Source organism: Bidens hawaiensis, unplaced genomic scaffold, assembly GCF_021521415.1.
Source record: "Bidens hawaiensis isolate Kalapana, Puna unplaced genomic scaffold, B.hawaiensis_p1.1 tig00032086_1, whole genome shotgun sequence".
Taxonomy (NCBI): domain Eukaryota; kingdom Viridiplantae; phylum Streptophyta; class Magnoliopsida; order Asterales; family Asteraceae; genus Bidens; species Bidens hawaiensis.
The window spans coordinates 75,452-219,630 of record NW_027495439.1 but is presented as its reverse complement, the minus strand read 5'-3'; the positions used below and the strand labels follow the sequence as shown (position 1 = coordinate 219,630).

The window sequence follows — 144,179 nt, the reverse complement described above, 5'->3', positions numbered from 1 at the left end:
TCATTTTTCAGCGACTGCAAGACCGACTGTATATTTAAGAATCATCCTTTAGTTTTGGAATACATCTAGGTATGTTGAAGCCGACAACCACATTGAGGCTACGATCAACCGAACACCTATTATTGTTGATACCGATGTTATTCGACGGGTGCTTCGATTTGGAGATACTATTGATAATCCTTGTGAGTTTGGCAAAGGATTGATCAGGGGTCTATTTTGTCGTGTATTCTATAGTGGTGACCTTGAAGCTTCTATGTATAACAAGGCAGGATTATGTCCCACTTACAAGTATTTATTGCATGTATTAATCCATTTCCTAGGAGGACGTAAAGGTGGCTTCGATGAATGTCGGATTATGTTACAATCGGCATTTGTCGCTTTGATACTAAACAATCCATTCAACTTCTCTGAGTTGATTTTCTATCACCTTAAGGAACAATGACTTATGGTGATTCAACGTAAGAAGTTCCTGATGTATCCTTGATTCCTTCAGTTGATTATTCAAGATTTGATTCCAAATTTGGTTATTGATCAAGCATTAGTAGATAATGTGCTACTGCTTGAGCATATGACTGTTGACACTGTACGAAGGATGAAGATTTATAGGAAAGATCCTCCACAGATAAAACGTTTGATTGGCTATCTGGTTAATCCAGATTATGTATGTCCTCCCAATGATTGCTGGATCCACGATGACTCAGATTTAGAGCGTGAGTAAGGAGCAGGTGGGACCGAGGCTGATGATAATGATGGTAGTGGTGGTAATGGTGGTGATGGTGATAATGGTGGTAATGGTGGTGATTGCAGAGCTCTAGCTCAACAACATGCAGAGGTTGAGGCAGCTGCTGCTATAGCTGCTCAACGTAAACAAAAAGGGAAGGAATTAGTTGGTGAAGGGTCGTCAAAACGACGTGTGTCGGCCGGTGCTGGCATTTCATTTGGAGTTCAGCCTCCAAGGTTGTTTATTCCTCAAAGACCGGCGGTGATGCTTACTACTAGCACCTCGGAACTAACTTTGACGACCACACTCACATCTGTTACCAAGACCTACAACTGTTACTTCTGTGGTTTCTCAAACACCGATGATGATGCCTCCACCACCTATGGATATTTCATTTATGAGGCTTAACTATCCTCAAGGTCCAGTTCAGCCTATCCCTCCCTGGTTTCATGCAATGTCTCAGGATCAGCAGACGAATATGATTTTGAGTTTACTTCATCTTTATGAAAATCAAATGTCTACCGATCGTCTGAATCAAGAGCGTTTGATGGAAAATCAGATGAAATTGCTGAGTTATGTCTCCTTTTTCCAAAAAGAGACCAAATCCCTTCGTGAGATTGTTGTGTCTCAGGGGGTGAAAATAAAAGAGCAAGAGGATCTTATCTTGCAGCTGACATGCAATGACGACGCACTGAAGAAGCTTAAGAATGATGATGAAGATCCAGATGCGTCGGGTACTGTAGGAAGTGAGCCGAAACAAACTCACGGCTTGTCCTCTGGTGCTGGTACAAGTGCAGTTGGTGATTCAGGAGAGCAGATAATTGTTTATCATAATCATACAGCTGCTAAACCCATTGAGATGATCAAGGCTAATACAGTCATCTTTTTTGATGGTACGGGGATGGTTAGAAGTATTGTTAATGCATACGAGATTGAAGTGAGACAGTTTGTTGAGAGGTTCCTAACACGAGAGCAGATTTCCATACTGCTAGGTCTGAATGATGATGAGTAACCGTGTTAGAGGCTGAGGACGATGTGGAGGTCGAGAACGATGAAAAGATCTTAAATGATCCAACTATTGAGATGAACACGTCCTTTATTTATGAGGATGAGGAGGTGGAGATGGAGGACATGACTGCTGAGGAATATCCTGATTTATTTTAACCCACTAATGTTGACAGGGTGCTCCAATATTTAATGAAGAAACAGTCAAAGCAGCCGAGGATCATCTGGAAAAGATATCAAAAGACAAGAATGTTGTTGATACAAGATTTGATTCAATTCGAGATCCAACTGTTGTTGATATTCAAAGATGGTTCGCTTATCGGAACAAGAAAGCGCGTAAGATTATTGATGCATACCGGTATGTGGATAAAGAGCATAAAGTTGAAGTTGTTGCTCGCGCTCAAGCAAATCAGATGACATCTTTTAAAGCAGTATTAAAAGTGCGAGGTGACATTATTTCTTGGCTTTATGATTCAGATTTAAAGGTCTGTATTATTAAATGGGAGAACGACATTCAGTATTATGAAAAGATTACCAATGTTCTTTCATTACCGCGTTGGGACGTCCGTACCCTCGCTGTGTCGACCTTTTATGAACCGTGGGGGAAATCAACATGCAAATTGGTTTCATCAACATCTGTTGTTTGAGGTCAACCATGGGTTTAAATTTTTCAAGCCACAGATTCCTATTCGAAAGCGCATCGATGAGATTGATCCCAGGACGGGTTGGAGAAAGTTGGTGCTTAAAGTAAAGCCACCAAAGACAATAAAGCTTGTACCTGTCAAGACGTTGAATCAACATATGTATTTATCTTTCAATCGTTGGTACTATTACAACCGAATTGGCGAGGCCTTTATTGTTCTGGGTAAGGGCTTAAAGACCGAGCTGATAAAGATTATTAATCCAATGTGGCTCGTGAACTTGACAGAGACCGACAATGATGTGCTATTCAAGAATAAGATATTAATTGAGCGTCGTGATGACTATGACCGAGCAATGCAATTTCAACGCGTTGTTCGTGTGTGTCATGAACATGGTATTCACAGCTGCAGAGATTAGCAGACCAAATGCTTAAAGTAATTTAAATACAAAGAGCTCAAGACGAGGGGGTGTCTGTTAGTACACAGTTTTGCGTCTCGAGTCTTTCTAATTATCGTTTTGTATTTATTGTTTATTTAAATGTAATATTTATTATTATATTAAGTTAGTTCATTAAAGGAACAATCTAGTTCGTTAAGGATGTTTAACGAACTAGAAATTAAGTTAAGTTTCCTCCTGATTCGTTAAGGATGTTTAAGGAATCAGGAGGCTGTTTGTTATTTATTATAATGTAACCAATTGGTAGGTCAGTTCGTGACGGAATGTGTAATGAACTATATTCCATCGTCTATTTATAGAGGGTTTCTCCTCTGTATAATCTAAGTTTTGAGTAAATGTATTGAATTGTTGTCTAAGTTTCCACTCGTTCAAAGCTTCATCTAATTAATCTATTCCATAATATATATACACACTTATATACAACTAATACTAATATGTACATAACATATAATCGGTAAGAGTAATGATGAACTAGATCCGTTAATCGTGTATTAAGCTTTAGATCTGAGATCTAAGGCTTTCACATTCGAAGACTATGGGTCGGTATACGGTATATCATCTGGGTATTCACCTCGCCTAAGTGGATTTGTGAATATTTAAATAAGCTAAAAATAGCAAACCCGCAATTTATTGCCAAATCATAAGTCATAAAACGTGATCACTCGTGCTTTAAAGTACAAATTACATTACTGACTTGATCAAACCACATTGTTAGCCATATGAGGTCTCCTTGCTCGTGTCCTATTACCATTAAGAAACGAACCACAAGGCTCACATCATATGTAAACCCACAGATGAATTCGTGTATACTCACTGATGGTTATGGTCTTGGGGTGTTGCTTGATAACGGGGGTATGCCATGTAGTGAGAAACACTAGCTAGTTAGTTCTTAATTGCACTTAATTTATTATCTAAGTGGCTTCCTAGTAGACGTTAATGCTTAAATTCAGGTGGATAAACAATATCCTTGATCGTCTCGGTTTTGCTTAAATTTTATATTCTATTTTGTTCTGTTAAATATGAGGTTTAAGTCAACTTGGGGTGGTTTCGGTTTAAACCAAGTGAAAGAAAAGAAATATATATATATATATATATATATATATATATATATATATATATATTTATTATTAATTTTGGCTTCCACTAGTTCATATAAACTTAAAAATCGTCACATGTTATTTGTCTCATTGCGTATGGAAAGGGTATGGGTATAAGGTGGACCAACACACTTGCAATCGTGGTTAATGTTTTGGTAATATTTTTGAATATTGAAAAAATTTAAGAGTTGAGCTGCTACTATCTAGCGGTTATGATATGGGCAAATTACTTTTTCTGGGACGAAAAATGTTTAAGTGTTGGGGTTATTTGATATGCTCTAAATTGTACATGTTATTATATAATTATTTCCCACATTTTAAATTGATTTTGTGCTAGTTTTTATTGAATATTATTCTTAATTGGTTCATCTTTGAATTATATTGGTTTAGGAAACAAAGAGCTAAAATTGAGTGCTTTTACTAAACTTGAGTTTAACGAGTGAGTAATGAAATAATCTTCTATATTATTATTATTATTAACTTCTAACTTAAACTCTTGAATATAAAAGTAACTTTAAATATTTTTTTATGACACGGTTGTGATTAGAACTCACAAGACAGTAAACATCAATTAGTATTATAATTTATATTCATATTCTTTTTATTCTTGTTTATGTTGACTTTTGGGCAGGTCCAAGATCGGTGGATATGAACAAATAAAAGAACATAATGAATTTAATAAAGCCCACAAGAAAAGAATAGATGAAGGCCCACCCTACACACAAAATAAAAGACAGAAGGTCACGTGAGGGCAGGGGTGTTAACGCAAAGGAATTTTGAAAGTGACAGAGGGGAATATTTTCTTTGGAGTGGTCAGCTGCAAAAGAGGGATTAGAAGAATAATATATATATTTTTTACCGACAGCAGCCGGTCAGAGAGGGAAGCAAACATTATTTTTTTGGGTTCTATCGTGTTATTTTTATTATGAACTCAATTATTGAACCTGATTATTTTGTTTTGTTTTTGAGTATGAGTAGCTAAACTTAAGACTACCTAGGTTTGGTGAATTAACAATGTGTTGGGTTGTTTAACGAGTCTTTGATTGATTTTCTATTGTCAAGTTCATATTTTGTGATTTAATTATGTAGTTGTTGTTGTGTTTGATTAGTTTTGATCTTAGTGAACCTTTTATGACCTTATTTTGCATGAATTAGTTTCGTGTTTAGCCTAGGGTTGCATGTGTACTGATTACTTGGTGTTTTCGGTTGCTTGTGGTAGATATCACCATAGGGTTAGTGAGGTTGAAGTTGTTTAGATCAGTAGTTCACCCCCTTTTAGTTGGACCAAGATATTAGGGGTCCGTTTATATTTTTGACCTAGTTGATGTAGTTAGCCGTTGCGAGACCACGTGCGGTTTCTAGCCGTTGATTAGGTTAATTTGTAAGTCGAGTTATAAGATCCTTAATATTGAATTACCTCTTTTCTCCTATGATTGTTATGACTACGAGCCTTAGAGGGATTTGTGACTTAGACATGGACCAATTGGTGAGTCATAGGGTACTTAGAGAATCAACCGTGCATATTTCTACTTTCTGAGATATTTAGGGGTTTTTAGCAAAACTGACTGTGGGGACCTACTTACCCTTATCATTGTCTACTTAGTATATCATTATAACCCGGTTTCATAGGCTTGTTGACACCCGCGCATCATTGATAGTCGTTGAGGATCCTTACCTAGGTGGTTCTCGTTCATCATATATAATAGCTATCTTAGTTCCCTTAAGTTTTCCCGTTAAGTTCTTTAAGATTAGTTAAGTTAATTTAGATATATAAGTTAAAACAAATATATTATTTAGGCAGGACTTGGTTATGGTTTTGTATTTGATCCACCTCACATGTCTTTGTGTTCGATACTAGGACTTACCAGACTGTGATGCTACGCGACCGGTACTCTTGCCGTTTGTGTGAAGCTTAGTTAGGTTATCCGTTTCATTTTAAGACTTAGTGTTGAATTGCGAGAAATAGTTATTAATATTTATATTTAGCTTTTCGCACATCAATGTGTTACAAAATATATAGAGAATTATCTCGAATTCATGTTTGTTTTATGCTTAAATGTTTAACGAATATCAATTGTTCTTGCGTGAAATTACATATCCATTATTGATGTAGGTTCCGTGGATGAGAGACATGGATAACGAGGTAAAAGAAGAGGAAACAAGGCTATACGAGGTCTGAGAGGAAGTCGGAACGCGTACACGAAGACAAACGAGGCTGAAAATGAAATAACCGGACCCCAAGGGTGCTCCCCACGTCGCGCGGCCACTTAGGCCTTGAAGGTCACGTGGCGTGGCATCCCACCTGGTCCACATGCTGCCTAAATTCAGCTAGCCCAACTAATTTGTCTTTAGTGTGCTGGTTGGACCGAGTTTTTATTATATTGGCTAGTTTAACAAGTTTAACTCATCTATATATATATATATATATATAATAAACCCTATGAATGATTTGGATACCTCCCCAGCCGTCAAAGACCTGTTCCAGACAAAATACCAAGAAGGAGGAGCTTTCGGTTTCAAGCTTCATCAACCGATTGTTGGTTTTGCTTGTTTTAACGTTTGTGAGTTTGTTTTCGGGTTTTTACATTCAAACCTTTTGTAATCAGATTTTAATGAACATGTTTATCATTTATATCTATTTTATCTACTGTTCTTGATTATGATTGGCGTAGATTGGTTAGAACCACCTAGGTTTGATATAAAACTGTTTAAATTAACTAGTTTAGGGTGCTTAACTAGTCGTTGATTGTTTTTCTATTGTCAACTTCATATTTTGTGATATTATTCCGTGTATACCCGCTGCCATACATGTATCTTAGGTAGCATGTTCCCCGTGTGGTTGATTATTGCATGAATTTGTTTCGTGTAGTCGTTAATTGCTAGTTTGGTTAATACTGAGTGTGTTGATTGATTGTGGTAGACGCGTACCATTAGGATTTGGTTTTTTGAATCATTTAGGTCAGTAGGATCATCCCCTATAAGTTGGACCAAGACCTTAGGGGTTAGCTTATCTCTCTGCTTTAGTTGATTTAGTTACCCATTGCGAGACCACGTGCGGTTTTCTAGCTATCGACTAGGTTAGTTTGTAAGTTAAGTTATTTTGTTCTTAGTATTGAATTACCCCTCTTCTACTAGGTTTGTAATAGCTCGAGCCTTAGTGAGATCTGTAACTTAGACATGGACCAAATGATGAGTTATTAGGGTACGTAGATAAACAACCACGAATTAAAAGCTATCTATATGTTGTCAGGGTTTTCTGGTAGAACTTACTGTAGGGACCCAGTTCCTTGACCTCACCTATGCTAGGCCATCTTTAGAACACTAGTTTCAACCACATGTTAGCACCCGTGTCATCTTACGACTGTTAATTCATCCTACCTAGGTGATTCGTTTTCTAATTATCGTTAGTTTCGTTAAGTTTCACCGTTAGTTAAGTTAAAATAGTTATGTTAGTTTTAAATAAAATAAAAAAAAGAAATATATTATTTAGGCAGGGCTTATATTAGGGTTAATTATCTGAGCCTTTCTCACATGTCTTTGTGTTCGATATCCGGACTTCCATTAGACTGTGTTGCTACGCAATCGGTACACTTGCCGTTTGTGAAAAGTTTAGTTAGGATTGTTTGGTTTATAAATTTAAGACTTAGTGTTGAATTGCGAGAATTAATTATTATTTATATATAGATAAACCCTTGAAGTTTCCTTGAATTCCATATGCTCCATAAGTTAAAGTAATTTGCAGTTCCTCTTGATTCTGATTAATATACATACTATACAAACGATCTTATGTGAAGTAGGAGTGTTACAATTACCTACCTTATGTAACCCTAATTTCTAGACATACAAGTTTCACAACTGTCACACCCTAACGAAAGGCGGCGGAATATGTCGAAGTGCAACGGATTGCCCAAATACACAAGACACTATTAAAGTGTCAATATTTAATCAACTCATTTAATTTCCCAAAAATCATAAGAAGTCACATAACATGTTCATACAATAACCAAAACAAATCATAGCAAATAATATATTGTTCATTTTTGCTAATATCCTAACAGTCTTGATTGCGTTTTCCTTCAAGCCTCAAGTCAACCAAAAGTCAAACCTGTAACAATGCATAAAATAAAGTTTGTCAACACAAAGGTTGGTGAGAAATTTTATAGTTTTGAACAATATGTATATAATAGGAAATGCCATAACTTGTATACAAAACGATAAATAATAGCAACAATTAGGATAAATGAAATCGCTAATAAGAATACATTAGCGACACCTTGCTATAATAGAACACCAAATAATCTAGGATTTTGTATGAAATCGTTGATAAGAATACATTAACGACACCTCGCTATAAGAGAATACCAAATAGCTTAGGATTTATGAATCAACCCTCCAAAAGCGGTAAACACATTAGCATATAAGCATGTAAGCATAGAACACCAAATCGAGCATTTATTTAAGTAAAGTATACAATCGAGTTTGTAGTTTAAGACTCAAGTATAAAAAAATTAGTTTGAATATGATATCCAATATCACCCCCAAAACGAAATATGGAAAAAGGGGGATGAAAGTACTCACGCTCAAGTAATAAACTTGAAAGATTGATGATTTGGAGATTAACCGGAACGACGAGTTTAACGAACAAAGCCTAAAAGGAAAGAAGTCTTATATTAGAAAAGTTGCCTTGAAATTCTTTAAATAAAAATAGACGATGAGAAATGTAAACAATTAAAGTTTAAGGTTTAAAAATGTAAATATTTAAGAAATTATAATACTAGTCTTTTAAAATATATGTTTGATCGAAACCGGGTTAAAGTATCTAACCCTTAATATTTACTCAACCTATGTTAAGTAATAAGGTGGGTAAACATGCAAGAATGCAAGTCCCTTTATAATATAGATACTAAAACGGGTATTAACGAGTGTTCGGGTTGTTGGTTCGGTTCTTGATAATTGGTCAAACCCAAAGTCAACTTTTGAAAATAATAAATGTTATGAGATAACTCAATAAAATTTAAGAAGACTTAACCAAGTATGTAGTTATTTTGTTTTAGAACTAACAACGTCCGTTAAGCGGGTGTTCAGTTTTGTAGGCACAAACTTTGTTATAAGATCAAGTTGGATCCAATAGTTCTAAGTACTTAAGAAAATAATTAAAATCATTTTATAAAGTATTTTTAAAAATTTGTATAAGTCTTGATAGCTTAAAACACACTTGTGTGTCTTAAGCGAGTGAAAATCGGTTTAGTTTGGTTTGGTTTGGTTTGGTTTCCATCTCACAATAAGTTCATGGATGGTTGCCACATGCCCAAATATCAAAGAACTTGTATAATAATTTATAAATGAAGACACTTAAGTTTTGCAACCAAAATGTTAACAATAAAGTCTTTAAACGAAAGTTCGGTTTTCGGTTCAGATCTTATTTCGGGTTAAGACCGAGGTAAGATTCTACAAACCCATAACCATAGAACTTATAAAAATGATTTTAGAAACTTAAACCTAACAATAAGCATGTTTAACCAATTATTTAGCAATACTAGTAAACAAAGTTCGGTTTACGGTTTAGAGCTATTTACGGTTAAACCGAGACTAGTCTCTACAAACCCATAACCATGGAACTTCATAAATATGGTATACAAACTAAAATGAGCAGAAGTTAAGCATGGTTAATATGTATAAACAAGTTATATAATTATATATATATTAAGGACTACGAAAGTCCTCCATGTATCCTTGCCTTACGAGGCCCGACACTCCACCGACCGAGACCGGAGAAGTGACCACCAAAGGTAACAAGGGGTGTATATTATATATATGTTGTATAACAAGCTTCAAATATTAATAAGAGATAACAAGTTAATTAAAATGGAAGACTATGGTCAGTTTGACTTTGGAAAATCAACTGCCAAGAATTCATGAAGAACAACCTTAAGATCTTTGAATTTGAGAGAATTTTTGGAGTATGAGTAGGTGTAAAATGAAGGAGATGGTCATGTATATATAGGGTAAGTTGAAATGGTCAAGTATAAATAGTCTTGCATGAAAATGGGTTGGTTATGAGCACAAGAAAGCATAAAAAGCAAAAAAAAACGAGCTGGTGCAAACCTCCCTTTGCGCAGCGCTAACATCCCAAGGTATGGATGTTAGCGCGGCGCTAAGGTGCCTAGTGGAAAATCCTGAACTTTCAAAATTGGCAGTTTTGGCCCCTGGAGTTGTTTTAAATCGTTTTTAAGGCATTTTAGGTACCGAAAAGAGTGTTTTCGAGAACTGACAAGTATAAAACAAATATGTAACATAAAATTCATCATTTTGATTATATCATAAGTTTCGGTTTACAAAACGGGTCAATTTACATGATAAAACAAATACAAAAGTAACCCGAAGTTGACGAATGTCACAACAACCATTACCATCCCCGACCCTTCCCTTCTAAACTCTGGTCTCCGATCAATATCATCACCTCCATCAGTCGTTGCATCCCGTCACTAGTCACCGCCTCAGACACCCCATCACCAATCACCAACTCTGCCCGCCGGATCTGCCGTCACTCTTTCGTCTGCACCAAATCCACCACGGCTCCACCTTGATAAGGTATGCTAGATTTGTTATATTTATATATTAGATTTGTTAGATTTTCTATGTGATATTTTCAGGTTATATTTGTTGGCATGGAACTATGGAATGATGATTTGGAAAAGAGTTTTTAATTCTCAAAATATTAGTTTAAGAAGATTGTTTGGTTTCAAATAATGGGTTGTGTGTTATTTGCTTGTTCTATTTGTATTTTGAACAATTTGTGGTTATTAGGTTGTTGGACTGGAAAACCTAGTTGTTGTGATTGTAAGCTGAATTTTAAAATTGGTTGTTGGTGTATTTTTTTCCAGATTTTTTTTCCGGATATCCCTAATCACTATTCGAACGTATATCCAAAATTTGGATATCCGATGTCACGCCCTGAAAATCTTAATTTAAACAGCGTAAGACTTTTGACCAAGTCATTCGGGTTGTGACAGTCACCGATAGCCATTCATAATAAAGTATAATATAATAATAAACAAAGTTTGAACTTTCAAAGAAACATTATTATTATTAAGATAAAAAGTTTACACGTGTATAAAAACACGGTTAATACATGTCCCAGATTATTCTCCATATTCAAACAAGACCAGCCCTGCCTCTTTTCTTTGTCACCATGAAGCCATCACTTACCTGAAAAGTATATTAAAAATCGTTTGTCAACACATGTGTTGGTGAGTTTCCCTTTTTAATCAAAATAGTCCATATATATATATATAGAAATCAAATCCATATAATGATCTCTTGTCATTATATAATTGTATCAATCCCGTGTGTAATGATCTATCGTCATTACATCACAACAAATCATATTAAAACCCGTGTATAATGATCTATCGTCATTATATCACAAAACAATAGCATTTTATTTCTTAAACAAATCGTGTTATTGTAGACTAGCAAAGAATACAACACGCGTATGACTATCATAGCTGATAACACGCTACGTACCAGACACAAAATATTCTCACTTTTAACCCAACGCGATTGGAAGTGGGGGGGCCACCCCGAAAGATCTACCGATATTTATGTGCCCCTTTTTAGGGTTAACAGTTATTTAGCCAACTAGACTCATCCCATATTTTGACACGGTTTGTAAAATAAAATACTTTAACAAGTAAAATTTTGATGAAATCAATATATAAATAAAGAATATGCTTTTCCCCAAAAAAAAAATTATAAAAACAGATAAAGACGATTCCATTTAAAAACAAGGGGGTTCGATAGAGAAACTCACGGTTTATAGTTTTTCGTCACAAATCTTGTGTCCTATATTAGTACACGTGTTTGTTAATACACCTTGATTTTTAGTTTTATAAAAATCTTTTATGTTTATTAATCCTAAACTAGTTCCCACACAAACGCATAAGCAAATAAGTTCATATTATGTTAATGAACACGTATAGTTCGGTTTTCGTTAACTACTGTAAATAACCAAATAAATTAATAAACAAATAAAATGTAACTAAAATATCTAAGTTTCAGTTGCTGGAAAATTTTAAGAAACTATTATTCTATTATTTTTTTAAATCTTGTTGGTTTTGTCGGTTTTGTCGGTTTCGTGCTTAAAAATGAACTGTTTAGTTTTTCTTTTAAAAATGTAACTTTTAATCTTGAAAAATACTTGTTACATATATATTAGTCAAGTTTTATAAGTTACTTTGCAAAAAAATACTATTTTTATTTTCGTGAATATTTTCTTAAAATAGTAACTTTTTAACATTTTCGTGTCGGTTTTCGCGACACGAACCGTTTAGGTCTAAGTCTTGTTATCTTTTCCTTTTCCCATATATTAACTTATTTTATATATGAGCATTTTATATTTTTAGGGGCTGTTCTAAAACAGTCCCTAATAGGCGTGTCGGTTCACGTGTAAAGGCCGATTTTTCAACCGTTAAAGTTACCGATAAGTCAAATAATCCTACACAATTCATCCTATGAACTAATTACACATATTATAACATGTATTTCATTCAAACTTCCAGATTTGATCACATAATCTCACAAGACACAATTAAACCAATTTTTAAGCTTCCAACTTAATATTTGAGTTTATTAATAATGTTACAAATCAACTTATCATTTCTTATTTGAACAACATTGTCATTTAGTCCTAAAAGTACATATATTAACTTATATTAATAAGTCCAAAACATCACTTTACAACAATATTCTTTCTATTTTAAAAGATTCTAACATATGTGATCATATAAGTAAAGATCATGTTCTTAAACTTTTGTGTTCATCTTTATTATTATCATTTCATCACATCATTCAACTAATCATTCAATCGTTATCAATCATTTAATCAAATCATTCAACTAGTTTGATAGAGTTTCATGCATCCTATGTTTCTATTCAAGTTTTAATCAAGTAACAAAGTTTCCGTTTGTAGTAAGTAGTTTTTAATTTATTCAACATGCTAGACTATTCTATACTTCAATCATGTGTTCTATCTTAATTCAAATATACAATTTATTACACATAGAAGGCATTCATGCCAAGTATTCATATAAAAATCCAAAATTTAACTTTTCAATAAATAAAGTTTCCTTAATTAGTAACTTTTAACAATCTTCGAGGATTATTACGGGTTTTATGAGTTTTCTAGCATATATCCTACTTCATTTTCAATATTATTTTTCCATGACACTTCCTTGATTCATTAATCCATCCAAAATATTTAATTAATCCAAGAATCCAAAAATCCTCAAATTTACAATTATGAACAAGTTATTATCACATTCATCTCTAACAACAACTATTCAATGATTCAAGTCTATATTAACAAACTATTGATCAACAATCAACCCAAATCCATTCTATCATCAAACCCTAACATCTAGTTCATCCAAGTTTGTACCATATAATCAAGAAATCCAATAATGCTCATAATTAATCATATCAATCAACCAATGTATGATCTTTCAAAATTAATGTATGTATGCATAAGTGAGCTTAATCCCTCCTCTTACACATACATACATACATACATACGGATCATACATACATACATAATTTCAAACTTTCAAGCAACAATCTTAACTCAAGAACATCTAATCTATTGTGTAAAATCCTAGAAATCAACTTTAAATCAAAACTTACTTGTGTTCTTGGGGATTTGAAGGTGAGAATGAAAGTGTTGTGGGTGTGAATGTAATGTTTCACCTTCTTATATTCTTCCTAAATGCTTGTTCTTGATTAATCTTCCCTGGATCTTGATTGAATGTATGTATGTGTGTTTAAGTAAATTTGAATTTGTGTGTGTGAAGGGGGGGGGGGGGGGTTGGCCGTGAGCTTTATAGAGGGAGGGAGATGTTGTAGGTTTGATGAGTGTCTAGTAGAGTGTTTATGTGGTTAATCTTCAACTCTTCCAACACATGAATGTTTATAGAACATCAATTATTGAATAAGGTGATTTGGTGATGTTCTATTTGAGAGAAAGGGAGGTGGGTTGATGAGGTGGAGGGGGCCGCCTAAGGGGGGGTGGAGGTGAAAGGTTGTTTATTTTCAAATCAATTTCGTTTAATCGTTTAACTTATTGCGTGTTTAAATATCTAAATGGATCCCGTTTTTAATAATTTTTGTCAGACTTTGAACGAAATCAAATTCCTGACAGTATGGACCACAAAAACTATTTTTCTGAAAATAGTTTGTCTCGGGTCCTTTCCGGGTCCTGTACTACAGGCTCTTCAACGAATGTATCTTTCAGTCCATGACTTCTACAGGCTCTTCAACGAATCGAAGCTTGTCATCAACACGAATATCCTCAACAGGAACAATCAGTGATTCATCGAATAAGAATTTCTTCAAATTTGATACATGGAACACATCGTGTATTCTGTTCAATTTTGAAGGTAATTCAAGTCGATACACTACTGGACCAATTCGATTGGTGATTTTGAATGGTCCAACGTATTGGGGGCTCAACTTTCCTCTTTTCCCGAATCTGATCACTCCTTTCCAGGGTGAGACTTTTAACAGAACTTGATCTACTTGGAATTCCAATGGTATTCTGCGATTTTTAGCATAACTCTTTTTTCGGTCTGCTGCAACCTTCAACCTGTCTTTGATCTGGAAGACCCTATCGGTGGTCTCCCGAACAATTTCAGGTCCTGTCTGTTGTATTTCTCCAATCTCGGCCCAACAAAGAGGGGATCGACATTTCCTCCCGTATAAAGCCTCAATCGGTGCAGCCTTAATACTAGAGTGGTAGCTGTTATTATAGGAAAATTCAGCTAGTGGTAAATGAGTATCCCAACTTTTGCCGAATTCGAGAACACAGGCTCGCAACATATCTTCCAACGTTTGAATAGTTATTTCGCTTTGACTGTCGGTTTAGAGATGATAAGCGGTACTCATGTCCAATCGTGTGCCTAAGGATTCGTGTAGAGATTGCCAAAATTGAGAATAATACGACCGTCTCTGTCAGAGATGATGGAAATAGGTACGCCATGTTTAGCTACAATCTCTTTTAGATACAGTCTAGTTAACTTCTCTAGGCTATCTTTCTCACCTATAGGAATGAAATGAGTGGATTTTGTCAATCGATCCACAATAACCCAAATGGAATTGTGGTTATTGGGGGTAGTTGGCAATTTGGTCACAAAATCCATGGTAATATTTTCACATTTCCATTGTGGAATTTCAGGCTGCTGTAACAGTCCAAATGGCTTCTGGTGTTCAGCTTTCACTTTTGAACATGTCAGAAAATTGCTGACGTAAACCGCTATCTCTCCTTTCAGTTTGGCCACCAATAGAATTCTTGGAGATCCTTGTACATCTTGGTGGATCCTGGGTGAATAGAGTAATTGGATTTATGTGCTTCATCCATTACTAGATTTTGCAAATTTCCATAACATGGTACCCAAACTTGGTCAATTAAGTATAATGTACCATCAAACTTTGCTATAAATTCACACTCAAGTCCTCGCAATCTCTCGGTTCTCATGTTCCGAGGTTTTAAAGCTTCTTTTTGTGCATGATAGATTCGAGTGGTAAGACTTGTTTGAATTGTTACTCCTAATGCACGAACAAAAAGTGGTTTTTCTCTTTCTTTTCTACTTAGGGCATCAGCTACAACATTTGCTTAACCTGGGTAATAACGAATTCCGCAGTCATAGTCGTTGAGTAGTTCTACCCACCTTCGTTGTCTCATATTTAGATCCTTTTGATCAAATATGTGCTGGAGGCTTTTGTGATCAGTGAAGATCGTGCACCTAGTGCCATAAAGATAATGCCTCCAAATCTTGAGTGCAAAGACAACTGCTCCTAACTCTAAGTCATGAGTTGTGTAGTTTTTCTCGTGCACTTTGAGTTGTCATGATGCATAGGTTATCACCTTATCTCATTGCATAAGTACGCATCTGAGACCTAATCGTGACGCATCATAGTAGACTATGAATCCATCGGTTCCTTCTGGGAGGGATAGGATTGGAGCACTACACAACTTTTGCTTTAGCAATTGGAAAGCTTCTTCTTGCTTTTCTGTCCACTCATATTTCTTTTCTATCTGGGTCAGTTGGGTTAAGGGTTGAGCTAAGGAAGAAAAATTCTCAATGAATATGCGATAATAACCAGCTAATCCCAAAAATTGTCGCACTTCAGTGGGTGACCTTGGTGTCTCCCAATTCTTAATTGCTTCAATTTTTGAAGGATCAACATGGATACCGTTCTTATTAATCACTTGCCCTAGAAAATGGACTTCTCAAAGCCAGAAATCACACTTAGAAAATTCGGAATTTAATTTCTCCTTCTTCAGCAAGTCTAGGATTAACTTCAAATGGTTCTCATCCTCTTCCTTGGTTCGTGAATAAATTAGTATGTCATCGATGAATACTATCACGGATTTATCCAAGTATGGCTTACAAATTCTATTCATGTGGTCCATAAACACAGCGGGTGCGTTTGTTAGACCAAACGGTATGACTAAGAATTCATAATGACCATACCGGGTTCGGAAGGCGGTCTTGTAAATATCTTCTTCTAAAACTCTCAGCTGATGGTATCCGGATCGCAAATCAATTTTCGAGTAGTAGCTGGATCCTTGTAATTGATCAAACAAATCATCAATTCTCGGTAGTGGGTACTGATTCTTAATGGTAAGCTTGTTCAATTCTTGATAATCTATGCACATTCGAAAAGAACCATCTTTCTTTTTCACGAATTAGACTGGAGCTCCCCAAGGTGAGAAACTCGGTCGTATGATACCTTTGTCTAGTAATTCATGAAACTGATTAGATAGCTCCTGCATTTCCAATGGTGCTAATCTGTACGGAGATCGAGCTATCGAAGCGACATCCGGAACCACCGCAATTCTGAATTCAACTTGTCGCTGAGGAGGCCATCCAGGAAATTCTTCAGGGAAAACTTCTAGAAAATCTCGGACTACAAGAATATCATCTATTTTTCGCTCCTTAGCCTTCGTGTCGACCACGTTGACGAGGAAAGCCAGACATCCTTTCCTTAGCATCTTACGGATTTTCGTGGTACTAGAGAGTTTCAATTGTGTATCCCTATGATCTCCTTGAATAGCTAGACATTAACCAGTTGGGGTTGGTAAACTAACTAGCTTTTCGGAACATACGATCTCAGCTCCATTCTTGGATAACCAGTCCATTCCTACTACTATGTCAAAACTGCCTAATTCTACGGGTAAAAGATCGATCGAGAACTTATGGTTTTCTAATAGAATATTACTATCGTGAATGACTTAATTGGTCTCGGTTAGTTTTCCGTTAGCTAATTCAATTGAGTAACTGTTGTCTAATTTACTGTGTTTAATACCAAGCAGGGTTCAAATTGGTCAGAAACAAAGCTTAAGTCGGCTCCGGTATCAAATAGTACATAAGCGTAGTGATTATTAACGAGGAATGTACTGATGACAACATATGAGTCTTTTCGGGCTTTCTTCGCGTTCATCTCGAATGCCTTGCCCCTAGCGTTTTGACTTTTGAGTGGGCATTTCTCTTGAAATGCCCTATGACACCACATTCGAAACATCCAGTTTTTGGTTTCTCGAAGTAGACATCGCGATTTTGGCGTAACAATCGCGGGTCATATGGCCGAATCAGTTGCATCAGTTACATTTCCAGCATTCACCACCATGGGTTTTTCCACATTTGTTACAAAGGGACACCTGTCTCGAGCTTCCTCCAGATCCTCTTGTGTTTGCATCAACCATCCTTCTTGCACCTTGGTTTCTCTTGAACTGGCCTCCTGAGTTACTATTCCACTTTCGTTTGAGCTCTTCGGGTTTCTGGTTCTCGGTAGCTGCTTTTCATTCGGGCTTCGCGGTAACAACTTTCTTTCCAGAGTTCTTCAGGATTCTCATTTGGACTACATCATCAGTCAGGGATTTAGCTAGTTCTTGAGCTGATTGAATGGGGGTTGGTTTGGATGAGGTAACCATCCCTCGGATCTCAGGGGCTAAGCCCCAAATGTACCTTTTGATTTTTTCATATTCGGGTGTGACTTGCCGCGGTAATAGCCGTGCTAATTCATTGAATCGTGAGGTATAACCTCCGATGTCGGCTCCCTTCATCCATCTTTAACTGCCAGAATTCATATTCGATCTTCTGGAGTTCGTTTCGAGGACAATATTCTTTTAGCAACGTATCTTTCAATTTTACCAGGTTAGACGGTAAGCGGTGTCTTCCCCTAAATTTTGGATTATGGAGTACCACCACTCGAGTGCCTCATCACGGAATGAACATACCCCATATTTTATTCTTTCGAGAGGGGTGCAATCACTGATTTTCATGACGGGTTCCATTTTCTCGATCCATCGGATAATTTCCAAAGGTCCTTCGGCACCGGTAAATTCTTTCGGCCACAACATTGAAAAGTTTTGTATGAGCACCCGTGTACCGTGCTACCTGAGGGATTTTCGTTTAAAGTTTCGGTTCTAAGAGTTTCTCCGGCTTTGTTATTAGTAGTGTTTCGGGTGTTTTGGTTTGAATGATGGTTAACCACACGTTGATCGAGTGCTGTGTTTACATGCTGAGTGATTAAGTGTGCTAACTCCTCATGGGAAGTTGGTAACCCTGTTCCTTGGTTTGTGGCGGTTTGTCTTCTTGTTGGTGCCATAGTTTCTTTTATTTATAGAAAAAGAAAGAATATGTTAGTTTTGGCACGTCATAAATGTATATAAATACCTACTTGATTACCATAATATTCATAATAACCTTCAAGTTCAACCATACATACCCAAAGGTGGGGGAAGGAGTTTACTACTACTCTTACATACCAAAACTGGTGTGATACATACCACACCGGGTAGTTGTTTTTCCCACCCGCCCTATTATCCAAATGATGACAAGTTCAAAAGATAACAAGTTTAATAATTTACATAAACACTACCAAATACTACCTATGGGCCCTATCTAATGAAGGCCCATAATATAGCTACCACACGGCACGATCACTTCATGCTTGGGCTCCAACCTGTCCACCTTCTGCCTAGTCAGCTCTCCCCTGTTCTCCACATCAAAGATGTAGTGACACATGGCATTGTAAGCCTTGTCATCACTATGGTTCTTATATTCTAGTGCGGAGACGTGTGTGAGGATGTCGGGAAAGATGACCTCGTACTCGACTACCTTGCTCTCCAGAAAAGCTAGCCTGCCAAGTCCTCTCGGGGCCCGACCTCTGACCGGCTCCTAAGGAGGCGGTGATGGTGGTGGGGCTACGGTAGTCGGAAAAACTATGGAGATGGTGGCCTCAAAGTTGTGACGAGACCTCTTCCTAGAGTACACCTTTAAAGGTGTTACTCTAGAACTAGGCCCCTCACACTGATTGGCCCTTGGTGAGCAGAAGAAAATCGGGGATGAAGAAGCCTCATCGGTGCTATGGATCTGATACCAACTTCTGTCACGCCTCGAAAATCTTAATTTAAACAGCGGAAGACTTTTGAGCAAGTCGTTCGGGTTGTGACACTCGCTGATAGCCATTCATAATAAGGTATAATATAATAATAAACAAAGTTTGACTTTTCAAAGAAACTTTATTATTATTAAAATAAAAAGTTTTCACGTGTATAAAAACACGGTTATTACATGTCCTAGATTATTCTCCATATTCAAACACGACCCGCCTCTTTTCTTGGTCACCATGAAGTCATCACTTACCTGAAAAGCATATTAAAAATCGTTTGTAAACACATTGTGTTGGTGAGTTTCCCTTTTTAATCAAAATAGTCCATATATATATATATATATATATATATATATATATATATATATATATAAATCAAAATCCATATAATGATCTCTTGTCATTATATAATTGTATCAATTTCGTGTGTAATGATCTATTGTCATTACATCACAACAAGTCATATAAAAACCCTATATAATGATCTATCGCCATTATATCACAAAACAATAGCATTTTATTTCTTAAACAAATCATGCTGTTGTAGACGAGCAAAGAATACAACATGCGTATGACTATCATAGTTGATAACACGATACGTACCAGACTCAAAATATTCCCACTTTTAACCCAACGCGAATGGAAGTGGGGGGCGTCACCCCGATAGATCTGTCAATCCCCTTTCTAGGGTTAACAATTATTTAGCCAACTAGACTCATCCCATATTTTGACACGATTTCTAAAATAAAATACTTTAACAAGTAAAATTTTGATGAAATTAATATATAAATAAAGAATATGCTTTTCCACCAAAAACATTTATAAAAACAATTAAAACCGGTTCCATTTAAAAACGAGGGGGTTCGATAGAGAAACTCACGGTTTGCAGTTTTTCACCCCAAAATCTCGTGTCCTATATTAGTACACGTGTTTGTTAATAAACTTTATTTTTAGTTTTATAAAAATATTTAAGTTTATTAATCCTAATCTAGTGTCCACACAAGCACATAAGCAAATAAGTTCCTATTAAGTTAACGAACACGTATAGTTCGGTTTTCGTTAACTATTGTTTAAATAACGAAATAAAATAATAAACAAATAAAATATAACTAAAATATCTAAGTCTGTAAAGTTTTAAGAAAATATTATTCTATTATTTTTCATAAATCTTGTTGGTTTTGTCGGTTTCGCGTTTTAAATGAACCGTTTGGTTTTTCGTTTAAAAACGTAACTTTTAATCTTGAAAAATACTTGTTACATATATATTATTCAAGTTTTTTAAGTTACTTTGCAAAAATATTATTTTTATTTTCGTTAATATTTTCTTAAAATAACAACTTTTTAACGTTTTCGTGTCGGTTTTCGCATATATTAATATATGTTATCTTGTCCTTTTCCCATATATTAATATATGTTATATATGATAATTTTAAAATTTTAGGGGTTGTTCTAAAACAATCCTTAATAGTCGTGTCGGTTCACGTTTAAAAGCCTATTTTTCGACTGTTAAAGTTACGGATAAGTCAAATAATCCTACACAATTCATCCTATGAACTAATTACAGATATTATAACACATATTTCATTCAAACTTCCAGATTTGACCACATAATCTCACAAGACACAATTAAACCAATTTTTAAACTTCTAACTTAATATATGAGTTTATTAAGAATGTTACAAATCAACTTATCATTTCTTATTTGAACAACATTGTCATTTAATCCTAAAAGTCCAGATTTTAAATTATACTAATAAGTCCAAAACATCACTTTACAACAATATTCTTTCTATTTTAAAAGATTCTAACATATGTGATCATATAAGTAAAGATCATGTTCTTTAACTTTTTTGTTCATCTTTATTATTATCATTTCATCACATCATTCAACTAATCATTCAAACGTTATTAATCATTTAATCAAATCATTCAACTAGTTTGATAGAGTTTCATGCATCCTATGTTTCTATTCAAGTTTTAATCAAGTAACAAAGTTTTCATTTCTAGTAAGTAGTTGTTAATTTATTCAATATGCTAAACTATTCTATACTTCAATCATGCATCCTATCTTAATTCAAGGATACAATTTATTACACATAGAACACATTCATGCCAAGTATTTATATAAAAATCTAAAATTTAACTTTTCAATAAATAACGTTTCCTTAATTAGTAACTTTTAACAATCTTCAAGGATTAGTTATGGGTTTTATGAGTTTTCTAGCATATATCCTACTTCATTTTCAATATTATTATTCTATAAAACTTCCTTGATTCATTAATCCATCCAAAATCTTTAATTAATCCAAGAATCCAAAAAACCCCAAATTTACAATTATGAACAAGTTCTTATCACATTCATCTCTAACAACAACTATTCAATGATTCAAGTCCATATTAACAAAATATTGATTAACAATCAACCCAAATCCATTCTATCATCAAACCCTAACATCAAGTTCATCCAAGTTTATACCAAATAATCAAGAAATCCAATAATTCTCATAATCAATCCTATCAATTAACAAATGTGTGATCTTTTAAAATGAATGTATGTATGCATAAGTAAGCTTAACCCCTCCTCTTACACCTACCTACATACATACATACATACATACATACATTACCATCCAAGATTTCAAACTTTCAGGCTTCAATCTTAACTCAAGAACATCTAATCTATTGTGTTTAATCCTAGAAATCAACTTTAAATCAAAATTTACTTGTGTTTTTGGGGATTTGAAGGTGAGAATGAAAGTGTTGTGGGTGTGAATGTAATGTTTCTCCTTCCTATCTTCTTCCTAAATGCTTTTACTTGATTAATCTTCCATGGATCTTGATTGAATGTATGTATGTATGTATGTATGTATGTATGTATGTGTGTTTAAGTAAATTTGATTTTGTGTGTGTGAAGGGGAAGGGGGTTTGGCCGTGAGCTTTATAGAGGAATGGAGAGGGTGTAGATTTGATTACTGAGTAGTAGAGTGTTTATGTGGTTAATCTTCAAGTCTTCCAACACATGCAATCTTCTAGAACATCAATGATTGAAGAGGGTGATTTGGTGCTGTTCTAGTGAAGAGAAAGGGAGGTGGGTTGATGAGGTGGAGGGGGGCCGGCCTAAGAGAGGCCGGGGGGGGGGGGTTTGGAGGTGAAAGGTTGTTTATTTTCTAATCAATTTCGTTTAATCGTTTAACGTATTGCGTGTTTTAAATATCTAAATGGATCCCGTTTTTAATAATTTATGTCAGACTTTGAACGAAATCAAATTTCTGACAGCATGGACCATAAAAAGTATTTCTCTGAAAATATTGTCTCAGGTCCTTTTCGGGTCATGTACTGGCTTTTGCTTGCTTATTTTTCCGTTTTTGCGATTCGAGTCTTCCTAAATTATGTATTTATATTGTCTCATATGTTTTAATCATTCTAATGATTTATTTACTTTTTGGCTCGCTTCCCGAGGTTTTTACACGTTTTACATGTTACATGTCGAAATTTAAACTTTTTGTTGACTTTGCATGATATAGAACCTTAATAAAGAAGGATTTTATTAATAAAACGATATTTAGGATGATAAACATGATTATATTAAAGAAACCTTTTGCCGAATGTTACATCTGAAAGGTCCGGATATCCGAAGTTCGGATATCCAAAACTGCGGATATCCGGTTTTGAACACTCCTAGGAGAGATGATGCACAAAAGTCAAAAAAAGAGTTTTCTTCTCCTGAGTGTGCTACGATTGATGGAAAATAGAAAGAGTGAAATCAAACAAGGTGGTTTTGTTATATGGTATTGCATTGTTGGTTCAACAAATTTGGGTTGAACATTGACTACTAATTTTTTGGGTTAAACAAGTAGGTTTAATTTAGAGTGTGTTTTATACAGGTTGAATGAGTTATGTTTTGACCAAGGGTTTCGTTTGTTGAATCGAATTGGTTGCTCACTGAGAAGATCAAGACAGATGTTTGCTCGCTTAGATGACAAGAATCGCAACCAAATAAGTGGTCATATTGCCGATGGAATGGTTGGGGACAGGGTCACATATGAGATCGAGTTCGGAAGAGCCGAAATAACACATCTATGGATCATGAAGAGTTTTGGGAGATCAAGATAAAATGATAAGGACCAAGATGGTTGTTAAAGCCGAGATGGTCAAGTTCATTGGTTAAATAAAACATGTCAAAAGAAGACAAGTTTAGAGACCAAGATCCATCTATTTCAAGTCAGAAATTAGGGGGTGATTGTTGGATGCAATTTAAGACTCAAATTCACAAGTTGGTGAACTTGAGTGACCAATATTGGCAAGTCGGTCATAGTTGGTTATGTTTCCTAATTACGACATATTTCCTAGTTGTTTTGTAATTATTATTGGTAATGTCTTGGCTAGAAAGTTAGGTTAGTCCATATAAACCAAGTCATGGTTGTACATTAAAAAACACGAGATGCAACTGAGTTAAGGTTCATCAAGAGTCAAACTGAGTTAGGGCTTGAGAGATTGTAATAAGTTTTTTAAATTATATTTCTGATTAATAAACAAGAGTTATTCGTTTATTTTGTATTTGATTATCAATAGAGACTTGAAGTAATTTAAACAAACATTTAATTAATGACATTAAAGATATAAATAGCCATGCCATATAAAGTAAAATGTAATATATATGCAAATATACTGTAAAAAAGAGAAAGACTTAGAAAAGCTTGGGACACTCATCTATGAAACCACTATAGGGAAAAACACCTAACCTAACCACTAACTTCTTGTTCATTACTATTACTAATAAGTATATAAAAAGTATAAAAGATAACTTTTGTGCTGTAAATCCCACTGGGCCATTTTACGGCACCTCATTATTGGTATGCGACATTTTTTTTCGTTTAGTGCAGGTACCGTAGCGACGTAAGGAAAACCAACTAAATGTCAATTTTGTTTCTATAATTTTTTTTAGTTACAGTACCGTAACGAATGTGACAAAATCCGACCAAATTCGTGTAGACTCGCCGCGTTTTGTATTAATTCCCGTTTCATAACGAACATAACGAAAACCGTATGAATGTTAATTTTGTTTTTGTTTTGGTTCCGGTATTGTAATGAACGTGATGAAAACCGACCGAATTTACGCCGACTTACAACCTCAACGCCTGAGACCGACAATGCTTAGATTTCGTTACCACACGCTTGGGTTTTACCAACCTGCCCGGTGCTAACGCGACGTTAATACCACTAGTAGTAAACAAAGCTTAAAGAACTAAGATATAGCATAGATAAATGTTTTTGTGTATATATTTTTTTAATGATGAGAGATGAGCATGACATAGGCATCTGCCACAAATGAAAACGAACTAAGTGAAATGAAAAAATATCAACAAATCAAAACAAATACAATAACAAATGAAATGATGTAAACTAACTGCTAATATACACATCAAGCAAAATATGTATAATTACATGAATTTTGGACCGAAGGGTGTCAAATCACGTGGAAGACAACACTTTGTACGTTTAAACAAGTGAAATTGGTAATATCCTTTAACATCCAAGACACGATTGATATTGCTCAACATACGAGCATCTCTTTCTTTAATAAATGAAAACAAAAATAAGAGATACAATGAATAATAAACCCTAACAAGCCTTTTATAGCCATACTACTTGGGGGGTTCAATATATACACATTTTATACTTTCATTTGGTTCGTTTTATTACATTGCTTTTACATGCTTAGTTTTTTATCATGAATATGGTAGTTGTTAGCTTCTAAAATATATCATCGCATATGGATTTTGTTATTGAATATATTGTATTTTGTTTGATATATGAAAAACGTGCTAAACTTATCGTGTTACGAAACAATTTAATATGGTTACTATTATCTCAAGTTTTGTTTCTATTCAACTTTGATAAGATATCTATAACTACCTACGGTGTACCATATGCTGATATGCATGGCAGGTTAACATTAATGACGTGACATCTTCCGTGTGCTACAGAAATTTTTAACATTATAATGATTGACTAGGGTATAGGCTCGTGTTACCCACGGGGAAAAAATAATACGATTAATAATAATAATAATAATAATAAACTTATTAATATAATATTAATAATAGGATCGTATCAATTCCCGACCCCTTGAAAACGTCCTTTTCCTCAAGGACGGAATTTCGTTGCCATGGCGGTCACCACTCGAGTCGTACACCGGCATACGGGTCGTAATCAACGATGCACCACGATGGCCACCATTCGAGTCTTCCGGTGTTATTCGGATCAATGTCAACGGACCACCTCAAGGGATGCAATAATTATTATTATTATTATTATTATTATTATTATTATTTATGTTTATCTTCTATTTAGTTTCCTTTTTGTATTATAATTAGGTTTTCTTATTGTTTATCTTTTCCAATTATTATGTCTTTGGTTTCCTATATATTGTAATCTTGTTTGAGAAAAAGAATAAGAAAGAATTATTACTTTGGGTCCATTTTCTCTTCTTCTCTTATGTTCTTTGGAGATTGACGGTTGTCTCGAATAAACCGTAACAAAAAACATGTCAACAAACCTAATAAATTAAAATAACAAATTCAAGCAACACAAAACTTCTTCAACTTTCGGACCAAAATGATAACCATTTACAATGTATATATATTAAAAGTTTAAAGTTACAATAAGTTAGTGTACACCAAACCATCAAAAAACATCAACAAAAAACCCAAACATGTTCTTTCACATTAAACCACCATTAACTTTTTGAAAAATTCTAACAAAAGAAACTCATTTTGCTTCACCATCTAAAAATTTAAAAAAACAATATTATCCAAATTAAATATAACATAAAAATAATAACATGTTTAATAATGAAAGTCTGTGTTAAACACGGATGAAAGTTATAATAAAAGTAAAAAAAATATTACATGTAATACATAAATTGAGTTATATTATATAATAATTTTTATATATGACTTTTATAATACATTTTTGATATATTTATACACTATTAATTATAATTTGCAAATCAAATCTCGGTGTTTGATTTACTTTAAAACATAAAATATTATTATCCATTTTATGTGTATAAAAATGATTTTTATAACAAAATGTTGTCACATATTAAAAAATGTCTTTCTATAACGTTGGAATAATTGGAGACGAAGACTCAAACAATAATGTAAAATTTCAATATCTTTCAATGGCTAGTAACCTGTGTATCATACGCGTGAAAATTGTATATAAATATATATCGCAACAATAATAATAATAAATTGATAGTGTAATATTTATAAGAACAAATAATTTTAAATTCATTAGAATGTATTACATTGTTGTTTTTATTAAAACAAAATAACATACAACAACAAACAAAGTAAAATGCCAACTTAACACATCTTTCGAACTTAAACCATGAAGCCAAAAAGATATATCAATAAAAACTACATCATGATATATGAAGGCATAAAGTCTTGTTTATTAAACAGTTTTCGAAATAGAAAAAAATGTGTTGTAATTTTTTATACTCGCAAAGAAGAAAACTAAAATCATCAAAAAATCAAATTCAATGTATTGTTAATAAGAGAAATAACAGTACAGATACAATTCACAAACTTATAAACAAATCATAAATCTCTATATATGTCCTTGGAATGAAATAATAAATTTTATGATAAGAATTATATAGAGATATATCATATGGTTAATAATAGAAGTTGTTTGACAAAATTATTGCACAGTTTTTATTTATAGATGATTTAGATAAACTTTGTAAGGATGTGATCGAATTAACTATGATGTCAGTTTTTGTCTAATTCTGAATATTAAATTGTGTCAATTTCGTTTTAATTTGAATATTCATATTTTGTCAAATTTGGTTACGAAATGATTTTTATATGAAAAATGAATATGTCTTTTTAGTTAAAAAATAGTATAACTTAAAAATAACTTGTGATGGCACGAATTCATACTGAACAAATTTGATACTCTTTTTATAACAAACCACAAAATAAATCAAAGATAAAAATAAAGAACTAAGTGAAGGAAATTTCATCCCACATTGGTAGAGAAAAGAAAAGGAGAGGCTCCCACCATAATATAAATAGTAGTGTAAGTATCTTGTCCCACATCGCTAGATTATAAAACTAGTGAGCTCTTTATAAGAAAAAAAATTTATATGTTAATGTTCTTATAAGACATATCACACCCAGTGGTCCTAGCGGAGGGTGCGAAGCACCCGAACGAGCACGCGCACGGGCTCGGGCTCGGGCTCGGGCTCGGGTCGCACGGGCACGGGCGAAGTGCGATGGGCGCAATGTGGCGCTTTGATGGCGCACTTTGCACTTCGCATGCTCGCATCGCGATACGCGACAGGTTTAGACTACCCATCGCGTACCGCGATGTGGAAGTTATGCGGATGACACGTTGCATGCCACGTGGCGTGCCACGTAGCATACCTAGGGCTGACTCAGCGAAGCTATAAGATTCTTCGCGATACGCGACGCCCTTTGCCCATGGCCATCGCGTACCACGACGGGGTCCAAAATCAGCTATAAATAGATGGTGAACGGGACATTCAATCTTGCTCAAAAATCTCTTTTATCTCTGAATACACACACACATATAAGTATATTATAAGTATAATACCCGAGTTATCGTAGCGATATCCTATCCGATCGAAAGAAACTTAAACGTGAATCCAAAAGCTCTGCCTGTTAAGGTATGACATAGTGCCATCGTGTAAAGTTTCTACTCTCGTGATTATCGCTATGATTATTGGTTTTATACTAATCTAGATATACCACATTGTGTTTATCCTAGGTGCTTAATACCAAGAGGCGTTTCTTAATTATAAACTTACAAGGTGAGACATTCGAGTTTTTGTACAACTCACATTTGCGTGAGAGCACTATTTTTCCGATATTGTCATGATGATTTCAAAACCTATAAAACACATGGAAAATGTTCTAAATGTTTTCAAAGTATTTTAAATACATTACAGTGATTAAGTCTATGTATACTTACGTGACGGTTACTACTGGTATTGTGGGGTTTTGTATACAAGGCTTGCCTACTGGGCTATTACACATTACTTATTGGACAAGTGATAGCCAATAAGTAATATGACCACAGTCATAGATACGGTCGAGTGACAAGTACCTTTCGGTAATTTGTAAGCAGGCAGATGTAAAAACATCTTAATGCTGTAACTGTAAACTGTGTCATTTACAAATGAATGTACTCACCAGTATTTCTTGCTGATTAAATATTTTAAACATGTTTCAGGTGACTTGTTAGAGACAAAGGAATGATGTCTGCGGGCTTCCAGCTTAAATAAGTGGCTTGTCACCAGAATAAAGAAACTTGTTTTGTAAATTAGGGTTTAACCCTATAAAACTTATGTTTGTATCAAAAGGGATTAAATTCCCGGTTTATCATAATAATAGTCATGGTGTTTTTTTTATAACTTTGATCATTTTTCCTAACTACAGTTCTGATGAAAATTCCCGCTGCAAAATAATTTAATAAACACCGATACCACTAATCAATGTTCACGGCTTCCCTCCCGGGTATAGGGGTCGGGGGCTGTGACACTTTTAAAATTAAAACAACCCGTTTCGAAATAATTACAAAATATAAAAAATGTTAATTAGTCAACTTAAAAAAATATGGAAAGGTTTTTTATTTTTGAAATATTATAATCGGGGATTTAGTTTAGACATTAATTTTGACATTTAGGCATAACAAAAATGGTGAAATATAAGAAAATGAAAATTTTGTTGAGATTGAAGACTGTGGAAAGCTTTAAAAGTTTGTATTTAATTTGTAAATTCCTTAATTAATCGCGTTTAAATATCTTATTACTATTAACCATAATTAAGCAATTATAGTGACTATTTAAAATTTGAAATTTAAATATAAATTCAAAATGATTTATTTCAATTTCCGTATTTAAGCAACAACTTGCTATATTTTCGATACAATTAAAATTAAAAGTAAGTTATAATGATGATTCTAATTTGAATTTCGAATAGAAGATTGAAATTATTAATTTTGGGGTTTATTTTTAGACGTTAAATTTAACATTTAGTTGTAATTAAAAATGGTAAAATATAAACAAATGAAAAGTTAGTTGACAATGAAGAAGATGAAAAGCTTTAAAAGTTTGTTAGTAATTAGTCAAATTCATCATTTAATCGGAAACAAATATGTTACGAATAATAATTATTTATTAATTAAGAATTAATTAAAAAACAAAGATAATACTTATATTTTGGTCAAGCTATGTATTTGAAATCATTAATGCTGGAATTCAGTAATATTGCTGGAACATATTTTAGGCATAAAAAATGCTTTAATTTTATACGTATTTAATCTTGATTATTTATGTCATGGATACTTAACAAAATTTAAGTAACAAATACTTGTATTTTAAGTAAGATTTTAAAAAAAAGTCAAATAACTATCTTAATTTGAAATTTAAATATCAATTATGGGTGGAGATTATATAGTAAGATGTGGAGATAATTATGTTTGTTAAACCTCTTATGTTTAGAAACATTCTAATTATACACATAATTATGCACATTATATATTATAAGGCCTACATATAAATTATAAATAGAATATTTTGATTTATTGTTTATAACCTCCAAAAATAAACAAACAATTATAATATAATAAGTTTAACAGTTTCCATGTATAAGGTTTTTAATAAATCAATTTATAATTTCATAAATATACAATGAATATTCCGGAATCATATAATTAAAATCTCCGATATAAAGCAAAAATAAATAATATAAATAACAACATAAATAATATTTTCTTGATTATTGTTTTTATAGTCAAAATTTTTAATATAATTTGAATTTCAAATTATGTAAAGATTTATTATGTATATCAAACAAAATTACAAAAGATTTAAACTTTCAATTATAACTGATTACATTTAAATTACAGTCAAATAATAAATTAGATTTGCAATTATTATAAAAACTGATTAAAATAATTATAATTCCGGAATATTAAAGGCCAATATTATATATGAATTAAATAATTTTAAAAAAAATTTATTAACAATTTTAAATAAAAAAGAGAAATTGAAGTTTCAGATTTATGATACAAAAGAATCAGAAATTGGCCGAAAAATTATAAGAAATACGTAATTTTTTGTGCAACATATAATGGGAAATTACCTTGAATATATTGACCGGAAAACAATTCGATATTCAATCTTGTTTGATCAACCATTAATTGAACGGACAAATCCTTATTGAATCGTCTCTGATGAACAATCAATTGAACGGACACGACGGTATTGGAGAAATCCATAAACATTGAACTGAAGGAATTCAAAGTATATTAATCAGTTGTTGCTGGATATTGTAGATGTCGAATATGAGCGGCAGAAAATTAGGGATGATATGTTCCTGAGGTTATTTGAGAGAATAATGAGTTTAGGAATTGGATGTGAATTATGACTTTTTGGACCAGGTTTAATTTTTTGTAATTTATGTTGAATAAACTAAAAGATGAATATGTGGAAAAACTCAATATGGAAACATGGTGAGTTGGTGCATATGTGGACAGCCTAGTTGATTGCCATGTGAACAATTGTAATGCATTAATAGTATTGTTAGATTTGAGTGGAGAAGTATGGGTTCACACCAGTATAATTTTATGTTTTTTAGTGGATTATTGTGTCCACGTTAGGGATGAGCTTTATCTCAAATACACGTACTTGTACTCGTACCAATTTAGCATATGCGGTACGAGTATTGGTACTCATTTTTGTTGAATTTTGGTACAAACCTAATTGGTTGCTTCCAATTACGTAAACCAATAGTTCAAACCACACTCAAAGGTAAGGTATATCCCATTTTTATAGGAACTTCTGTATTAGAAATAATGGTATCTCTAATTATAGCCCCACCGGGATGTAAAATATATCTCTTCTCACCATCCCTATAGTATAGTGTATGAGATAAATTTATGCATTTCGATTCGAGTCGTATTCTATGATTACGATTCTACCAAGTAGACTATTAGAAGGACTTGACAAAGATGGATCACTTGGTAGAAAATCCCACTCCTTATAGTCTTGAGTATTGGTATACCCGTAGAGGGACTTGAACCCTCGTTTTCTCCGTGAAAGAGATAGGTCGTAACCACTGGATTGTAGGGGTATTTGGCCACCTTACCTTAATATAACTCAGGCTGAGAGCCACCTTTTGGATATTAATAGGAGATGAATCAAATCGAAAAACTCATTAACTATTCTGGAGGTTAATGGTAATCAAATCAAACTTGACCATTAAATTACAAGGTACAATCGGGTACATGTACGAGTACATTTGGTATTTTGTACCTGTTTGGAGTATATAAGAGTTTAATTGGTATTTTCGTATTTAATATATAAAATAAATTCTCCAACTATGTTATCATTGAACAAGTACCAAACGTTTATTCAAAATTAAATAATATAACATCCAAGACTCGAACCAACAAACAAATCACTTAAAGTCGGTGTCTGAATTTGGTACAAGTATTGGTACATGTTTTTATTGATTTTTGGTACCGGTACAATCGGGTACATGTATAGGTACGAATACATGTACTGTCCCAAACTCATCCCTAGTCCACGTTGATGGGTCATCACTTTTTTGGTCGCACATTTGAGTATGCACTGGGCCACTGGCATGTAGAAATCGTTATTTAATATGATATGAATGCTTATAAGTACAGTGAGCATTTCATACTAATTCTTCTTTTCATGCCATCATGTATATAGTTGTCATATTGTTTCGTCTATCGTCTAATCTATCCACTTGTTGAAATCTTGTTACGCTCCACTAATTTTCGTTGATAGGATTCTTGGCTTAACTATTATCATATATTCATGACATGCTTTTTCTAGAGCATTGTTATTTTGTTATGGTTTTGTATGTTTTTAACAGAATTATACATGGAATGTGGTGACTTTATGATTATTTTGGTTGTGCGGGTTTACAACAAAGATGTCATGAGTTCTGGAAGCTTCACAAGGGCATGAGTTTAAAATAAGGCAAGGATGAGCATTGGTGTGTCCATACTCATATAGTTGTAACCCTATTTTCACTTAAGATTGACATTTAGGTGTATTTTGAACGCATGGCAGCAAAATCTTCTTATTTTCACTTAAGAATGACAATTTGGTGTTTTTGAAACGCATGACAGCAACATCTCATGAATGCAGAAAACTGCACTATATAGAGGTCGTAGCCATACTCCCACAGTTGTAACCCTACGCATGCCTGACGACTAACAGCGGTTTTAAGCGGTGTTTGATGGATTTTATGACATATTTCGCTCAGAAATTGATGTTTTTGAAAACATACTTATCGAGGTTTGATGTTCCAGTCAACACAAACATTTATCAAAAATTTGAGAGTTGGTTGAGATTCATAGAAACTATAAAAATGGTGGTTAGGGTGTCAAAAACTCAATCTTAACACATGTACACCGTAGCGTACGATTAATCAAAACTAAATATTAACGAATGAACCTTGTAGACCAGAAAAAATATTGATTATGAGAATGACCAACCGTTCCCCTACGACAAGCAACCGCCATAATGGTGGGGCCTATGTGGTGTTAACCAATTGTTTTTTGTTTTAATTTAAAGAGACTTTATTTCCTAACATGAGTGCTATTGGAAAAAAAGGCGATGAAGCCTCCTATCTATCTAGAGGGCACTAGTGTGGCGCAATTCCATTCCATAAGGCTTAGTATAGTGGGGCGACGATTTGAGCGAAAAGGGGCGACAAAGAGGAGGAACACCGCCCCTCACCCCCCCCCCCCCCCCCCGCGATATTGGGGCGAAAGGGGCGGGTGGAAGTTATCGCCGTGCAAGTTTGTAAAATAATAATATTTTATTATTATTACCGTTGTAACGGTCAAAATTAAATTTTTTTAACTTAATTAAAACAATATATATATATATGGGGAGGTTAAAATAAAAAGTGAAGAGTGTCTAAAAAGTGTAGGAAGTGATCTGGTGCGTTGGATTATGTGATCTAATGGTTAAGATTCATTGTAGTGTTTTTTCGGGGTGTGTTTAATTTTTAAATTTGTTTTATAACACTCTAGGGGCGTTTTTATTATATATGGAAACATGATCAATCTATAATTATCATTTTTTTAATCCAAATTTAAAACACAACATCACAAGATATATTATAGTGTGTTTTTTTCAAATAATAATCAAAATTTAAAAACTAGTCCAAATTTTAATCCAAAGTTAAAACATAACACCAAGAACACCAAGAACAAAAACACACTTTCATTAAAAAAACACACCGGTGAACTAATTAACACACTCATAATTCTACATCAGACGTTCTCAGCGTCGCAGCCGTCTTACCGGCCGGTGTCGCGGCCTTAATTCTGTCACAAGTAACTTTAATTCCTACTTTTTTACCCTTAAATCTTTCGATATTTAATGGCACACTTTTCTTATTCTTTATATTTGATTTCAAATCATTGTTATTATTAAGTCCTCAACGTCGTCGTGAACATTGGTACCTTGACGTCGTTTGAACTGAACGAATCAGAAACCGGGTCGTAAAAAATGGGATCTTTTTGTTGAGGTTTCGAACAGTTACGGTGAAATCGAATTTGGTACTGAGTTTGTTTGATGCAGTTAGGGTAATTGAGAAACGTGAAGGGTGGATACTACTGGATACAAGATTAGTCGTATAGCTGAGCCATGGTGGCCGGAAACGTAGGGTTTGGGGTGGGGCAGCAGAGGGAGAGTTTGAAGGCTGGATAGAGTTTTTTTTGTCACTCAAGGTTTTGGGATGGAGTGATGAATTGATGTGTCTATTTATGGAATGGTTAGATGAGATATATTTGAAATTATGGAAATTGTTGGTGGCGGTGGATACCATGAGAGAAACCAAAAAACAACACGAAAAGATTGTCGCTATGATGGAATTGCGGGAAATGAGTAAAGAATACGAATCTCTCAAAGCAGCCGGGTTACACGAAGAGGCCACATTGTTGCAACGACGACGAGTTGAAAAAATGCGCGAATATTATGGATATTAGTATTTTTTTTTAGTTATGTTTTTTTTAGTTATGTATTTTTTTTAGTTATCTATTTTTTTGTATTTCTTTTTAATTTTAGTACATTTGTATTTTATTATTTAATTTTCTTGGTTTTTATTTGTTTAGTTTAATTATAAAAAGAAAATAATAAAAAAAATATTGTGGGCCCAGTTTGTAGCCCCTACACCTTTAGACATTCCGCATCATGGCCATCCATGGCTTATGTGGAGGAGATTTGTTAGAAGGATGAAAATAACATGTATTGTGGAGGGCCATCCATCCTTGAAGATCCTTCCTCAAGGATGGTGAAGGATAGTGGTTGGTGGGTCACCAATGTTAGTGACGTGGAAATTATGAAGTTGTTTGTGTGAAGAATTAATATGTTATTGTTGTAGGTAAAAAGTGTTTGTGGGAAGAATTAATATGTTATTGTTGTAGGTAAAAAGTGTTTGTGGAAAGAATGAATGGAAAGCTGATGTGGCATGCTGACTAGGTTGTTTGTAAAAAGAATTGCCTTGAACTGATACAGACAGTCTTACACCCCAAAAACAAATTCTCACCCCTTGCTGACTGGGTGCCACGTGTCGCAATTCGCCCCAATTTGTAGTCCCTCCACTACGCATAGCCTAATGGTCTGAATTAATAATATTTGGAATGGTGAGTTGTGTTATTGGGACAAGGGCCTTCTCTATCCAGACACCCAAATTTCTATTCATACACCCTGCCCTACCTATACTACTCGTATAGGTTATACGAGTAGAATAGATGTCAGCTTTATGTCAGAACCCGTTGACCATACAATACAAGAAGGTCTATACGAGTAACCCCCCATACGAGCAGTATGGGCCATACGAGATAATTTAAATTTCATATGACACGACAGCTTCCTACTTTCTACCATGACACGTTTTTTTGAGGTTTCCTATACGACCATGTCTCATACGAGTTACACGAACTATCAAGATAAATTTGTAGATATGTGGTATTAATTTGTACGAGATAAATACCCGACCTTGTTTAGCGTTTGTTGTATTGGCATCAAATTGTATCTCTATTTATCTTATGTTATCCAAAATTAGTTGTAAGTTGTATCATTTGACTGTGTTACTTGTAATATTAATTTTCAATTTATATTATACTATCATGCTTAACTATATTATTTTAAATCTATAATTACACATACAAATCACATAGTAATAGAAGTAATAATACCACATAACTTAGCATACCACATAAATACAAAATAAGAGTTCCCCTACGAACATCCATAACCAAGTACATCACAACCATAAAAACATAACCAAGAACACAAAAACAAGTCAACATAAACAAACAAGTTGCCCAATGAAAACCCTATGCTAGTGGAGGTGGGTGCCCAGCGGGATGGTGCTGCTGACCCGAAGACTAAGATGGCTGGTGCTGATGATCCGAAGACTGAGATGGATGGTGCTGCTGACTCGGGTGTTGAGGAGTAGGTTAAAACCCTGTGATCTGACCCATTCAACCATCCATTCTTGAAACCAACCTGACTCGCCTGAATATGTTGGGTATCCTGAATAAGTTGGTGTGGCATTGCCGGACCTCTAACAACATGCCTGTGGTGATATTGATGATGCTGTTGAGCGGGGTCATTGTGTTGGTCCTGAACGTGATGGTCATGGGGGGCTGGTCCTGAACATGCTCATGCTGCTGAGGCTGCCAAACAACTCCAGGCACCACAGAGAAATGTAAACCCAAGTTTGGGAACTCCGTAGCAATTTTCATACGTTTCACTGTATTTTTATCTAAACTCCTCGCCTTTTTTACATGCATGCCACGAACAGAATCCGGGTTGAGCAACCTAAATTGTGCCCGATGGATGTAATAAAAGATCCACACATAATCTCACCATCCGGCCTTTTGCTATGAAGAGTAGCAAAGTAAGAAGCCATACACCATGCAAGGTTACAATTAACCGGCGTCAACAAACAATATAAATAAAACAGATCAGGTGAGGTGCACCACTCCCTACTATTGCCACGACCAGTAATAGAATACGCGATGACCTTATGTAGGTATCGATGAAGAGGATCTATAATCGAACTCGACCAGGCCTTTATCTTAAATGGGCCAGTACCAATCTAACCCCAAAACTGTGTCACAGTTTGGTCATTCTCCACAAATATACCCCCCTCGAACTCCGGACAATGAACCTGCTCCTCTGTGTATAACCTGGATGCAACAGCAAACTTGGGTAATGTCATCCCATGATCCTGGCCAAATAAACGGAACACCACGCTGTTATCTGCATGCATATTGTTTGGAGGGGTAAAATGAAATGTGGACAAAAACTCTAAAGTAAGCTCCCGATAACAAGGGAGGCTAGCAAGATCTACAAGATGTATCCATGGTGTACCCACATCTATAATCCCCTCGGCCCTCTCAAACTCTCCTACATCCCGTAAAAGATCCCAATTAATCGAGATAGGGTTAGTCATTTTACTGTCTACAAACCGACGAAGTCTGCTATGGTCCTCGGTTCCCGCGGGAAACTGTAAATACTTATGGGTCTCATAAATAACATCACCAAACTTTCGTCTGCCGACATAGTAGCCTGCTAAATTATAAATTACATAAAGTAATTAGATTAAAATTGAAGTTATTAATATTAACTTTAGAGAAACAATCAAATAGTAATATGCTAAACTATAAGTTACATAAAAAAATTAGTTATGTATTTTTTTAGTTATGTATTTTAGAACCAAAGACATTTTATCGGTTAAATTAATGAAATACCCGAAACCCGATGGGTATCCCCGAAACCCGACGAGTAAACACCCGATAAATACCTGACGGGTTTGAGACTGATTTGGGACGGGCTTTAATAAACGGGCTAACAAGCTATCCCTAAAAATAGCTACTACGTTACACAAAAAATATATATAAACGGGCTAACAAGCTATCCCTAAAAATAGCTACTACCGTTACACAAAAATAAATAGAAGTTGCCAAATAAAAGCACAAAATAGCTACTACTACTAACTCACAAGTTCATAAAAAAAAGTTCCAAACCAACCTACCAATGTGTTGGCCTTAAGCATTCCTTTCTTCCTTTTTCTCTGTTTTTTTTTTCTCAAAACCAAAAGTTTAATTTTAATAACTTTTTTGACAAAATAAAGCTGAGGCACACACTCAATTAGTTTAATCATCACACTCAGTAGTTTGGCAGCATTCGGGAAGACAGTCTCGCAGGCATTCATCAGGGCAAGATCACAATCTGTTAATATCACACGTGGCATCATCCAGTTGTCTAACGTCGTCTTCAGCATCGCTAGCACCCACGTGAAATTATCCTCCTTTTCATTAGATATAGCTGCCATTGCTATATGAAAGGTCTTGCTGGTTGAAGTTACACCAACGATTTGTACAAACGGCATCTTGTATACGTTTGTGTTGTATGTTGTGTCTATCACCAACACATGCGGAAATGCACGATATATCATATACGACGTTGGATGAACGAAGAATAAGTCCTCCAGGGCATTTGTTGAAGGATTTGTGCGATGGTTGTGTATATAAGTCGTGTCTTGCAACAAATTAAAAAGAACCACCATCGGGCTTCTTCCTCGGCGGTCCTCTTTACGGATCTTTTGCCCTTCATTGTACATGGTTTTGATGCAGGTCACAATTCTTTCATCCTTAGACTTTAGATTACATAGAATGTCACGTGGTGGCGCTCGGTTTCGATACATATCATGTACCATAACCTTTTGAACAGGAGTAAGTCTGCCTGTGTACGCGTGACCCTCGAAATGTTGAACGAGTTCATGGTTGTGTGTATCATCAACCACCCGCAACCTCCAACCATTGTATTGTCGCAAATAGTTGCCAATCAAGCTAAAATTGCAACCGGATTTAATTGTACCAAATGCCTAACTGTCGCAGTACAATTGTATGACCCGCCATGATCACACTTTAGCAAACTTTAACGACTTCTCCACCAGCGTTTGTCTTCGACCGTTGGGTTACTACGACAACAACAACTTCACGACCTATCATTTTCACCCAGTCCTTAAGTTCGTAGACAGACGAAAACAACTGAAAACAAATTTAACTTTCTGTTAAAAACAATATCGTCAAATATAAAATAATAGAAACATACTTTATAAAATTATTTTATACCTTGTTGGTTGAAAATGGTGAGACATTGTCGGAAGTTTCACCAACACGATCGTCTTGATTGTCATCATCAGAAAATGACATATCTAACTCGTTTTTTTATTATTAAATTTTTTGATATGTTAGAATACTACGCAATGAAACTATATAAGCTCTAATATATTTGATTGGTTAGAATATTATGTCGTGTCATATAATTAACGGTGTAATCTTGTTTCACGTCAAATAATTTACCGAATATTATATCGTATCAAATAATTACCCTGCCTGTACGAGTCGTATAAACTATACTACTCCTATAAAACTGATCATTCTCGGGTCTTCCTAGACATGGTACACTGAACTAACGAGTCGTATAAGACTATACTATTCGTATAAGTCTTGAGTCTAGTCAAACATTATCTAAAAAGCTGTGAAAAGATGGTATGTACGGTCTGAGAAGGGTGTGTGGTGATCCAAAACGACTCGTATAGGCTATACTAGTCGTAAAGAGGGTGTATGAGGATTATACAAGTAGTATAGGCTATACTACTCGTATGGATACTAACAATGCCTCGTATAAGCCATACGACTCGTATAATAATTTGGTCAAACACATTTTTAAAAAGCTGGTTGTTGTCAGTGTACGGATATTTATACGACTCATATAAGCTATACGAGTTGTATAGAGGGTGTATGAATTTGAAGAAGGGTGTCTTATTAGCAGGCCCCTTTAAAGATAGAAAGAAAGAAAGAAAGTCATGTCACCTAGCAGCCAACCACCGCCAAGTCTCGCCAACTTAACCAACAAACCATAATAACAAGTTCAACTTACAAATCACCTAGGGTTTGGGTTTTCATTTTCGTTACATCTTCCACCACAATTTCACATTTCTTCCAAATTCTACCCCTTACCTGACGTCACCGATTCGTTATTCCCTCGATCGCTGTTGCGTATAGGCTTTTCTATGGAAACTCGTAGCTGCATCAGTATGATCCACTAATATGTTGGATAATATTAACATTAACCAACCTTCCGCCTCTGGGTCGACCCGTGCCCGCCGTAGTACTGGTAAACAGAAAGAAACTGAACCTAACAATAATAATAATAATAATAATAAGAGAAGGTATAATTTAGGACTTAATAATGACCGCGTAGCGAATGAGGACGATGACGTGGAAAATGATAGTGATGGGATATTTAATCATAATTATATAACATCTGCCAGCAGTGCACTTTAGGGGCCGGGTTGGATGACTTGGAGTTTTTAACCAAAATGGGGATTGTGGGAAAATTATTTACCAAAATAGGTTATTTCAAACTTATTTACCAAATCAGGGTTTTTTCTTATTTAATATAAAAAATTAATTTCCTTAATCATGAGAGCAATCCGGATATTATGTTGCTTGCAGCTAGGGCGATTACGCATCTGTGTGATGTGTTACCCTCGTCTCGTCGTGTGTTGTGGTTGTGCAGTACGGTGTTGTTTCTTGCTTACTATTGAGTATATGGATTTGGCTGAACAGGTGTGTTGACTCGTTGTCTTCAACTTATATTATTTTACTTACTGGGACGTTTAGTTAACCGTTTGGCGGGAAGCTTGGTTTTGAATTGCGTGATGCGCTCTGATGCGTTTGGTTCAAAGACAATGTGTAGTGCGATATGGCGATGCGCGTATCTTTATTAGAAAAACTAGGATAGTACCCTTGTTACACACGGATTGACATTAGATAAGTAAGAAAGTGTATATAAACAACCATAAGATATCATAAAATTTACAACCAAAAAGATATCATATATCTCTATATTGAAGATATAGAGAATAACATTGTGTACATAAGCAAATTACTAATTTCACAAACTTAATTTTATAACAAAAGTCATGAAATATTAGATATTAACAGTCTTATACCAACATGATCTTTAAAATTCCCGTCCTCAAACAAAATCATCCGGCCTTAAAGTCTGAAAAAAACAAACAAACAATGGAACTCAATTAACAATTAAACAAAAATGTTAACGTATATCATAATGACTTTATGTGAACACGGGTTGAAAATATATAAATAACAAAATCAATATAGACAAATTTACCAACCATCAACTTCTTCAAAATTTCACCAAAAAAAGCAAATTACATTCACAACTTAACAAACAAAATAAACGATTATAGAAGTTTATTGTATGTTTTTGGAAGTTTTTAGTTATGAACTAAACTAATAACTTAAATAGAAAACACAAAGTAAACAATGAAAGTAAAAAATTTAGAGTAATCAACTACATAACTAAGTTATTGGTGTTACCTTAAATTTTATCTTCAGATTCCAAAAAGTTTGGAAGATCATCAAAATTTGACTCATAGTTCTCACACTCTAACAACCATTTTACCTTCTCACTAACATCATTTTCCAAATCTAAATGTGTCATTTCTTTTATAACATTAGCAAGCTTCAAGTGATCCAAATTTTAAAAGAAACAGATCTTTGGATTCCAATATTGATTTAGGATAATACTCGTGTTACACACGGTGGAACATATTTAAAAATATAATATATATGTAACATCATATAAATTTAATAAAATGCAAATGCTGTATTTATAAATAAATGATACTTTTACATGATTATAAGACATCATAACTTATTTGAATCAAATACAAAAACATTCAAAGACTAACAAAGATAAATGAAAAGTTAAAATATTTTATAACTTATATCATTAGTAAAATAATAAACAAACAAAGGAAATTAGTTTTCAAATCAATAAAACAATTCTACAATGTCGATTCAACAAAACTTTTATCTCAATGTTGATTCAAAAGATAAACTATATCTAAGACATTAATTGCACATCAATAACTATAATGTTTATTACTCTATGATAGTACCCGTGTTTATTTGCACATCAATTTAAAACATTTATTACAAACCATGTTTGAATTAAATATTACCATTTTGAAAAACATTTATCAGTAACTTCATTTTCCAAATCCAAATGTGCCTTTTCTTTTATAATATTAGCAAGCTTCAAGTGATCCATATCTCTTAAAAGAAACAGATCTTTGGATTCCAATATTGATTTAGGATAGTACACGGTGAAACATATTTAAAAACATAATATATATGTAACATCATATAAATTTAATGAAATGCAAATGTTGTATTTATAAATAAATGATACTTTTACATGAATTACAAGACATCATAACTTATTTGAATCAAATACAAAAACATTCAAAGACTAACAAAGATAAATGAAAAGTTAAAATATTTTATAACTTATATCATTAGTACAATAATAAGCAAACAAAGAAAACTAGTCTCCAAATCAATAAAACAATTCTACAATGTCGATTCAACAAAATTTTTATCTCAATGTTGATTCAAAAGATGAACTTTATCTAAGACTTTTATTACACATACTGTAATATTTAATACTTTAAAATAGTACCCGTGTTTATTTGCACATTAATTTAAAATATTTATTACAAAACATGTTTAAATAAAATATATTACCATCTTGAAAAACATTTATCACTAACTTCATTTTCCAAATACAAATGTGTCCTTTATTTTATAACATTAGCAAGCTTCAAGTGATCTAAATCTCTTAAAAGAAACAGTTAATTGGATTTCAATATTGATTTAGAATAGTACTCGTGTTACATACGGTGGAACATATTTAAAAACATAATATATATGTAACATAATATAAATTTAATGAAATGCAAATGTTGTGCTTATAAATAAATGATATATGAATACTTATTACAAATTTGTAATTTGTATAACGAATTATGGTTATATACAAAAAATATATGGATACTTATTTTTCCAATTAACTTTAATATTTAAACGAATTACCTTAATTCGTCTATTGGTTTACATATTTCCTTATTTACTTATTTACTTTAATATTAATGTTTAAACTTTAATATTTGAACTAACAATATAACATATTAAACTTTGACAGTTAATTTATTGTTAATATAAAAAAGTTAACTTATATAATTTAGTATTAACTTTAATATTTTCAAAAATCAAATTAACTTATTAACTTTGACTATAAAGTAAATATTTTCAAATAATTCAAATTAACTTTCAAATAGGTTTGTTTATAAATTAAGAAAAGTCTAAGTATATCAAATGTGTTAGGACTATTAGTTAAGGAAAGTCAAAGTATATCAAATAATTCAAATTTATGTAGTATAAAGTCATAACTTATTTATGTAAACTATAATATAAATAGAAATGATAAATAAATCTGTAAATTATAATATATTGTAAAATTGTAATATAAATACAAATCATATAGTTTCATATTATGTAAAATATGGATACTTATTTTCAAATTAATTTGTGCAAAAAATATACAAAATTAACTTATTTAATTGATGGTCAAAACACATTCAAATTAATTTTAATCTGAAAATAGGAAAATTTTCAAATACCAAATTAACACTCTTCAATCTCGTTTAATTTTAAATTTTCGAATACCAAATTAAGATATACACGTTGACTATAAAGTAATTAATTTAAATTAACTTTAAAATTGGTTTGTTTATAAATTAAAGAAAGTCAAAGTATAAAAAATGTGTTAATGGATAATTAAATTACAATATTCATGTTAATTAAGTTATTTAAAACAATAAGGAAAGTCAAACTAAATAAATGGTATTAATGACATAATTCATATCGAAAAAAAAATATGGATCAAACTTATCTTGGATCTCCGATATACAATCATATTTTATTTTTCATAAACACAAGAAGATGAATATACACGAATATTAACAAAATAAAATATACATCAACATTAAAATTAAAATAAATACATATTATAAACTCATAATCATTCCGTGAAATTAAATTATATGAGTCGGCAATTACATGAAATAATAAAAACGAATATTAATATTGATATTATGGATTATTTAAATTATAGCTAATAACCGGAAAATTTTAAAGGTGTTAACGGAAAAACTAAATTTAAAGATGTTACCGGAAAAAAGATTGTATAAGCCGTGACACTCACCTGAAATTATAGACTAAAATATTAATGTTGATATTATGAAACAATTGTTATAGGAAAAACACATATACGGAAAATGTTACCGAAAAAACTTACCGGAAAAACATAACAATGGAATATAAGATTTTGATTAACAAACTAAAATGAAATCTTCAGCAAATTAATCGGGTATAAGATTTTAAGTAATTTTTGATATATTATTACTATATCAATTTATGATAAAAATTTATAAATTAACTTATACCAAAAATAAATATAAAAATAATTGTTTTTAAATTATTTTAGTCAACATATACCAAAAATATATGGATACTTATATCTGGATACTTATTTTTCCAACTAAATTTAATATTTTAAAACAACTTACCTTGTTTCGTCTAATTATTTACATATTTATGTAATGATAATATAAATAGAAATGATTTGAAATTAATATAAATTATAATATGGAAAATGGATGAAGATGTAAATTTATAATTATTACCTATTTATAAATTATGAAAGTGTAGAAATAAAATGGATACTTATTTTTGTAATTAACTTTAATATTCAAACGAATTACCTAAAATCATCTAGTGATTTACATATTTCAAAATTTACTTATTACTTTAATATTAACGTTGACTATAAAATCACTATAAAATATTTAATTTCAAATAATTCAAATTAACTTTAAAATCGGTTTCGTTATAAATTAAGGAAAGTAAAAGAATATAAAATGTTTTAATGGGATAATTAAATTACGATATTTATGTTAATGAAGTTATTTAAAACAATAAGGAAAGTCAAACAAAATAAATGGTATTAATGAGATAATTTATATCAAATAGAATATCCCAACGCCGGAAAAAAATATACACCAAACTTATCTCGGATCTCTGATATACAATCGTATTTTATTTTTTATAAACACAAGAAGAAAAATATACATGAATATTAACAATTAGCAAAATAAAATATACATGAAGATTAAAATTAAAATCTATACATACTATAAACTGATAATAATTCCGTTAAATTAAATTATATGAGTCGGCAAATACCTGAAATAATAAAAAAGAATATTAATATTGATATTATGGATTATTTTAATTATAACTAATAACCGAAAAATTTTAAAGGTGTTAACGAAAAAACGAAATTTAAAGATGTTACCAGAAAAAAGATTGTATAAGCCGTGACACTCACAGGAAAATTTTACCGAAAAATGTTACCTGAAATAATAAAAAAGAATATTAATATTGATATACGGAAGATGTTATAGAAAAAACTTACAGGAAATTCTTACCAGAAAAACGTAATAATGGAATATAAGAATTTGATTAACAAACTAAATGAAATCTTCAGCAAATTAAACGAGTAAATAACCTGAAATAATGTAAAGCAACAATTGTTATAGGTATAAACATAGCCGGAAAAAATTTAACGGAAAATCTTACCGGAAATTTGTAACAATGGAATATAAGATTTTGATTAACAAACTAAAATGAAATGTTCAGAATATTAAACGGGTAAATTACCTGAAATAATGTAAAGCAACCATTGTTGTAGGTATAAAACATAACCGGAAAAAACTTAACGGAAAATCTTACCGGAAAAACTTAAAACGTTCACATATCACCTTCATGCCCGTTTATGATCTACAGCCTAAATTGATTTTAATAGAATTAGTTAACAATGAGAATAAACATAAAAATGTTAGAAGAAACAATGACCGGAAAAAATAATAAGGTTGCCGGAAATAAATAGATAAACAATTGGAAGTTTATTATAAAATACAAACTTACCGAAAAATTGATACAAATCTTGAATGATATTCGTCGGAATATATTAATAGGTGAAAGAGAGAAAAAGTTGAATGGGGTAAAAAATTAAGAAATGTTATTATTTAAATATAAGTTAGTTGATGAGTTGGCATGCTTAACAAGGTAATGGGTGATATGACAATGAGATGGCATCCTATGTGGACACCCTAAAATGATGACATGTGAAAATTGCTCATTCCTTTAATAGTAGTATGTATAGATACTAAGGTGTATGATATTAAGCTAAAATAATAAAAAATGCATACTAATTCAAAAAGGTTTTTTAATATGACCCAAAAGTAGGGAAAATACCACAAAAAACCAACATACTTTTCTGTTTTTGTTCGCTAAAGTCCCTTAACATTTTTTTGCATGTTAAAGTCCCTCAACATGTTAAATTTGAACAAAAATGTGACATAACTTATAAAAACATTTGAGTATATGAATAATATTCTTTTTCCTGGTTGATAATTATGACACATCTCAAGAACCTATTACGAATCCTCAATTTTGCAATGGAATTGTTTACTCAAGATCACATGGTGTGAGTTTTTTCTTTTGATGGTGGAACACATATTATTACAATTACATCACAAGTATCATTGTATCAAAATGGAGCACTATGAATCTGAATTATTTACGGTGCGTTGCTGCAAGCTAGAACATGTTAAAGTATTGGTTATAGAATTAGGAATTTAGAATGATTTACCAATCATCTTAATTCAAGTTTCGGTAAAAAAAGTAAAATAAAAATAGAAAGAAAACATAATGGAGTTAACGGTATAAATTTTTTTTGATTAATTAGGGATGGATTGGTTTGGATATGGGCTATGAAGTTTGTGTGGGATGTTGAACTCAATTGCTATGCTCGATGTCACTGTTCAGAGTTCTTGTCAATTCCGGTTTTCACATTGTATTAAATGGAACCCTAAAAGAATTTGATAATTTTAACTTTTTTAGTCATATTTAATCAAAACAACGTGGCTTTGATGGGTTCCGCATATGAGTTAGATGTTTAAAAGCCACATATACACTTTCCCATATATATTACATAAGAAAAAATAACACATAAGCAAAAAAAATAAGTTTCATATTGTTTTTATGAGTCATGTCACATTTTTGTTCAAATTTAACATGTTGAGGGATTTTAACGTGCAAAAAATTGTTGAGGGACTTTAACGAACAAAAGCAGAAAGTATGTTGGTTTTTTATGGTATTTCCCATCAAAAGTATAAAGCATATTAATTAATATTTATCAGCAGATCTGTAATACGTAAAATCAAAAGCAAGGGTATTATAGAATTTTACAAAAAAAATCAATATCTTGCTGATTTTTGGTGCCTAACTGCATCACGATCGCTGTAACCCCGATCATGATTCTTTAAAGCAACCAAAGGCGGTTTCTTTTGGAAATCAATTGAAGTCGATTCTGATTCAATTGACACATCCAAACTTGCTAATCGGATGTTGAAATCCGATTGCATCATGGAAAAGAAACACATCAGATGTTGCGATGCGGTCTCACCTGCGCAACAATGCATTATGCACGCAATTTAAAACCAAGGCGGGAAGTTTGTTTATACAATAAATGAACGGACACGAATAACTTTTTGTTCATGTAGCTAGATGAATAGATATAAGCATATGCCTTCTTTGTACATAGATGTTCAGCATTCGTTTTTGTTTCTTTGTTGACGTTTATTTAAGTTCGTTTGTGTAGAAAATTCATTAAAATCTTTTAGGTTGATTACAATATAGTGTAGTTTTATGACAATTAAACATCACCCTTGACAATCTAGTTTAGTTTTTAGCCTTTTCTTAACGAACGTTTATTTAGCTTATCGTGCTTTATCGTTTGTCTGTTATACAAATGATCATGAACATGCTTTGTTTGTGTTCATTGGTTTGTTTACATTCCTACTTACAAAACTTATCACAGTAATAGTATTGGTAATTGGTGGTCATTGTTTCTCAAAAAAAGATATCTCTGGAGAACCCTACTGCATGCTTGCAAGCGGGTGCATTAGTGGCAGTGCTCTCTTATCTTGACTTCTTTTCTACTAGAGTTCAGGTACCTTTTATTGCTTATCATGTTAGTTGTTGTTAACTATATACAAGAATTGAATATAATACGAATTATATCCGTTAGCGTGTAGCATTATCTACTGCTGCAAATATGTGCAAGAAACTTCCATCTGATGCAGCTGATTTTGTCATGGAAGCTGTTGCTTTGCTGACAAATCTTCTTCAGTATCATGATGCGAAGGTGAGCCAATGAAAGTCAAAGCATTTACGATTGGTCAACTAGTTAGCTAAATACTAATCGTGCATCCAACTGCTTTTAGGTTTTGGAGCATGCATCTGTTTGTTTGACTCTAATTGTAGAGGCATTTGCAGCATCATCTGATAAACTAGATGAGCTTTGTAACCATGGGTTAGTTACACAAACCGCTTCACTTATTTCAATCAGCAGTTCTGGTGGTGCACAGGCGTCTCTTACCCCATCTACATATACGGTTTGACTTCTTTTTGACTTTTGGAATTGTAATTGCTTTTAGTAGGGGTAATAGCTCAATAATAAGGCTTTTGCAGGGTTTAGTACGGTTGCTTTCCACATGTGCAAGTGGGTCTTCTTTAGGCTCAAAAACTTTAGTGGTATTCTTAAAGATATATTATCAGGTTCTGGTGTTGTTGCAACCATGTCTGTTCCACCTGCTTTAACCAGGCCATCAGAGCAGGTACTTCATCTTTATATTTTGACTTTTTTTCTTGTTGCTAAAATTTGGTTCATTTTGGCTGTGAGCCTTTTAGGGTTCATTTGATGTAAAAGCAAACAGTTTATTGTTAATAAACCGAACGTTTAGCAGGAAGTTCGTTTATTTGATAAACGGACAAACATGAACAAAAGTATCTGCCATTTAGTTAAACGAACGAACGTGTTTCATTTGTTTTATGCTTGTGAATGTTTGTTTACAGTCGTTTATATAAGTTCATTTATGTTTGTTTGTATTCATATTTGTTCATTACTTTATGCGTGTTTAAGTTTGTTTGCATTCATTTTAAGTTTTTAGGCCATTACAGTTTAGTTCCTTTCAATAACTTTTAGGCCCGACACATTGTTGCTCGTGTTTACTTCTATGTTGTTTAGTTTAGTTACGTCCGTTCATCTTATGTTTAGTTATGTTCGTTTGTGAACCGTTTGTTTATACTGTTAACGAACGGACATAAATGAACAAAAACAAGAAAACCTCTCTTATAAAGTTGTTCATGTTCGGTTAAAATTCAAAGAACACGAACATGCTTCGTTCACAAGCCTAAGCTTTAACCCATTATTGGTAAAGACAGCATTTACAAACCGTTTTGACCAATTTGTTTGATTTGTTAACTCACAGATATTTGGGATTGTGAATTTGACAAATGAGCTTCTTCCTCTATTGCCTCAAGGAATCATATCTTTTTCTGCCACCACTAAACCATCTGCTGGCAGTTCTGGCAAGCAAGAAGAAACTGGTGCATCTGTATCATCAGGTCGTGAGAAGTTATTGTCAGATCAGCCTGAGCTTTTGCAACAATTCGGGATGGATCTTCTTCCTTTTCTCATTCGGGTTAGTTCTGAAAATTTATTCGGATTTGTTATCATTCATGCAACCATTTTCTAACAAACTGGCTCACGTTTTTTTTTTTGCAGATATATGGGTCAAGTGTGAATGCACCTGTGCGCCATATATGTCTTTCAGTTATTGGGAAGTTAATGTATTTCAGCACCGCGGATATGATACAATCTTTACTTGGTGTTACAAATATATCAAGGTATATATATGACACATATGTGTACTTTGAATTATTTAGATAAAGTAGTTTTGTTAATGCTTTAGTTTTTTGTATAGTTTCTTAGCGGGTGTTTTGGCATGGAAAGATCCACAAGTCCTATTGCCTTCTCTTCAAATTGCAGAGATTTAAACTTCCGGAAACTTTCTCTAAATTGTTTGTGAGAGAAGGTGTCGTTCATGCTATAGATACACTAATTTTGTCTGACTCATCAATCAAGGATACCGAGTCGATACCTGGATCATCTACACGTTTGCGACGCAATCGCCGCCGCCTAGCTGGGACACCCAATGTTGATGCCATTTCTGAAAATCCCCAAAATGCCCCTGTAGAGGCTTCTAATGTTAATTCTAGTATTTGTATTGCGGTGAGTTCGAGTGCAAAATCTTTTAAAGATAAATACTTTCCTTCAGTTCCTGGATCTGTTGAAGTCGGGGTTACAGATGATCTTCTTAAGTTGAAAAATCTTTGCATAAAGTTGGGTGCTTTAACTGATGATTGTAAGTCAAAGGGAAAGTCAAAAGCTTCTAGAACTCGGTTAATTGACTTCTCACCTACTAAAGAGGAAAGTTTATTGAAAGTGATAACTGAGATGCTAGAAGAATTAAGCAAAAGGGACGGTGTTTCAACATTTGAGTTCATTGGAAGTGGTGTTGTTGATGCTTTGCTAAATTACTTAACGTGTGGATGTTTTTTTAAAGAAACAGTGTTGGAATCTTGTTTTACCAAGTTAAGTCAACAAGCTATGAAAAGATATAAATCGTTTATATCAGTGAGCCTTCGTTATGGAGTTAATGAGCCAAACTTGACTCCTAGGAGTATTTTAGTTCAAAAGCTTCAAAACGCATTGACTTCGTTAGCGGTTTCCAGTAGTGTTGAGTCATGGTTCTCGATCGTCTACAAGTGGTCGCCTCTCTTATGGCGTGGGGGCAACATCTCGACCATTTAAATTGCGTCTTTGCAGATCACATGATGAAAAGTCTCTTCGGGATTATCCTTCAAACATTCTTTTAATTGATCCTTTTGCCAGCTTGGCTGCTTTTGAAGAATTTGTTTGGCCACGGATTCAACGTGGCGAGTCTAATCAGAATAAGTCTTCTCCTGCTCCTGGTACGCGTTAGCACTCTACAAGATCCAGGCCTGCTGTTAATATAGGAAAGCCAGTCGAAAAGGACACACCACAAGACAAAAACGCAAGCTCTTCTTCAAAGGGGAAGGGGAAGGCGAAGGCTGTCTTGAAGCCAACTTAAGATGAATGTAATGTTTATTATGTTAAAATGTAATTTAGAAGGTTATATGTATTAAAAATACTCTTGGGATGACTTTTGACATGTTTGACACATTTCTTTGATATGAAACATTTGACCCAGTAGCTGTGAAAATATAACCTGTTCATAAATAAATGTATCAAAATTGTATCTCTATTGTATGTTGGATCTATATAGAACTTAAATTTTTTCTGTATACTATTACTATCATAAATTGGAATAACATGTTATTGGTGATATAAAATAACTTGTTTGTTTAAATGCCTATTGCGTTTTTATCTCAAAACCTTCTAATGGTGTTTGTATTGCAATTCCAGTTTTGTTAATCATGATGTATCACGTTAAGCTTACCTTTTGAAATTATAGCGATTTTTTAAAATGTTGAAATGTGATTCGTTTTTACTATGGTTTCATGTCCTGCCATCCAATCTTTACGTCTCTTTCGTTCAGCTTGTTGTTTCCTTTTCATAAGATATCTTTGACCGTAGTTTTCTTTGTCTAACCATACTTACATTAGTCTTTATCATTATCTTTCTGTCTGTTGCTGGTAAACATTTTATTTTGTTTACTGTAGGATGACGACGTAGAGAGACCACCTGTCGAAGTTGATGATGCATTGATGATTGAAGATTATGAAATATCTGAAGATGACAATGATGTATGTTTTTACACTTCTTTAGTTATATTCTACTTGTTTTTTTGAACATTGATGAGATGAACCTTTTTTTTATGTATTCAGTTAAGGGATGAACCACTTCCAGTTTGCATACCAGATGCCCACAATGTTAAATTAAGTGACTCTGCAGGCCCCACAAGTGACAACCACACATATTCAGCATGTGGTTCCACCAGTAAAGCAACTCCATCTCGGGCCTCAGACTCCTCAGAATTTAGAGCTCCGAATTCTTTCGGCTCACGTGGCTCAATGTCATTCGCTGCTGCCGCCATGGCCGGCCTTGCATCAGCAAACAGTAGTAGAGATAGTATTAGGGGTGTTAGACATCACCATGGTCAACACTTGTTTGACTCAAAGGATTCCATTCCCAAATTTGTATTTTCTTCAGGCGGTAAACAACTTAACCGAAACTTAACCATATTTAAGCGGTTCAGCAGCATCTAGTCTTAGACGAGGGTGATGATTACGTTGTAATCGGATCCGGGTTTTGGGTTTCGGTTTTGGTTTGTTTAAATCGTTTATTTATCCGCTGAGTTTTATATAGTTCGTTAAGATATGTTTGTATAATAATATTGACTAATAATTATTAAACGAAATTATTAACTAAAGCGGGTTAAAAAGTTTATCCGTTTTCGTTCCGAACCACCGTTGAAACCCAACACAGCCTTGAGTCTTAATTCACCAAACACTCCCTCAAATTCAAATAATCATAAAACGTCGACTATAAACAGTCTTTTGCATAGGGTATTTACCTTGTGATTTGGAGAAGGATAACCCTACCTATAACATATTAGCTTTTTTACGCGTACTAGACTGTTTGAACGAGCTTGCACCACATTTACATGTCCAAACGGTTGTCGATAGCTTTTCTGAAGGGAAAATTTCAAGTCTAGATGATTTGAATGTTACTGGGCCTTTGGTTTCTGCTGATGAGTTTATTAACAGCAAACTAACTCCAAAACTGTCTAGACAAATTCAAAATGTGCTGGCACTTTGCAGTGGCGGTATTCCATCATGGTGTCATCGGCTAACAAAAGCATGCCCGTTTTTGTTTTCGTTTGAAACGAGGCGACACTATTTTTACTCAACCGCGCTCAGGTTGTCTCGTGCGTTACATCGGATTCAACAGCAGCAAGGTGCAGATGGTAACGGGTCGGTGAATGAGAGAGAATCACAAGTCGCGCGGTTACGTCGACAAAAGGTGCGTGTTGCCAGAAACCGTATTTTGGATTCTGCTGTTAACGTTATGAATATGTATTCGAGTCAAAAGGCGGTTCTTGAAGTGGAGTATTTTGGGGAAGTTGGGACCGGGTTGGGGTCCACTCTAGAGTTTTATACCCTTTTAAGCCATGATCTGCAACGGGCTGACTTGAAAATGTGGAGATCTAATTCGTTTAATAGTGAATCAGCAAGTGAAATTATGGTTTTACCACTTGGGTTGTTTCCACGACCTTGGCCTGTTGATGCTGACTCATCAGATGGTAGCCTGTTTTCCAAAGTTATCAATTATTTCTGGCTACTCGGTTGTGTAATGGCAAAAGCACTTCAAGATGGTCGGCTTTTGGATCTTCTTCTTTCGACACCGTTTTACAAGCTTGTGCGCGGACAGGTAATATTATTTTATTAAAATATTTGAAAATTGTGGGCAAAAGCTTTTTTGGGTCAACATAACGTGACATTCCCTCTGACTTCATTGCAGGAGCTTGATTTGTGTGATGTTTCTTCTTTTGATGGTGATTTGTGTAAAACTTTGCTAGAGTTGCAAGCTCTTGTTTACGGTACCTTGAGTCAACACCCGGGTTTGACTTTGACCACGATGAAATATCTGACTTGAAGTTCCGCGGGGCTTCAATTGAAGATCTTTGTTTGGACTTTACACTTCCTGGTTATCCAGATTTTGTTCTGAAACCAGACAATGAAGATGTACTTATGCATCCTTTTTGTTATTCTTTTTTGCTTCATTACATGTTATTTTTTTTTATGTTTATTCATATATTTGTTTTCTATATGTACAGGCTAGTATAGATTGGAGGAGTATATTTCACTTGTAGTTGCTGCCACCATTAAAATGGTATCACTCGACAAATGGAAGCGTTTCAAACCAGTTTCCATCGGGTCAGCCTCACTTGCTTTTTTTTTTTCATTACTTAACACTTTGTTTTGGATAACTATTAGTCAACTAGTGTGAATGTTTGGTCAACTACCAATTACTTAATGTGCATGTTTGGTCAACTAGCAGGTCTTTGACATTTCATCTCTGCAAATATTCTCCCCAAGCGAATTGGATTATATTTGTGGTCACAGAGAACTGTGGGAGGTAATTCTGGTTGGCTTTTTCATGAAAAAAGGTATCTGAGTAACTTTATTTTCTTTACAACTGCAGGCTGACAAACTTGTAGAAAACATTAACTTTGATCATGGGTATACTTCAAAGTGTTGACTCATTTTGGAATCTTTTATGACATGCATTTAATAGAAATCTTAATGTCTTGAAATTTGTTGTTGACAAATGTTTTAGTTACTTGAGATAGTGGGAGAGTTCGACCCTGTACAACAAAGGGCGTTTTGTCGGTTTGTGACTGGTACACCTCGGCTTCCACCTGGTGGTTTGGAGGCGTTGAGTCCTAAGTTGACCATTGTCAGAAAGGTATTTATTATATGTTAAAAAGCAAAGTCATTTTTAGTTATGTATGATATAAAAGCGGATATGAACACTTGTTATGCAGCATGCTTCAACTGCAAGTAATGTGGGGCTCAATGCAGAACCTGCTGATGATGACTTGCCAAGTGTGATGACATGTGCTGATTACTTAAAGCTTCCTCCTTACTCTACCAAGGTGAAGTAACCCTTGTGCAAGTTTTGCACTTTCGGTCCTTTTAGTTTGGATTAACAAACTGAATAATTCTTGATGTTTGTATACAGGAGATCATGCAGAAGCGAATCCTGTATGCCATTGATTTGTCATGATCTTTTTGTTTAAAGCTAATTGAGTTTTGTATATTTGCATCTAGAAGGCTTATTTTGGAATCTTTGTTTTTGACTTTCTACTGCGTCCTTCCTGATGGTCAACTTTAAGGTCAGTTTTTCTTTTTTATAGTATTCAGTATGAAAACATTTTTTCCCCATAGTATTTCAGTATGAAAGTAGATGTTTTGGGTAGGGGTGGTAAAATGGGCGGGCCAAACAGATCGGGTAAACATATGTTTTTTCTTAACGTATTTAAATAAAGAATACTTTTATTCACATCAATTTTGTTTTCTCTTAATAAACTGATTTAGGGGGTATTTTTAATACTCACACTTCAAGCAAAGTTGAATAGAGATACGATCTTCAAATATCTGAAGCGTCACGTTATGCTTTGATTTCTGATCATTTTCTTTGATTATTTGTTTTCAGTTAAACGTGGATGTGGCAATTCAATCATGACTAGGCTTTGCTAAAGGACTGAACTGCTCTTTTCTATGGTATTTGTTTTGTAAATAACTAGCAAAATATGATGTTACTTGATGATCCTTCTGAAATTTATAGATCTAGTCATATCTAGTTACAAGTATGGTTTTATGTGAAATATATTGTCCTTTGGTATGGTTTTACTTGATCTTTCGAAATTTCTAAATCTAAATTATCTGGTTACCTAAGTATGGTTCTGGGTGAAATATCTTGTCATATAAGTAGGTTTTGGAAGTCATCAAACACTTTAGGTTTGGGCTGTTTTGTTATTTTACTTCATTTACTTTTATAATTTTTTTATATATTAATGTAAGTTTTAATAACTACCAAAGGATAAGTAGATAACTATAATCCTTTCTTAGTGATGCATGCAAGATAAGTGTACTAAATAACCAGCTAGAGAACTCCATTAGTGGGCCTACTTTTCCATCCCTGGATTAAATTAGGGGTGAGCATTTCATAATACCCGAGACCAATCTGAACCCGAAATCACTACATAACAAAGACCGAAGTGCAGACCATATACAAATGGTCGGTCATCGGTCCCAACCTCATTTGGTTATTCGGTCTTCCATCAATACCCAGAATCGCTATCAAAGCTTCGAATCCGTTCAAGAACTTGACAATTTCATTTCATATTCGTGGCTATCATCTTCTAGAATCTAGATTCAAGATATGTATGAAGAAAACTACATGGAGATGATGAATTCTTTAGTATTTCGTAGAATGCAGACGATGATTCAATGAAGATCTAGGTACATGACGAGAACTAAATATGAAAATTGAAAATGAAACTCATTCCCATGTTCGAACTCTGGTAAATTGAAAAAAAAAAATTATTACAACATTCTCTTCCAACCGTCTATTTTATCTAAGGGTGTTTTATATCTTAAGAGAGTGACTTAGGGCGTTTTTTATATTTTAGGGCGTTTACTAAAATAGTTTTTATATATTAGAAAACACAGTGACTTTTCTTTATATTTAAAAAAACTATTATTCACCCCTATAATTATTTTAGTATTTTTTGAAAGTAGTTTGAGAGTAAGAAAGGTAGAGAACAAAGCTAATGAAATATATAAAAAAGAATTTAATTGAAATGAGAGGAAATTTTGAGTTTTAGTGTAATTTTTTGTTTAGAGGTATATTTTGAGATGTGAATGCTCTAATATCAATTAAGTTTGTTCTTCCTGACAAGAATTGAAAACCCACTTCATCTGATAGGATATCATTAAATAATTTTAATTTATCTTAACAATTACTTATTAAAAGATAACTAGTAATTCGACCCCCCAAAACGAATCCACAGCCAAATACATATATAAAATACATTTCATCGAACATACGGTGTGCACACCAGAACCAAACCAGCACTCATATGTGAGTCTGTTTTGACAAAACTTAAGTGCGTCGCCACGCCTTGCGCAATGTTTGTGACAAAGCAAAACACCCCGTTAAAATGTTAAATACCACCTAACAGTATAGGTGTCACCTGCAACAAAATATAATAAATTCAAATTAAACGAATCAAAATACAACAATACATACAGTGATAGTATACATCTAAGAACAGTGTGATTAGATAAAAATGATTAGTTAGAAAAAAGATGTACTGGCTAATCATTAAAACAGTTTAGACTTAAGATTTTTTTAAATCTGTGATTCAATAAACGAATAACATGTTTCTAATGAATCATCAATATTTTGAATCATGTTTTTATTTTTTAACTTACCCTAATTTACAACTTACAATCACAATAACATGCGTTCTATCGTGCTGTCAATATACACAAATAGGCCCACATTTCATATATAGAGCTAGACGATTTAATATTGCTTCACACTATTAGACTATATTCAAACCATCAAAGCCGTTCAAAAATTACAACTAAATGAAACATAATTTATCAAATTTGAAAGTAACTAAATCATGCATTCAAGATAGGCACCAGCGAGTTTCACTAACCTTAGTCACCATATTGCATCCATCCTGCCATTTTCAGACAATGGTTGACTCAACCTCAACCCATTCGTGACAACAGGCACTTCCTTCCACCTGAACAGGTCTTGTTGAACATTGATCATGATTGAAATTAACAGAATCAGAGGTTAAATCTATGAATCAGTACACAATTGTTGAACATTGATCATAAGCACTGGAAACTAAAGAACTAACATAAGCAATAATCAAAAAGTCAAAAACGGTTGTACTGTAAATTAGTTTATGTTGACGGTGGCTCAGGTCCAGCATACGGCTGCAAAACAGGTTGTCACCCCATAAACTGGAATATCATCACAGCTAAAGACCTTACACAACTCGCTAATCAAATAATATATAGCTGACGAAATCAAAGTCACAAAAGTGGGACAACACCACCGTCACACTTTTAGAACACAGAAAATAGAAAAACAAACTGACACACTACCGCCATAAGGTCACACAACCCTTTCCAATCAATACTAAAAATTACCCCTTTGATCATTTCTGACTTTTAGGTCAATCTGTTCTTTAACTTTTTCAAATATTGCCATTTTGGCCCGTTTTGACTCATTGTCAATGAACCCCGGCTCATTGCAGCCATGGCTGCAACCGAGGTTGCCACGCCAAGTGGCTGATCACCATCATTGCCAACTAAAAGAGATAAAAGTAACCAACAATGTTGCCACGTTACCCAGCTTTGAGACCTTTTTAATCAGATTTTGAAATATGATGATAATGTGCATGAAAGTTCTTATACCCAACAGGCCAACACCAATAAACCTCAAAGCATATACATGTGAAAACCATATGCTCAGATCAGTGTCAAAACAATCATCATACTATCATAGCACAAAGAAAAAATGAATCTAGACAACTTCAGAGGCTCAGATGAAGGCAAGTTCATCAACCCAAAAATGTTAGGGTTTTAATTACCAAGGTTTTCAAGCGACGACCATCAAGCAAACGTGTGCATTGCTGGAAACAAAGTGTAGTAATCACTATTAAAAAAGCCCGAAAATAGCCACACTTGAGCAACAACCAGATAAAAGGACTCAAAGCAAATGGATTCTATCACAAACTTGGACACCATTTAAGCTATAAACAATGAAAAACCACCATTAAAATCAAAATAATCTCATCATTTTAGCCTGAAAAAAAATAAAGTCAAGAGGCTCACCACCGCTACCAAGGTTTGTAGAAAGAACCCGGCAGCAAAAGGTTAGCCCAAACCGCCGCCTCATATCTGCAACAAACGAAAGATGCATTCAGCACACATAAACCAAGAACACAAAGAATCCAACTATAATACACAATTTGTAAACCCTAAATACTCACCGGAGGAAATTATCGTAAAGAAAGCGGCCAAAGTTAGGACATAGTAGGTCATCGGAACACCAAATCGCCGCCACTAAAAGGCCATCGGAACACCAAATCGCCGTCACCTAGGGTTTCCAAATGGAACCCGGCAACGGTAGATTGGATCCTGAAGACGATGGTGGTCGGGAATCATCTTTAGAAAAAGAAGGATGCACAAAGACGCATATGAATAATAGAGTGATCCTCATGACTCAGCTGACGAGAATACTCATCCTTTAATCCCGGTGTCATCACATAAAGAAGACAGGTGTATCAACACGTAGCGTGTACAAATCCTCTAAGACCACCTGCTACGGTGAGGGGCTTTAAAGCCCCTTTCCAGTGCCACATCAGCGTCACGTGGGAACTGAGGGCTTCAAAGCCCCATCCCAAAGATGCCCCTCAATGGTGTGGGGGCTTCGAAGCCCCTTTATTTATTATTTTCTATAAAACCAAAAAATCAACAAACACGAACACAATAACCCATTAACCCTTCAAATGGCCTCACCGGAAACCCACCTCCTCCACCTCTTCTTCCTCATCCTCCACCTCACCACCACCACCGATCTCACCACCCTAATCTACAAAGGCGACGCCAACCAAAACTTCCAAAACCCACTAGCTACCCAAAACCTCAAAACCCATTACACAACACTCGTCTCACAATTATCCACCACCACCTTCTTCAAAACCACCGCCGGAGATAAGGACTCATCCACCACCATCACTGGTCTCTACCAATGCCGTGGAGATTTGTCCAACGAAGATTGTAACACGTGTGTTATCGCCGGCCGGAAATTGGTCGGAACTTTGGCAAGGTATGTATATGTGTTTTGAGAGAGAGGGCCCACATGATTTCCCATCCGCGTAGGCCGTTGCAACAATCTCTCCCACCGCACCCAGCCCTCAACGGTGCCCCTCTACGGTGTTCCGCGCCCATGGCGCCCAAAAAGACCACCCCACCGCGCCCCATATCGGGTGGTCTAATAACATGTACAACCAAAGAAACCGACTGTCCAACATATTAAGCATGAGGTAAAACAAAAGATGCGCAATGCACAACATGAAATGCATGATTTTGATATAAAAAGTTGTATACAAATAAGTAAAGATAATAATTTAAAAATTACTTACCTAAATTGTTTCATTATTATTTATTAAAAGATAATAAGTTAAAAATGTATAGTTTAGTGAACTTTTAAGTTAAAAATATTATCCTAACGCAATGTAAAAACATAGATTATTTAAAATTTTACAAGAAAAAATGTTTTTATGAAAGTACTTGAAAATTAGGGTCCCGTAGTATAACGAGAAGATATATAAAAAAATAAATATTTTAAAAGAGACGAACCAGCAGTATAGAACCACCGTTCGCCACCACTATTCCCCAAATTTTATTTCCGATCATGTTGTTTTTCAGTCACTCTCGTCTAGTAAGTACTCTAAAATATAAATAGTGGAATTTTAAGGGGTCCTGGCCCACGTCGCATGTATTCTGGTTTACGAAAATCGGTTCTTCGAGTTTGTTCAAGTCTTCTCGGGCATATACCCGAACCCGATTGGAGTAGACATTAAGGACCGAATGCATCTGTATAAATTTAGGGTCGGTCCAGGATCGGGTTTTATCGGACCGGTTCTATGGGTTTTTTCTGTCTGACCCTAATTCTGCTCACCCCTAGTCAAAATTAGGCACACCTATGCATTTTGCGCCATGTGTCGCCTAGTCAGCTTTTGGGCATTTTTCAAAAAATTGGTGTAGTGGGAAAATGACCCCCAAAATGCCTCTCCCCTCCCTTCTCTATACCTCTCTATCACAAAACCCTCTGTGCATAACCAGAATTATGCACATACCTTTCACCCCAAAACACCATCCTAAAACGCCGAAGTGTGTGTGTGTGGGGGGGGGGGGGGTGTTCCCCGGCGTTTTGGCCTCAAAACTCCCCAAAACGCCATCGACTACATATGGTCTTATAAACTATGTCTAGTTACATTTCACAATGGTGTAAATTCAGCTTTGAGAATATGTTGTTTTCTTTACCATTTAACAGTACTTTTCACAAATTTTGGCGAAAATGAAGAACCAACGCCAACCTTTGTTTTTCAGCAGATGATAAAACGGAAATTTGATTAATCGTGTATATAAGAACAGATGCATTGATTTTCCCTTTCGCTTCATCTTTCCCTACTTTCAGACTTAAGTCGGTTGAAGAATCTAAAGTGACAGGACTCACAAATGAGAAGAAACAAATGAGAAGAAACAAATTGTAGAGAATTAGCGACGGTTTAACTTAATTATTTTTTTATATTTAAACTTAAAAAGGTAACTTAGTTAAGTGAACAATAGTAACAAACTTAAAAAGGTAACTTAGTTAAGTGAACAGTAGTAACTCGACAAAAATACGACCATCCAAATTAAGATCTTAGACTAACCTAGCGATATTGTTCCAAGCCCCAGTGAGATTTTGTTTTGGCACTATGGACCAAGACAAACCGTCTTGTGAAAGGCTGAGACCACCTCCCGCCACATACTATTCTCCTTGGTTTTGAAACGCCATGCCCATTTAGCAAGCAAAGCGTTATTGATATCTTCAAGTAGGCATAAGCCTCAATTGCCAGTTTCTCTCTTAGTGACTCTTTTCCAAGTAACCCAATGGGTTTTCCTGTTGTTCTCACTTTCACCCAAAATAATTTCTTACAAATACCTTCCATGCGTAGAAAACCAAAGGTTCTCTCACTTAGACCATGCGTAGTGGTAACTCTCTATATAGGGACGTTGTGTGACATGTGGCGTCCCGGTCAGCAGTGGAGAATTTTCCAAAACGTGGTGTAGTGGTCAGTTGGACATATTGCTATCCTGTCATTATCGATAATCATATTATGCAATATGATACACGTAGACATAACATTTTTCATGTAGAACCGGTGACGATCCGAGCAGGTTCGGGACGGAAGGTTTCAACCACAGATCAAAGATAAAAACAAACACTTTATTGATAAACGCGAACGGTTACATGCTTGTTTAAACAGAGAAATCACGATCTATGGCAGGGGGAGGTCGAGCATGGCCTCCCCCCTCATCCGGACAGCACCTGGGCTCCGGGCACGCAAAAACCTTGAAAACCTTACCTGTTCACGACTGAAAGCTGGTATTTATACCCGCTGCCATTCGGTCAGGACTCATTCGATCGAATGAGTCCTATTCGATCGAATGGCAGACTCATTCGATCGAATGAGTCCTATTCGATCGAATGGCAGACTCATTCGATCGAATGAGTCCTATTCGATCGAATGGCAGACTCATTCGATCGAATCAGAAACTGGTTCGATCGAATGAGTATCCATTTGAAAATGCTCTTTCAAATGGATCACTTTCAGCGTGAACCACTACCTAGGTGTACAGCATACAACATAAACATTCTAAACTATTCGCCAAGCGACGGCCACAAAATGTGCACCAACAAATTCCCCCTTGGACGTTGCTTGCGAATTGCTGTAGACACCTCTTGCAATCTTCAGTCAAATCTTCTGCTTTATCTTGATAATCACGTTGAAGAATACCATCATTGCAGCAAGATTCCCCCTTAGACTGAACTCTCGGTTAATGATGCAAAGTGTTCTCCATTGCTGACATCTTCAGACTAAATAATCTGTTTAAAACAACCAACTGTAGAAATTCCCCCTCAGACGTTGACGTGTATCCCAATATATAGACATGACAATACATGCACGCTTCCGCTGCGCGACTTACTATCGGCGAATCTTCACCCACACGGTTACTTCACCAACATGTATTGGACAAATGACAGAGGCTTCCAATCCACAGCTACTCCCCCTAAACAGATTAGTTTGTATGCAGATTCATCATCGGAGACAAAGACACATCATTAACTTCGTGATTGCGAATCACCAATTTTCAACAGAATTCCCTCCACAAAGCGGAATTCTCACATGCGGAAAATAAATATTTAACATGATTGGCCCATAAATAGTCAGATGCTCCTGACTACCCCACAATAACTCAAACTCAGATTCTCTCCACAAAGCAGAATCTTCAGAATGCGGACAATAAATTAAACTTGGTTGGCCCATAAATAGTCAGATGCTCCTGACTACCCCACAATAACATCATATCTCATCAGTAATCACTTTTCTCTGTTCTTCTGTGTTCTTATAACAATCACCACTGTAGAAGCTCAATGAACAAGGGGTTATCCATTAAACTTGTAGACGATAATTCCTTCAGGTAATTGTGCTTTGTTCATCTTCAAATTTGCCGCTTTAACCGTTAAACATTTAAACGCTCTGACTTTGCCGGCAAATATCAGTGAAAATTTCACTGTCACCAAACTTTTTCTGGAATGTGATCAACATGTATAGGATGTCCAGAAAAATCTTCATCACTGACCCGACAATTAACCGAAAATTTCCCGGAAATTTTGTCGAAAAAATTTTATTTTCGCCAAACTTTTTCAGAAGACTTCCCGACTGATAAAAATGGCTTGGGCAAATTTTCGTGTAAGCGGGCGTTCCAGACTCTTTTTTTTTTTTTTTTTTTTTTTTTTTTTTTTTTTTTTTTTTTTTTTTTTTTTTGGTCTGGAACATGTTCGATCGAATGAGAACTGGTTCGGTCGAATGAACCACAGATTCGATCGGATGAAGCACATATTCGATCGGATGAAGAACTGGTTCGATCAGCTATTTGAATTTGACACTTTGAGCGGAAAACCAGTTCGATCGAATACAAACTGATTCGATCGAATGAAGACATCTGGTTCGATCGAATGAACAGGCTGTCTGGGCGGGAAAACTTGCGTTTGAATTTGACACTTTTGAGCGGGAAGACTGATTCGATCGAATCAGTCAATCGAATAGGCCTATTCGATCGAATGGGGAACTCGTTCGATCGAATGTACTGATTCGACTCCTTCAACGCCAGCCCAGAAAACGCGAAGAACACGAAGAACACACCAACAGTTTAACGTCCAGAACGCAGAAAATCAAGAGCTCGGCTTGCTAGATCGGTTGTTAGACCTTTCTAGCGGTAACCGTGGCTCTGATACCAATTGTAGAACCGGTGACGATCCGAGCAGGTTCGGGACGGAAGGTTTCAACCACAGATCAAAGATAAAAACAAACACTTTATTGATAAACGCGAACGGTTACATGCTTGTTTAAACAGAGAAATCACGATCTATGGCAGGGGGAGGTCGAGCATGGCCTCCCCCCTCATCCGGACAGCACCTGGGCTCCGGGCACGCAAAAACCTTGAAAACCTTACCTGTTCACGACTGAAAGCTGGTATTTATACCCGCTGCCATTCGGTCAGGACTCATTCGATCGAATGAGTCCTATTCGATCGAATGGCAGACTCATTCGATCGAATGAGTCCTATTCGATCGAATGGCAGACTCATTCGATCGAATGAGTCCTATTCGATCGAATGGCAGACTCATTCGATCGAATCAGAAACTGGTTCGATCGAATGAGTATCCATTTGAAAATGCTCTTTCAAATGGATCACTTTCAGCGTGAACCACTACCTAGGTGTACAGCATACAACATAAACATTCTAAACTATTCGCCAAGCGACGGCCACAAAATGTGCACCAACATTTCATTTTTCCCATCATCCATAAATAACAGGATAATTGAAGGCTGACCAAACCCAAAGGTCGTGTGAAGTAATTGCTTGAAGACTGAGCGTGTGTTCTTTTTAGTCACCACGTGTGTATTGACCTCGCCATGCGGTTGGACAATTAGACCAATCCCATCGCATACAATCTATATTACTCTCGAACATGCGCCACATAAATCCGTTATAGGTCGTTCCAATTTGGCCTTCTCAAATAATGTGGTGCGTTCAGCGTTATTATTCCTATATAAAATAGTTAGTTAGAATCAATTTTACACAATAACAAGTGAATTAATTTTAAAAAAATTAAAATATACTGTAGTAAAAATACTCTAACATTTCTCATGTTGTTTTTTCGGCCATCTTTAAGTACTCGTTGATGTCAGTCGTGTCTCCGTAGGCGAGCACGGGTATCACAGAAATACACTTTTGAATATCAGTGCGTGGTTCTCTCGTGTGTCTAGTTGCTTAAAGTAATAAATAAGCGCTCCAAATATTCGGTAATGCGCAAAAATAAACCTTTAGACATCCGAAAGCGACGACTAAAAATCTTTGGGTTCTCGTATCTCAGCGGGGTCACTGAAGTAACCTTCCATCAAATGAGTGTTCACGCCAAACGATCTCGTTCAATATATTATCTTTTCGAGGCTGTGCATGAACGTGAACGAAGAGATTTCACACACTTGCCACGAGCGTAACCGTCTCTTCTCCGTGTTTTCATATGTCGTTTGGGTGTCATTCCCAAAAAAACTGGTTGTACATATTTGAAGAAGAGGGAGAATCCATATAGATTTTTTAGATTTTTATAAGAATATGAATAGAGAGTTAGTGTTGGTTGAGGATTAAATGGATTATATAGAAAAAAAGTTAAAATTTTTGTTTTATTAAAATGACCATTCACCAATGTTCATATTGACCAACTCACCCTCAACCTCCCCACACCATTGTATACACAACGTTTATTACTCAAAATAGACCTGAAACGCAGAGACGATGTGACAAGCGTTTTGAGCCATTTACCACTCCACAATCCCTTAGGTTCTAATTGTTAGTCAAATAATATCACCGATATTCTTGACATTTATTATTGACATTATTGTGTACATCTTTTGTAATCACCTTGTAATTAGGCTTGATTTGTTTACCATAGATAGTTCGTAATTACAAGGTGATTACAAAAGATGTACAAAGAACCACACGCCGCATCTCTCCAGCATGAACTCACAAACTTAACCCTTGCCTCCATGCCTAATCTTGATGCCTACTGCCAACGAATCCGCGAACTTGCGGATCAACTCACCGCAGTCGATTGCCATATTAATAATACTCAACGGACACTTCATCTTGTCTGTGTATTACCTCGAGAATATGACGCGACAGCCTCCATACTTAATCATTCTCTCCCACCATGGGAGGAAGCCGTGGAACGGCTTCAATAAGAGGCTCGTCGAATTGAAGCGCATGACCTTCTCTCCCCCACCCCTCTTGTTGCTACTGCCATTAATACTCAACCTGAAAAACCCCGAGAGACTCACCCACCATCCAACCATGATCATCCACCCCGCCTCTCTCACCACCGAGAGTCACACCCTCGCCGAGATTACAACAGAGGTGGTCGGTCCGGTAACCGTGACCCAGGTCAGTTACACCAAATGCCTTATTTTGCTCAACCACCAATAAATCATTATTAGGCTTCTCAAAATGCATATGCACCATTCTAGACTCCACCACCGTGCCCTTTCCCAACCCAGACATGGGCTCAACCTTGGGGTCCAAGGCCCAACCCTTCCTCTAGCAATAATACTCAAGCCCAATCCAAAAACCCAGCAGCCCAAGCCCATCTCATAGAAACTGACCCTCTTGAACCAACCCAGTTAGCAGCGGCAGTTCAAGCACTCTCCATGATATCCAGTTCATATAAGTGGCATATGGACACGGGTGCATCTTCTCATGTGACATATGATCCATGTAAATTCATTTTCCTCGTATTCACCAATATCGCCAATATTTGTAGGTAATGGCAATCACATTCCAGTTTTAGGTTCGAGATCCACCTACCTTCCCACAAACTCTAAACAATTACACCTTAATTCGGTTCTTTATAACCCAAACTTTATTAAAAATCTAATTTCCGTACGTAAGTTCAATATTGACAATTGGACCTCTATTGAATTTGAAACTTATGGTTAGTCTGTGAAGGATTTCAAGGATGGCATGATCCTGAGTCGTCACAACAGTACGAGTGATCTTTATCCGGTCACCCCAAACGCTTTCGCCACAGCTTGTTCTGCTTCCTCTCAAGAATCCACCTTTTGGCATGACAGACTTGGAATCCGGGTCAACCCGTCATGGAATTTCTTATATCTAAGCATTTTATTTCTTGCAATAAACATAAGTTACCGATTGTTTGTCAATCATGTCAATTGTCTAAACACAAATGTTTGCCATTTTTAGATTCTATAACTCGTACTTTGTTACGTTTTGCTATTTTACATTGTGATTTGTGGACATCCCCTATTTAGAGTCATGCAGGTTATAAATAGTATATGGTCTTAACCGATGACTTCACTCAATATACATGTGTATACCCGTTAAAGTTTAAATCTGAGACATTTACCAAGTTCACCCATTTATCAATTTGTTAAGACAAAATTCAAATTACCTATTCAAGCTTTTCAATGTGATATGGGGGGTGATTTCGATAACACTAATTTTAAACATTTTTTCACCTAACATGATTTTTTCATTTTCGGTTCACTTGCCCGCACACTTCCCTGCAAAACGGGAAATCCGAACGCATGATTCGCTGAATAAATGAAATCATGTTTTCCCTCCTCACTTATGCCAAACTACCTTCTTCATTTTGGGTCGAAGCCTTTCACACGACCTCATACCTACACAACATTCTTCCCACAAAACTACATAAATATCAAACACCTACTTCCCTACTTTACCTACGTCAACCAGATTACAGCCATCTCCGTGTGTTTGGCTTCCTATGCTACCCAAACCTTTCATCTACTCATCCTCATAAACTTGCACCATGGTCTACTCCATGTGTCTTTCTCGGGTATCCGGCCAACTTTCACGGATACAGGTGTCTTTTGATCTCAACCGACAAAACAATCTTCTCGCGGCACCGTCACCTTTGACGAAACACAATTCCCGTTTTTTAACCCATCTCATCCGCTACCAAACCACTCATTTTTGGACCCGTCTCCACTTATCTTCACCCAAGCCTATACTACTCCAATCCCACAAAATCCCACACCAGACCCATATAACAATAACCCACCTCCTACACATTCTCAGCCCACGACCCAAAGCACCACCCCCTTCTCTGTACACATAACCAACCAACAACATTCTCCACTCAACCAACACACTCATCCCACCTTCTCACCGCAACCGACAAACTCATCCCACCTAACCTCAGACCTGATCCCTCCCATCACACAACATCCAGTCATCACCATACACCTACGAGAACCAACCCCACCTCATATTCCTACATCTACTAATTCCATGAAAACACGATCAAAATCGGGAATTTTCAATAACCGTCACCCACTATCACTTAATACGGAAACATCTCCATCGGTCTCTCCCTTACCCAAATCTCATCTTACGGCTCTAACCGACCCTAATTGGAAAATTGCCATGACTAACGAATATGAAGCTTTGTTGGCAAATAATACGTGAGAACTTGTACCGAGACCCGCAGATGCACCAGTCATTCCTTGTATGTGGTTATTTAAACATAAATTCCATGCTGATGGGACGTTGGAACTCCACAAAGCTAGACTTGTCGTTAATGGCAAAAGTCAAACTGTAGGCGTTGATTGTGATGAGACGTTTAGCCCCGTAGTTAAACTAACTACGATTCTCACGGTTCTTAGCCTTGCTACATCAAAGGCATGGCCTATTCATCAATTAGACGTTAAAAATGCGTTCTTACATGGTCACTTGAAAGAGGCGGTTTATATGTTTCAGCCATCGGGTTTTACTTCCAACTCACATCCAAAATATGTGTGTAAACTTAACAGGTCTCTTTATGGATTGAAACAAGCTCCACGAGCTTGGTATCAAAGATTTGAAGGGCATATCTCAAAATGTGGATTCATGAGTAATATATGCGACACTTCATTGTTTATATATCACAAAAGTGATCAGATGGCATATTTACTTTTGTATGTGGATGACATAATTTTTACCACATCAAGTGACTCTCTACTACGCAACATCATTAAAGCATTATCTACCGAATTTAACATGACTGACCTTGGTACATTGCACCGCTTTCTCGGTATAGCCGTTCACAAACAACATAATTGTTTGCACCTATCTCAGTCAACGTATGCAGCTGATATACTATCGCGAGCTAACATGTCAAATTGTAAACCCACTAGCACCCCGGTTGAGGTTGGTTCTAAACTTAGTGTCACCATCGGTGCTCCATTTTCTGACAGCTATATAGAAGCTTAGCCGGTGCTCTACAGTACCTTACCATAACCAGACCGGACATCTCATACGCGGTTCAACAGGTTTGTCTCTTCATGCATGCCCCCCGTGAACCACCCGATACATCAAAAGTACTATCCCTCAAGGTCTACTCATATCACCCTATGCGTCGATCAAGTTGACCGCATATTCAGATGCTGATTGGGGCGGGTGTCCCGACTCTCGTAGGTCAACATCGGGTTACTGTGTGTACATGGGTGACAATCTTATCTCGTGATCCTTAAAATGCCAACCAACTATCTCTCGGTCTAGCGCCGAAGCGGAATACTGAGGTCTCACCAACACTGCAACCGAACTTAGCTAGATATGTAACATTCTGCTCGAACTTCACGTTCTGGTTAGACATGCATTGATTATTTAATTGTGACAATATCTTTGCAGTACATCTAGCCGACAATTCGGTGCAACATCAATGAACCAAACACATTGAACTTGATATACACTTTGTTCGAGAAAATGCTCGTCTTGGCGACGTTAAAGTCCTTCATGTTCTAGCTGACTATCAATATGCAGACATCTTCACCAAGGGGTTACCTAAACATTTATTTCAACAATTTCGATCCAGATTATGCCTCCGCTCACCTACGGCTCAAACTGTAGGGGACTATTAGTCAAATAATATCACCAATATTATTGACATTTATTATTGGCGTTAATGTGTATATCTTTTGTAATCACCTTGTAATTAGGCTTGATTTGTTTACCATAGATAGTTTGTATTGTCTCATTTTATTGTACTATGTATAGGCCTTTTGGCTTACTGTGTAATTCAAGGAATCATACGATTTTACACTAATTTCACATAGTTGACTTTTTTAAGTCGATAAAAAGTAGTTGACTAAAGCAAAGTACTCGTTATGGTCAGTAATTTTCAAATTGTATACATTAATATAGCATTTACCCTTACACATTAAACAAAAAATTATTATTATTATTATTATTATCATTGTTATTTATTTTTTATTATTATTATTTATTATTATTCTTTCTGCACTTCCTGTCCACTCAACAGTCAAGTTGAGATACATACATATGATGTTAAGACTTGATAATCAGCAGACTATGTCTTCTCTACTTGCTCTGATCTTGGCTGTTTGCTTTTCTCCGATCTCTATTATTCTTATTCTACACAATGCAGGCGTTCAGATATTCATGGGGAAGTTGAACCACCTCATTCACTGCACCGACAATCTAGTCATCAACAATAACCCTGATATCATAAACGAAAGGCCTCAATTCCAGCTTCTCTATGATGAGCGTGACTCTATATTCGAACTCCAGGTTTCATCCGCCAACATTAAGACCACCTTGAAAGAGTTAATGATCTGAAGAAAAGATTTATATATGCAACAGAAGAGGCACAATATACGGTCGATATTTTTCTATCCGGTGTTCACCTTAAAATCAATGGATACTTTAGCCGATCCCAACATGTTAGGAGGTCATTCAAATTTGTTATCGATTTGGTTTCATCCTGTGTTCACATTAGAAAACATATAGTTCTCTACTTGTAATGCTAGAAGATCATTCAAGTCAGTCTGTTACGGACTGAAACCATTGTAAGGTATGGGACTTGTCCCACATCGGTTATATGGGCAACTGACATGAGGTTTATAAGCAAAATGGGTTCCCTTTCCTATCATACTAGTCTTTTGGTTGAATTCTTCTATTTGGCTTGTAACATTGGTATCAGAGCCAACCTCGGAGTGGTGGCCTGGAGGAAGCCAACCGTGACCAACGAGGACTCGGAGTGGTGGCCTGGAGTGAGCCAGCATTGACCAAAGTGGCCGTGACCAACGAGGACGTTGGCCTTTAAGGAGGGTTTATTGTTACTGTAGAAACCCGTTACGGATCTAGCCGCTATGATACATCGATTATACAATACGAATCTAAGATACGTTAAATACATAGTTTATTGATAAATATGGATAGAATACATTATGGTGGATAAATACATAACTTAGAGAGAATATAACTTAGATCTAGGACCTCACACCTCTCATATGTGTGATCTCACATAATTATGAATGGGAGCATCCTATATATAGACTGCACACTCCCATTCGTTAACATAAGCCTAATTCGCTATGTTTAGGCTAATCACTTAACGAACCAGTTCTCATTCGTTATGCTACCATAACGAATGAGCTTATACCTTAACGAACTAGCCTAGCATATAACGAATGGACCTCATTCGCTATACAAACCATAGCGAATGGGCCATTTACAATAAATAAACAATCTAGACTATGTATAACTTATTCGAATGCTACGGACAACCATTTCGTGCACTAACAGTTACGGACTAAAACCATTGTAAGGTATGGGACTTGTCCCACATCAGTTGTATGGGCAACTGATATGGGGTTTATAAGCCAAATGGGTTCCCTTGTCTATCAGACTAGTTTTTTGGGTTGAGTTCTTCTATTTGGCCAGTAACACAGTCAAGGCGGAATTCAAGAGCATGATGAAGAGGGAACTAACACCAATTCAATCAGCTCCTGCTCCAATTTCCATTTATAGAAGTTCACAAGGATGTAGGGGTGAGCAAAAAACGGTTTGGAACCGAAGAACCGAGGAACCGGAACCGAACCGGTGCACTAGAACCGCCAATATATGTTACCATACGGTTCCCGGTTCTCAATTTTTGCATTAAACGGTTCGCGGTTCGGTTCCGGTTAGAACCGGCGGTTCATGGTTCGGAACCGAAGAACCGGGTTATTAAAATTCATAATTTGTTTTACCTTTTTCTTAATGGGCCTTTTAATTTTTATACCTAATTTATAAAACATGTTACATGGGAAATAAAGAGACACACAGTTAATAAAAAACCCTACGCCAAAATTCTTTCAACCACTTGTAGAGTTGTAGTTGTTCAATCTCTCGATTTCTCTATCTCTTGCACTATCGCACAGGTGATTACTTTTACTCTTTTAGAGTTCTAGTTCCCTCTTTGGTTATACATATACATGATTATAATATTAATAACTGAACTTTTGTTAGTATTCATTTATTTATTATTATAATATTATGCATGATTGTAATGTCTTAATCGATAGCCATAGTGATTATTCATTATGATTGATTCTACTTATGACAATTTCAATTACCATACATAATGGAAGCCTAAGGAAAGTAAGAAACAACGTTAGTAGTATAGTTGTTTTAGAGGCCTTTTTAAGTATTAATTACAATCCCGACACTTTGAATTTTTAAAGCTTAATATTTATTTTTGATGCATGGAAGCTTTGCTTCTAATTAAAGAATTAAAGATTCATGTTCAAATTTATGGAGGCATATTTTCTAGATTAAATATAATACGATTAATGTTCAGATGTATTTTAGATGGATATTTATTTATTGAACACAAATTTCATGAATATTAATTGCATGTTTTATGTGTTCTGAATGGGCTATTAATCAATCACTATTGAATTTGTGTAGAATGAATCAACCTGAAGAAATTTCTAGTGACGAGAAGGAAACCGTCAAAGAAACACAAGCCGGAAATCAAAGAGTGTCAGGAAAAAAAGAAAGCTCAAAGCAGAATGTTGGAAACATATGGATGCTATATATGATGAGGAGGGCAATCGATGGGGAAAATGCAAATACTGTGAAAAGCAATTGGCGGGGTCAGGGTCTGGTAAAAGTGGAACATCATCACTAAACAAGCACATTAAAAATTGTGCGATGAATCTGGCTAACAAAAAAGATGATCAGCCCAACTTGGTTTCCAAAAACACTGATGATGGCCAAGGTACGCTGAGAGTGTGGAAGTTTGACCCAATTAAGGTTAGAAACTTATTAGTTAGGATGATTATTATAGATGAGCTTCCATTCGTGTTTGTCGAACGACTAGGTTTTAGGGAGTTTATGGAAGCCTTGTGCCCCAATTTTAAAGTCCCTTCGCGTTTTACTGTGGCACGTGATATACTTGACTTATATTTGGAAGAGAAAGTTAAATTACAAAACTTTTTTGTAAAAAATAAGCAAAGGGTTTCCTTTACAACAGATACATGGACATCAGTCAGTCCAACGTATCAATTACATGTGCTTAACTGCACATTTCATTGATGACAACTTGCAGTTTCATAAGAGAATTATAAACTTTAAACCGATCCTTGGTCATAAGGGGGATGATATAGCAAGGGCTATTTAGGAATGTCTAGACGAATGGAGGATTGAGCGGGTGATGGCATTCACTCTAGATAATGCATCATCTAACAATGTTGCTGTTTCCATATTGAAAGATAAGTTGGTTAGAAATTTGCTTAGTGAAGGTAAGTATCTACATGTTAGGTGTGTGGCACATATAATTAACCTTATAGTTCAGGATGGTTTAAAAGTGAATAATGCAACCATTGAATGCATTCGTAATGTTGTTAAACACATAAGAGCCTCACCTGCTAGGCTAGCTGCATTCAAAGCATGTGTTATTGAGAATAAAATAGAGACGAAAGGGTTGTTGTGTTTGGATGTTTCAACAAGGTGGAATAGCACTTTTGATATGTTGGAGAGAGCTCTTGAACTTGAAAAAGCATTCGATTTGTATGCTCATAGGAATAGCAGTTTTAGGCAAGAATTAGATGATATTCCAGATCATAATGATTGGAATTTTGCAAGAAATATAACAAATTTACTTGAACTTTTTAAGAGAAAAACAGTAGATTTGTCTTGTTCTAACTATGTGATTGCGCATGAAGTCTTTGCTGAGATTATGGATATCGGCGAGAACCTAAACAAAAAATTAAATGAAAAGGGACAACATACCAACGTCAAGAACATGCTAGGGTCGATAAAAAATAAGTTTGAAAAATATTTTGATGATGGGGGTAAAAGTAATAAGTTGTCTGAGATTGCATCTATCTTAGATCCGCGAGTGAAGCTTTCTATGGTTGAGTATGGGATTACACAAAATTGCAAGTTGATAAGAGAAGCCGGGTTGCTTAAGACAGATGTAGAATTTAAAGATAGGGTATGTGAGTTGGTTGATGAAATGAAATCAGAGATGCAGTTACTTGTACGAGAGTATGATGATTTAGATGAACTCGTTTCAAGCGCTCCAGTATCTACAGGAAACAAAGTCGACCAAGGTAATGGTAAAAAAAATTGGATGGAAAAACTTCAAAATTTTCGTGGTGGTAGTAGTCAGTCGTCAAGTAAGAGGACAAAATTTGAAAGATATCTGCTAGAGGATGTTGAAGAAATGAAAGATAATTTTAATATTTTGCTTTGGTGGAGGGTTAATTCAAGTAGATATCCAACTCTAGCACGTATGGCGAAAGGTAATATTTGTTATTGTTTATGTTGAAATATTATAAATATTAATATATTAATTTAACTAACTAGTTTTGATATTTCAGATATCTTGGCTATACCTGTTTCAACTGTGGCTTCCGAGTCTGCTTTCAGTACGGGGGGTCGGGTAGTAGATTCATATAGAAGTTCATTATCCCCCATCATTATTGAGGCTTTAATTTGCACGCAAGATTGGATTTGAACCGGTAGAAAACCAATAAATGAAAAGGAGGCGTGTGAGCAATTTGATGAGTTCACAAAAGGTAAATATTATTATTTTGTTAATCATATTCGTGTCTTTTTTTTTGAATTACTAACACTTGGTTTTATTTAGATGTTTACGATAAGATCGAGAAGTTGAAGATCGAATGATGATTGAAGATTGGTTAAACAACTCATAGATAATTCATAATCGTTTGAATGGTTACTTTTATTTAGATTTCTTTTTATGAATTAATTGTTGATGCTACATTGCTACTTTTAATTTGGATGGTTTGAATTTTGTTACTTTTGTTGGTTTGCTTTAATTTTAATTTTAGTTTTTGATTGCTGCGATTTGTAAAGTATGCACAACCATTGATAACATTACCGAAGAAGCGGTTCTAGCCTAGAACCGATTAGCGAGAACCGAGTTTCGCGGTTCCGGAACCGAACCGGTTCACAATAATCGGTTCCGGTTCCGGTTCCGGTTCTATATTTCAGTCTTATTCGGTTCCGGTTCGGTTCTCGCGGTTCTGAACCGTTGCACAGCCCTAAAAGGATGGAAGAAATTATTGGATAAAATTATGGTGGGGCTTGATCATTACGTTGAGCTCATAAAAGACAAGCTAGTGGAAGATCGAAAGAAGGTAGATGTTGTCTCTATCGTTGGTATGAGCAAAATAGGCAAGACCACCCTCGTCACCAAGCCATTCAACGATCGTTTTATTATACATCATTTCCATGTCCGTGTATGGGCCAATGTTTCTCAAACTTATGATAAGTGGGCTGTGTTGGTTCAAGTTTTGGAATCCATTCGTAGTCAATTAGGTCTTGAAAAGGCCACTGACTCTCGACTTCGTGAAATGGTGCACAAAGGACTAATGGGTAGGAGATATTTGATCTTAATTGATGATATATGGGACATAGAAGCATGGGATGACTTGAAATTGTTTTCCCCCATGACAATAATGGAAGTCGGTTTTGCTCACAAGTCTCGTAACTGAAGTTGCAAAGCATGCAAATGCAGACGGACTCATTCATCACATGGGATATTTGAAAAAAGAAACAAGCTGGGAGCCGTTGTGTCAGAAGGTGTTCAATGGAAATGAGTGCCCCGAATGGTCAGTTAAACATGGATAGCAAATAGTAAAGAATTGTCACGGGTTACCACTTGCAGTGGCTGTCATTGCAGGAGTATTAGCAAAAGAAGTATGTAGTGAAAAGTTTTCAGTGGAAATTGCTGAAAGGAACATTGTTGGTGAGGAGAATGGTTGTCTGGAAACATTAGGTTTAAGTTACAAGCATCTTCCTCTTCACTTGAGAGAGTGCTTTCTTTATCTTGGTGGCTTCCCAGAAGACTACATGTTTCAAGTACAAAGGTTAATATGGTTATGGGTGGCCGAAGGGTTTATTGAAGAAGATGGAAATATGAAGTGATACAATAAGTCAAAAATAGCAGCAGAAAGCATGGAAGATTTCTATTCCCACGTTGATTCTTTTTCATATTGATCACAACAATTGTTTGGGGTCTTAATAAATTCACATAGATTAATGTATTACGCAATTGTTTTGCTTCCTAACATTTCCGGTATGTTTTCAATTTGTTTGTGTGCGTAGAATTGAAATATTGAATCATAGTCATATAATCGACTTGCTTTCGATTCAGGGTTTTGGAGTTGTTTATGAACTAATCACCCCAATTTCGACAGAACATACGAACATCCTTAATCTTAAATACATTTGTTGATTAATTTATTCTAATCTAAAGAAGACGCCGCTGTCAGGTGAGTAAATTGACCCGTTTTCGTAATGAAACCTAGGTGTTTGCTAAAATGTTTCAATGAATTTAACCATTTCATTTTTAAAACAGATGTTATTTTGGATATGAGTAAGTGAATAAAGCATATTTCTTACGTTAGTCAAAACAACAGCTCCCCGTTAGGTGTTATTTGGATGTCATAAGCTACGAATATGAAGAGAAACTGGGATTCTTGAACATGTTGTACTTGATTTTGCTGTTTTTAAGGATTCACATCGTTGGGTACGTTAATTATTCTTTTTCTCATATTGGGTACTATAGCCCTTGTGTTGCAATGATCATTTGCCCATTTTGCGTTGTTGTTTGGTTGTATTGATATAAAAACAAATGTTTTAATTATCCTTGTATATTTCTAAGTGGGCATATGCTTTGAAGAGTCTTAGAACTACCATTGTGGCAAGAGCAATAGGTGATAGTTAAATTAATATTGGTATAGCATAGCAGTTTTGAAGGATTTTTCAAACTTTTCTAATTCTATAAATGTTTTTCTAGAAGTTTTTTGATTTAGTCAACAAAAGAGACAATTTTGCAGTTCTGAACGATGTAACTGGATCAAAGAAATAGCCTTCTGAATAAAGTTAATGCCAATCTAATACCCTTAAATAGATGCCAAAATACTTTACATACAAAGTTTCAACGCTATCTATGCAAGCAAAATTTGATGTAGCTATGGTGATTGAAATGTTTGGTCTGATTTAAAAGTGCATGTTCACAATTTAACTTAAATAAGTCAAAGCCTGCAGTTTAAATTTGATTTGCCGATGTGGGTGAATCAAACACTTGGTTGTAGGCTCGGTGAATTAGAAGGGATCGGATTTGATTTGGGTTCAATTTTTTCTAAGGAATAACGAGCATACGGGTTGAAAGGACTGCAAGTTGCAAGCACGTAGACAATTTCATGCGATTTTCTGTCAAAATTGTCTGAGGTAAGTTTATATTAGGAGGCTATTTTTGGTACGATTTCGTTTGCTATATAAAGTTTCAAATGTTTTAGGCGTTAGCTTCCCCCCCCCTCATTTTGTTCGGTATAAAGAATTTGTATTTGTATGTGTATTTGTATTCTATTGTTAGCACGTCGGATTCCAATTTGCAACTTATATTCTATTGGTAACGATCGGATTATGACTTGATTTTTGTTGGTAATACATGTAATGCATTTAACGTGCCCCGCCGCAACGCGCGGGGGGTACGTATAATAGTTTATACTTAATTATCATATTTTTATTAGATGTAGCAATTCTTCTATATATTTTTTCTCTTATACCAATATTTTCCCTATTCATATTAAACTATCATATAACAAACCAAAAATATAAGCAAAGGGAAAGTGAAGAAAATAAAATAATTGGGTTTTCAACCCACATTGATAGATGAAGAAAATGGAATGCTTCCACCTTGATATAAATAAGAAAATGAATTCTTGTCCCACATCGCTAGATACAAAACATGTAAGCTCTTTATAAGGAAAAGAGCTCGCATATGTTTTCATCACATATACACTCTCAATGGTCCAAGCGAGGGTGCGAAGCACCCGACATGCATGGGCACATGCGAAGTGTGTAAGGCCTCATTACCGGTGCCTCACATTTGGGTGTTGGATTTACTCATCAAGATAGTTCTATTCATCAGAGTTAATAAAAACATTCGCGGAATAATAAAACTTTCATAAAATGTTACATAACTTGTCTTAAACAAACATCTTTGTCTTTTAAAGTAAACAAAACATTAAACATAAACTGATAACGTCTCGAGTCTTCCGATGTCAGCCTCTTATTCAATGCCACGTGTTCCCCTCAAGCGAGCTGCCTCATCCTACTCACCTGCGTGCATACTAAAAGTCAGCTACGCTGAGTGAGTTCTAGTTAATCATACAACGTACAATACATTCATTTATTACATACTCTCGTACGTACTTTACATTCTCATACTTCGTACGTGATATATATATATATATATATATATATATATATATATATATATATATATACTTACCTTCATACTTTATTCTAATTTCTAATTTACATTATTCTATTCTGCTTCGGATATTATTAGGGTCCGGTCCCTTTTTCTGCCTTGAGTATTATTAGGGCTCAGTCCCTTTTCTGCCTCGAGATTATAAAGGGCTCGGTCCCTTTTCTGCCTTGAGTATTATTATGGCTCAGTCCCTTTTCTACCTTGAGTATTATTAGGGCTCAGTCCCTTTCTTCTGTACCTGGCTACCTCTTACATTCATTCATAACATACGTACATATCATTCATACATTATACATAGCATTATATCCATAATCATAACTTGACAATACGTGCAATATCCGAAGATCATTCACGTACCGACAAGAAGTCAATCATATCTTTCACATAATTCACATAAGGCATACACTTATCACTTAGGATAAGTGTATTAACAAATCACATCGAGTATGCACACAACCCCAAAAACATAACAAGGAATGGGGCTAGAAACTCACCTGAATGCGGTTACATTCCCCGTTAATAGTTGTTCCCTTCTTTAGCTGTGCACGACTAACTGTATAACAATTACACGTATCAATTAACTATCACTACCCATATCACGTTTCTAGTCTAATTATAACTCTCAACAAACGGGGGTCCGGGTGCAGCGCCACTGGCAGCGGGGTTCTAGGGGCGGCAGCCCCTAGCGGGTTCCAAGGGGCAGAGCCCTTGGCTTGGAAAAATTTTATTTTCCTTAACTGTCTTAACATATTTTCCATTAGAATTTTAACTCATTATTAATTTGCTAACTTAAAAGTTCAAGGGCTTTTTGTAATTAAATCATCTTTTTCTAAGTCCAGGGAATGTTATGTCATTTTATTAAACTCTCAGTTCGTTACTTAGTTCTTTATCGAATTGTCTTATCATAACGAACTGGTTCCTGTAACGAATTGAACCCTCTAACGAACTGGACCCTTAACGAATCAGTCCATAGAGAACCCGTAACGAATCAGTCCATCTTGTCACACCCCAACCTACGGCGGAACATGCCGGGGCGCGACATTGATTGTATCATAGCTTAGAAGACACTAAGTGAAATAAACGTGTCAATATCTAAATTATTCATTCATATATCAAGTCCAAAAGCACAAACATCGTTTCAAGTGAAATAGCGTTACAATTGAATATTCAAAACATAAATAACTTAAAAATAAAAGTTTTCTTCAATCATCAAGCAACCTAAGGTCTTATCTAACTTCCAATACTTGATTCATCCGATAAAGCTACCTGTGCCATGCGTGAAAATATATATTTTGTCAACATAAAGTTTAGCAAGTAAACCACAGTTTGAGTATATATAATATAATAAAATGACAATTCCATGCGATAATCGTAAATTACTACAACTAGTAAACAATAAATAAAAGTTGTCTTTTCACTCGAATCATATTAATAACGAGCTAATTCGATGGCGTATGATCATACTAATGAGGATGAGGATGAGGTACCAACCAATTCATAAATGAAACACATAGTCATATTCGCACGTAACAACTAATCGAGCAATCACAATTATGCATATAACGGAATTATAGTGAAAACAATAAATTGATTTTGAAAGCATAACGCCCTCAAAATTGTAAAGCGGTAAAAAGGGGGATGTGAATTTACTTACCTTATTGAGTAGGGTAAACGAGGACGAGATAAATAAAGAAAAATCTAGGATGAAAACGGTCAAGCTCCTCGAGATTCACCGACATATATTCCTAGTTATTTATGATAACATGAATTAAATATAATCATAACGAAATATTAAGATTTATGACGGGTTTTGAGAGTCGATGTGGTTGTGTGTAACATTAAAATATTATTATATACAATTTCGTTAATTATGAGGGTTATTATTATATTTATTAATGCTATTGTTGTTGATGTTGTTCTTGTTATTATTATTATTATTATTATTATTATTGATTTTAATAATTAAAATAAATATTATATATAATGATATATTAACGGAAAGATACAAGATAAAATAGTTTGAGCGTAGATAAGATAATAATATGACTCATTTAAGCAATTGATAAAAAGAATTTATTGTTATTTTATTTATTATATGTACAACATATATACATATATATAGGGGATGGATCTTGCGAGAAGTGCGAGAAGTGAAGGTATAACTCAATTAATCCCTAATTTCACTCCCATTCATATGATGTTACATACATATATGTAGGTTGGTTGTATTTATATCTTAATTACACATTCAAACCTACCTACAAACATATAAATTTACCGAGCCACATTCAAACCTATGTACCTACACACATACAAACATACTTACACATATACAAACATACGTACCTACACACATACATATGCACCTACATAACGCACCTACACATAAGAAATGGAATGAAATTTGGGATTAAAGTAGTTACACCTTCACATCTCGCTGTAAAAAAATTTCTGAAATGATCCAATACCTATATATATACACACGTATATATGTATATTACATAAAAGTTCATTGACATGAACACATTAGATCCGGAGTTCATTTTATGAAGAAAATACATATTTATATGTATTAATATCAAAATCTTTAATTGAAAGTAAATAATAATAACAAATTAAAAAAAACATCAAAACCGGGCCTTGGGGATTCGAACCTGCGCCCCAGGCCGGTTCTTACCCTTGGTATAAGATGCGCTGGCCATTAGGCCAACGCCTTCACTTGATCAATACAATGAAACAGAGATTTATAAACATAAAGTATGGTTCTTGTGCTTCCCCAATTAAAACCCTAGATTTTAAACCCGTTTAATTATTTGATGTTTGTTAAAATTGTGTTGGGGTTTTTGTTAATCGCATAAAAACGAACACAATGCATAAAAAAATTACCCGAGATGTTAAAGAATTAAGCGTGCACGGTGAGATGGGTTTCGCGGCTCAAGCTCTCAATCAAAACTGATAATAACGATCTTGTATGCTGAAATTAGGTTAGGGTTTTAATTCACGCTGGTTTAAGGAGTGTGTGTGTACGATTAATTGAATTATAAGCGTGTTTATAAAAGGTTTTAAGGACAAGGCCAGCCGCGGTTGGATTTTTTTGGTATGTTAGCTGTCAATTGTAATATGTTTCTACAATTAAACTGTCGGTGTAACGCGTTTAAGGTAAGCAATTGATTTGGCAAGATCAATTTGTTCAAAAATTGAGGAACAAGCAAATGGGGGGGGGGGGGGGGTTACGTCGTCGGTGGTGGGAGTGGAAGAAGAAAGGAGAATTTTAAATAAGGTTGATGGTTCAAAAGTGAATTAAAGTTAGTAGAGGGGTTAGTTTTGTACGTGAATTATAGTTATAATCAAGTAAATAATTAAACAAATAAAAGAATAAACACAAATGCGTGATTTATTGATAAAATACCCGAACCCAAACCCGGGTCGGGTAGTGATTACAAAACTGAAAGGGAAAGAAAAACCCAAAATGTTACACATCTAATTCGTTATCTCTTCTAACGAATGACTATAACAAATCAAGGGTAATTCGTTATCTTTTTCCCTTAACGAATTGGATACGAATTAAAGCTAGTTCGTTATGCTCTCTTAGACGAATCAACTAGCGAACCACCCCTAGTTCGTTAACTCTCCGTTAAAGAGTTAGGGTTAGGTCAGAGAATGTCAGAACATTCTCTGACATTCCTCTTAACCTCGTACCACTTCCGGCGCTGTCACCGGAAAAACGAGTTTGACTCGTTTTTCACCGTTTTTCGCCCCGTTCGATCCAGATCTGAGCTAGGCTGATGCCTAAGCTCATCTTAGGTTCGGTTTATACCCGATTCCACCCGGATCTCATGACTTAAATGGTTTAACGGTGTCGGCTCGTCGTTTCGTGACCATGTCTAACGGGTTTAAGCTCATACAACATCATACTATCATTACCTTGGATCGAGATCGGTTTTCTATCTTGATTCGGCTAGAGAACGGAGAGAATTAGAGAGAAAGCTTAAGTGTGTGTTTTGGATGATGTATGGAATATGTGTAAATGCGGAATTAAGTGGTGATTATAGTTTATATATTTTGGGGTCATGGGCTTTAGCCCGTGGTCTTTTCTCCTTTCCTTTTAACACAAGTCCATAAATCTTATCCATTTAACCCAATACAAGCCCGACTCATAATAACTCATAATTTATTTATTTAATAAAACGAGAAAACAGGATGTTACAAAGTGCGATTGCATCCGACATGCACGGTTACGGGCGATGTGATGGGCGCTATGTGGTGATTTGATGATGCACTTTATACGCTCACATTGCTGGGAGTTGCCTTAGTATTTTTGTGAATTTTTTTTAAATATATTCCCATCGCGATACACGACATGGAGGTTAGGCTGATGAGACACGTTGTCTTCCACGTGGAATAGCTAGGGCTGAATCGGTAACCCTATAGCCTAGTCGCGCTACACGATAACCTTATTATAGGTCCATCGTGATACACGAGCGATCTTGAAATCAACTATAAATGAGGAGGAAATCAGACTTTCATTTCTCGTCCCAAATCCTTACTCTCTCACAATTTTATATATATAAGAGTGTTGGTATAATAACCCAAGTAGTCGTAACCAATCCGATCGAAAGAAGCTTCATACACGAATCCAAAAGCTCTGGCTGAACTAGGTAAGACTTTGTGCCATCATGTAAAGTTTCTAATCTCATGATTATCGTTATGATAATCGGTTTATACTAATTTATATACACTATATTTTGTTTAATCTGGTGCTTAATACTAGGAAGCTCTTTATTTGTAAATTTGCAAGTTGAGACATTCGAGTTTTTTTATACAACTCACATTTGCGAGAGACAACTGTTTTTTCCGTACTATCATGATGATTTTTAAACTTATTAAACTCATGACAGATTGTCCAAATTCTTTCAAATATTTTCAAAGGGTTTTAATTACATTACAGTGATTAAGTCTCTATAGGCTTACGAGATTGTTACTACTGGAATTGTGGGGTTTTGTATACAAGGCTTGCTTAATGGGCTATTGCACGTTACTTATTGGACAAGTATTAGCCAATATGTAAAATGACCACAATCATATATATGGTCGAGTGACAAGTATCTTTTGGTAATTTGTAAGCAGTCAGGTGTAAAAATATCTTAATGTTGTAATTGTAAAAAATGTGTCATTTACAAATGCATGTAGTCGCCAGTATTTCTTACTGATCAAATATTTATAAACATGTTTTAGATGACTTGTTAGAGACATAGAAATAGTGCATGCGGTAGCTTAAATAAGTAGCTTGTTACCAAAATAAAGAAATGTGTTTTATAAATTGGGGTTTATCCCTATAAAAAACTTATGTTTGTATAGATGTGGATTTTATTCGCAGTTTATAAAATAAGTTATCGTGGTGTTTTTATAGTCTGATAAATATTTCTAATTATGGTCCTAATGAATTCTCCGCTACTAAATATTTTAATAATAAATATCAACACCACCACTCGATATTCACGGCTCCTCTCCTGAAATATAGGGTCAGGGGCTGTGACACATCATCAGTTTGAAAAATGATATTTTAAGATAGACGTAAACAAATATATATATATATATATATACATATATATACATATATATATATATATGGGTGGGTTAACGTACAATAATGGCTTTTCTTATATTACGTACGCGACCTTATAGAGTGTTAGATTAAAAACATGCGGTGGCAGTTACGCAAATAACCCAACAATAGTTCGCGATCAAATTCCTCGATTACAAATCGACTCAATTCCAAATTCGAAACTCATCTCTCTATCTCATCCAATTTCAAAACTCTAATCACAGCTTAAAGTATGAAATCTCAAAAGTCAAAAACCAAAATTGAAATAAAATGTCGTTGAACATCAATGATATTCAAATTGATCAAAAAATGATGATTTTATCAATGGAATTGTTGTGTAAGAGGCTTTAGAATCATGAGTCGATTATGAAATAGAAGAATAATACATTCAATTGAGCTCTGATTAAGGTACTTGTTTAAACATTCTGCACAAACTATAAACGTTTTGAACAAAAAAGTCCTGAATAAAAAGTTTAGAAGTTCAGAACTTCTAAACTAACAAAAAAGTCCATAACAAAAATTTAAACGTTCAAGCCAAATTCCTACCCTTAAACATTCAAATGTTAAACCTTTAAACGTTTAAGGTTAAAAGTTTAAAAGTTCAAGAAAAAAAAAAATTAAACGTTCATGTTAAAACCCATCACTCAAAACTCAAAATTGATCGATTGAAGCTTCAAATTGATGATTAATTGAATCGATTTCAAAGATTAATCGATCAAATAACTTCAATTTCAGTGCTTATAAAAAAAACTAAACGAAACCTGTGAAACGGGAGCGGCGTTCGTGATTTTCCGGCGAGCTATCGAACCATTGTTGTCGAATCAAGTGATGGTGAAGGAGGTGTTTTGATGCTGGCGAGTGGTGGTGGAGACGGTTTGAGGAAGAGCGACGACGACGGGGCATATGAGTGTACTGTGTGATTTAGGATTTATGAAATCAACGTTCTTTGTGCTCGCGTACGTAATGTACGATAAAGGATTATTGTATTTGATCATTTATCTATATATATATATATATAATTAGGATTATGTGAGAACTATTTTGAAATTGGAAACTTTGAGAACCATTTTGGACCATAAAAAATACTCTTTAAAAAACTATAAAAAGTATAAAAAAAACACGAAGATAAAAAAAAGTGAAAAAACCAAAATTTTTATTTTTCATCCCAGTTTTCATAAATTTTTTTTTTAAAATATCGGTTTAGCAAAATTATATACATATGTATAATACTTATTTTTTAAAATTTTATACATGTTATTCTTTATACACATATGTATAATTAAGATAAATGATAATGTACATATGTGTATATTATGTAAATCAAGATTAAATACAAATATACATAGGTGCATAATCATGTGGGGGTTTTTTTATGAAACCGGAATGAAAAATAAAACTTTTTGGTTATTTATATTTTTAAAATTTCCGTTTTATAAAGTTTTTTTTACATATTTTTTAAGAGGTTTTTTTTACTCAAAATGGTTTCCAAAGTTCTAAACTTCAAAATGTTCTCTTAATGATCCTCACCTTATATATATATATATATATATATATATATATATATATATATATATATATGGGTAGGATTAATAGAGAACTAATTTTAAAGATAGAACTAGAGAACTCTTGTTTGAACCATTGATTTTTCATGAACAATGGAAGGGAAAAAAATAAAAAAAAGCGGGGTTTTTTAATGAAGGGTAAATCTAGAAGATGCAGAAAAATACAATATGTCTTTTTTTCTTCTCCCCCCTCGTTCATTCATCATGCATAACAACAAACCTAGGGTTTTGGCATTCATCCAATGGATCAATTATTTCATCAAATCGACTATGAATTCAAGAAAAAATACGAAGAACACAGTCAGGTAAGCAATCATATTAGTCAATTTCACACATTTAACATCAATTAGGCGTACTACAATGAAATCATGTTCAACCGTCTCTTTTTCTTTGTGTTTTCATGTTAATTTAATAACACTAGCGTCGATTAGTCACATAATAAGTGTCAATTAGGTGTCTATTTAGTCTCTTCTGAAGGATTCGTGAATATAGTGTCGATTAAGTATATTATAAGTGTTGGTTAGGTATACACTGCCTTTAAGTCTTAATGGTTTACATGTGTAGTGTTGATTTGGCTTACTGTAAGTACAACTTATTAGTGTTTTGAATATGTAGAACCATACATCAATAACATGCCATTTTACATAATTAGTGGAATATTACATAGATTTAATACATGAATGGTGTATCTCACTATATAAATTTTAGCTATATTACACATATGTATTGTTGAACCTAGTTATGGAAATTCATTTGAGCATGTTTCTTTATACAACATAGACGTATTGCATCTGAAGCTGAGACGATATGTTAGATCATTTTTGTATCTATAATACATATATGCAATGTTTAGATGAGAAAAGACTTAAGGAAGATTGGAATCTTCACAACCTCCTTGGAAAATAGCTAAGTATGGAAACCGAGCACACTTGGACATCCGAGCAAGCTTAAACTTAGTCAAGCAGAGTATTTTGCTCTTCGAGCAAAGTTATCTTCTGGAATTCTTCTTAAGTGTTAGTTCGAGAAAACTACACTTCATCAAGCAAGGTTGTTCTTCAAGTCAAGCAAGGTTTGTTTCAGAGCAAACTCTTGACTAAACCAAGCTAAAACCAAGTATTTTGGTGGGTCGAGCAAGGTTTATTCATAATAAACAGTGGTCCCAACAAACTTGAAGGAAGTTGATGAAGAAATTACTTAAGGACTTCTAATGAGCAAGATTCAACCTCGAGCAAGCTACAGTGTCACCAGCACACTTGGATTTGTTCAAATAAGTTAAGTAACAAAAGGTTGAAGGGATCTCTGAAGAACAAGTTTGCCTTGTAGGATCATATCGAGCAAAGTTTGATATAGTCAAGAAGATTGAAGTCTGCTTGATAAATATTTTCTAAGGAAATTATTCTAAGTAAAGCTTACTCTGAGAGCTGTACCCGAGCAAACTTATGGTTACAAGGTCGTTCGATTAAGACAAAAGCTGCAAAGCTTACTCGAAGACCTATTTACACTTAGAAACATTTGTAATACGTTTGAATATGTTTAGTATCAATGATTAGGGTTTCTAGAAGGAATGTCAGGTATCAGGGTAGGCCTATAAAAGGAAACTTTAGGGCACGTCTATGTCAGAGACGAGACAACGGACACTGAGAGGATATAGTGATTTGACGGCTGTCTTTATCTTGTATGGAAAAGCTGCCATAAATCCATACATTCCACCTAGGAACCCTAATTGATTTTTGTTTGTATCATTAGCAATACTAAATGGAAATCTTTTGAGTTTCTTCATGTGTGTTACTTTTCTGTCCGTTGAACAATATTAAGTGTATTATTGTTTCCGCCTTTAATATACTTTTGTTTTTCACAAAAACAGTATATCGTAGCTTTCTTGTCGACACATTTGTGTGGGTTACTATAGTGTGTGAGTGAGCGATTAAGTGAGAGATACGAGATCGATAAGTGGTATCAGAGCTGGTTTTGCTGCTTTTGTGAAAAACTATTGCTGAATATTGTAGATTTTGAAGATGAAGAATGACGTCAGCTGACAACTGTTCCATTGGTTTGTGACATCTGTTGCCCTGTTTTTTATTTTTCTCAGATCTACATTATTTTAAAGGTTTAAAAGTATTCTCTACTCAGATCTATATTAAAGCTCTTTCCTTTGTTACAGATCTTGCTCTTATCCATCCAGATCTATCAGTTCTGAGGATTTAGTCCATAGATCTGATTGTTTTTCAGATTTGCTAAGTTTTTATTTAACTTTTTTAAGTTTTTCATTAAAAAAAAATTCAAAAACCAAAACTATGTCTGGATCAATGGAAGAGCAAGATGTTAATACTAACAAGATTCCGAGGCAGTTTGGACAAGACTTTGGTTTTTACAAGAAGAAGTATGATGAATATTTGGGCAAGGGTAAGAAGTTGTTTGATAATGCAGTGAACAATGTTGAAACAAAAAGTGAGAATAGATATGATAAGACCATTTAGTTCAAAGCTTTGTAGAAGCTCAAAAAGGTTTTCAATGAAAATTGATCCAATCTTTGGGAAATGATAATAGATTGATTATTTATACCAATCATATGGATTTAATAGGCTAAAAAGACTATTAGTGCAGCCATTAATATGTATGGTTGCTTTCTATGATGCGTAAAAACTAAGGTGATATAAACATAATGAAAATGCTAAACTTAATGTGGAGATACATTGTTGAGTATGCATGTTTTAGGATAAATCTCTCCAAATGATAGGCAGAAAAGTGATTACCCAATCATACACGAGCATGTTGGTATTTGGTCACCAAAGTGAAACATCTTATGTATATGACAATTGTGAGCAAAATTTTTATAATCAACCAAAAGTTGATATATGTTCACAAATTTTTAATGAAAATGCAAACATGAGGGATAATTATAGAACTACAGAGGCGAGACAACAAAATAAGTCCTTTGACACCTTGAATGAAAGGCATGTAAGTCCGAAATGCGTGGCATGTAAGTCCAACGTTCAACCTCAGTATGTTTGAAAGTTTTGAAAAGAATAATTCATAAAGAAAATTTAAATGTTCTGTCATAAAAATATTTTGACCAAATATCAGGGGGTAGAAGTCAATTTGGGGTGATCTAGGGAAAGCCAAATAAGCTTTGAGAAGAGATATGAGACTCATAGTGCAATAAGTGTTATTCATTTTTGTATTTTGCAAACTAATTGAACTCTAAGCATATCACCAGTATGTAATGAGATTCATGCTAAGTCTAGACCTACTATTAAAGAAGGAGAATGAGATGTTGAAAAAGAAAAATGCTGAAGTGGAATTCCAGTTGGAGCAGGCTCTTCAAAGGATTCAATCCCTGGTCTTTGAGGTTGAGAAGACCTCAGCTGTACCAAAACAAGGGAATAATCCACCTGCTGCCATTAATGTTGATGTTGATGTTCTTAAAATAATTGTTGATGAGTATGGAAGTAGTGGTGAAGATGACGATGATGAGGAGAATGAGGAGGATGGATATGATGCAGATGACTCTGATGGTGTTGTGCAAGACTATGATTTGAATGATGACTTAGTGGTAGATGATACTGAAGAGAATAAGAGGGTGGTTAATGAGGAAATTGTTGATGAGGAGATGGTTGATGATGAAAATGTTAAGGAGATTGCGAATGATGAAGAGGATCTAAATATCCTATATGGTGAATTTGACAATGTTGAATCTTTATTGGTGATGGAGAAAGAGAAAGAGGTTGTGAAAGAAAAAACGGTGGATGAGGAAATCAATGACTTATTTGATGAGATTGATAAATTTCCTAAAATTCATAACATGAAATTCATGCTAAGTCTAGACATGCTATTAACGTGCATGATCTGTCATAATAATGTTGAGAATGAATTATTATCAATCAAAGTTTCTGCTCGGTAAGTGGTGGGAAGAGACATGTGAGATTTAGGTAGGGTCAGATATTTGTGGTGAGTTTGAAGGTGAGAAGGGAAATGGATCAGGGATTTTAGTTTGTTGTGTTTCATGGGTTGGGCTTTCAGTTGTTTGTGAATGGGTTGGGAATTAGTATGGTGTATTGGGCTGGTTTATAAGATGGGCTAGTATATTTTCAGGAATGCATGGTTCATGTTCAGGCTGGTTTGGATGTTGGTTTAAGATTTGGGTTTGTGTTGGTGATTGGGTTTGGTTTAAGGTTTGGGTTTGTGTTGAGGTTTGGGTTTGGGAATGGGTTGGTGACTGAGTTTAGTTTAAGATTTGGGTTTGTGGTGATGTTGGTGGGGATGTAATATAAGTGTCATCATCATTATCACTCTCCTCCTCCTCAGAAGTCACTCTTGGTGATTCTGGTACCTCCATAATCTCCATGTTGTTATCAACCAACCATGGCAAAATATCTAATTCAAAATTTGGATCAAAGTTACCTATGGCTGCCAATCTTTCTATCCTTCTGTATACATTTGGATCTTGTAAGGCATGTGTTGTTCCCAAGGTTGGTAAATCGGAGCTCACAATGTTGAAAATAATATGCAAGAATCTGGCACAGACCAAAAATCTATCATCTCTTTCTTTCCTCAAGTTTGACACCAATCCGTCAAAAATTAGTCTTAAAAAGTTTAACGGTTGGTTGTATATGATTGATACTGTGGCATTAGAAATGTCCCTGCTCATGAGGACCATGTTCCCCTCCTTGGTGTGAAGCCTTGTATGATATGATGTATCAAGAATCGGTAGAGGTTGGGAAACATCCCCTTCTTAAACTGTCTCTCACGAACATCTCCCTGGTAACCCATTGTTTCTTGAAAAATTCTCAACAAGCGGTTGGTAGAAAAATGTATGGGAGCTTATACATCATCATGCAGCTGAAGACTTGTTCGAATTAGATGTTCAGTAATAATAATTTCATTTCCTGCCACAATATCCTCTATCCGCCTACCATGCTCATCATCTTCTAGCTCAGCGGAGTTCCAGAAATCCAGTTGGTGATTTTTGTATATAACGGGGCTTTCAGTAAGTGAAAATCGAAGATTAGACCGCTGCATCCATCTAATTATCAGCTCAATAGGTCCATTGTTATCAGTGACCTGGAGAAGAGCACACATGTTGTGATTTTTCTCGAACAGATACGTCAAATCTGTACACACATAGACAAGATCACATTCAAAGAAACGATTAGTCATTGAAGTTCACAACTTTATCATGTAATAGGTCATATATTGAAGAAGAAATGAAAGTTATTCTTTAAGAACCTGTTCTTCGACAAGTTTACAACCTAAACAGAAAACAGAGATGTTAGTGATATGAAATTAAAGCCCTAAATCCGTACAATGAGTGTCGGAAAACGTTCTATTGAAGCTTACCGAGTCGGATTTAGTTGCCTGGCAAATTTAGGTTAGGATTCTGAATAAACGATTGGTATTCTGGGTAGCGATCAATTCGGAAATAATGCAATTAGGAATGAGGTAAAAAGGTGAAATGAAAATTTTTTCTATGTCCCCCTTTTACACCTTTGCAAATTTGAAAGCGGGTTTTAGATAAATTTTGTCATTTTGCGCATGAATACTGCCAAAAACTCAAGTTTAAACTTACCAGTATAAAGCTTGCTCGATTGAGTACATTTACATATGCTTTCTTGAAACCACAGTGTGCTTAGGTATTTTAAAGTGAACAAAAATAAACTAAGTGCATAAAATGAAGGAAGCTTACTCGAATATACAAGATTGCTCGAGAACTAAATGACAAGTTAAATAATCAAGTATAAATAATCAAATAGGCAACCTTACTCGGAATCAATAAAGAATCCAAAAATGATAACTTAGAAATATTTCTAATTTGTCAACTTTACTCGAATACCTTACACTTACTAACCTTACTCGATTAGACTTAGAAAATTTAAGAAATAACAATTTTCAGTTATATTCACTCAAGAATACTCAAAAGCTGAGTTTACTCGACAATGCTTCAAAAGTCCAAAGTATGCTTGAGAAGACATGTTATCCTTTGATATACAAGTGTGCTCATAGCATAAAGTGTACTCGTGGAGTAAAGTTTACTTGTGATTTTCTGAAATAAATATGTATTCTCGATAAACAAAGTTTACTCAAAAACACTTGTGATTTCATAAAATAAACTTTAATTTAATGAAGTATGTTAGACTAACATCCATATCAACTAAAACAACCAAGTTTACTCGAAACAAGTATTTAAAGCATATTTATACAAGTGTCATATAGTCATCAAGTGTGCTTGATAAAGATAACTTTCTAAACAGCCAAGTTTACTCGAAAGCAAATAATTATCAAAGTGTACTCGATAATACATGAATAATTCTCTTAAGGACAAATACAGATCAAGTATGCTCGAATGAGTTAAACTTAAAATAAAAACACCTAAGTTTACTCGAAAGTTTGAAAAAATCAAAGTATACTTGAAAATACAAATGCAGACATATTCAAGGATAAAATGCAACTCTTTTTGACTTAAACTTTTCATAAAGCAGTTTTCTCATTGAGTCTCAGAGTTTAAGAGCAACTGGTGCGTTATGAGATCAAATTTTAGTTATTTCCTTCTAAATCTTTTTCTTTTTTCTGAAAAGATCTCAACATGGAATCATATTGATTAAGTCAATTTTCAATACTTCATTCTCAGCATTATTATGACAGATCAGGTAGGTTAATAGCAGGTCTAGACTTAGCATGAATTTCATTACATATTGGTGATATAATGCTGACGTGGATGTTCTTAAAACAATTGTTGATGAGTATGGAAGTAGTGGTGAAGATGATGATGAGGAGAAGAATGAGGAGAATGGATATGATGCAGATGAGTCTGATGGTGTTGTGAAAGACTATGATGTGAATGATGACTTAGTGGTAGATGATATTGAAGAGAATAAGAAGGTGGTAGATGAGGAAATTGTTGATGAGGAGACGGTTGATGATGAAAATGTTAAGGAGATTGTGAATGATGAAGAGGATCTGAATATCCTATATGGTGAATTTGACAATGTTGAATCTTTATTGGTGATGGAGAAGGAAGTTGTGAAAGAGAAAACGGTGGATGAGGAACTCAATGACTTATTTGATGAGATTGTTAAATTTCCTGATGAACCTGAGCCTGAACAAGTCATTCCTACTACCACTGTTGATAAACCTGAAAAGAAAGATGATGATAGGCAGCTGGTTACTGATGAATATGATGCAAAAACTGTAGCTCAAACATTGGCTAAGATATGGGATCAGCAGATCATTGATGATATAAGGAAGAATCAAGAAAGTTGGGATGGTGATTACTTGAATAAGTATGCCAAGAAATATGTGAGGAAGAGGAAAAGGCAAGAGAAAGATGAAAGTTCTGATGAACCTATGCAAAGGAAGAATAAGAGTCCAATCAATGTTGTACCTCTTCAAACTGTTAAGCCAGTTGATACTGAAAATAAGCCCAAAGTGGATGAACCATAAATTGATGCACTAATTGATTTGTCTGAAGCTGATGATGATGATATAGATGATTCCTCATATGTGGATATGACTGATGTTCATAGGGAAAATATTTAAATTATGTTGGATGAAGCTAAGAAGGAAGATCTAAAGATTATAAGCCTGATGAATCATGGATACAAATTTGAGACCCTGGCTCCAATGACTGATGAGGAGTTGCAGGTATTACTTAATGAGGAAGTGAAGGATTTGAAAAAGAAAAGGGAAAATAGAAACATGGACACTCAAAGGTTCCTTGCATACTTGAGAATTCATGGTTTCTCAGAAAAACAACTGAGTCACATGAAATTTGAGGAACTGGAAAGTGTCTACAAGTCAACTAAGGAAAGAATGGAGAAAGAGGAGTGGGATAAACTGAAAAAGAAAGCAGCTAATCGACAAGATAAAATTGAAAAACTCTATCACAAATATGGTGGCAAATGCAGATACTTGATTGATCATGGTGTTGCAATAGATGATGTGGAGACAAGAAGCAGGTTGAAGAACAGTTAAATAAGATCTCAAGGAGAATTCATTCTGAAACAAACAAGCAAGAATAAACCAAGGTTGATTACATTGGTTGAAAAAGAAAAGAATTATTGGGAGGATGGGTAGATAAAATTGTTTGATGACTAATGACAACAAGGGGAGAGGGGGAGAAAATAAAAAACATGAGCAACAAAGAAAAACTTTCCCTATATGAGTCCGAGAAGGAAAAATACAATAAAGAAAAAGAAAAATCAAAGTCCACTCAGACTCCTCCCCTGGTGATTGTGAAGGAAGAGCCGGTTGAGGCTAGTTTGAAGAAAAAATTGATGCCCTTTGAAGATGAGAACAAGATCAAAACCTTAAAGGGTTTGATGATGAGTAAGGGCATGGCTGAAGGTGTGTTTGACAATCTTGTAAAAGGCCAGTTAAAAGAACTATTTTACTCTGAAAAGGAAAAATGGGAGAAACTTGAGGCAGAGGAGAGAAGATTGTTGGAATTTCAGTGTGAACCAAGGGGTGAACCAATTCAAAGTCAAAGATCTGCCCATGTTGATCCAACTGATGATGAAGTGATGGAGATGATTACAACAATGGCAAAAAGAGGTGGAGATTATTTAAAGCTTGTGATGATGACTAAGGAACAAATCATAAGTATGTTTGAACAAATTGGGCATGTGAGAAGACCTGTTCCCAAAACGAAATATACACCAAGGTCATCCATTGTAAGTTTCCCAATTCCAACCACAAGAGCCACACTTCAAAGACAATAAAGGCCACCATCTGAGGTGGACCTACCCAAGAAAATGTATTTTGATGCTAGACCAAAAGTCCTTGAAAGTTATCATGAATAGTGGTGATTTGAGGCATATAGTTTTCAAGGACGACTTTCAGGATTTTAACAAGGAACAATTGGAAGAGATGGCAACTTTGAGATTATATGACTATCAAGATAGACAAAGTTTTGCCAGGCAACAAAGGAATGAGCTTTCCAAACACTTGAAAGATCAATTCAGGAAAGGATTTCCATTGTTGAGTAAGAAGAGGAAGATGAAACTCTCTAATTTTGAAAGGAACAAGAGGCAGAGGAGGATGATGGACATATTGCTTACTGAAGCTTCAAACAAGCAGAAGACCAAATACTCCAATCCTCTTGCCAACTTAAAAGAGTGTTTGAGTATGAGGTGGCAGATGACCAGGCCAAACCACGAAGTCCAGAAGAATGGCGGAATTTCTAAGGTTGTATGTGAACACCAAGATCAATCTTTTATTTTTAGAAATTCTGATGGACTGGCCCTAGGTATCATTCAACATGACACTGATCTAGAATTGAGGATTTGGAGGATATAATCAGATGGAATCTGCCCTCTCAACATCCACACCACAGGGAGATCTTCTTATTCAAGGAGAAATCCGCAACAATCAAACTTGACAGAAGAAGGAATGCAACAAGCTCAAGACATTGAAGACACTTCTATTTGTTTAAGTTTGATTTGTAATGTCCTAGTGACAGAATTATCATTTATAAAATTTTCATTATGGTATGTAATTTCACTTTTTGAGAATTTTATGTGTATTTTGAAAAGTGTATGTAACCAATAGGTGTTTTGGTACATCTGAGGATGTTCTAATCTAGGAGAGATTGATGGGATGAGAAAAGACTAAAGGAAGATTGGAATCTTCTCAGTCTGCTTGGAAAATAGCTAAGTATAAAAACCGAGCACACTTGGACATCCGAGCAAGCTTAAACTTAGTCAAGCAAAGTATTTTGCTCTTCGATCAAAGTTATCTTTCGGAATTCTTCTTAAGTGTTAGTTCGAGAAAACTACACTTCATCAAGCAAGGTTGTTCTTCAAGTCAAGCAAGGTTTCTTTCAGAGCAAACTCTTGACTAAATCAAGCTAAAACCAAGTATTTTGGTGGGTCGAGCAAGGTTTATTCATAATAAGCAGTGGTCCCAGCAAACTTGAAGGAAGTTGATGAAGAAATTACTTGAGGACTTCTAATGAGCAAGGTTCAATCTCGAGCAAGCTATAGTGTCACCAGCACACTTTGATTTGTTCAAATAAGTTAAGTAACAAAAGGTTGAAGGGATCTCTGAAGAACAAGTTTGCTCATAGGATCATATCGAGCAAAGTTTGATATAGTCAAGAAGATTGAAGTCTGCTTGATGAATATTTTCTAAGGAAATTATTCTAAGTAAAGCTTACTCGGAGAGCTGTACCCCAGCAAACTTATGGTTACAAGGTCATTCGATTAAGACAAAAGCTGCAAAGCTTACTCGAAGACCTATTTACACTTAGAAACATTTGTAATACGTTTGAATATGTTTAGTATCAATGATTAGGGTTTCTAGAAGGAATGTCAGGTATCAGGGTAGGCATATAAAAGGAAACTTTAGGGAACGCCTATGACAGAGACGAGACAACGGACACTGAGAGAATATAATGATTTGACTGCTGTCTTTATCTTGTACGGAAAAGCTGCCATAAATACATACATTCCACCTAGGAACCCTAATTGATTTTTTTGTATCATTCATAATACTAAATGAAAATCTTTTGAGTTTCTTCGTGTATGTTACTTTTCTGTCCATTGAGCAATATTAAGAGTATTATTGTCTCCGCCTTTAATATTATTTTGTTTTTCACAAAAAAGTATGTCGTAACTTTCTTGTCGACACGTTTGTGTGGGTTACGATAGTGTGTGAGTGAGCGATTAAGTGGGAGATACGAGACTGACATGCAATACATACTATACACATTTTTTAATTACCTTATAGTGGAAAATATGAAAAATACAAGGGTATCAAAACAGATAGCAAAAAGGGGAAACTGGGTAAAAAAACAGATAGCAAAACAAGGGAAAATTGGGTAAAAAAACAGATAGCAAAACAGGAGAAATTGCGGACTATGATTGCATATGTCTGAATCAATTATATAACACATATGCATAGAATATGAGTGTTGATGGTATACATTAAATGCATATCGTATTGTTATTGCATATGTTTGAATCAATTATATTGTATATATATATCACTTAAATGAAGGCAACGAAGAAGGTCAAAATGGCCATAAATAGTGAAAATGTACGACGCTCTTAGACATGGAATACGGGATCGATGATGTAAACAGTGACGGTACATTATATATAAGTTATGCTTGATATTTAATGCATATGAAACCTACTGTATCTCATACATGTATTGCTTAACTCTTGTATGTATACGAAATGCGTGGTATTATATATATGTAGTGATTAGCTATTGTGTGCATGAGGTGTGTTGTATTATATAAATGCAGTACTTTTTGTTTTTTGTCACATGTATGCATTGCTTAGCTATTACATCATACGAACCATGTTATATTGCCTATTTGCAGTATTAATACAATATGTTGTATTGCATATATGTAGCACTAGTGTATTGCATATATGTATTAGTACTTTCTTAGATAAAATACTAACCTTTTGCTTTAATTTACTACCAGGTTATGAAGATTGGAAATTAAAGAAAGTACCAAAAGAGAGAAAATGCGATGTTGAACAAAAAAGGAGTTAATAAGACTAAAGGATGGCTAAATAAAATATGGTCCAGAATACAATGTATCCGTATCCTTGTCAACTTATGCTGGTGCTTGTTAATATTCAAATCATAACCTCAATTCAAGAGTATTTGTTTGTATTTCATATGCGCAATGTATATTTTACTTATATTTTAAAATTGTATCTTTGTATATGTTTTGTTGGTGCATGTTTTATACTGAAACTGTAACATTAATACAAGCTTATTCATTTGTATTACGTATGTGCAATATGTGTTTTATTTACATTTAAGCGTGAATTTTATGCTTTTAAGCGGTTTAGAGATTGCTGAAACTTATGTCGCTAGAAAATTACAATTGGTATTGTGGGTAGTTTTGACTGCGAGAAATAAAGTACATATGTGCATGCAAGCATGTAATGCATATATCCAATAAAAACATTACATATATGTAATACAAACATATAATGTTGAAATAATGGTGTATATTATGAAGGGCTTGTATATGATGTTTAAAATGCAAGTAAAACAAACAATACACATATAGTACAAACATAGAATACATACATGCAATATACAAATATAATGACCAAATCATTCATAACCCAATGAATCATTCTAGTATAAATACTTAAACAAGAAAAAAAGTAGTCCTGATCGACAAATCAACCATGTCTATTTCTTGTTGAATTCATTAGCTTACTATGTTTTCTCCAACGCATGATTTATTTGTACGCTCATCTTGAAAAGAATTATCCTCCAATTAGTATCTCCAAATCTTCACATATGCTTAGGTTTTCCTTTGTCCAAAACTTTAAGAGCCTCAATGCAAGATCGATATTTATGTATACACACTGAGGTTGTTTGACATTTTTTGAAAATGTATGCGATCCAACATAAATGTAGCAGCCAAATAAATTTGTAGTAGAATCCAAAATCTGATTCAACCAACTACTTTAAACAATAAATATAAACTCTACACAACTTAAGGAGTGGAAACAAACCATAAGAGTTGTAGTGTAACCAATGGAAAATCACATTTTAGTTTAATACAGGGTATCCAATATAAGATCACATCTTATCTGCACTAAAACAAATAAAACAGTTCATTGTTAGTTTTTTACAATGATGTTCGCGGCATGGGCATTTTATCATGAAAAATAGTGCAATTTAAATATTAAATTGTTAACCCAGTGCTCAGGTCCACACCATGACTAATATGTTGACATATAAAAGTCAAGCCAAGAACACCTGATATGATTTGATCATACCCCGAGACCGAAACACGTCCTCGAATGAAATCTTTAATATGCCCTTCATTTTGTGAATAATAAAGAGAATATATGCATACAGATATAATGTCTGACTAACTATTTTTTAAACCAACAGATGTTATTAAAATTTATTACGTATGGCAAACTAACAGAAAGCTAATTTCAAAGTAACACATGACAAACTAATAGCAAACTAATTTCACTATTCCAACAAATGAATAGTAAAACCTTCAAACATTCTAAAACAAATGACAAACTTATAGTCCTTAAGATAACTACTTCTAATGTACGTTGATATCAACAGAAGACAAAGGCAGCTGTAAAGCTCGGGTCAATATAATGGACAGCAAGCAATGCTATCAACACATAGAGGATACAAATATCTAAATGTTAGGATTATTCATAAATCATTTTTTGTATATTACATAATATGTAATAATAACAATATTACATACATGTAGTACTTGGTATTACACATATGCAATACTCAATACTCGGTATTGAACATATGTTATATCGGGTATTGCACATATACAACAATGTGATACTGCATATCGTAATATTTATTTTATTATTACACAGATGTAATACTAACAGTATTACATATATGCAATACTCTGTATTACATATTATTACTCATATGTAATACTCATGTATCTCCTAAAATTGTTCATGACTAATCAATTAAACCATCAAATCAATATATCAAATCAATACATGAAGCAAATAAATTATGGTTTTTCCTTTAGTAATAACTACTTTGACCTAGAATCGCCTAATTTAGGCTGTTTTTTTTACCTAGAATGACCTAATTCAAGCTGTTTATGACATATAATCGCCAAATTCGGCAATTACAGAGTAATTATTGATTGTAGAATGTGTAGATAGAGCAATATAATCAGTTTTACAGGACAACAATGAAAATCAGTAACACACATGATTAAGGAAGATAAAGTTAAAATTCAAAAGTACCTTCAGATGTCATGTCACTGGTTGAAATCAATAATGAAGAGACACGATCTGCGATATATTTGATGATTTAGGGTTCTTTATCATCAAGTTGTAATGATTCACGATTGCAGGTGTTTGGAGAGAGTCCATCGAACACAGGAAAGTCATAGAAGGGAAGGTCGTACATAGGAAGAAGTCGTTAGAAGTGTAAAGATGTATTTGGGGTAATTTTACAAAAATAACCCTATACTTAAGAGTTCTTTAATTCTCTCCCTAACAACGAGTTCTCTCTTGATCATTTCCCTATATATATATATTGATTTATTGAAATAGGAATATAGTTCAAAACATAAAAAAGAATGACATAAGAACTTATTTTCGTTTTAACTCGACCCCTGAATCTTTCTTTCTCTCTCTCTCTCTCTTCAAACCTCGTTTTTATCTGAACATATTTTTGTCATAAATTGTTTTGACATGAATTAAACTGAACGTACCTGTTTTAAATTAACTCGTTCGGACTTTTATCAATTGCGACCCGACCCACATGTTCAAAAGAATGCAAAAAAGAGATAAAAACTGACATGTTCTAAATCGACCCAAACCTAGAAGTTACTATGAGTCTATAAAAGTAGATTATTCTTCAATTTGAACAATTAATTAAGAAAATATATGATACACATACATAGTAAATTTACTATTCTATAACCGTTAGTGTAATTTCAGCTCTTCTCTAGAAAGTTATTTTTTTTTAAAGTTATATGTATTCTTAAAATATTAATCAACTAAAATATCAAAGATTAACCAAAGTAAAACATGAAAATTGTTTCTCGAATAGTCTTTTCCTAATACTACAACCTGGAATAGTAAAACAAAATTAACAAGTTTTTTTTTTGTTCGAAATTTTCAGGGATAAACATGAAAACTGTTTATCCGATACTATAGTCATTTCTTAATCAACCTCAATTAATGGCGTATTCTAGGGTGATAAAAAACACGCGGCAGCAAATGCATCATACAAACTCTGTATATTTTCCTTGCTTTAGAGCATTTACATCACATCCTCTAAATTTATGTGAGGAGAGTATGTAAATTATAGGGTGAGGTTTTGAGTGGTTGTTAGTGTAAATTATAGGGTGGAAAGAAAAATGTAGTGATTTTTTGTAAATTTAAGGAAACATTTGGGGAACATTGTTTGCCCCTATTTATTTTTTAATATTTGTTGGATTGGTTGTGAGTAGAGGAGGGAGAAAACTGTAATGATAAAGATATAAAAAATATTATTTAATTAAACAGGAGAGAGAAATGTAGTGTTTTTTAGTGTAATTATAAGGATAAGGACGGAGAAATGGATGATAATGCTCTTATCCACTCCTCTTTTCCAATCTCTGCTATTCTAATCTAGGCAATATGGCATACGCAGGTATCCAGATGTTCATGGAGAAGTTGAATCAGCTCATTCACAGCACCGACATTCCGTTGATCATCAACCACCCTAAAATTATGTCTGAAAGGCCTCGGTTCCAGATTCTCTATGATGAGCTAGGCTCCATGGTTCAACCCCTTTTCATTGACGAACACCATCAAGACCACCTCGAGAAACTTATAGATCTGAAGAAAAGATTTATAGATGCAGCAGAAGAGGCAGAGTATGTGGTCGATCTCTTCCTATCAGATGTTTGCCTTAGGAATAATGGATACTTGCTCACACCTAGGGGTGACATAATCAGTCGATCCCATTACGCATCATTCAAGTCTGTCCTCGTTCCGTTTCTATCATGTGTTCTCATTACGCATAATGGACATTTCCCTACTACATTTAGGTACTTTAAATCCTCCCTAAATCTTGATGATGTTAGGAGATCATTCAAGGCTCTCAAGGTAGAATTCATGAGTATGAAGTCTCGAATACCTCAAAGAATTTTAAATCAATCTGCCGCTGCTCAAAGTTCCATCTCCAGAAATTCACAAGGCTCAAAGAAATTTATGGGTGAAATCTTCGTCATTGGGGTTGATCGAGATGTTGAGCTTATAAGAGACAAACTTGTCGAAGATATAAAGAAGCTAGATGTTGTCTCTATCGTTGGTATGGGCGGAATAGGCAAGACCATCCTCGCCGCCAAAGTATACAACGATGGTTATGTTAAGCATCATTTCTATGTTCATGTATGGGTCACCGTGTCCCAAACATATGATAAGCGGGACGTGTTAGTTCAGATTCTGGAGTCCATTTGTGCTCAACTAGACCTTGAAAATGCCTGTGACTCTCGACTTCATGAATTGGTTCACAAAAACCTAATGGGTAAGAGATATTTGATTGTGATTGACGATATATGGCACATAGAAACATGGGATAACCTGAAGTTATTTTTCCCCCACGACAACACTGGAAGTCGAATTCTACTCACCAGTCGTCTCACAGAAGTTGCAAAGCATGCAAGTTTAGATGGACTCATTCATCACTTAGGATGTTTGAACAAAGAAAAAAGCTGGGAGCTGTTGTGTCAGAAGGTGTTCTATGGAAATGAATATCCCGAATGGTCGATTAAACCTGGAATGGAAATTGTAGAAAATTGTCAAGGATTACCACTTGCGTTGGTTGTCATTGCAGGAGTGTTGGCAAAAGAAAATTGGAGTGAAAACTTTTGGGTGGAAATTGCTGAGAGGACCGGCTCGTACATTGTTAATGAGGAGAATAGATGCTTGGAAACATTAGGCTTAAGTTACGATCATCTTCCTCTTCATTTGAGAGAGTGCTTTATTTATCTTGGTGGCTTCCCAGAAGACTACAAGTTTCAAGTACAAAGGTTGATCTGGCTATGGGTGGCTGAGGGGTTTATTGAAGAAGATGGAAATAGAAGCTTGGAGGGTATTGCAAAGGGTTATCTGATGGATCTAATTGACAGGAATCTTATAATTGTGGCATACAAGAAGTCTGATGGAGTTGTCAAAGGTTGTAAAGTGCATGATCTTGTAAGGGAACTATGTTTGAAAAAAGCCAAGGAAGAACAATTCATCATTCAAACTAAAAGGCTAAAGTTCTCCTCTAAATTTTCTAATGATATTACACCACCATATAATCAGGTCCGTATGTTCATAAATATACCTACTATCCAGACTTTGCTTATCTGCCCACTCAAGACCTTCGATCACTTTTGTGCTTTAAGAATTTCAGATCATTAAGTGATGACATTTCAAAGTATGTTCGTTCCTTTATGCTACTTAGGGTGTTAGATCTACAAAAGTGTGAACGGAATGATTTTCCCAAAGGCATTGAATTGCTAGTTCACTTAAGGTATCTTGCAGTATGGATATTAACACAAGAATTCCCATCTTCAATATGCACATTATGGAACCTTCAAACCCTCATTTATATTACAGATTGTGAGATGATACATTTACCCCACAACATATCAGATTTAGTAAATCTGAGGCATTTAAGGATCCAGAAGGGAACACTCCTTTTTCGTTATTTCGTTAGCAAACCAATGAATTTGCAAACTATTTCAAATGTGACGTTACATGATAATTTTAAAATGTGTTTTCCCTACATTAAGTCACTTAGAGGTAATACTAACTTGAATATGCATGACTTCAAATCCCTAACCTACCTTGAAAAGCTCAAATTAACTTTCCACGGAAGAGGGGAATCAGCTGTGCATGATATTTCTAAATGTAAGCCAAAGAAACATTACATTCCCAGGAACATTGAAAGCACTTGCGCGCGCTACTTGGATGTGGTCTACCATGGAGTGATATTTCAATCGTTCAGTCGTTACCTAATCTCCAGGTTCTAAAACTACACTTTCAGGCCTTTGAGGGAAGCTGCTGGAACACAGCTGAACATGAGTTTCCACAGTTAAGATTCTTGAGACTTGAGGGGTTGAATATTAATGTGTGGGAAGCCTATAGTACAAGCTTCCCGTGTCTCAGGCAACTAGAAATATTCAGTTGCTTGGGTCTTAATGATACCCCCCCTTGAAATTGGGGACATACCAACACTTGAGCTTATTAAAATCAAGGAGTGCAGGCACTCTGTTGGTGAATCTGTTAGAAGAATTCAAGAAGAGCAACAGGATATGGGAAACTACGACTTAAAGATTGACGTCATCCCATTCGAAGATACTGATTTGTGAAGTTATCGTGCAAGAAGTGGAAGGGTGCCCCTTTTCTTCCTTCAATGCTGAATTACAAGGTCTTGTTTGTAGGAAATTTTAGCTAGAGTCAATACCCTGGTGAAATTTCGATCTGAAACCGGACAATGAAGATGTACTAATTATTTTATTTATTTATTTTTTTGCTTCATAACATGTTATTTATTTTTATGTTTATTCATGTTTAATGTTTAATATTGTTATGTACAGGTATTGACAATTTGGAGGAGTGTATAATCTATTTCTCATGTAGTTGCTGCTATTGTTTAAACCGGTATCATCCGACAAATGGAAGCATTTAAAACCGCTTTTCCCTCGAGTCACTTTACTTTAAAAAGAACAAATTCTGAGAAATTTTTCGTCAGTTACCTTTATTTTGTATGAAGTGATGTATGGTCAACTACAAGGTCTTTGACATTTCAGCTTTAAAAATGTTCTCCCCAGGCTATTTGGATTATATGCTTGGTGGTCACAGAGAATTGTGGGAGGTATTTTGGTTGATTTTTCACGGTTAACTGTCAATGTTTCATTAGAGGATGTATCAAATAATTGTTGTTACACCTGTAGGCTGCAAACTTGTGGAACACGCAGCATTTGCAATAGTCAACGTATGTGAAATCTTGACTCATTTTGGAATCTTTTATGACATGCATGTACGTAATAGAAATCTTAATGCCTTGAAATTTGTTGTTGACAAATGTTTTAGTTACTTGAGATAATGGGAGAATTCAACCCTGTACAACAAAGGGCGTTTTGTCGGTTTGTGACCGGTGCACCTCAGCTTCCACCTGGTGGTTTGGCTGTGTTGAGTCCTAAGTTGACCATTGTCGGAAAGGTATTTATTATATGTTAAAAAGCAAGGTCTTTTTTAGTTATTTATGATATATAAGTGGTATGAACACTTGTTATGCAGCATGCTTCAACTGCAAGTAATGTGGGGCCCAATGCAGAACTTGCTGATGATGAGTTGCCAAGTGTGATGACATGTGCTAATTACTTAAAGCTTCCTCCTTACTCTACCATGGTGAAGTAACCCTTGTGCAAGTTTTGCTCTTTTGGTCCTTTTAGTTTGGATTAACAAACTGAATAACCCTTGATGTTTGTATACATGAGATCAAGCAGAAGCGAATCCTGTATTCCATCACTGAAGGACATGGAACTTTTGATTTGTCATGATCTTTTTTGTTTAAAGCTAACTGAGTTTTGTATATTTGCGCCTCGAAAGCTTATTTTGGAATCTTTGTTTTTGACTTTCTACTGTGCCCTCCCTGATGGTCAACTTTTAAGGTCAGTTTTTCTTTTTTATAGTATCCAGTATGAAAACATATTTTTCACCATCGTATTCAGTATAAAAATAGAGGTTTTGGGTAGGGGTGGTAAAATGGGCGGGCCAAACAGATTGGGTAAACATGTTTTTTTCTTCAACGTATTTAAATAAAGAATACTTTTATTCACACCAATTTTATTTTTTTCATAATGAACACTACAAGCAAAGTTGAGTAGAGATACAATCTTCAAATATCTGAAGTGTCACGTTATGCTTTGATTTTTGATCATTTTTTTATTATTATTTGTTTTCAGTAAACGTGGATGCGGCGATTCAATCATGATTAGGCTTTACTAAAGGACCGAACTGCTCTTTTCTATGGTATTTGTTTTGTAAATAAGTAGCAAAATATGATGTTACTTGATGATCCTTTTGAAATTTATAGATCTAGTCATATCTAGTTACAAGTATGGTTTTATGTGAAATATCTTGTCCTTAGGTATGCTTTTACTTGATCTTTTGAAATTTCTAAATCTGGTTACCTAAGTATGGTTCTGGGTGAAATATCTTGCCATATAACTAGGTTTTGGAAGTCATCAAACACTTTTGTGGATAATTATAATCCTTTCTTAGTGATGCATGCAAGATAAGTGTACTAAATTAACCGGCTAGAGAATGTTATGATATTTTAGTATTAGGGTAGTATTGTCTTTTCAATTATATTGAAGGTCTCTTTGGTCCTTGTAGTAGTTATGTACGGTTAATAGCATGATCCTATGATCATGGGTAGTTTTCTTTTTGAATGTTCTATACTTCTCATTTTCCAGTTATGCAATGAAATGAGTTTTTCCCTTCTCTGAGATTCTTTCTATCTAAATACTATAACATTGGTATCAAAGCCTTAATCTTCCTCGGTGTTTGCTTCCGTTCCAACCATGACGCGAAATCAAGACATTGACAACACCCTGAAGACTCATGAACAAGTTCTTACAAGTCTGTAGGTTACAACAACATCCCTTCAAACATCGGCATCCAACACGGAGAAGTCCATCTCCACCCTTCAAACCACACTCGATGAGGTTGTGAGGGGTTTGGCAGCCCTCAACAATTTCCGGCAATCCTCCTCATCCGACGACCGTCGAAGTGGGTATCATTTGGAAGACAATCGCGATGGTTTTCGTCCAACCCGTTACAGCAAGATTGACTTTCCTCGGTTCAATGGTGAAGATGTAGAGAGTTGGTTATACCGTTGTGACCACTTCTTTCAAATTGATGAAACTCCATAACATTTGAAGTTGTGGAGCGCGGTTATTCATATTGAAGGGGATGCTTTGCAATGGCATCAATTGTATATGAAGACGAGGAATTGTATGGTATACGACCTTCCCTGGGCAAAGTACGTTCGTTCAATAACCAGTAGATTTGGTACATCTATGTATGAGGATGCAATGGAGGAACTTACCTCTTTGTACCAAACTGGCACCCTTATCGAATACTGTCAAGCTTTTGATCTCCTTTTAAACAAGGTGACCCTCTCTGAAGAATATGCAATCAGTATATTCCTATGAGGATTAAAGCCGGAGATAAAAGGGCATGTAAAAATGTTCAAACCGAAGACGTTACGTGATGCATATGCATTAGCTCGCTTCCAAGACTCCAATCTAAAAGCATTGGCAGATGCAAAATTAATTGCCCCAGTTTCCACTACTGGTAACAAATAAACCACTTCTACTGTAAGAGGTGGTCAACCATCATATGCACCTAAGTTACCACTTCTTGAAACGCCAATCAGTAGTGTACCTGCGGGGCGTAACTCGGCTGCTAAACGGTTGACAAGCAAGGAGTTGGAAGACAAACCTTCAAAGGGTGAATGCTTTTGGTGCACAGAACGGTTTGTACCGGGCCATCGATGTAAATCGAAACAACTCATGGTAATTGAAGTGGAAGAAGAAGAGGGAATGGGCCAAGATGAGAGCCATACCGACACCACCACCGAGCCACAAATATCGATTCATGCCTTGACGAGCGTCCCGTCTTTTTCCACCATGCGTGTCAGGGGGGCTATCGGTACTCGCCCACTGCACATCTTGATCGACTCCGACTTGACACACAACTTTTTGGACAAAAAAATGGCTGTTAAACTTAACTATTCTCTTCACGATATAGGCGCCATGAAAGTCAAGGTGGCAAATGGAGATTCAGTCTCTAGCATGAAGGAATGCCCTGCCTTTAATTGGCTCATGCAAGGTCTCTGGTTTACCACAAATGTGTTGCTACTTCCGTTGGATAACTACGATATGGTACTCGGTGTTCAATGGCTTCTTACCTTGGGCAATATCACATGGAATTTCCAGAACCTCACCATGCAGTTTAATGTGGATGAGAAACCCTTTGAACTGAAAGGCCTGGATAGTAATTTAGTGATATTTTGTTCAGCAAACAAGCTTCAAGACTTACTGTCGCATCCCACTCAAATTGCATCTTTCCAATTATGTAGTATGCAACTCAGTCCTCTTTCTCAAAATGATGTCACAAGTAATTTTCAACATAATTCACATGTGACAAAGGTGGTTGAAAGTGTTCAATTAGAAGAGCTCTTGAAAGAATTTGAGGATGTCTTTCAAGAACCTCATGGGTTACCTCCCCAACGAGTCTGTGATCACCAAATCACACTCAAGGAAGGTACCACTCCAATTCAGCAACGCCCGTATCGATACCATGCCACCCAAAAAGACGTAATAGAGCAAATGACTAGGGAACTTCAAGCTACCGGGTTCATACAGAACAGCCAAAGCCCATTCGCCTCTCCGGTCATTCTTGTCAAAAAGAAAGACAACAGTTGGCGTATGTGCATCGATTACCGTCGACTCAATGATGCCACGATTAAAAATAAGTTAGCAATTCCTTTGATCGATGAACTGTTGGAAGAGCTTGGTGGATCATCTGTCTTCTCTAAGTTGGATCTCCGATCCGGTTATCATCAAGTTCGGATGCACTCGAATGACATACACAAAACTGCCTTTCATACACATGAAGGCCATTTTGAGTTCTTAGTGATGCCTTTTGGCCTTACTAACGCACCAGCTACCTTTCAGTCATTGATGAATTCGATTTTCAAAGAGATCCTTCGTAAGTGCGTTCTTGTTTTTTTTTATGATATATTGATTTATAGCAAGAATATTACCCAACACCTGCAGAATCTCCAAGCGGTTTTGTTTCTTATGAGACATCACAAACTCTTTGCAAAGCTTAGCAAATGTACCTTTGGTGGGTTAGAGGTCGATTACTTGGGTTATATCATCACCAAGGGTGGGGTTAGTACCGACCCACACAAAGTTGAAGCGATATTAAATTGGCCAAAACCACTGAACGCTAAACAATTGAGGGGATTCCTCGGCCTTGCAGGTTATTACCGACGATTTGTCCGCTCGTTCGGCGTTATTGCCAAACCTCTTACTAATTTGTCGCGGAAGGATTCTTTCCATTGGTCTGACATCGCTCAAACAGCCTGGCCCTCGTTTCAGCTCATGTTTTAGCTTTACCAAATTTTTCCTATCCCTTTGTGGTGGAAACTGATGCATCAGGAGTATCGGGGCTGTCTTAATGCAACAACATCACCCGCTAGCCTTCATCAGCAAATAACTTTCAGCTTGCCAACAAGCTCTCTCTGTTTATGAACGTGAACTTCTGGCGATTTTGTTAGCGGTCAAGAACTGGCACCATTATTTGATAGCTGCCCGCTTTATTATTAAAACAGATCAGAAATCAGAAATCACTGAAGCATCTTATGGAGCAAGCATCTTATGGAGTAGAAGGTGAACACTCCTCTACAACACGCATGGTTATCTCGTTTAATGGCCTATGACTTTGAGATCATGTACAAACAAGGTAAAGAGAACATTGTTGCGGATGCACTATCTCGTGTTCATGTCAGCTCACTTTTGGCTCTCACGTTATCGACTTCTGATCCTCTGTTGATTGATAAAATAAGCAGAGTTGGGTGGAAGACATTGATCTCCAACACCTAATTCAACACCTTAAAGATACTCCACAGGTGGGTCGTTTCACTTGGGATGGTGACCTACTTAAAAGAAAACACAAGTTGGTCATAGGCCAAGACGCACAGTTAAGGTCCGAGTTGCTCAATCTTTGTAATAGTTCTCCAATCGGGGGACACTCGGGAGTATCAGCCACCTTACAACGGCTAAAATCTTACTTTTATTGTAAAGGACAGATTAAGGAATTAAGACAATTCATTCGCAATTGTGACACCTGTCAACGTACATAGAATGAGACAGTTGCTTCTGGACTGATACGATATTTGTGGTGGTAGACCGAACACAAAATATGCCCATTTCATGGCTTTATGCCATCTTTATACGGCAGCAGATGTAGCTCAGATCTTCTTTGATTAGGTGTATCGTTTACACGGGTGGCTGACGACCATCGTATCAGATAGGGATGTTGTGTTTCTGAGTGCTTTCTGGACTGATTTCATGAAACTCCATGGTGTTTCCCTCGCCCTCTCTACTTCCTACCATCCGCCCGATGGCCAAACAGAAGCAGTTAACAAATGCCTTGAAAACTACTTACGAGCCATGGTGTTTGAACGTCCGAATACCTGGTTCAGTTGGTTAGCCTTAGCCGAATGGTGGTACAACACCAATTACCACTTGGCATTGGGTATGACACTTTTTCAGGCCATCTACGGGTTTCCCCCGCCCTTACATATCCCGTATATTCCGCACGACACAAAAGTTGCAGCTGTAGATGTTCTTATTCAGGAACGACATCGAGTTACTGGTCTTCTTAAACAATCTCTTCATAAAGCACGAAACAGGATGAAACAATTCGCTAACAGGAACAGAAGTGAAAGGTCGTTCGAGGTAGGATCTTGGGTTTTCTTGAAGATTCAGCCTTATTGCCAACAAACTGTGCGTGCATTTAACTAAGGGAAGTTATCCCCAAGTACTATGGACCGTTTCTTATTGTTGAAAAGGTTGGCCCAGTCGCCTATCGGCTCGATCTCCCTTCGAACATACTAATTCATCATGCGTTTCACATGTCTCTTTTAAAACAAGCTATCAGGCCTCCCACAACAATCATTTCCCTTCCCACAGACTCTCATTTCCTTCTTCAACCACTTGCAATACTTGATCGGAAAATGGTTAAAAATGTAATCGAGCTGCAGTTCAGTTTTTGGTTCACTGGAAGAATACTCCGATATCAGACGCGACGTGGGAATACGCGGATGAGTTTACTTTACGCTTTCCAGATTTCACACCTTGAGGACAAGCTGTTTGTCAAGGGAAGGGTATTGTTATGATATTTTAGTATAAGGGTAGTATTGTCTTTTTTATTATATTGAAGGTCTCTTTGGTCCTTGTAGTAGTTATGTACGATTAATAGCATGATCCTATGATCATGGGTAGTTTTCTTTTTGAATGTTCTATACTTCTCATTTTCCAGTTATGTAATGAAATGAGTTTTTCCCTTCTCTGAGATTCTTTCTATCTAAATACTATAACAGAGAACCCCATTAGTGGGCCTACTTTTCCATCCCTGGATTAAATTAGGAGCGAGCATTTTGTAATACCCGAGACTGACCAGAACCCGAAATCACTACATAACAAAGACTGAAGTGCGGATCATATACAAATGGTCGGTCATCAGTCCCAACCTCATTCGGTTATTCGGTCTTCCATCAATACCCGAAATCGGCCATCAAAGCTTCGAATCCGTTCAAGAACACGACAATTTCATTCCATATTCATGGCTATCATCTTCTAGAATCTAGATTCAAGATATGTATCGATGATGAAAAAGTAGACGATGAAGAAAACTACATGGAGATGATGAAGTCTTCAGTATTTTGTCGATTGTAGTTGATGATTCGATGAAGATATAGGTACATGACGAGAACTAAATATGAAAATTGAAAATGAAACTCATTCCCATATTCTAACTCTCGGTAAATTGAAATAAAAACAAATTATTACAACATTCTCTTCCGACCGTCTATTTTATGTGAGGGGTGTTTTTATAACTTAGAGAGTGATTTAAGGTGTGACTGAATAGTTTTTATACTTTAGAAAACACAGTGATTTTTCTGTATATTTGAAAAACTATTGTTTATCCTCTATAATTTTTTTAATATTTTTTGAAAGTGGTTGTGAGTAGGGTAGAGAGAAAAGATAATTATAAAAATATAAAAAGAGGATTTAATTGAAATGAGAGAGAAAATTTAGTGAGTTTTAGTGTAATTTTTTGTTTAGAGATATGTGGTGGGATGCGAATGCTCTAATATCAATTAAGTTTGTTCTTCCTAACCGGAATTGGAAACCCCACTTTATCTTATAGGATATTCATTAAATAATTTTAATTATCTTAAGAAACAATGACTTTTTCTTAAGAGAACAACTCACCAGAATTGTTTCACTATTATTTATTAAAAGATAATAATTTAAAAATGTATAATTTAGGTCCTGTTTGTTTTTTAAGATAAAAACTATCTGTAAATATGATTTCATCTGATTTCATGTCTGCAACTGAAAATGTGGTCTGAATGTGTGCAATCTGAAAATATAATATTGTTTGTTTTATAAACTATGTGATATCGTCTGCATAAATTGATCCACTGAATATTCGTACTGCAATCTAAAAATATGATATGGTTTGTTTCATGTCTGATTACATGCCTCAACAAACAAACATTACCTCTCTCAAACTTCCAATTCCCTTATCCATATGAATTGATCAAATGAACTTCTCTGCAAATCATTCAAACCCATCCATTTCAATCTCAGTTTCAACCTCAACCCTCCCACACCAAACCCCTCTCCACCCATTCAAACTCACCACTGCCAGTTTCCATCTATGCCGCCACCGAATTCTCGCCTCGCCTCCGACCCCCCATCATCTCCAGCCTCCACATCCGAAATCGACATGGTCCGACTCCAAAACAAAGACGACTCTTCACCACCAAACCCAAAAAATGTGTGCGTAACCAGCGTTATGCACATAACTTTGCTCCCCAAAACGTCATCCAAAACGCCGAAGTGGGTAGGGTGGTGTGTTCCCCGACGTTTTGGCCTCAAAACTCCCCAAACCGCCATCGACTACGGATGGTCTTATAAACAATGTCGAGTTACATTTCACAATGGTGTAAATTCAGCTCAAGAATCTATTTTTTTTACCTTTTAACAGTACTTTTCACAAATTTTGGCGAAAATGAAGAACCAACGCCAACTTTTGTTTTTCAGCAGATGACAAAAACGGATATGGAATTTGATTAGTCATGTTTCTAAGAACATATGCACTGATTTTCCCTTTCGCTTCGTCTTTCCCTACTTTCAGACTTAAGTCGGTTGAAGATCACAGAACTCGCAAATGAGAAGAAACAAATTGGAGTGGGGATTTGACAAGTTGGACGTGTCATTGTTTGCAAAAAGTGTAGTGGTAAGTTGGACATATTGCTCTCGCGTCATCTTCGATAATCATATTATGCAATATGATACACGTAGAAATAACATTTTTCATTTTTCCCATCGTCCATAAATAACAGGATAAATAAGGCTGACCAAACCCAAACCCAAATGTCATGTGAAGCAATCGCTTGAAGAGTGAGCGTGGCTTCTTTTTAGTCACCACATGTGTATTGACCTCGCAATGCGGTTGGACAATTAGACCAATCCTAGCGCATACAACCTAAATTACTCCCGAACACGAGCCTCATAATTCCGTTATAGGTCGTTCCAATTTGGCCTTCTCAAATAATGTGGTGCGTTTAGCGTCATTATTCCTATATAAAATAGTTAGTTAAAATCATTTTAAAAAGTAACAAGTGAAACAGTTTTTTTAAAAAATAAAATATACCGTAGTAATAATACTCTAACATTTCTCGTGTTGTTTTTTCGGCCATCTTTAAGTACTCGTTGATGTCGGTCGTGTTTCCGTAGGCGAGCGCGTGTATCACTGAAGTACACTTTTGAATATTGGTGAATCATAGCGTCTCTCGCGTGTCTAGTTGCTTAAAGTAATAAACAAGCGCCCCAAATCTTCGGTAATGCGCAAAAATAAACCTTTAGACATCCGAAAGCGACGCCTAAAAATCTTTGGGTTCTCGTATCTCGGCGGGATCATTGAAGTAACCTTCCATCAAATGAGTGTTCAGGTCCAAACGATCTCGTTTAATATATTATCTTTTCGAGGCTGTGCTATGAACGTGAACGAAGAGATTTCACACACTTTGCCATGAGCGTAACTGCCTCTTCCTTCACGTTGTCATATGTCGTTTGGGTGTTATTCCCAAAAAATGGTTGTATATATCTGAAGAACAGGGAGAATCCATATAGATTTTGTAGATATTTGTAAGAATATAAGTAGAGAGTTATATAAAGTTTCAGTGTTGGTTGATTAAAATGATTATATAGAAAAAAGTTGAAATTTTCTTTTTACTAAAATGGCCATTGGATTGACCAACTCACCCTCAACCTCATGGTCCTCACCCCACCATTGTATGCACAACGTTTATTACTCAAAACAGACCTGAAACACACCAGAGGCGATGTGACAAGCGTTTTGGGCCATTTACCACTCCACAATCCGTCAGGTTCTAATTTCACACAGTTGACTTTTTAAAGTTGATAAAAAGTAGTTAACTAAAGCAAAGTACTGGTTATGGTAAGTAATTTTCAAATCGTACACACTAATATAGCATTTACCTTTACACATTAAACAAATAATAATAATAATAATAATAATAATAATAATAATAATAATAATAATAATTATTATTATTATTATAATTATTATCTCTGCTCTTCCTGTTCGCTCAACAGTCAAGTTGAGATACATATATACGATGTTAATCAGCAGACTCTGTCTTCTCCACTTGCTCTGATCTTGGGTGTTCCGATCTCTATTATTCTTATTCTAGACAATTAATATGACATATGCAGGCGTTCAGATGTTCATGGGGAAGTTGAACCACCTCATTCACTGCACTGACAATCCAGTCATCAACAACGAAAGGCCTCAAATCCAGCTTCTCTATGATGAGCTTGACTCTATAATTCAAAACCTTGGCGTCATCCACCAACCTCAACATTAAGACCACCTTAATGATCTGAAGAAAAGATTCATCGATGCAGCGGAAGAGGCACAATATACAGTCGATCTTTTTCTATCCGGTATTCACCTTAGAATTTATGGATATTTTAGCCGACCTGAACATGTTAGGAGATCATTCAAGTCTGTTCTCGATTTGATTTCATACTGTGTTCACATTAGGAAACATACAGATCTCTACCTAAATCTTGCTAATGTTAGGAGATCATTCAAGTCAGTCAAGACGGAATTCAAGAGCATGATGAAGAGGGAAAGAACACTAATTCAACCAACTCCTGCTCCAATTTCCATTTCCATTTCTAGAATTTCACAAGGATCGAAGAAATTATTGGATCAAATTGTGGTGGGGCTTGATCATGACGTTGAGATGATACGAGACAAGCTTGTGGAAGATCAAAGGAAGGTAGATGTTGTCTCTATTGTTGGTATGGGCGGAATGGGCAAGACCACCCTCGCCACCAAGCTATTAAGCGATCGCTTTATTATGCATCATTTCCATGTCCGTGTTTGGCCCACTGTTTCTCAAACTTATGATAAGCGGGCTGTGTTGGTTCAAGGTTTGGAATCCATCCGTGGTCAGTTAGGTATTGAAAAGGCTACTGACTCTCGTCTTCGTGAAATGGTGCACAAAGGCCTAATGGGTAGGAGATATTTGATTGTAATTGATGATATATGGGACATAGAAGCATGGGATGACTTGAAATTGTTTTTCCCCCATGACAACAATGGAAGTCGGTTTCTGCTCACTAGTCGCGTAACTGAAGTTGCAAAGCATGCAAATGCAGATGGACTCATTCATCACTTGGGATATATGAACAACGAAAAAGGCTGGGAGCTGTTGTGTCAGAAGGTGTTCCATGGAAATGAGTGCCCTGAATGGTCAATTAAACCTAGAAAGCAAATAGTAAAAAATTGTCACAGATTACCACTTGCAGTGGCTGTCATTGCAGGAGTTTTAGCAAAAGAAGCATGGTGTGAAAAGCTTTGGGTGGAAATGGCTGAGAGGAACATTATTGGTGAGGAGAATGGTTGTCTGGAAACATTAGGTTTAAGTTACAAGCATCTTCCTCTTCACTTGAGAGAGTGCTTTCTTTATCTTGGTGGCTTCCCTGAAGACTACATGTTTCAAGTACAAAGGTTGATATGGTTATGGGTGGCCGAGGGGTTTATTGAAGAAGATGGAAATAGACAGTTGGAGGATATTGCAGAGGATTACCCCATGGATCTAATTGACAGAAATCTTGTAACTGTAGCAGAGAGGAAGAATTCTAATGGGTGTGTCAAAGCTTGTAAAATGCATGATCTTGTTAGGGAGTTATGCATAAATAAAGCTAGGGAAGAAGGACTCTTCCTTCAAACAGATAGGCTAATATTGTCTTCTAATGATATCACGCCACAATATAAGCCTGTCCGTATGGTCTATAATACCTACGATCTAGATTTAAGTCACCCGTCCACCCAAAACCTTCGATCGATTTTGAGGTTTTGTGATGTCGGATCCTTGAGCGATAAAATTGCGAAGTATTTCCGTTCATTTGCACTACTTAGGGTGTTAGATCTACAAGAAGGTAGAGTGATTTTCCCAAAGGCATGGAATTGCTAGTTCACTTGAGGTATCTATCAATTTGGAATTTATCACCAGGTTTCCCATCTTCAATAAGCAATTTATGGAACCTTCAAACCCTCATTTACAATACAGCTCCGTCTCTTGAAATTCGTGAGAGTATAGTCTTACCTAGTAACATATCAGATTTGGTAAATCTAAGGTGTTTGTGGAGCTTCAATCAGCCCATTTTTCTTCCTTCCATTAAAAAGCCAATGAATTTGCACACTATTTCTGACGTGGATTTGCGAGACAGGGTTGATAATTTTCAAAAGTGTTTTCCCTGCATTAAGGAACTTACATGTCATACTTATGTGGATGAGGTAATCGACTTCAAGTCTCTCACCCACCTTGAAAAGCTCAAATTAAGTGGTGGCTTGCAAAGAAGAATCTCATTGCATTTCCAGAAACGTTGAATTACACTAGCGTGGTGTCGTCTACCGTGGAGTGATATGTCAATAATTCGGTCGTTACCTAACCTCCATGTGCTAAAACTTAAATACATGCATGGCTTTTGAGGGAAGCTGCTGGTATACTGATGAGAATGAGTTTAAACAGCTAAAATTCTTGAGAATTGAGGGGCTGTGTATCAAACAGTGGGAAGTGTATAGTTCAAGCTTCCCGTGTCTCAAACAATTAGAAATTTTCTCCTGCCATGACCTACAAGAGATTCCCCTTGAAATTGGGGACATACCAACGCTTGAGATTATTAAAATCAAGTATTGTAGTCATTCTGTTTATGAATCTGCTAGAAGAATTCAAGAAGAGCAACGGGATTTGGGAAACTACGACCTAAAGATTGACATTTTAGAACAAGTTCTCACTTCTGGGAAAGTTTATTCTGTTGTTGTGTAATATGAGGCATTCTTCTCTTGTGGCGTTTGTTCACTGCCCGTTTAATAGTTGCTATGGAGGGGACTGGAACTTAGTAATTGCTAGTTGGGTGGTTATATGGAGTATCAAAGTTCTGAAGATTACTGAGATTTTTTGCGATCAGCAATTTATAGGAAGTCCAAATGTACTTTGGGTGAAGTCCTTAATATCTTGGAAGGATTTGTGAAATGTGAAAACCTTTAAATGTAGGAATTTGATGGAATTATTTCCGACATCTCGGTTGTGGAATGGTAAAAACTTATTAACATGTGCGGCTTTTGGATCTTCCTTTTTCGACACCGTTTTACAAGCTTGTGCTTGGACAACTAATATTGTTTGTTACATGTCCAAGTTTCGGGTCAACATAACGTGGCATTCCCTCTTACTTCATTGTAGGAGCTTGATTTGTATGATGTTGCTTCTTTTGATGGTGAATTGGGTAAAGCTTTGCTAGAGTTGCAAGCTCTTGTTTGTAGGAAACGGTACCTTGAGTCAACACCCGGGTTTGACTTTGACCACGATGAAATATCCGACTTGAAGTTCCGCAGGGCTTCAGTTAAAGATCTTTGTTTGGATTGTACACTTCCTGGTTATCCGGATTTTGTTCTGAAACCAGACAATGAAGATGTACTTATGCATCCTTTTTGTTATTCTTTTTTGCTTCATTACATGTTATTTTTTTATGTTAATTCATATACTAGCTTTTAGCCAGCGTGTTACGCGGGTTTATTTATGTTTTTATTTTTAATCATTTTGCATATATTTTTATATTTATTTGTTTTATTTTACAACCGATTTTTGTTTTGATTTAATACGTATATATTTGTTTGTTACGTTAATTATATTTTTTTACGTTTGGACTCATTCAATTGAAGTTAATAGGTTTATAGCTGGTTTGAGTTGAAGTTTGATGGTGAGGCCTTAATTAGAAGATGATGACACACTAATGATGTAATTTACTACTAAATACTTGTAAGACCCAAGAAGAATCAGGTGGGACAAAGTAGTATATAAATCCTAATCCACAAAATCAATTTCTTCATATACAGATGGAGATGGACAAACAAATTCATCCATAAAGGGAAATTGGAATTAATCGATAAAGAGCCCTAACACATTTTTCTTGTTCATGTTCTTGAACATAAACAAAACTCCATCAATAAATAGAAACAAAAATTATAGTAAGAATATTACTACACATCAGTGACCCTTTGTAATCTCCATCCATCTCAAGGCATCAATAAAATATATAATAATATTGCACTCCTATCCACCTTGAAAATAAAAGGAGCATTTATGTTACCTTCATAATGCTATTATTTGCATGCATAATCCATGACATTTGAGGAGAAAGTGATGAATACATGTCTGCAAAGTTCTTGTAAGTTCACTCAAAACAAACTTCATGTCGAAAGAAACTTACAGCACACAAAGGATTACATCAATCCTATGTTGGTTCGTTCTCGCTTGTCGTTCTATATCATCAGCAGTCGAGTCAAGCCGCCTCGAAGTGGATACAAGGAACTGTGTGGTGCTTACATCAACATTTGTACCTTGTAAATTCATTCGTGTCACTTTCATTGCTCCGGTTGTATTATATATCGTCTTTGATGCATCATCAGCCGTATCAATTATTATATCAATTAACTTATCCGCCCTCAAATGAAATTTTGCATTCCCTCCAAGTACTAATCCAGTTACAGTTCTGTAAATAATGTAAATGGTTTCGGTTATTGCATGCATAACTCCATAATGCAAGTGTGAATAGAATTGAAGGCTTACATGGCTCAAAGTATGAAGAAAGCTGTAAGAATAATGTGCCAAAGGTAATGTTGTTTGTGGGATGTTGGTCTCTTGTGCTTCTTCAGTTTTCTGTTTCTTTTGCAACAAGTGATTGCTACAAGATATATTCCAAAAACGACGCCGCATAAGAGCCATAGTGCCCCAAGCACGTATCCTGCTATTCCTGTGTATGCAGTTGACTGCAACATTTTTCAACTTTAAATGAAGAAACATATAAGATGACTCATATTCAAAAAGGCAAACCAAGGGCCAGCACACAAAGCATCAATATCAGATTCTTCATTATGCAGCTAAACAAAATATGGAAACAAATTAGTGTCCAACATATCTAGCTTTGTTACACATAAAAATGAAAGAAAAAATAAACCTAAACTTACACCGAGACCCTATGATCTGTATGTTAATATAGGTCAGAAGATGTTATAACCTTTCTATAACAATATCTTCGAATACGATCCGAATCACTACCTGAACAAAACCTAGAACTACTACTATTACACAACTGTCTCCAACTAACACCAACAGTTAATCTTCTGCTAGGTGAAACTGAATCAAAGTAGATTGCCACAATTCTTGATAAGAAGTTGTACTGTATACTTCTAGATTATAAGCATCCGGATAATGACCCGGATGTACCTTTTATGTATTCAGTTATGGATTTATGAAAAAATGGTCTTCAGTCAGTTATCGTGACAGCCCTATAACCGAACCCGGTCAAAGTTAAAATCATAATCCAATCATAAATGGTTAAGCTTAACCTGTTTCTAACCGTGCTCGATATAATATACTATACATTAAAAAAACAATAAAAATTTTACTTATTAAAGAAACCAAAAATTGATCCGTTAATAAATAAATTTGACTTGTTAATAAAAAAGATTTTTTTAACCAATCAAGTATACAAAATTGAACAGTTAATGAAAATAAAGAGAGACCCGTATAGGGTAAAAATTTGACCAAATAATAATAATAAATCTTTTTAACCTGTTAATTAACAAATTTCAAATATTTTAAATTAAAATGATTTGAATTACATAATTTTTGAGTAAAAGAATGACTTCAACTAAGATATTTTGATTAAATTTTTGAATTGAAAAATATAATAAAGATTGAAATAATTTAAATCAAGTAATTAGTTAAATAACTGACACCATGCATAATCGAAACACAATCTTTATAAAAGGACATAATGCAATATCCCAAATGCTGGTAACTGAGAAAACCAAATGGCTTTATGCAAATGGCTAACATATTCTCAAAACAACTTCTGATTCTAAAAATAATATCAAAATCAAATCATATAATCGTTAAACTAAAACATAAAGATACCAAAACATAGCATGAAGTAGAGGCGAACACGGTTCGGATCACTTTCAGTGAATGGTTTACTTTTTAACGAAAGCCTTACTATCAAAGGCAACACACAAACATGCAGCAGCATAACTAAACATAATGACTAAACAAAAACGTTCACTGTCCAAGCGCGCACACAAACATACATAAAATGAATCAATTTTTTTTTACACTCAGTCACATTAACAACCTAAAAAACGGATCAATTGAAACCTCAGATGCTCAAATGCAGGTGACGTACCACTGACTATTGAGCCCGCTCAACAACCTTATGTTGAAGGTCAACCCGACTCACCCTATACGAAAATGCTTGTATTGACTCATCACCCGACACGCCAATTTACCACCTCTAAAATAGGGGATTGATCATTCAGTCACCTACAATCATGGTTTCAGTATTAAATAAACATCACTTAAAATACTACGTCTCAACCCTAGAACTAAAATAAGATTTTATAGCTGCCATCCCTTTACCCTTGAATATTCGTAGTTTCAAACATTATTATTTGACAAAAGCTATTGAAATGTGATTGATGAACCTGAACAAACGAAAAACAGAACAAACCTGATGTGGCGGTGTCTTACTAAACGGGTCGGTTATTATTCCAAATTTAAGGTCTCCAAAATATACACTCCAAATGGGATCTGACACCGCGGGTTCTAATCTTGATTGCATCTCTCGCATCTGCCATTTCAGGCCAAGGAACCTTCTACACCGCTTCCTATGTTTGTAAGTATACAGACATCAAGTAAACAGGAACGACTATATGCTTGGTAAACTTAACTAAATAAGGCGAAAAAATACAGATCCAGATTCTAGACAACCCATTTTACCCGTGATGACCACAACGTACCAGTGGTGTTTACCAGTTTCTTTTAGTTACCGTCTCTATCCTCAAATGAACTATGTTTTAATTCTTATGTTCCATTATTAGCCTAATATACTTTATAACTTGAACCTTATGATTATACATAACCAGATTTCGTTTTCATACATGCAAGTGTGACCAAAGTTGGACACTTTATGTCACTTTTTGGTGATAAATTAGAACTAAAAGTCTACAGCTCAACAATCATACGCTAACCAACTCCAGTCTTAAGAAAGTAACCATTTATGGTAATTTTCTAAGTTAACGGGTCAAACTAAACACAGTCAATTAAACATTTAGGGTAATTTTCTAAGTTATCGGGTCAAACTAAACACAGTCAATTAAACAAAATCGTGACTATGATCGTTAGCTTTCTACAACTGATTCAACGACCATTGATCAAAACAACACAGGTTCAACTAATTGGTCAAATCGAATTCATTTAGAGTGTATATGATTGATGAATCAAACAAACGAAAAAAACAATATGATTGATGAAATCAAACAAACGAAAAACACAACGAACCTGATGTGGCGGTAACGAAGAATTATGTTATGACCCGTGTAAGGGTTACGCATGGCCATCGATGTTTGTCAATTGATTGATACAAAGTTTAAACATGAGAGTGAGAGAGAGGATAGTGAGGGATCGAGTGTTGGAAGAGAACGTAATCTGGTTGAAGGGTTGAAGAATTTAGGGTAAGGATCCTGGTTTGGTGACCACACTACCCGCCAAAATTAAAGGGGTGTAATCCGGGTTAAATGAATGAGAGGGCCACCGTTTAAAAATCAAGCAAATCTGGTGACTCCAAAAAAAGGACATCAACCACATCGTGACACCTAGGATTTTTGGGTTTTCGTTTATATATATTATAGATTCTTTTTCTATATGTACATGCTAGTATAGACAACTAGGAGGAGTATATTTCACTTGTAGTTGCTGCCACCGTTAAAACTGGTATCACTCGGCAAATGGAAGTGTTTCAATCCGGTCAGCCTCACTTGCTTTTTTTTTCATTACTTACACTTTGTTTTGGATAATTATTAGTCAACTAGTGTGAATGTTTGGTCAACTATTAGTCAACTAATGTGCATGTTTGATCAACTAGTAGGTCTTTGACATTTCATCTCTGCAAATATTCTCCCCGAGCGAATTGGATTACATGCTATGTGGTCACAAAGAACTGTGGGAGGTAATTCCGGTTGACTTTTTCATGGTAAAACGCCAATGTTTCATGAAAAAAGGTATCTGAGTAACTTTATTTTTTTTACAACTGCAGGCTGACAAACTTGTAGAAAACATTAAATTTGATCATGGGTACACTTCAAGGAGTCCTGCAATAGTCAACGTATGTGAAATCTTGACTCATTTTGGAATCTTTTATGACATGCATGTAATAGAAATCTTAATACCTTGAAATTTGTTGTTGACAAATGTTTTAGTTACTTGAGATAATGGGAGAGTTCAACCCTGTACAACAAAGGGCGTTTTGTCGGTTTGTGACCGGTGCACCTCGGCTTCCACCTGGTGGTTTGGCGGTGTTGAATCCTAAGTTGACCATTGTCAGAAAGGTATTTATTATATGTTAAAAAGCAAAGTCTTTTTAGTTATGTATGATATAAAAGTGGATATGAACACTTGTTATGCAGCATGCGTCAACTGCAAGTAATGTGGGTCCCAATGCAGAACCTGCTGATGATGATTTGCCAAGTGTGATGACATGTGCTAATTCCTTGTGCAAGTTTTGCTCTTTTGGTCCTTTTAGTTTGGATTAACAAACTGAATAACCCTTGATGTTTGTATACAAGAGATCATGCGGAAGCGAATCTTGTATGCCATCACTGAAGGACAAGGATCTTTTGATTTGTCATGATCTTTTCGTTTAAAGCTAACTGAGTTTTGTATATTTGCGTCTCGAAAGCTTATTTTGGTATCTTTGTTTTTGACTTTCTACTGCCGCCCGCCCTCCCTGATGGTCAACTTTTAAGTTAAGTTTTTCTTTTTTATAGTATCCAGTATGAAAACATATTTTTTCCCATCGTATTCAATATGAAAATAGATGTTTTGGGTAGGGGTGGTAAAATGGCGGGCGAAACAGATTGGGTAAACATATGTTTTTTCTTCAACGTATTTAAATAAAGAATAATTTTATTCACACCAATTTTATTTTTTTCATAATGAACACTACAAGCAAAGTTGAGTAGAGATACGATCTTCAAATATCACTGAAGCGTCGCGTTATGCTTTGATTTCTGATCATTTTTTATTATTATTTGTTTTCAGTAAATGTGGATGCGGCGATTCAATCATGATTAGGCTTTGCTAAAGGACCGAACTGCTCTTTTCTATGGTATTTGTTTTGTAAATAAGTAGCAAAATATGATGTTACTTGATAATCCTTTTGAAATTTATAAATCTAGTCATATCTAGTTACAAGTATAATTTTATGTGAAATATCTTGTCCTTAGGTATGCTTTTACTTGATCTTTTGAAATTTCTAAATCTAGTTATCTAAGTATGGTTTTAGGTGAAATATCTTGCCATATAAGTAGGTTTTGGAAGTCATCAAACACTTTTGTGGATAATTATAATCCTTTCTAAGTGATGCATGCAAGATAAGTGTACTAAATTAACCAGCTGGAGAACCCCATTAGTGAGCCTACTTTTCTATCCCTGGATTAAATTAGGGGTGAGCATTTCGTAATACCCGAGACCGACCTGAACCCGAAATCACTACATAACAACGACCAAAGTGCAGATCATATACAAATGGTCGGTCATCGGTCCCAACGTCATTCGGTTATTCGGTCGTCCATCAATACCCGGAACCGGCCATCAAAGCTATCAAAGCTTCGAATCCGTTCAAGAACACGACAATTTCATTCCATATTCATGGCTATCATCTTCTAGAATCTAGATTCAAGATATGTATCGATGATGAAAAAGTAGACGATGAAGAAAAATACATGGAGATGATGAAGTCTTCAGTATTTTGTCGATTGTAGTTGATGATTCGATGAAGATCTAGGTACATGACGAGAACTAAATATGAAAATTGAAAATGAAACTCATTCCCATATTCGAACTCTCGGTAAATTGAAATAAAAATAAATTATTACAACATTCTCTTCCGACCGCATATTTTATGTGATGAGTGTTTTTATAACTTAGAGAGTGATTTAGAGCGTTGTGATTGAATAGTTTTTATATTTTAGAAAACGCAGTGATTTTTCTGTATATCTGAAAAACTATTGTTCATCCCCTATAATATTTTTAGTATTTTTTGAAAGTGGTTGAGAGTAAAGAAAGTAAAGAGAAAAGATAATGATAAAGATATAAAAAAAAGGTTTAATTGAAATTAGAGAGAAAATTTATTGAGTTTTAGTGTAATTTTTTGTTTAGAGATATATGATGGGATGTGAATGCTCTAATATCAATTAAGTTTGTTCTTCATGACAGGAATTGGAAACCCCACTTTGGATATTCATTAAATAATTTTAATTATTTTAAGAAACAATTACTTTTAAAAGATAATAAGTAAAATAATAATTTAAAAATTAGTTACCTGAATTTCATTATTATTTATTAAAAAATAATAATTTAAAAATATATAGTTTAGTGAACTTTTAAGTTAAAAATATTATCCTAACGCAATGTAAAAACATAGATTATTTAAAATTTTACAAGAAAGAATGTTTTAATGTAAGTACTTGAAAATTAGTGTCTCGTAGTATAACGAGAAGGTATATATAAAAATAAATATTTTAAAAGAGACGAACCAGATGTACAAAACCACAGCTCGCCACCAATATTCCCCAAACTTTATTTCCGATCTTGTTGTTTTTCAGTCACTTTCTTCTAGTAAGTACTCTAAAATCTAAATAGTGGAATTTCAAGGGGTTCTGCCCCACGTTGCATGTTTTCTGGTTTACAAAAATTGGTTCTTGGGGTTTGTTCAGGTCTTCTCGGGCATATACCCGAACCCGATTGGAGTAGATATTAAGGACCGAATGCATCTACATAAAATTAGGGTCGGTTCGGGGTCGGGTTTTATCGGGCCGGTTCTACGGGTTTTTCGGTCCGACCCTAATTCTGCTCACCCCTAATCAAAAATAGGCACACCCGTGCATGTTGCGCCATGTGTCGCCTAGTCAGCTTTTGGGCATTTTGCAAAAAATGGGTGTAGTGGGAAAATAACCCCCAAAACGCCCTACCTTCTCTATACCTCTTTATCACAAAACCTTCAAAATGTGTGCATAACCAGCGTTATGCACATTACTTTGCACCCCAAAACGCCATCCAAAACGCCGAAGTGGGGGGGGGGGGGTGTTTCCCCGGCGTTTTGGTCTCACTACTCCCCAAAACGCCATCGACTATGGATGGTCTTATAAACAATGTCTAGTTACATTTCACAATGGTGTAAATTCAGCTCGAGAATCTGTTGTTTTCTTTACCATTTAACTAGACTTTTCACAAATTTCGGCGAAAATGAAGAACCAACGCCAACTTTTGTTTTCCAGCAGATGATAAAACGGATATGGAATTTGATTAATCATGTTATAAGAACATATGCATTGATTTTCCCTTTCGCTTCGTCTTTCCCTACTTTCAGACTTAAGTCGGTTGAAGAAATCTAAAGTGAGAGGACTCACAAATGAGAAGAACCAATTGTAGTGGGGATTTGACAAGTTGCATGTGTCATTGATTTCCCACATTGTTTTTGAGTGGATTTGGCTAACAAAGAAAGTAAACACCCCCCCCCCCCCCTAAAAAAACAAAAAACCATGATATAACCTAGTTGTTCAGAGAACTAGCGACGATGTAACTTATTTTATTTTATTTTATTTAAACTTAAAAATGTAACTTTAGTTAAATGAACAATAGTAACAAACTTAAAAAGGTAACTTAGTTAAGTGAACAAGTAACAAACTTAAAAAGGTAACTTAGTACGTTAAGTGAACAATAGTAACTTGACAAAAATACGACCATCCAAATTGAGATCTAAGACTAACCTAGTGATATTTTTCCAAGCCCCGATGTGTTGAGTCAAAGGTTTGACCAAAATGAAGTATATGGAAGATTGGAATCTTCTCAACCTCCTCAGAATTCGCTAAGTATGGATCCGGGCACACCTTAGACCTCCGAGCAAGCTTTTACTTAGCCGGGTACGATATTTTGTCTATCGGGCAAGATTATCTTCAAGTAGTCTTCTTTAGTGGATATCCGAGCAACGTTTGCAAATTAGTGCATTGCCGGGCAAGGTTCACTAGTTTATGTAAATCCGGGCAAGGTTCACTTTATCAAGCAAGTCTGTTCTTCAAAGCCAAGTAAAGTTCACTCCCGAGTAAGCTTTTGGCTAACCAAGTCCATGAAGCCAAGTGATTGGAATACCAGACAAGGTATTCATTAATAATAGTGGCCAACAAGCTTGATGTATAAATGGAATATCTCTAAGTAACATCGGGCAAGGTTTAACTCAAGTAAGGAATAGTACTCCTGAGTACACTTTGCTAATAAGTTATTTTATTGCAAGGAGTTGAAATGGACCATTGAAGAAAAAGGTTGCTCGTAAGTGCTTGTCGGGCAAAGTCTGGCAAAGTCAATAATACTGAAGTCTACCAGGTGAGTATTTTACTTGGTAAAATACTCTTCAAGTAAAGTCTACCCGGAAATTGATTCCGGGCACACTTCTATGTTACCAAGTTCCGAAGATGGCAGAGTACACAGCGTACTTGGAAAATGAAGATTGATGCAAAGCCTACCCGGAAGACTTGTTTTACACTTAGAATATTTTCTGATTATGTAATTTGAATATGTATTTACGTTTGGTGTTTCTAGAAGGAATGACAGCTGTCCTAGGGTGGCAGGCCTATAAATAGAATGTTTTAGGGCACGCCGCCGACGGATGAAGGACAAGGCAGACAGACACATTAATTAAGAAAGAATATTGTGTGTGACGGCTGCCTTAGTACGAAAAAACCTTCCTTCAAGAAACCCTAAATCGATTATCCAATCTGTATGATGAATATTATATGAATGGAAATCTTTTAAGTGAATCTTGTTTGTGTTGGTTACCTTTGAATATTGATTAAGCAACCATATGTTTGTTATTGGTTCTGCCTTTAACAAACGATCATCTTTCTAAATATAGCAACCCGTCATTAACTCTCTTGTCGACACATCTATTTGTGTGAGTTATGACATGATTAAGTAAGATCCAGCTGAAATCAAGGGACATTTGAAGAAGCTTAAAAGAAGGATTTTTTAAAGAAAAGACTCAAGTAGTTATTTTTGCTGAAAATTATGTCATTTGCCCAGTTGAAAGGACATGCACTTGTGTATGTTTGGTTCTTAAATCTCTTCAGATTCGAAGGATAGCCATTGACCTGAAAACTGAATGCATCTGGGGCAATTATGACTTTGAAAGGACATATATTCACATGTATGTTTGGTCCTGTCAAACACTTTTGGTCAAACATGATAGCCATTTACCTGCCAATGAAGAGAAATTGAGGTGATTGAATATTAAACTGTATTTTATAAGAGAAATGATAGTACATTGACAATTTAGCCAATCATATGGATTTAATAGGCTAAAAAGACCTTAGTATAGTCATTAACATGTATGGTTGCTTTCTTATGATGATGTAAAATCTAAGGTGATATAAACAAAATGAATATGCTAATCTTTATGTGGAGATACATAGTTTTCTTTTCATGTCTCAAGTAAAATCTCTCTAAATGATAGGCAGAAAATTGATTACCCAGTTATACACAAGCCTGTTGTTATTTGGTCAACCAAAAATGAAACATCTTTAAATATGACAAAGAACATGTGTTAGAAAATTTGAGAAAATATCAAAAACAAGGGGAAGAATGAATAAAACAACCAAAAGTTGATAAGTGTTTTAAATATTTTATCAAACAAGAGGGTTACAACTAAGAACTACAAAGATGTTGACAAAATTAATCTCATCTTGAATGAAAGGCCTGTTATTTGACTGTAAGTCCAACGTTCAACCTCTATATATTTTTGAATATCAAAAATACAAATCAAAAATATAAAAAGATCCAATAAGTTATGTCATACAAAAACAATTTTTGACCAAATACAGGAGGTTGGAGTCAAATTGGGGTGATCTGGGGAAAGCCAAATAAGCTTTGAGAAGAGATATGAGGCATCATAGCACAGTGTTGACCATTAATGCATTATGCATAAATTGAATCTTAATCATATCACCAAAGAGATGAAATTCATGCTAAGTTAATACCTGCTGTTAACCTATCTATGTTGTCATAATAATGCTGAGAATGAAGTATTGAGAAAGCTACTTAGTCAATATGATCCCATTCTTGAGATCTTTTCAGAATATGGAAGAAACTGTTTTGAAGAGAAATACAACTGAAATTTGATCTCTAAATGCACCATTTTCTCTTAAACTATGATCTGTAATGAAAAATATATTTTGACAAAGTGGTTTAAGTCAAAAAGTGTTGCATTTTGCCTTTAATAGGTTGAATATGTAAGTTCGGTTAAGGTTTAATGTTTTATAACCTTTCCGGGCACAAAACAGTTGAATATGTTTAAATATGTATTTTCGGGTAGGGTTTGATGTTTTATGACCTTTCCGGGCAAGCTTAATCATTTTTTACTATGTTTATGGCTTTCGGGCATGCTTTGAAGTGTTTACACTTTCCGGGTAGAGTACACTGTTATACTCATTTCCCGAGCAAGCTTGAAGTCTTGAAATGATTATGTGTTATAGCTAGCTTTTAACAAGAAATTCTTGTTTCGGGCAAGCTTTGCATGTTATATGCTGACTGTTAATTCCAAGCAAACTTTGTGAACTTAGGATTAGTACACCGAGTAAGCTTTGTGATTATGTGTGAATATGTTGTTAGGAAATGTTTGTTAATCTTTCCAGGCACACTTAGATATTATTAATTAAGTATGTCATTTTCGGGTATGGTTTGACTTGTTAAAATCCTTCGGGTAAGAGCATACCTGATTGAATATGTGTATCCTAGCAAGCTTAGTGCTAATGTAGGGTATTCGGGCAAGTTTTTTTTGAAATTTTAGACTATAGCACACTTAAATGTTTATGTGTTTTTAATTTCATTCATAGCATGCTCTGTGATATTGGTGTTTATGATTTCTTTGAAATTACAAATGTTTTCCGGCAAATTTTGTTTTCCGGGCACACTTTATATTTTGGGTACACTTGTTCCCTCAATATACTTGCTAATTTCAAAACTTGACTTTCCGAGTACACTGTATGCTAGAAGTCCTTTTCCGGGCACACATTGTACTCTAGGAAAGTTATTCGGGTATACTTTGCATAAGAAGGTTGTTCGGGCACATTAAACATTGTAACGGTTGCTCGAGCACACTATGCTTCCAAGTATACTTGATTGAATATTTTTTAGTATGATTGATTGATTATGATCATTATTCCAATAGGCTTTATGCTAGATTAAGCTTTTTAATTTAAATTTGAGAAATTAATATGGGTATCTTAATTGATTCCTAGCAAGAATGTTTATTTGATTTTTATACTTGATTATTTGCCTTGTGATTAAGTTCTCAAGAAATCTAGTATTTCGGGTAAGCTTTCTTCATGGTGTCTTGATTTTAAACTACTTAGCTTGACCAAGCAAAGTTTGTGAGTGAAAGAGATCGAGCAAACCTTGCAAATTTAAATGAAAATATTACCAAGCAAGGTTTGATGATTATATTCGGGTAATCTTTGTGTAAGTGGAAGTATACCGAGTAGACTTTGGATATATTAAACTTTCCGAGTAAGATTTTATTAACTTAAAAGATAAATATTGTTTTTAATATATCAAGTGGATAATGTTACTGTTTGACAGCTAATAATTCACAAAATGACAAAAAACATTTAAAACCCACTTTCAAAGGTATATAAGAGGGAGTTAGGCAAAATTTTCAACATTACTTTTCCCTCTATCTCCTTCCACTGCAACTGCTTACTCGTAAAGAAACCAAAACCGACTTATCACATTCATCTTTAATCCAAACCCTAATTTGAATCAGCCCTCTAATTCCGACTCGGTAAGCAATAATAATGTGTTTTCCGATCACGATTAGACTATAATGGGCTTTGATTATGTATTTGATTACTAATACTCTGTTTATGTGTTTAGGTTATAAACTTGTCGAAGAACAGGTTCTTGATGATTTTCTCTCTCTTTCTTCTTCATTTTTATAACTTGAAATTACCTAAAGTTGTGAACTTTATGACTAATTTCACTTTGAATATGTTTATTGATTTGATTCAGATATGGCAGAAGATCAACCCAAATATGCATTCGAACCAAAACATAATATGTGTGCACTGTTACAAGTCACACCTGACAACGAGCCGATGGCGAGGATGATTACATGGATGGCTCGTTCAAATGTCAGCTTTGCGTTCACTGAATGCCCTGTTATCTACAAAAATCATTCATTGGATTTCTGGAGATCTGCAGAACTCGTTGATGACATCAATGGAAAGAGAATTGAAGCGACCTGACAAAACCGAGCCCCGGTACGGAAGCGTGAATAATCGGTGATAAATGAGCTCGGATCTTGGATCGAATCATAACATGTATTCACTCTTGAATGATAATAATGGACGGATGTGGAGAGTTCGATTTGATTAACAATCAATAATAGGATGAACATTTGTAATCAAAACACAAAAGATAGATGTAGAAGTATGATTTTCATTAACCGAATGATTCCCATCAAGAACACTCATACATACATTCATACTTACATAATCATAAAGAAACGGCCACCTGGGGAGAGCTCTTCCCCGGGGGCAAACTCTCACAATGCACACATGACCTAAACAAATGACATAAATCATCTATTTATACTAGTCTTGTGTCTTGGTCTTTACTGCACCGCCACTTGGATAAGACCAAAGAATAAAATATAATATAATATTTCACTCGAAATGCTTCAATTACTCGTTATAATATCTTGTTGTCTTTCCTTATTTTCTAATTATAAACGAGTAACGATTCGATGTGTCGGTCTAAAATATAATACCCAACAATCTCCCCCTTAGACCGATGCCATCGAATCACTTTCACGATCACCTCATAAACCGATGCCTTTCATAGAAATTCTCCCCCTCACAATAAGCGTCTCCCATTTTTCATTTCAAATCATCTTCTCTTTATCTCTTTCGGATATAGTTGTATAGGCATAAGATCGAGGATTCAAACTTCAATGATTAACTACGAGTTAATCCAAAACTGCAAAAGGAAATAAACTCAAAATTTTCCTTAAAGTGAGTCTTTCACTTGATTCGACCAAAATTTGCATTGAAATTCCATATAATTTTTCTACCCAATTTCGTTGCAATGTCCTAAACGAATGTGTCTTTAAATCAAGTGCGGGTGAACATCTTCAATTCAAACAATCTTGACCATCCCTATCAAGAATTGTTGATAAATATTCAAAATAAACGAATTAAAAGATAACTTTTGTGGTTGAAAGTTGACATTTGACATGGTCAACTCTTGAAATGATCCGGATAAATCAACCATCTTGTTCTTGTAAGTACCTTGTTGAAGTTGTGATTTTTTTGTGATTTTTGCCCATGTTTTGCTCCAAAAGTCTTCAAAAATGACCAAAATGCCCCTCATTGACCCGACACAGTCAACGGCTGAGTTGACATGAAAAGTCACTTCCAAACGGTCACTCATACATGGGCAAACAATTTTCATTTAGAACACACGGTCAAAAAGTCAACGGATAAGCGAGTATACATTCTTTGCTTCATATTGGCCCGTTTGACTTTGAAAGTCAATTTTCAGCACACATAATACTCGTCCCAGCTTCAAAATGACCGAACAGCCCTTGTATATATTTGCATTAGCAGCTGTACCATATGTAGAAACATTTGTACCAGTTGAACGTTTACCAAACTGCCCTTTAAAATTGTGTATCAACAGCAACACTTAATTGTTTCAACAATGAATTTACACAATTGCCCCTTAAAAAAACTATGAATCGGCTCATATGTATCAGATTAGATCAGTAAAATGCTAAATCAATATCATATCTGCAATAAGCAACATCTACTTGTGAATAATGTCGGTTTATCAACAACAAACTACTCGTTAATAAATGATTAATTGCTCGTGAAAGACCGTCTCAGTAAACAACTTATCGGAATCATTTGTACTAACTGTTCGTTAATATTTATAATCATATCAGCAACATATAACTTCGAACACTCAGCTATCCACACACATAATCAGCAACATAAGTACTCGTGAATAACAAAAACGCAGCAGCAAACGAACCAGCAACTGCAGCAAACTGAACCAGCAGTCGTGAACTAGTAGACAACCATCGGCAAACTGCTTGTGAATGTATCAGCAACTATTGTTCGTGGAATAAATCATTGCAGAATCAGATTTACCATTATACCCATGTTGCAGCCCTTATAATCTTGCAACAGCAGCCCGTACATTCTACAAAAAACTTATACCAACAAAGAACTACTAAAATGCCCTTGCAGACGACTTATACAATCTGATTTGTGCATAATATTCATATGAGCGGAAAACTTCCAAAACCGCCCCTTGCAGATCAGGTTTTAAACTATAATTATGTGTTCGAGAAGTGCATATTTGTTAAAAATAATGCAGCAGTAGTAACACTCGAACACATTGTATCAGCAAGGACTCAAACACGTATCAGCAACATTTATCAAACTTATTTTGCTGCAATATCATAATTACCGTTTTGTCCCTTGCAAAATGATGTCATAGCAACCCCTATTCGTGTGTCATATATGCAGCAAACTGTTTAGAATAATAATCTGTTTGTGAATAAACGAACGGCAATTCTTCTTCAAGGAGCTGCACCAGTTCAAAACAATCTCATCAGCCGTATTTCTCGAATGCCATCCTGTTTTTTTATAATAATCACAAAACGCTACTGCATCAGCAGGTTGTAACACCGACCACTTGTACCATTCATGAATAAGCAGAGTGTATAAGCTGAATTACAACATTTCCCCTGGTAAAACCATACATCAACAACAAATAACCAAACTGTGAAGTAGCAGTAGCACTCGAATATGTGAACTTGATTATTTGTTGGTGATAACCCAGCATCAAATCAGCAACTAAATCAACAATTTGAACACGTATTCATAGCTTCTCGAATCAGAACACATCACAATCATTCCAAAATGAAATTCTCAGTCATCAACTAGCGCATAGTCATCCGATTTTGACTTTCCCCCAATTTAGAATAAACGAGCCCTAATTTCTTAGATATGTAATTAAACACTAATCACACGAATTTGAGCATTGAAATGACATCAAATCATCATGAAACCAACATTCTATCACCAATCTAGCAACAATTTCATCAAACAATGAAGTCTAGAACATCAAACATAAACGAGTTCCACCAAAAACAAACCGAAAACAGTAGATTTGGACGAATTTGAACATATAATCGTGAAATTGATGTTGAATCTCCGAACTAATCATCAAACCAAACATCAATTCACATAAATCATTTTCGAATCACAAAATTTCATCCAAATACTTGCAAAAACCCACGAAAACTTCAACAAATTTCAAGTTTAACGTCCATGGCGGATTCACGAGCGAATTGAATCAAATTCAGCGGTTAGTCTGAACGATTCAGTAACCTCGCTCTGATACCAATTGATAGAACCGAACCCAGGTGCGGAAGCGTGAATAATCGGTGATAAACGAGCTCGGATCTTGGATCGAATCATAACATGTATTCACTCTTGAATGATAATAATGGACGGATGTGGAGAGTTCGTTTTGATTAACAATCAATAATAGGATGAACAATTGTAATCAAAACAAAAAAGCTAGATGTAGAAGTATGATTTTCATTAACCGAATGATTCCCATCAAGAACACTCATACATACATTCATACATACATAATCATAAAGAAACGGCCATCCAGGGAGAGCTCTTCCCCGGGGGCAAACTCTCACAATGCACACATGACCTAAACAAATGACCTAAATCATCTATTTATACTAGTCTTGTGTCTTGGTCTTTACTCCACCGCCACTTGGATAAGACCAAAGAATAAAATATAATATAATATTTCACCTAAAATGCTTCAATTACTCGTTATAATATCTTGTTGTCTTTCTTTAATTTCTTATTATAAACGAGTAACGATTCGATGTGTCGGTCTAAAATATAATACCCAACACGACCGTTGCAAGTAGAGAAATACACATAACCGAGAGGATGATAAGAAGATGCTTGCGGTTAAATGATGATGATCATAATTCAATAAACTTCAGCACACCTCACTTGAAGAGGATATTTGAGCAAACAATGGGGTATCAAGGAACTATACATGATGGACAGTTTCAAAATGGGATGGTCCCTATGTTATATAGGTTTCTTATCCGTCATGTGATACATGGATTTGCCCCAAGGAAAGGATCATGGACTTTGATGAGTCATGATTTGGCAAATGCCACTGTTGGAATTATGTATGATCTACCCTTCAATTTTTCAAAGATGATATTTGAAGGATTATTAGGAAACTTGTAGAAGGCCGAGAAGAACAGATTCTTACAATATCCAAGGTTTCTATAGATAATCTTCAATAGGGAACTCCAAGATCTACCCACTGTTGGCATTACACACCTACTGCAAAATCCTTACACATACAGAAGAATCAGAAATCCGGGTGTTTCTAATATGTATAACTCAAATGTTCCATTTGAGATCTTGCCTGAGTTGAGCTCAGAGGAGGAAGGAGGGGAAGATGATGCTGAGGGAGAAGATGATAGTTATGATGATGATATTGACGGAGATGAAGGAGGGGCTCGAGGAGCCATGATTGTTGGTGCACCTGATCAGGGGGAGCAACCTGAGCAACTGGAACAGCATATTCCAACACCACCACAATCACCACCACACATTGACCAACCCATTATACCATCACCAACACAAACTCCACCATATCAAACCACTCAATCCCCACCCCAAACCCTAACCATAAGCCAACCTAAAACATCAACACATATATCCCTAACACCACAAACACCACCAACATTTAGCCCAAGTCATTCTGATCCATTCATCCCAAGCCCACCTCATACACAATCATCACCAGTATCCATAATCCAAACCCACACCCCAAACCAAGAACCACCTGAACATGAACCATTTTCCACATCACCACCTACAACACCACTCACTTACACAGACTTATTCCAAAGAAATCAGGATTTAATGTTAGAAAATGCTGATTTGAAGAGAAGGAATGAGGAGGTGACTGATGAAAATGTAATGTTGATAGAAAAGTTGGTAAGAGCTGAATTGAAAATAAAGTCCCTAGAGTAGGAGGTTGAGAAGACCTCAGCTGCCCCAAAACAAGGGGAGAATGAAAGTATGCCAACTGTCTCTAATGTAAATGTTGAAAATGAAACTGTAACAGTTGTAGAGACTGCAGACAGTTTGAAATTGATTATGAATGCTTATGATGATGGAGAGGAGAGTAGTGAGGAGAGGAGAGCTGAGGATGATGAGTATGAAGGTGATAGTTCAGATGTTGGAGAACAGGATTATGATTATAATGATAAAATAGTGAATGTGGAGAGGGATGATGAGAATGTTGAGACAGAGGATAGGATTGAAAAGACAAATGTTGAAGAAAATGTAGCTGCTACTGACAAGCTACTGATGTCCTAACTGACTTTCAGACTGGAGTAGAGACTGAAGTGATTAATTAAGGGAATACTGCTACTGAGGAGCCTATTACTCAAACTGAACAACCAGAAAGCACCAAGAGGGGAGAGTATGACCCTGAGTTAGAAGCACTTGAAAAAGAAATAGATGACTATGTACAGTCTGAAGATGAAGAGGATGTGAGGAGGAGAATTAAGAAAGGTAAAACAAAAGTCAGTAAAGAAGAGCCTGTTAAGGCATATCCAGAAAAAGATGTGTTGTTCAAAGATGATGCTATTGCTGTTGATGCTGCCTTAAGAGAACAAGAGAACATTTTAAGAGAGACAAGGGATAGGGAGATACTGGCCCAATCCCTGACTCCAGAAGAAATGGCAGAGCAGGAAGTCTTGATCAAACAAGCCAAACTTGCAAAAGAAATCATTGATGATGTGGCTGATCAAGAAGCAATTGAAACACTGATTATGATGAACAGAGCTGAGGAAGCTGACAATTCCTTGGCTATGGTGGTTAGAATGTTTCAACCACAGAGTCAACCTGAAAAGGAATACCAACAGGAACCTGAAAGGAATCCTGAAAAGGAGAAAGAAGAATCTGTTGAAGAAATGTTGGCTAAGGCCTCAAGAATAAATGAAAGAGTGGAAAGATTTAAAAAGAAATACTAAAGAAAGAGGAAAGCCACTGATCTGGGCACAAAAGGTGATCAGAAAACAAAAAGAGGAAGATGGGATGAAAAGAACAGATGCTATATTGAGACTACTGATGATGTTGATAACAATAGGCAATTCCATTGCAGACACTGCAACCAGGTCAACAGATTCCTGGTGTTCCTGATGTCCCTGTTAGAAATGAACAAAATCCAGATCATCCACCCTCAGATGAACCAAAGATAGATGTAGTAAATGTATCAACTGAAGAGGATGATAAAACTGATGATTCTGATGAGAACAATGATGATCAAGGGAAAGGAGGTGAAGTTGTCAATGTTGAATCTCCACAAGTTGAAATGACTGATGAGCAAAGATTCAACATTGAATTAAGTATGAGAGAAGCAAAAAGAAGTCATCCATTGGTAGTAAAGTTGAGGAGATATGGCATAAGCTTTGAAACTTTGGCTGATCTTGATGATGATCAGTTGCAAAAGAGACTTGATAAGGAGAGAGATGATCTCAAGAAAAAGATGGAAGAAAAGAACAGGGAAAGCCAGAAATTCAGAGAATATCTCAGAAGGCACAATTATTCAGAGAAAGATCTGTCTCACTTCAACTTTTATCAACTTCAAGATCTATATAACAGTGAAAGAGAAAAAGTGATTGAGAAGTGTGTAAGAGAAAATGAGAAACTTGAAAAGATTGAAGCTTTGAAGAAAAAGTATGGAGGCATGTGTGGATACTTGCTGGAAAGAGGATTAAAGCCTGAAATTGTTGAAAACCTGTCAAGAGAATCAGTGTTGGACCAGTACAATAAACTAAAAAGAAAAGAAAAACTGAAGAGGGTCCAAACTGAGAGCTCCACCAAACAGTCTGAACCAACTGATGAACCTCAAGCAAAGAAGAGAAGAATTCAAACTATGAGGGAGAAATTAAAAGAACAAGTCAGATCAGTTGAAACCCTACCCCACAAGAAGTGAAGCCTGAACCTGAAGATGAACCCATAGTTCCTTGGGAAAATGAAGAAATGATAAATATTCTAAGAAGGATTATGATCAATCAAAGGGGAATGAGTGAAGCAGACTTTAATGCCTTGGAAAAACAAGATTTGAAAGAACTTTTCTATATCCAAAAGGCAGAGTGGGAAAAAGCTCTAAGGGAAGGAGAAAACCCTAGAAGTTTTGTGGATGGAAAATTTGTACCTGCTGGATTGTCAGACAGACCTGGTATGGCAAAGATGCTGCTTGATCTTAAGGAATTAGCAGGATTAGACGTTGTTGATTTTGCCAATCTTCCACCAGAAATGGTAGAGGCAATCTACATTAAAGTTTTCAACTTAAGGTCTGGAAAACCAATGAAGTCTATACCTTTTAGGCCTCCAATCTCAAGAAGACAGTCACAAGGTGGAAGAGGTGAATCTAGTAGATCTACACAACAAAGAACAATAAGACCACAATCTGATGTGGATCTTCCAAGAGAACTCTACTATGATTCTGTCACTGAGTCTTTGAAGGTAATTATGGAAAGCAGATTACTGAGAGAAATTGTTGTAAGAAGTGACTTCCGTGATTATACTGAAGAGCAATTGGAAAGGATGGCCACTCTTAACTTGTATGATTACAGAAACAGAAACAAAATGGCAGGAAGGCAAATGAATGATTTATCAAAGTTTCTGAAAGATGAAGCTGACAAAGGATTCAAGTTCTTAAAGGAAAAGAGAAGCTGGAGATTGATTCAACTTCACAGGTCAAAGAGGACAGAAAAATTGAAAAGAATGGACATTGCTGAAAGAGACTTTATGATGAATGTCAGAGATGTGAATCCATTTTCAAATAAGAATACATGCATAGGTCTTGGAAGAAGAATGATACGCCCCAACTACACAGTACAAAAGAATGGCATTATAGCTGAGATTGAGTATAAAGAAAACGCTGATCATTATGTACTGAGAAACTCTGATGGAAAAATGCTGGGGATTATTAAGGAAGATAAAGACTTGACCTGCCTGCATAATGAAGATCTGATGGATATAAGGGATTTGGTTATACCAGAAAGTCATACTCACTGCCAAATCCTTAATATCTTCAAAATGAAAGCTGCATCAGAAATAGTTAACCGAAGACAAGCTGCCCATAATGCAAGGAAGAGACAAGATCAATAGAATAGGCTTTGTGATGTAATGTCTATGGACAGCTTTTGATTATGTAATTTGTTTATGCTATTTGAATACGTAATTTGACTTTTAATTTGATGTGTATTTTGATTAAGTGTAAGTAACCTTAGAAATGTTTTGGGTCAGCTGAGTTGTTCCAATCTAGGGGGAGATTGTTAAGTCAAAGATTTTACCAAAATGAAGTATATGGAAGATTGGAATCTTCTCAACCTCCTCAGAATTCGCTAAGTATGGATCCGGGCACACCTTAGACCTTCGAGCAAGCTTTTACTTAGCCGGGTACGATATTTTGTCTATCAGGAAAGGTTATCTTCAAGTAGTCTTCTTTAGTGGATATCTGAGCAGGGTTTGCAAATTAGTGTATTGCCAGGCAAGGTTCACTAGTTTATGTAAATCCGGGCAAGGTTCACTTTATCAAGCAAGTCTGTTCTTCAAAGCTAAGTAAAGTTCACTCCCGAGTAAGCTTTTGGCTAACAAAGTCCATGAATCCAAATGATTGGAAGACCGGACAAGGTATTCATTAATAGTAGTGGTCCGAACAAGCTTGATGTATAAATGGAATATCTCTGGGGAACATCGGGCAAGGTTCAACTCAAGCAAGGAACAGTACTCCCGAGTACACTTTGCTAATAAGTTATTTTATAACAAGGATTTGAAATGGACCATTGAAGAACAAGGTTACTCGTAAGGGTTTGTCGGGCAAAGTCTGGCAAAGTCAAGAAGACTGAAGTCTACCAGGTGAGTATTTTACTTAGTAAAATACTCTTCAAGTAAAGTCTACCCGGAAATTGATTCCGGGCACACTTCTATGTTACCAAGTTCCGAAGATGGCAGAGTACACAGTGTACTTGGAAAATGAAGATTGATGCAAAGCCTACCCGGAAGACTTGTTTTACACTTAGAATATTTTCTGATTATGTAATTTGATTATGTATTTACGTTTGGGATTTCTAGAAGGAATGACAACTGTCCTAGGGTGGCAGGCCTATAAATAGAATTTTTTAGGGCACGCAGCCGAAGGATGAAGGACAAGGCAGACATACACACTAATTAAGAAAGAATATTGTGTGTGACGACTGCCTTAGTACGGAAAAACCTTCCTTCAAGACAACCCATCTTGTGAAAGGCCGAGAACACCTCCGACCACATACTATTCTCCTTGGTTTTGAAATGCCATGCCCATTTAGCAAGCAAAGTGTTATTGATATCTTCAAGTAGGCACAAGCCTCAACTGCCAATTTCTCTCTTAGCGACTCTTTTCCAAGTAACCCAATGAGTTTTCTTGTTGTTCTAACTTTCACCCAAAGGAATTTCTTACAAATACCTTCCATGCGTAAAATCAAAGGTTCTCTCTCTTAGACCATACGTAGTGGTAACTCTCAATATATGGACGTTATGTGACATGTCGCGTCCCGGTCAGCAGTGGAGAATTTTGCAAAAAGTGGTGTAGTGGTAAGTCGGACATATTGCTCTGCCGTCATCATCGATAATCATATTATGCAATATGATACACGTAGACATAACAATTTTCATTTTTTCCATTGTCCATAAATAACAGGATAATTAAAAGCTGACCAAACCCAAAGGTCGTGTGAAGAAATTGCTTGAAGAGTGAGCGTGGGTTCTTTTTAGTCACCATGTGTGTATAGACCTCGCCATGCGGTTGGACAATTAGACCAATCCCAGCGCATACAATCTATATTACTACCGAACATGCGCCTCATAAATCCGTTATAGCTATTTGGCCTTCTCAAATAATGTGGTGCGTTTAGCGTCATTATTTCTATATAAAATAGTTAGTTAAAATTAATTTTAAAATGTATCAAGTGAAATAACTTAAAAAAAAATTAAAATATACCGTAGTAAAAATACTCTAACATTTCTGGTGTTGTTTTTTCGGCCATCCTTAAGTACTCGTTGATGTCAATCGTGTCTCCGTAGGCGAGCACATGTATCACTGAATTACACTTTTGAATATCAGTGAATCCTAGCATCTCTCGTGTGTCTAGTTGTTTAAAGTAATAAACAAGCACTCCAAATCTTCGGTAATGCGCAAAAATAAACCTTTAGACATCCGAAAGCGACGCCTAAAAATCTTTGGGTTCTCGTATCTCGGCGGAGTCATTGAAGTAACCTTCCATCAAATGAGTGTTCACGCCCAAACGATCTCGTTCAATATACTATCTTTTCGAGGCTATGCATGAACGTGAACGAAGAGATTTCACACACTTTGCCACGAGCGTAACCGTCTCTTCCTCCGCATTGTCATATGCCGTTTGGGTGTTATTCCCAAAAAACTGATTGTATATATGTGAAGAAGAGGGAGAATCCATATAGATTTTGTAGAGTTTTATAAAAATATGAGTAGAGAGTTAGTGTTGGTTGAGGATTAAATGGATTATATAGAAAAAAGTTGAAATTTTCTTTTTAATAAAATGACCATTCACCAATGGTCATATTGACCGACTCTCCCTCAACCTCACCACACCATTGTATACACAACGTTTATTATTCAAAACGGACCTGAAATGCACCAGAGGCGATGTGACAAGCGTTTTGAGCCATTTACCACTCCATAATCCGTCAGGTTCTAATTGTTAGTCAAATAATATCTCCGATATTATTGACATTTATTATTTGCATTATTGTGTACATATTTTTGTAATCACCTTGTAATTAGGCTTGATTTGTTTACCATAGATAGTCCGTAATTACAAGGTGATTACAAAAGATGTACAATGGACCACGCGCCGCATCTCTCCAGCAAGAACTCACAAACTTAACCCTTGCCTCCATGCCTAATCTGAATGCCTACTGCCAACGAATCCGTGAACTTGCGGATCAACTCACCGTAGTCGATTGCCCCATTAATAATACTCAACGGAAACTTCATCTTGTCTGTGGATTACCTCGAGAATATGACACGACGGCCTCTATACTTAATCAGTCTCTCCCACCATGGTAGGAAGTCTTGCAACGACCTCAATCAGAGGCTCGTCGAATTGAAGCCCATGACCTTCTCTCCCCCACCCCTCTTATTGCTGCCGCCGTCAATACTCAATCTGAAAAACTCCGAGAGACTCACCCACTGCCCAACCATGATCATCCACCCCGCCGCTCTCACCACCGAGAGTCACACCCTCGCCGATATTACAATAGAGGTGGGTGGTCCGGTAACCGTGGCCCAGGTCAGTCACATCAAATGCCTTATTTTATTCAACCACTAATAAATCATTATTGGGCTTCTCAAAATGCATATGTTACATACTGGACTCCACCACCATGCCCTTTCCCAACCCAGACATGGGCTCAACCTTGGGGTCCCAGGCCTAACCCTCCCTCCAACAACAATAATCAAGCCCAATCCAGAAACCCATAAGCCCAAGCCCATCTTACATAAACTGACTCTCTTGAACCAACCCAGTTAGCAGCGACAGTTCAAGCACTCTCCATGAATTCCAGCTCAGATCAGTGGCATATGGACACAGGTGCATCTTCTCATATGACATATGATCCAGGTAAACTTAATTCATTTTCCTCGTGTTCACCAATATCGTCAATATTTGTAGGTAATGGCAATCGCATTTATGACACTCCGTGAAACAGGTCATTTTCCGTACATCCCTTAAACATGATTTCATTATGTTAATTCCTGAATGATTAAATTTGTTAAATTTAATCACCACAAGTCTAGCATAAGCCCGCATATGCATGATTTATTGCGTATAAGTAATTTATTTTTAATTAAATTACTCGAATTTTCAGATTTATCTAACGGATACGGACTTTGGTGATAACATTAAACAACTTGAATATATATCTAAACTGACCGAGAGGATTCAACTTATGCTATAAGATTATATTTTTATAAAGGTTAAATATGGTTTTTGAATAAAACTAAGTTTTATGTCTTGAAACGAATAATAATAAATATTAATCGCAACAACGATACTTGGTGCCGATTTTTTAAGAATATGTTTCACCAGGATATATAAATGTGTTAGACATGAAAATAATAATTTTTACGAGTTAAACCAACATAACGTTATATAAAGTTGTTTAAAAATATCTAAACAAAAATATAAATATATTATGTTTTACTAAGACCTTAAATCGAAACTTAAAGAAATATCATGTACAACTAAAAATGCAAATGTAATATATATTTATAACTTGGCCAAACAAATTGATTATGGGACCGGCACTATTAAATGTTATATTCTTAATACTCATATATATATATAAATATTTATTTTCAAAAACAATATAAAAACTTATCACCAACTAGTCGTATAAAAATAAACGAAATATTCGGTTGGGGAAAGCAACCGACACAAAAGGAACAAACGAATGAGCTAGTTAGGTGAAAGCGACTAGCATAAACCGACTTGTGGTTTGAAAAAGAACTAACTGAACTTACACGTTTAGGACGTGTGAAGGCAGTGGAACCAGGTGTAAGATGAAAGTGCTAGCGAACTAACCACTGAACTCACAAGGTGAGTTTCACGACCCCTTTTTACTGCTTTTAATGTTTTCAAAACAGGGGGAGAAACATGCACTACTGGTTTTATATGAGATAATTAGAAACAAAACAATCGATCTTTATGAGAACTTGAGTTAGGCTATGTAGTGATATAAGTCCCTAGAATGCTTGCATAGTACAACCATTAACTAACAGGATTAGCCACTGGAATATACGGATAGTACTATCGGCGTTGACATTCCCCCTATTGCTAGGTTACTCGCGCTAACCTCCGATATTAATCTCCGACATGAAAATAATAATTTTTACGAGTTAAACGAACATAACGTTATATAAAGTTGTTTAAAAATATCTAAACAAAAATATAAATATATTATGTTTTACTAAGACCTTAAATCGAAACTTAAAGAAATATCATGTACAACTAAAAATGCAAATGTAATATATATTTATAACTTGGCCAAACAAATTGATTATGGGACCGGCACTATTAAATGTTATATTCTTAATACTCATATAAATATATAAATATTTATTTTCAAAAAAAATATAAAAACTTATCACCAACTAGTCGAATAAAAATAAACGAAATATTCGGTTGGGGAAAGCAACCGACACAAAAGGAACAAACGAATGAGCTAGTTAGGTGAAAGCGACTAGCATAAACCGACTTGTGGTTTGAAAAAGAACTAACTGAACTTACACGTTTAGGACGTGTGAAGGCAGTGGAACCAGGTGTAAGATGAAAGTGCTAGCGAACTAACCACTGAACTCACAAGGTGTGTTTCACGACCCCTTTTTACTGCTTTTAATGTTTTCAAAACAGGGGGAGAAACATAAACTACTGGTTTTATATGAGATAATTAGAAACAAAACAATCGATCTTTATGAGAACTTGAGTTAGGCTATGTAGTGATATAAGTCCCTAGAATGCTTGCATAGTATAACCATTAACTAACAGGATTAGCCACTGGAATATACGGATAGTACTATCGGCGTTGACATTCCCCCCTATTGCTAGGTTACTCGCGCTAACCTCCGATATTAACCTCCGACATGAAAATAATAATTTTTACGAGTTAAACGAACATAACGTTATATAAAGTTGTTTAAAAATATCTAAACAAAAATATAAATATATTATGTTTTACTAAGACCTTAAATCGAAACTTAAAGAAATATCATGTACAACTAAAAATGCAAATGTAATATATATTTATAACTTGGCCAAACAAATTGATTATGGGACCGGCATTATTAAATGTTATATTCTTAATACTCATATAAATATATAAATATTTATTTTCAAAAACAATATAAAAACTTATCACCAACTAGTCGTATAAAAATAAACGAAATATTCGGTTGGGGAAAGCAACCGACACAAAAGGAACAAACGAATGAGCTAGTTAGGTGAAAGCGACTAGCATAAACCGACTTGTGGTTTGAAAAAGAACTAACTGAACTTACACGTTTAGGATGTGTGAAGGCAGTGGAACCAGGTGTAAGATGAAAGTGCTAGCGAACTAACCACTGAACTCACAAGGTGAGTTTCACGACCCCTTTTTACTGCTTTTAATGTTTTCAAAACAGGGGGAGAAACATACACTACTGGTTTTATATGAGATAATTAGAAACAAAACAATCGATCTTTATGAGAACTTGAGTTAGGCTATGTAGTGATATAAGTCCCTAGAATGCTTGCATAGTATAACCATTAACTAACAGGATTAGCCACTAGAATATACGGATAGTACTATCGGCGTTGACATTCCCCCCTATTGCTAGGTTAGTCGCGCTAACCTCCGATATTTCAACGAACCAGGGTGAGTATATTTCAATATGGGAGATTAAACAGGGCAAATGGATTAAACAAGGAAAACGGGAGATTAAATAGGCTGATGTGTCATATATTAATTTGTAGAATTAGTGCACTCTACGGAGGATCAACGCATTTGTTTCAATATATTATTGTATATGTATACATATTTGTGAACTTATTCAACGTTTTATGAATAACGTGGTTTTATATCGAGTCGTAAAACTTGTGAACTCACCAACCATTGTGTTGACTCTTTAAACGTATGTTTTCAGGGAATTAACAAGCATGTAAGGAATCACGAAGATGGGACCTCGAAGCATAATTAGGATACCTATTTTGGAGGGATTTCGCTTGTATAACCCGAACGACGTTTGGGTCATATATGAGGAATCACATTATTATGTTAAAGTATTTTGTTTAAACACATATTATGGTTTGTAAACTCTTTTGAAAACTAATGGTATCCCAATACTACTATGTTTGCAATAATCATATGCTTATGATATTCATGATAGTTGCACACCCTAGGTACTGTCTTGGCAGGGTGTGACAGATTGATATCAGAGCCATTGGTTATAGCGAACTAGGGAGGTCTAGCCTATAACTAATGACTCAAAATATAATAAATAAATTGTATCATTGCATGCCTAAAAGTTAACATAACTTATATAAACCGGTACGGATGCAATTTTCACAGCCATGTCTACAGAATACCCAAACATCATTGATTCTGACGAGGACCCGAGTGAGCATTCTGACACACCACCCACACCGATAGTCTTTGATGACGAGGAGATCACCATGGAAACACCACCAGCCTCTACACTCTCTCCTTCCCCACCCCCACGTTCTCCATCACCACCCCCGCCACCACCGTCTTTCCGCCGTGGGAAGAGGATTGTCAGGAGCACTACACCTCCTGACGTGGCCTTTGGTGAGTCGACGGCCGTCTGCAAGTCAAGATTTCTAGAA

The 144,179-nt window shown here is 35.3% G+C and overlaps 2 protein-coding genes and 3 pseudogenes across 3 annotated transcripts; all 5 read left to right on the top strand.

Annotated features, from left to right (window-relative positions):
* The first annotated feature begins 46,032 nt into the window (after positions 1-46,032).
* On the top strand, positions 46,033-103,625 carry LOC143582965 (E3 ubiquitin-protein ligase UPL3-like; annotated as a pseudogene). The gene is made up of 19 exons (XR_013144072.1): positions 46,033-46,062; positions 47,402-47,491; positions 47,570-47,686; positions 47,766-47,936; positions 48,013-48,158; positions 48,813-49,025; positions 49,109-49,230; positions 49,308-50,495; positions 51,091-51,174; positions 51,256-51,662; positions 51,802-52,801; positions 52,892-53,123; positions 53,218-53,307; positions 53,432-53,509; positions 53,576-53,627; positions 103,041-103,057; positions 103,165-103,284; positions 103,363-103,473; positions 103,569-103,625. The product of XR_013144072.1 is annotated as an E3 ubiquitin-protein ligase UPL3-like (transcript).
* On the top strand, positions 99,706-102,431 carry LOC143582968 (putative late blight resistance protein homolog R1A-10; annotated as a pseudogene).
* A 1,524-nt stretch (positions 103,626-105,149) lies between the features above and the next one.
* On the top strand, positions 105,150-108,668 carry LOC143582964 (uncharacterized). Its single transcript, XM_077065409.1, has 3 exons — positions 105,150-105,270; positions 105,457-107,030; positions 108,132-108,668. The coding sequence occupies exons 1-3, from the start codon at positions 105,150-105,152 to the stop codon at positions 108,666-108,668; spliced, it is 2,232 nt and encodes a 743-aa protein (XP_076921524.1).
* A 3,846-nt stretch (positions 108,669-112,514) lies between these two features.
* Positions 112,515-114,817, top strand: LOC143582967 (putative late blight resistance protein homolog R1B-17; annotated as a pseudogene).
* A 5,692-nt stretch (positions 114,818-120,509) lies between these two features.
* On the top strand, positions 120,510-121,122 carry LOC143582963 (E3 ubiquitin-protein ligase UPL3-like). Its single transcript, XM_077065408.1, has 4 exons — positions 120,510-120,539; positions 120,627-120,695; positions 120,790-120,918; positions 120,997-121,122. The coding sequence occupies exons 1-4, from the start codon at positions 120,510-120,512 to the stop codon at positions 121,120-121,122; spliced, it is 354 nt and encodes a 117-aa protein (XP_076921523.1).
* Positions 121,123-144,179: the final 23,057 nt, after the last annotated feature.

What these genes read in the sequence shown, in the direction of transcription:
- LOC143582964 (XM_077065409.1), top strand. Translation starts at nt 105,150, where the DNA reads ATGTATGAGGATGCAATGGAGGAACTTACCTCTTTGTACCAAACTGGC. An exon ending in CTCTGAAGAATATGCAATCA is followed by an intron (nt 105,271 to 105,456) that starts GTATATTCCTAT and finishes CTACTGTAAGAG; the next exon opens with GTGGTCAACCATCATATGCA. An exon ending in ATATCATCACCAAGGGTGGG is followed by an intron (nt 107,031 to 108,131) that starts GTTAGTACCGAC and finishes TTCTTTGATTAG; the next exon opens with GTGTATCGTTTACACGGGTG.
- LOC143582963 (XM_077065408.1), top strand. Translation starts at nt 120,510, where the DNA reads ATGCTATGTGGTCACAAAGAACTGTGGGAG. An exon ending in GTCACAAAGAACTGTGGGAG is followed by an intron (nt 120,540 to 120,626) that starts GTAATTCCGGTT and finishes TTACAACTGCAG; the next exon opens with GCTGACAAACTTGTAGAAAA. An exon ending in AGTTGACCATTGTCAGAAAG is followed by an intron (nt 120,919 to 120,996) that starts GTATTTATTATA and finishes CTTGTTATGCAG; the next exon opens with CATGCGTCAACTGCAAGTAA.